This window comes from Polypterus senegalus, chromosome 18, assembly GCF_016835505.1.
Source record: "Polypterus senegalus isolate Bchr_013 chromosome 18, ASM1683550v1, whole genome shotgun sequence".
In the NCBI taxonomy this organism is placed as follows: domain Eukaryota; kingdom Metazoa; phylum Chordata; class Cladistia; order Polypteriformes; family Polypteridae; genus Polypterus; species Polypterus senegalus.
Genome location: NC_053171.1, coordinates 32857319 through 33001228, shown reverse-complemented (window position 1 = coordinate 33001228; position 143910 = coordinate 32857319). Strand labels below are relative to the sequence as shown.

The 143910-nt window shown below is 38.4% G+C and overlaps 4 protein-coding genes across 5 annotated transcripts; 3 read left to right on the top strand and 1 right to left on the bottom strand.

Moving 5' to 3' along the window:
• Positions 1 to 25948: 25948 nt before the first annotated feature.
• On the top strand, positions 25949 to 37032 carry LOC120519088 (cation channel sperm-associated protein 3-like). Its single transcript, XM_039742185.1, has 8 exons — positions 25949 to 26018; positions 28558 to 28741; positions 29604 to 29786; positions 33294 to 33434; positions 33546 to 33665; positions 34449 to 34606; positions 36395 to 36511; positions 36828 to 37032. The coding sequence occupies exons 1-8, from the start codon at positions 25999 to 26001 to the stop codon at positions 37030 to 37032; spliced, it is 1128 nt and encodes a 375-aa protein (XP_039598119.1). The 5' UTR covers positions 25949 to 25998.
• Positions 37033 to 46885: 9853 nt separating this feature from the next.
• On the top strand, positions 46886 to 79193 carry gmfb (glia maturation factor, beta). Its single transcript, XM_039742351.1, has 7 exons — positions 46886 to 46976; positions 54283 to 54379; positions 63314 to 63363; positions 64302 to 64351; positions 65240 to 65322; positions 71597 to 71670; positions 73442 to 79193. Exons 1-7 carry the CDS (start codon positions 46974 to 46976, stop codon positions 73511 to 73513), a joined length of 429 nt encoding a protein of 142 aa, XP_039598285.1. The 5' UTR covers positions 46886 to 46973; the 3' UTR covers positions 73514 to 79193.
• A 4698-nt stretch (positions 79194 to 83891) lies between these two features.
• cnih1 (cornichon family AMPA receptor auxiliary protein 1) lies at positions 83892 to 116390 on the top strand. The gene is made up of 5 exons (XM_039741227.1): positions 83892 to 84037; positions 95380 to 95448; positions 112954 to 113066; positions 113353 to 113496; positions 115164 to 116390. Exons 1-5 carry the CDS (start codon positions 83957 to 83959, stop codon positions 115189 to 115191), a joined length of 435 nt encoding a protein of 144 aa, XP_039597161.1. The 5' UTR covers positions 83892 to 83956; the 3' UTR covers positions 115192 to 116390.
• Positions 116391 to 122499: 6109 nt separating this feature from the next.
• cdkn3 (cyclin-dependent kinase inhibitor 3) lies at positions 122500 to 140767 on the bottom strand. Of its 2 annotated transcripts, none has more exons than XM_039740996.1 (8): positions 140609 to 140767; positions 139045 to 139133; positions 138548 to 138603; positions 136684 to 136728; positions 133435 to 133657; positions 132020 to 132051; positions 126507 to 126610; positions 122500 to 122850 (listed from the first exon to the last, which is right to left on the bottom strand). In XM_039740996.1, exons 1-8 carry the CDS (start codon positions 140618 to 140620, stop codon positions 122761 to 122763), a joined length of 651 nt encoding a protein of 216 aa, XP_039596930.1. In that variant the 5' UTR covers positions 140621 to 140767; the 3' UTR covers positions 122500 to 122760. The 2 variants fall into 2 exon arrangements, with proteins under 2 accessions (XP_039596930.1, XP_039596929.1); XM_039740995.1 differs by lacking the exon at positions 140609 to 140767 and adding an exon at positions 139341 to 139523.
• Positions 140768 to 143910: the final 3143 nt, after the last annotated feature.

Genomic DNA, 143910 nt, shown 5'->3' with positions numbered 1-143910 from the left:
CAGATGGGAAAAAAAGAAATGAGGGTCATTGATTGCTGCTGAACTAGCAGCAGCTATTAACCCTTCATACAGCACCGGCTCTGTCAGGCAGCACAGCATTGGTTGTCAGTAAAATGGGCAAACTCTACTGAGTAGGATGTGTGACAAACTATTTATAATGTGACATAGGAAAATATTTTAAGTTGTTTAAACTGACATGGTCTGGTGCAAAGATCAGCGTTTGCGATCAGTAAATCTGACATACAGTACCCCATGACTAGAAGTCACATAATGTGACGTCAGCCTAAGTTAACAATTGGGAGGTGATATTGGACAAGGCTTCATTGTGGGAGGAAAATCACTGCAAAAATTAAATATAAACAAATCTAAGCAAGTAAAAAGCTTCTATTTCAAGTCATTACATCTTGTTTTCCTGATCCTTATTGTAAAATGTATTGACTTATCAAGATTATTCGGCTTATTTTAAAATATCTTTTCAAGCAAATTTTGTTGGCAGATTTTTTTTTTATTTTGCTAAATGAAGTAGGTGTTTTGCTTTTATTTAGCAAGAAAAAAAATTTGCCAATTTAATTTCGAAAGGCTTAATCGGGATGTTAATGTTAAGGAGTCTTTTCATATTTCTCTGTTACTTTATGTTTCCTAATGTGCGTTCATCTCTTTTGTATTAATAAATTATATTTATAGCACATGCTGTACACAAAACTATATTTTTTATTACAGGATTATGACAAAGGCGACCTTATCTGCAAGGGAGTAACCAGTTCTGGATGGAGTGCCACTCCATATAATCACACACATAAACAAGGTCAGTTTAAGAATATTATAAATCTAAGCTATAAAGTTTATAGAATATTATAGGTAATCCATGTGAACACCCCACACAGACAATGACCAGGCTGCAGGTCCCTAGAGCTATGAGGCAGCTGCACTAACTGCTGCCCCACTGTGTCTCCCTATATATAAAAAATATCTTGTCCAGGCTGCCTACAAAGATAATTCACCACCACAGCCCTTTTAATTCCTCTGGCAGCACAGTTTTGAGTTTTTTAAGGTGTGTTGAAGACCGGTGTTTCTACTGCTTAGACTGTGTTTTTTCTAAATTAAAGTGATTGATCCTGATTTAAACTTTTATCTTAGAAGTTGGAAATTCTTCTCTGACAGCTCAAAAATTTTGTAAACATTGCTCCTGGAATTTCTACAAATACAGCTAGCACTTGTCACACACGTGTGATTGGAAGGCAGCTAAAGGGCCTGAATAATAGTAGTGCTACACCAAACAATCCTCTACAGACCATCCATGGGAAATCCGCCCGGTTCTGGCGCCTACAAAGACATCACTTCCATATCCTGCACCTATGATGATGCCACTTCCAGTTCTGGCCTGATGACGTTACTTCCGGTTCCAGGCCCCACGACATCACTTCCTGTCTCTCCAAATAAAGCTGCCATCTTTAACAATCTACCTCAGTTCTGTTTTGGACTCAGACCTGTGCACAGCTCAAAAATGAATTAGCCATTTGCGGTCAGGGCACAATATATGGGTTGCTGCCCCAAACCTTTTTCAATGTACTGTATTTTGCTTATTATTGTGACACACTGTATTTTCTTACATGCAGTTTTCCCCTGAAAACAGAAAGAAATCTGAAGCTCTAATTAAACAGTATTTACAAATAGGGGATATGACATGTAATGTAATGTAATTTTCCAGTTATTGCAGGAAACATAAATCTATCACAGTGGTGAAAAGCAAAAGGCTGAATACAGCTTTAGATGGGCTTCCAAATTATCTCAGAACAAATGTACACGTGCACCGTGCCTATTTCACAGTACATACCAACCAAAGAGCAGTGGATGGAAACCATGGCCCCAGAGAAAAGTAGGAATCAAAAAAAAAATTAAGAGGTCGCAATACTAACTACTGAGCCACCATATACTGATATAAGGTTTAAATTTTAAGTAAATAAAATATATATATATATATATATATATATATATATATATATATATATATATATATATATATATATGTCAACAGTCCGCTAATAATATGTGCAATATATTCAAACCAAATTAATACAAATGTGTTAGTCTTTATGTGAAGTTTAATCGGTTCCTATCAATGCTGGTACAGTGGTTTGTTCTTGTTATGTATATACTCACTCAAAATGTAAAACGCAAATAGTTGTTTGGACAGTAGAAAGGGCTGATAGCCTGAAATTGCAGTCTGTGCTGGACATCAGTGCAAATCATGTCAAGACTTTTGAGCCCACACTCACCTTGGAAACCATCTCTTTCGGTTATTACAATTTGATAACAAATTGTAGGTCACTCAAAACCAAAACAGTTGCCATGTCAATAATTTATTTTCTACAGCAGTCACTCAGGTTTGAGTATGAGAATTGATTCACTTCAGTCTTGTCCAGTGTTCCATATCCCATATCACACTTTTAAGTTAAATTTGTAAGGTCTATAGTGAATAGAAGGCGCAATACTGGTTTATGTACTAGATGTTTATTGTGTAGTATCTGTCATATTTCCTTATAAAGTTTGGTGATGTTGCTGTTTTATGCAGCTTTTGATACATGAATGGTTGTAACACAAAGAAAAATACCTAGCAACTGTGTCCTATGACAAGAAATATTTCATGTTTTCATTTGAAGTACCACACTACAATTGTAAACTATGGCAACAGAAAACATTACTTTTTATTTAGCAAAGCAGAATAGGCCGCAGAGGTTTAGTGTTCTAAATGAGCGTCTCACTTGTGACTCACATGGCTTTGCTGAGAATGAAAACTCTTCTGTAACACTCACACCCTGCTTTTAAACCGCTTGATTACCCAACATGTGTCAAATTCTAGAGTGACATCAATGCCACACCTTATTCTTGGGATTCTTTAATCACGCACCAGTTAACCCATTCATGGCAGCTGCTCACTGCAACAAACATGAACTTTATTTTGGATATTTCTAGAGATAGGCTATAATTGGAAAAATACAGCAAAAACACAATAAAATTTTTAAAAGAGGAACATTCTGTATTTGTGTCCTTATTAATTAAAGCATGTTAGTACACTGTTGAATGAAATTGTTATTATAGAAATCCACAAATACAGCTTTAAAATAAGCACTTTGAAGGCCGTTCCAGTTAACAGGATGAGACAAGTGGTTCAGAGCAAAATGAGAACACACTAAGGCCCAAGTAAAGTGAGGACACCACAAGCAAGGAGACTCAGTGTATGTCATCAAGCCAGTACTAAGGGCAAAACACTGCCAGGAGGGGAGGATAACTAGCAGATGCACTAAACGCTATTAAATTGCCAGAGTCATGTCCACCTGGGAAGAAGAGAAAGAAAAGTGACCTGAAAGGATGCTTGACCCTGGTTATAAGGGAAGAGCCAGGCCATGTAGGTCATAGGGAAAGTTAGACCTTTGAATTGATAGGATACAGTTCTGGGCCAAGGCAACATGGATTAGGTTGTCCCTTTAAGTGGTGTGACATTAAGAAGACTGCCCTGTAAACATGGCCTTCTCAAAAGGTACAGATAGGTCATGAGTGTATAGACATTTGAGGCTACCGGAGGAACTGAAGCCTGATGTTTTTGTTGGAAACATAAAGCAATTCCTGTCTACCTTAAGTAGTACTAGGACTGAGTTTAAAGTTGCCTCGAGGTCAGTTGAATTTAGAATTGTGAGCTAAGTCGGGGGAAAGGACTCAAACGGCTATAGAAAGACAGAGACTGAAAAAGAGAAAGGAGGTGATGTAGGTGCCTGTAATATGTTCCATGTTAGCCAGGGATTCCAGACCTGTGGATTTACACAGATGGATTGTTTTGTCTTTGTTTATTTCCTACTTTGTTTTTATTATTCATCCCTCTGCTGAGTTTAGTTATTTAAATAAAGTTTCTTTTTTTGTTTATCATAGGCTTTTTGGTGTTATTATGGGTACAAGGTCCACAACAATAATGCTTCTTTGTTTCAGCACAAATTTTTAAAAAATTCCATGAATAAAATCTCCACTAGCAATATCCACTAGTGCAAACTGATTGGAGAAGGATGTCTTGACAAATAGCAAATTGTATGTTAAGTAGGACCGATAAGTAGTGAGGGGCCTTTTGAACATTACTGTACATTACTAAGTACAGTAAATGTTGATAAATTACATAGACAAAGTTATTTTTTAATGCACCAGAATTAAGTGTTAATTATTGCAACAGTGTCTATGTAAATTAGTGAGCAGCCAGTGCATGACTGCAACTATGGATATGCATCGTAAAATCTGCGTTAAGTTGGAATTTGGTGAACCAGTTAGACTTATAAGAAACAGTTTTCATTATTTCAGGTCATATATGGACTCATAATGCCATACACTGCCTTGCCTAGCCAAGTTATGATTTGTAGATTCAAAATGCTGCCACTTAATTTGGCAGGAAAGCAAACCTGGATGAAGTATGAGGTTAGTCAAAGGGTATGCCAGTCTCCTTTTGATTACACTTTCTTACTCATGATGGTAGTGAGCACCCTCTTGTGAAAAATCATTTACACTACAATTGAAAAACATGCTTTTAACAGATAGATTCTTCTAAAATAAAGAAATAAGGAAAATTAATCTAAATTAATTTATTATATTACAGTGGTGGGTACGGAAAGTATTCAGACCCCCTTCAATTTTTCACTCTTTGTTATATTGCAGCCATTTGCTAAAATCATTTAAATTAATTTTTTCCCTCATTAATGTACACACAGCACCCCATATTGACAGACAAAAAAAGAATTTTTGAAATTGTTGCAGATTTATTAAAAAAGAAAAACTGAAATATCACATGGTCCTAAGTATTCAGACCCTTTGCTCAGTATTTAGTAGAAGCACCCTTTTGAGCTAATACAGCCATGAGTCTTCTTGGGAAAGATGCAACAAGTTTTTCGCCCCTGGATTTGGGGATCCTCTGCCATTCCTCCTTGCAGATCCGTACCCACTGTATATTATATTATATTATATTATATTATATTATATTATATTATATTATATTATATTATATTATACATTCGATGTGCTAGGATTATATTGCTTCTTCTGTAGCAAAGCTGATCCTGGCCAAGTAAACTAATAATTAATAACACTATCATAGTGTACAGTGCATCCAGAAAGTATTCATAGCGCATCACTTTTTCCACATTTTGTTATGTTACAGCCTTATTCCAAAATGGATTAAATTAATTTTTTTCCTCAGAATTCTACACACAACACCCCATAATGACAACATGAAAAAATTTTACTTAAAAAAATAAAAAAATTGAGAAAGCACATGTACATAAGTATTCACAGCCTTTGCCATGAAGCTCAAAATTGAGCTAAGATGGTAAATAGCCTGTATTTGAACTAGAGTTCAAGAACCCCCCTAGGCGCTTTACAACACAACAGTCATTCACACACACATTCATACGCTGGTGATGATAAGCTACTATGTAGCCACAGCTGCCCTGGGGCACACTGACAGAAGTGAGGCTGCCGAACACTGGCGCCACCAATCCTTCCGACCACCACCAGCAGGCAAGGTAGGTTAAGTGTCTTGCCCAAGGGCACAACAGCTGCATTCTCAGGTATGCCCCTGCCTGTTTCCCCTGATCATCCGTGAGATGTTTCTGCAGCTTAATTGGAGTCCACCTGTGGTAAATTCAGTTGATTGGACATGATTTGGAAAGGCACACACCTGTCTATATAAGGTCCCACAGTTGACAGTTCATGTCAGAGCACAAACTAAGCATGAAGTCAAAGGAATTGTCTGTAGACCTGGCCAGGATTGTCTCAAGGCACAAATCTGGGGAAGGTTACAGAAAAATTTCTGCTGCTTTGAAGGTCCCAATGAGCACAGTGGCCTCCATCATGCATAAGTGGAAGAAGTTTAAAACCATCAGGACTCTTCCTAGAGCTGGCCGGCCATCTAAACTGAGTGATCAGGGGAGAAGGGCCTTAGTCAGGGAAGCGGCCAAGAACCCGATGGTCACTCTGTCAGAGCTTCAGAGGTCCTCTGTGGAGAGAGGAGAACCTTCCAGAAAGACAACCATCTCTGCAGCAATCCACCAATCAGGCCTGTATGGTAGAGTGGCCAGGCGGAAGCCACTCCTTAGTAAAAGGCACATGGCAGCCCACCTGGAGTTTGCCAAAAGGCACCTGAAGGAATCTCAGACCATGGAAACAAAATTCTCTGGTCTGATGAGACAAAGATTGAAGTCTTTGGTGTGAATGCCAGGCGTCACCTTTGGAGGAAACCAGGCACCGTTCATCACCAGGCCAATACCATCCCTACAGTGAAGCATGGTGGTGGCAGCATCATGCTGTGGTGCTGTTTTTCAGCGGCAGGAACTGGAAGACTAGTCAGGATAAAGGGAAAGATGACTGCAGCAATGTACAGAGACATCCTGGATGAAAACCTGCTCCAGAGCACTCTTGACCTCAGACTGGGGCGACGGTTCATCTTTCAGCAGGACAACGACCCTAAGCACACAGCCAAGATATCAAAGGAGTGACTTCAGGACAACTCAGTGAATATCCTTGAGTGGCCCAGCCAGAGCCCAGACTTGATTCCGATTGAACATCTCTGGAGAGATCTTAAAATGGCTGTGCACCGACGCTTCCCATCCAACCTGATGGAGCTTGAGAGGTGCTGCAAAGAGGAATGGGCGAAACTGACCAAGGATAGGTGTGCCAAGCTTGCAGCATCATATTCAAAAAGACTTGAGGCTGTAATTGCTGCCAAAGGTGCATCAACAAAGTATTGAGCAAAGGCTGTGAATACTTATGTACATGTGATTTCTCAGTTTTTTTATTTTTAAGAAATTTGCAAAAACCTCAAGTAAACTTTTTTCACGTTGTCATTATGGGGTGTTGTGTGTAGAAATATGAGGAAAAAAATGAATTTAATCAATTTTGGAATAAGGCTGTAACATAACAAAATGTGGAAAAAGTGATGCTCTGTGAATACTTTCCGGATGCACTGTATGTACAGTATATGCATAATATGTGCATACAATGATCTGACAGTGTTGTCATGGATTTAGTTCAGTATGTATGCTGTATAAATAATATATGTAATTAGCACTTTGCATCACTACATGCAAATACTATTCAGTATTAGCACTGTATTTAACTTATCTTTTTTGGGGCAAAACACATCATGCGTATAATGATATCTTATAATGATTACACAAACACAAACTCCGTTGGGCCGTTAACCTGCAATTGCTCCATCCTGGGTAAGATGTTAAGCTGCATCCAGTCCTGCAAACAGGTCCTCAAGTTTTACACTTGGGGTTGATTGTAGGATTGGCACTCCAGCCACTGTAAAAAACTTCACACTGTTCCAGTGTGGTGCCAAGGAGTCACCAGCTGCATTCAGGTCCCAATCCAGGTGGTTTGTCATGTGGTGTGGTTAGCGCCTGCTCCCTATCACACAATTCCTGATCTACAAGATAATTCTTGACCATTCTCTAGTAGGCTTAACAGAAAACTCTTCATTTAATCTCTTGTCTTGCATGCAGTAAATATAAATACTGTACAGTATACAGTATACAGCTCCTATTCCTTTAAGAGATTCCATTCATTTCACAAGGCAGTTTGCATGATTCTTAACCGAGAACAAAGTGCAAAAATGCTTCCACCCACTCTTCTCCAAAACTCTATTCAGTGTCTCTGCCATATTCTCTTACTGATTGTACCTTTAGTATCTTTCATTTTGTACTGCATTGTTACACATAATAAAGAGCAATTGTTTATTTGTCTGTGTTATTAACATAGATGCAAATGGTGAGCTTGAAATATTTTAATATCAGGCGAAGAATGTTATTGTTTTTTTGGTATTTTACGTATATAAAAAATAGCACACACACATATGGCTAGCTCTGAACTGAATCTTTCTTGTTTCCTCCTTTGCTTATTTATATAAGCATATCTGGAGGGGATGCTGTCTATAATATCCTGCATTTTCATAATTTGAACCCCCATTTTGCTTCTTTGCCTGATAGCAATCTATTTCGACGTGACTTAATTTAGACTGGTATGAAATTATGTGGTTTGCTGCAACTGAGATTGCATATTCTACCTTGTAAATCAATTTTTGGTAATCCGCTAATTATTGATTTTCGTCTGCTTAGCTCTTAGGTAACCATAGTTTAAAAGTCTACATATTGACCACACCTGTTTGACCATATCTTCATTTTGTCTCAAAGTCAGTCTCCAGTTTGCTCCAAACTGTGGAGCAATATAATCCCCCAAAGCCTGCTAGTGGAGCTTTTCCCAGGATGGGCATTTGAAGATGGAGACTACTCTTATATTAAAAGATCACATTCTTAGTTACCATATGCTCACAGCACAAGAGTCACCACTACCTGAATGTCTGCTCTAATGTGAAACCCCTTTCTGACAGTTTCTAGACTGTCACCTTCTGTCTCTCTCTCTATCACTCCCTTCAATCTGCTTCTTCATTCTGTTTCTGTCTGCTGTACCATTCCTAACAATAGCAGATTAGCTAACTGGAGTACAGTATACTGTCATATTAATCAGTCTCATGTGCCTTTTGCACTTGAAACTAACTAAAAAAGTACTTTTAATTATTAGGAACCTCATCAATGTACTTTGAATCTGTAGTGTGTTATAAACACGCTCAGAAATTGTTAAGGACTGCTAAAGGATTTTTACAAGTTTCTGAATTGCTAATAATGTTTTTACAATTTTCCCCGTCTCCATTTTGATGGCAAACTGAAATTCTCAAAAATAAGGTTTGTCAAGTCACAATTATTTATTGATCATCAGATATATCTTAAGCAAAGTAAAAAAAAAAAATGCAGGAAAAAGAACTTGTTATAAATACAATGCAGGTGACACTGAAAGACAAGGAGCAAATCTGAAAAAGATGCATTTATTTACTTAGACATAATCTTTTTTTCTTCTAAGCAATGTGCAGAAGTAATTAAAAAGCAAATGTAATGTTATATTATAAAAATGTTTGTCTTCAGATAAATTAAAACCATCAATGTTAAAAATACATTTTAAAGTAGACAATTGTGAAGTTGCAGGCAAAGAGAACTTTAATTATAAACAGAAGAGGTCAATCCTGAACTACATGGATCAAACTCTGAAAAAGGTATTAGACCCATATACTGAAACAACAATCTCCACTTCCAAGCACTGTGCAGAAGCAACTATAAAGAAAATGTAATTTAGATTTAGATAGAATTTTATTTGTCCCCAGGGGGAAATTTAGACGTTTACAGAAGCTCTTTAAATAAATAAGTGGATAAGTAAGTAAATAAGTAAATATACACAAGCACTTTGATCTGAACACCCAAAAGAAGTTCAAAAGAAAGGAAAGTTACAACTTGGCTGTCACAGTCCCAATGAGGCATTATGCAGACATATTGCTGTTGGTATAAAGGAGCCCCAGTAGTGTTTCTTGACACACTTCTGCTGAATAATTCATTGGCTGAAATTCCTCAGTGTTTGTGTATCAGAGAGAGGATGTGCAGCATTGTAATGATGATACTCAGTTTTGTTTTAATTCTATCCTCTGCTTTGACCTCCAGGGGTCCAAAGCATGTCTTATAACTGAGCCTGCCATTTTAATTAACCTACTGATTTGTTTGGCCTCTGTTGAAGTGATATTACCAGCCCAGCACACCATAGTGTAGAAAATTGCACTGCCCATCACAGAGTTATGAGGACATGAAGAATGTCACTTCCCACATTAAAGGAACACAGTCTCCTAAGGATAAAGAGTCTGCTCAGCCCTCTTTTATATAATTCCTCTGTGTTCCAAGACCAGTCCAACTTGTCATTAATGTGGGCCCCCAAGTACTTATAGGAGTGGACCACCTCCACTCCTTGAATAGTGATTGACCATAGAGGCTCTTTGGTGTTGTAACTACCATGCGGGATGGACGTGTATCCTGGCCAAAGTAGCGAAAGGTTCCTTCCCTGAATGGGAGGCCCCAGGTGAATGGATGTGGTGTTACAACCAGGAGAGAAGAAGTTCCCTTAATCGGATGAGAGTGCCAAGGCGGATGGACAGGCATCTCAACCAGTTTTACTTACGGTACCTTTCCTGGCCAAGATCAATGGGGAGCTCAGGAAAGAACTATCTCTGGGGGCTGTTTAATCCCCCAGGACATTAGAGGGCAGCTACACTGGATATTGGTGCCCATTCAGACACCAGCAGGGAATGCCAGGAATTATACTCTGGTAATGCAGCCCTGCTGGGGTATGACCTGGAAATCAGCCCAGAAGTTCTTCTAACAGGCAAAGCCCTGGCACTGGAACAGTGACGTAGCTCGAGTTCGTGCCGCTCGGTGCGGGGCTTCAATTTGCCACCTTCCAACATATCTGAATATGTTAAACTATTTAAATAGAAAATTAAAATGACGTATAGAGAAAAATTAAGATACATTTTGCATAGATTTATTCATATATAAAGAAACAGCAATAATTTTTTATATACATTTAAAAGCATCAACTAGACAAGAATATAGTATGGACGTACTGATAAGCCGTGTTCTAATTATTAGTTTAATATAATTACGCTACGAAAACCAGAACCAAAGTAATAGGTGGGGATGTTTTCTGCACTAAGCAAGAACGCATTCGGATTAATAATGAAACGAAATTATAAATTGTAAATTAGTTGTTTATCTTCCTAGAAATTATTATCGGTGTAACGTTTATGTTTATTTTTGTCATTGCCTCATACATTTCAACTGCTGTGTCTGATGTAGAAGGACAGTCTGAACATTATTTTTCAAGCATTTGTGGTTAAAAATCAGAGAATTTGACTTTTTTCATACATGAGTAATATTTTTCTGAACCCTGCTGCTTACACACGAATTGTACTGAGCCTTGTGGCCAATAATGCCGCTCCCAAAAATGTGCCGCCCGGGGCGGATCGCCCCCTCCGCACCCTCCCCAACTACGCCACTGCACTGTGAGAATTCCCAGGTCCTCCATAAAAAGGACCATGCTGCCTTGGCCAGGTGAGTTGAAGTTGGGAGGAAGGAAGGCAAGACTCGACTGGAGGCGTGCAGTGTGGTGGTGAGAGAGAAATAAATGAGAGACGACTTGTATTTTGTGTTTGTGTAAACATGGTATTTGGGTAATAACAACACCCTTTGTTTGAACCTGGGATTGTCTTGTGTGCTCATGTTTAGGGTTTGGGGTTCACTGGCAGCCCCTAGCTTTCACAATGTGGAGAAAGCCAATAACCAGTTCCTTGGTTTTGCTAATGTTAGGTTGCAGACAAGCATCAAGAAACAAACTTCTACACCTGACTCTCGTCCTCTGTCTCATCCCCTTTATCAATACACCCAATAAGTGCAGAATCATCTGAGAATTTCTGCAAGTGACATGACCTGGTGTTAGACTTGTAGTCAGAGGTATAGAGAGTAAAGATAAAAGGAGAAAGGACTGTTCCTGGTGGTGCTCCAGTGTGGCTCACATTCATATCAGAAACAGTCCTTGAGTTTCAGAAACTGCAGTTTGCCCAAAAGACAGTCCGTTATCCAGGTCACCATAGGCTCATCCACCTGCATATCTCTGAGTTACTGCATAATAGGGCTGAATGGCATTGAATCCTTACAGTGATGCCAGCTTTGTCCATGTGAGAAAAACCCTTGTGGAGTAAGATAAGTAATTGCATCCTCCATAATAACAACAGCAACAGCAACAACAACAACAATAATAGTAATAATAATAATTAATTGTATTTATATAGTGCCTTTCCCATGCTCAAGGCACCAATGTTTGTCCAATAGGCAAACTGCAGTGTGCCCAGGTGGTCCAGCACAAGAGAACTCATATAGCCCAAGATCAGCCACTCAAAAGTCTTCATTATGTGAGATAATAATAATAATAATAATTTTTATTTATGTAGCACCTTTCATACACTCAAGGACACTTTACAATTCAATACACACATTAACAAGACAGTAGAAATTACATACATGAAAAAGAATAATACTCATTGAAAAGATGTGTTTTTTACAGTTGCTTGAAATTAGTAATAGGTTTTTCCTTACAAAGGCTGAGAGGGAGAGAATTCCAAATTTTAAGGGCTATCACTGTGAAAGCTCTGCCACCCATAGTTATTAACCTGTATTTAGGTACAGTGAGTAACTTAGTGTCCGATGATTGTAATGCACGGGCAGGAGTGTAAGGAAGCAGCAGCTCAGACAGATAATGAGCGGCTAACCCATGAAGGGCTTTAAAGGTGAGAAGGATAATTTTATATTTGATTCTTGAAGAAACTGGAAACCAATGTAAATCATAGAGGACAGGAGTGATGTCAGGAAATTTTTTAGTGTGTGTAAGTAAATGAGCAGCAGAATTCTGAACATATTGTAATCTGTGTGCTGTAAGTGCCGCTGCTCTGTAGTCATTAGGTGAAGAGGTGCCTGCCTTCTTTAGAACAGGAACAGTGCAGGAGGTTTTCCACAGAAGTGGTACTTTCTGCAGCCTTAGTGACAAACTGAACAAGTGACAGAGGATACCACAAAGTTGGTCAGCACAGGCCTTATGAACTTCAGGACTGAACCCATCTGGTCCCATAGCTTTTCCTGTCTGTAGCTTCCTCATTTATCTCCTTACTTTGTCTTCAGTTATGGACAGTCTACACTAATGGTCAGAGGTGGACTTGTCACTGACCATTTCAGTTGATGTGGTAGGAGTTGCTGATGTAGTTAATTAGTTCAGGGCGTTACCTTTGTCCACATCCCCGTCTAGCACCTGAGCCCTGGATTGCTTGAATTCAGTAATTATGCCCAGTCCATTCCAGACACCCTTCATGTTATTCTGAGTACGTTTGTTTTGTGTTTTAGCTTTGTAAGCTCCTTTCCTTCACCTCAGCTTTTTGTTTAGCACACACTGTACGTCCTTCAGAGCCTCTTTGTTCTCGGATTTGAATGCTCTCTTTTTCTCATTCAGAAGACCTTCACACTCCTTAGTAATCCAGGGCTTATTGTTTGGAAAACAATATACTGTCTAATGCTAGAAAATATAATTAAAACTGTTAAAAAAATCAAAGAATGGTAGACTGAGTAATTTGCCAGTAAGACTGTATTTGGACTCCTGTTTGTCATTTAAAAAACAGAAATAACAGTGCAACAACCAGCAGAAGCGAGCAATCAAGTAATTTAAGACCTAAAGGACATGTCCTACTCTGATATACTAAGTGGACTAAATCTTCTTAGTTTTAATCAGAGAAGGCAATATGAGAATCTGATCCATCACAAGTGTTTCAATTAAACAACAACCTATATTCTCAAGGAAATTAAGGGGAAGATGTATTAAAGATGAATCAAAGAAGCACAATGGAGGCATATGAAACTAGAGCAAATTACCAAGGAAGTGATGTGGAAAAACTTGCCCACTCAGATTCTGAACCACACAGATGTTTAGTTAGCTTCTGCATCTAAATTTATTTTGTATTTGATAAATGTTTCATTTATCAATGTGGTCATTTTTTATACTGGTTTTAATTTATACAGAGCAGGGCGTATAAATGAAATGCTGATGATGTGTGTTTTTACTTTCATTTTTATATATTCAGTATTGAATTGGGTTGGTTGTTTAATTTTAAAAGTGTGATTAGAATTTACCAGAACGCCATTTTGTTTTTGTGCTGCTATTTTTCCCATTGCCATAACATGACTACTGATTTCTACACAGTGTTTTCCTAGAAGTTGTGTTGTGTGACATCATCGTTGTGACTCCATTTAACACAGTGCCATTCTCCAACACACTGTCCAGGGTTGACAACATTTTCTCTAACCCTTTGTGCTTGTGATTAGTTGTGATATCTAGTTTTGAACACTTCAGCCAGTGTTTCTCAACTTCGAGGTCACAACTCCAAGTGGGGTCACCTGATAGGCCAATGGGGGTCAAGAGAAAATATTTAAAAAGAGAAAAACAAAAACATTAAACAATGTATTGAATAGGAAGTGAATGTCAATATTTTAAACAGCTGGGGAATGCAAAAAAGCTCAGATTTCAAAATGGGGTCACAAACCAAAAAAACTTAGGAACCTCTGACTTAAGCCATTACTTCTGACTTTGTTGTTTTGTTTTTGCTTTGACACTTGATAGTGTGTTTCCTTGGATATGTCCTCCATTTTGTTTACTGACCATATTTTTTATTTTCTGATCCACCATGCAACCATTTCGTAACTAAATTGTCTTTGGAACAGAACAGTCAGTGTATCTTCCACCCAGAATATCACCATAGGCCTAGTGATACAAACCCTGAGGTTTCAGTTTACCCCACTGTAAACATATTAGTTAACTCTTTCAGGGCTGATGTCAACTTTTGTCAAAAGGAGAAGTTGACAAAGGTAATTGACTGTAAAACTGTGACAAAACCAACTGTTATGTTTTAGTTGGACTCTCGTTGCTTGAAGGAAAGTGAGCTTCATTGATTTGACCGACATTTCTTGCCCTCGTGTGAGTAGCAAGGCACAAACAACAGCAAAAATGGCACTGACAGCTGGCGAGAGGTCAAAATGATTGCATAAAGCAAACTACTGCGTGGATGACGTTTTGAGTATTATCTCTGAACTGGACTATGACTTGTTGGACTCCAATTTTGATACAAGTGACTGAAAACGAATGTGAGGTTCCAGCTTCAGTTGACTGGTCCCCAGCTAATCATGGTGTTGAACGGGTTCATGTAGCTGATACGCCTACGGCAATGTTCACCAGTGAGGAGTTCCACTTAACAGTGATAAGAGGTAGAAACTAGATTGCAATGCACTGCAACTGTGATTGCTGCTGCTGCTGCCTCAGACACGTGAAGACAACTTGGCAGCAAGCCTGCCGCACATTCTTGTCAAACTGGCTGCCACAGCATGCAGCAACAGACGTTTTATCTTGATTTCTGTGTGAGACTATTGCTTTTTGAAAAAATATTAAGCCCTCAAAGAGTTAATATAGTGGTGTCAGTAAGCAGACAGCCCATCTGATAGACCTTGTCATAAAGGCTCTTGCAAGGCCGAGAATGTGACAAATCACAAACAACATTGCATTAAGTAATTAAAAAATATGATGGTAATGAAAAACCAAACATAAAGAAAGAAACCAAAAGTGAAAACCAAGTTCAAAAAGGAATTCCCCATGAATAAACCCTTAAAACAGTCAAAAACACATACTGTAAATGAAAGCAAACAAATATAGCAAGGGCTACTGCCACAGTGCGAAGGAAAAACTGTCAAAAACCTGTCCACACAGAAATTATATTTATAAAGGAAAATTCATTGAGAAGAACAATTCAAGGGTTGAAAATAGACATTTCAGACTTGCTTAATTATAAATAACTAAATCCAGAAGATTGCATATTAAAAGTAACGTTCCAAAAGCAAGAACAAAAATGTCAAAGGACTTACCAAAAGCCACACTAAATAGTTCTTAGACCACAAAACATAGAAAGGAGATTACGGACACACAAAGAATCTAATGCCAGTCTGTCCATGGAGAGTCTGAGCAACCTTTCTACTATACTCATATACAGTGCATCCGGAAAGTATTCACAGCGCATCACTTTTTCCACACTTTGTTATGTTACAGCATTATTCCAAAATGGATTAAATTCATTTTTTTCCTCAGAGTTCTACACACAACACCCCATAATGACAACGTGAAAAAAGTTTACTTGAGATTTTTGCAAATTTATTAAAAATAAAAAAATTGAGAAAGCACATGTACATAAGTATTCACAGCCTTTGCCATGAAACTCCAAATTGAGCTCAGGTGCATCCTGTTTCCCCTGATCATCCTTGAGATGTTTCTGCAGCTTAATTGGAGTCCACCTGTGGTAAATTCAATTGATTGGACATGATTTTGAAAGGCACACACCTGTCTATATAAGGTCCTACAGTTGACAGTTCATGTCAGAGCACAAACCAAGCATGAAGTCAAAGGAATTGTCTTTAGACCTCCGAGACAGGATTGTCTCGAGGCACAAATCTGGGGAAGGTTACAGAAAAATTTCTGCTGCTTTGAAGGTCCCAATGAGCACAGTGGCCTCCATCATCCGTAAGTGGAAGAGGTTCGAAAACCACCAGGACTCTTCCTAGAGCTGGCCGGCCATCTAAACTGAGCGATCGGGGGAGAAGGGCCTTAGTCAGGGAGTTGACCAAGAACCCGATGGTCACTCTATCAGAGCTCCAGAGGTCCTCTGGGGAGAGAGGAGAACCTTCCAGAAGGACAACCATCTATGCAGCAATCCACCAATCAGGCCTGTATGGTACAGTGACCAGATGGAAGCCACTCCTTAGTAAAAGGCACATGGCAGCCCACCTGGAGTTTGCCAAGGCACCTGAAGGACTCTCAGACCATGAGAAACAAAATTCTCTGGTCTGATGAGACAAAGATTGAACTCTTTGGTGTGAATGCCAGGCGTCACGTTTGGAGGAAACCAGGCACCGCTCATCACCAGGCCAATACCATCCCTACAGTGAAACATGGTGGTGGCAACATCATGCTGTGGGGATGTTTTTCAGCAGCAGGAACTGGGAGACTAGTCAGGATAAAGGAAAAGATGACTGCAGCAATGTACAGAGACATCCTGGATGAAAACCTGCTCCAGAGCGCTCTTGACCTCAGACTGGGGCGATGGTTCATCTTTCAGCAGGACAACGACCCTAAGCACACAGCCAAGATATAAAAGGAGTGGCTTCAGGACAACTCTGTGAATGTCCTTGAGTGGCCCAGCCAGAGCCCAGACTTGCCCAACATCTCTGGAGAGATCTTAAAATGACTGTGCACCTACGCTTCCTATCCAACCTGATGGAGCTTGAGAGGTGCTGCAAAGAGGAATGGGCAAAACTGGCCAAGGATAGGTGTGCCAAGTTTGTGGCATCATATTCAAAAAGACTTGAAGCTGTAATTGCTGCCAAAGGTGCATCAACAAAGTATTGAGCAAAGGCTGTGAATACTTATGTACATGTGCTTTCTCAGTTTTTCTATTTTTAATAAATTTGCAAAAATCTCAAGTAAACTTTTTTCACGTAGTCATTATGGGGCACTTTCCGGATGCACTGTAGGAGATTATATCACCTGGAGCCTAACCTCACAGTCATCATCAACAACATTAACAGCAACATTTATTTCACATTTTCATACAAAGCATACAACTCAAAGTGCTTTTATAAGATGTCAAAGAAGTAGTTACATGCAAAATAAAACAAATTAGATTCAGATAAGAATATTAATGAATAAATAGTACACAAAAGATAAATAAATAATGCACACTTATGTAAGAATGATGTATCATTTACAGATGTAGAGTCCTTAAATATTGAATTGTTGTTTTTTTTTAACTTCTAAATGACAGTCCATTGATATCATGATGACATTGTGGAAGTAACCCCCGAGGAAGACAGGAATAGTTTAATCAATCAGCTTTTATTCAGTCACAGATGAGTACATGGATTCATGCTCTGCAAAACAGAAGAACAAAGTTCCCCTGTTTCAATCGGATTTTAATATTAATTTCCTCCCTCCCCCTTACTTATGAAACAGCATCTAAACATTTCATCTTATATTACGCAAATCGGCCAACTGTTTCTTTTTTGTGTAGGTATCAAGAGAGGCCCCTAAAGACAGAAAGGTCATCTTTCCTATGTCTAACAGATGTGTTGCTACAAAAAGGAAGTTGTCCTAGGTCAGCTTACTGCAACCTGTCTTTTGACAGACACCTGTATGAATAACCTGCAGTTATAATAATAATATAATTTGTGAATTTCCCCTTGGGATTAATAAAGTATCTATCTATCTATCTATCTATCTATCTATCTATCTATCTATCTATCTATCTATCTATCTATCTATCTATCTATCTATCTATCTAATAAAACAGCTTTCAACCCTTAATAGCTTGCAAGCAGTTAAATTTTCTTTTACAATATCATTGGAGACTTGCAGCAAACTAATTTGTTCATTTTCTGGTCAAACGTCAATCACTTGATACATTTTACTCTTTTCTTTTGCATTCATACTTCTTCTTTAAAACGGTACATTAAAAGCTGCACACCAATCAAGCCCCTGGGTGTCAAATTTTTGACTGTCAAATAATAGCTTTACACCATATATTATGACACCTCACACTGGTCCAATGACAATGTTCAATGGGAATGTTGTTATTATTTTATAAGCTTTATTTCAAGTAATTATTTAAATTTATATATATTTATAATTTTTTTAATGTTTGTAAATGACAGTCTGATGATAAAGTCAGAAGGCCAGAACGGACAGGAAAAAAAAACTCCACTCAAATACAATTAAACAGTAACTGACATAATTAAGGAAATATGAAGGAAAAATAATTAAACTAAAAGAAGAGATTAGCAAATGGTAATTCAAAATACAACCATAAGGAAAACAGATTAACACATTTCAAACCAAATCACAATGACTTGCATAAAAGTGTAACATACATAAGATACAAAACGCAGGGGCGAGTCTCATTCCAAACCGTGATACCATCAGTTTGTTTGTATTTTCAGGATGAGTGGCTTTGTTTTTATTAGCAATGCTGTCTGCTGCTATCATGTAATGCCTGGAAGGTCCCCCAAAGTTCATCATTGGTAGAAGAGTATTTAGGATGGTGACCTGCTGATTCTGGTGTCCAAGGTTTTACTGTATATCCATAAATAAACTGTCTATTGCAGTGTAGTTATTTTTGGCTTTTGCAGCATTTTGCAGGCGTTCTTTGACTCTCATTTTGAACTCAGTTTGTTTAAACTTTGATTTTGTTAAACAAGGGTTCACTAAGGTGCCATTTTCTGTGCAATCAAGAGGTGAGACTCTCCCAGGCAGCACACTCTGCTCTCATTTTATTTTCTGCCTTGTCAAAATTACATTTAAGGGAATCACCTGAATACCTAAACAAAGACAACAGTTAAACAGGGTCTTACACCAGGCAGCTGATTACATGGACCCCAGAGACTCTGTTTAACCACCATCATGTGACACAATATTTGAACTAATCTCAGGGTGATAGTTTCAGAATTACATTTTTGTCTTCCTGAAGTGAAATACTCTGAAGTTAGTTTGGAAATGCAGAAAATGCTTGATCCAGGAATTATAATGTAGAACCTAGTAAGAGTCCTTTGCCTAGGCCCATTCTTCTTGCTTTTAATCCTGATTGATGATGGCATTTCAGCAATGACTTCTGATGATTCAATAAAGTCTCAAGATTTGATGCCTGCCCCTATGTTCAGGGTTGACTATATAATCGAAAGACAAAAGTCAGGCTTGTTTCCTAACTTCTTTTGACATAACCAAGGAGTATTATCAGATTCCTTCGACTAAAGCAGAGAGAAGAAAAAACGCATTCAGCACCCTGGTGGATATCAGCAGTACTGTGTCCTTCTCTTTGAGCTCTCAGAGTCTCCCGCCACTTTTCAGCACCTGGTAGACAGACTACCAAAGCCTAGTATCTCTGGGGCTGTCTAGCCTAGATGATATTATTTTCTATTCCAGTACCTGGAAGGTACACCCTGTTGGTAGTATTATTAATGCTGAAAAGTGCTTGAAAGCAAATTACATTTTGCACTAGCAGTGTTGAAATACCTGGGTTATGTGGTAGGACAGGGCACAGTTTAGCCACAGTTGTCAAAAGATTTACAGCATAAAATAATGGCCATACTCAAACACAAAAAGGTAGGTCTGAGTGGAGCAACAGCCCCAAGTGGACGCCTGTCCTCACTTCCCTTAGAAGCTCCACTTTCCTGTCATCCGGTATAGAAGAGTTGAACAAGTAGCAGGCGATGGCCACATGCTCCTGCTATTCTTCTTAGCCTCACAAGAGGGCGATAAAACACCACTCTGTAAAAATGCATTAAACTGGGATCTCCTGGTTGAATCTCTTCTGTTGTTGACCTTTGCTTACAACAGCCATGGAGAGGGAAGACCTTTCAGTTAAATGGACATTAACACAATGAGGGAATTACTTCTTTGGGTGGGAGTTCACCTTTGTGACCGACCATGCACCTTTGCAGTGGCTAGCAAAACATACAGAAGTGTTCATATAAATTTAAAGTTGAATGCAACAAATAGACTCTCCATTGTAACATAACGTCTGGGTCAGAACTGTAAGGGGAGCTCATGTCACACGCAATGAAAAAACTTCTTTCTTCTGGGGTCCAACCACAAGTATATATATGTGGGAAGAAGTGTAAGGTGACTAACTATGCTATATTCTTATCAGCAGCAGAAATGACTTTGACTAACCAGAAGTTCCAAAAAACCTCAAGCCATCTCTTTAGTCCCATTCCTGACCCTGTCCCTAACTGTGCCCTATTATAAGAAGTTACCACAACAGGAAGTAACAAATTTATTTTGGACCAAAAGTCTAAGGACACTCTGGATGTTATCTTCCCTATCAACTTTTGTTGATCTGTCTGATCTTTGAAGTTTTTATATGTGGATATCTTGGTTTTGTATGTTTTCATGCCACCATTTTATATTCTGTTTTATTCTCACAGGTGCCACCATTCTGTGTGAGTGCATGATTTTAACTACATTGTTTATGGTCAGAATACCTGTTGCAGGTCACATGACATATGGTAGGATAGGTAAGGTGACATATGTCATCACTGTCCACCAAAATAAAATGGTGGTGAGCAACACTCAACGCCCCAAAATGCGCTGCAGGGGACTGTACTTTCTCCGGTCCTGTTCAATCTATATACATCAGACTTCCAATATGACTCGGATTCCTGTCACATGCAAAAGTTCGCTGATGACACTGCTATTGTGGGCTGCATCAGGAGTGGGCAGGAGGAGGAGTACAGGAAGCTAATCAAAGACTTTGTTAAATGGTGTGACTCAAACCACTTACATCTTAACACCAGCAAAACCAAGGAGCTGGTGGTGGATTTTAGGAGGTCCAGGCCCCTCATGGACCCCGTGATCATCAGAGGTGACTGTGTGCAGAGGGTGCAGACCTATAAATACCTGGGAGTGCAGCTGGATGACAAATTGGACTGGACTGCCAATACTGATGCTCTATGTAAGAAAGGTCAGAGCCGACTATACTTTCTTAGAAGGTTGGCGTCCTTCAACATCTGCAGTAAGATGCTGCAGATGTTCTACCAGATGGTTGTGGAGAGTGCCCTCTTCTGCACGGTGGTGTGCTGGGGTGGCAGCATAAAGATGAAAGACGCCTCACGCCTGGACAAACTTGTTAAGAAGGCAGGCTCTATTGTAGCAGTAAAGTTGGCAGACAGAGGAGTAGCTTCAGTGACAGACCTTTGTCACTGTCCTGTTCCACTGACAGACTGAGGAGATCGTTCCTCCCCCACACTATGCGACTTTTCAATTCCACCCGGGGGAGTAAATGCTAACATTACTCCAAGTTATTGTCTGCTTTTTTTTTTTTTTTCTTCATTTTTCATTTTTATTACTAGTTAATTTAATATTGTTTTTTTTTTTTTTTTGTATCAGTATACTGCTGCTGGATTATGTGAATTTCCACTTGGGATTAATAAAGTATCTATCTATCTATCTATTCATGTGTTTAAAACAATATCACAACATAGCAGGCTGCTAAATGGGTTTCCGTTTTGGTTGAGCTTAAGAAAAAGTGGAAAGGTAGCTTTATTATAACATTCTAGGGCAATGTTGGCCACTGCACTGTAATACGCTTGTACATCAAACAATATCAAACAATACATTTTTCCACAAAGAGAATTTCTACCAGCTCTTTGTCCTGTCTTGTGATATTTAGGTGATTCTTTAGCTGTGTTTCAACTCTTTGATAGTCTGGGAAACCCAAACTTCTCATCTTCTTGAATTGCTGCATTTTTGATTAATGTAGGGGGTGAGAATGAATAATTCTCTCCACTTCTCTATTACATATTTTCTATAAACCAATGAAAGAATGATGACTTTTACATGAAACGATTTCTAGAAAGTTGAACATCTACATAATTTGAAAATCATGTATGCTGGGGAGCTTAATTTGCCTATTCAGATAATTCCCTTCCCTCACAGAACAGTCCAAATAGGTGTTACCAGTCACTTGACAATTGGAACATTTAGAGAAAGTCATTATTTCTTATATCAGCTTAATGTCAATAACCAATCCAAGGAATATGAAGCCTACACAAAATGGTGGTTTTGTATTACCTCGCCTTAGCCACAAAGAATTTAAACATGTGGGGATGGTGGATGAACTTAAACCAGAGTTAGATGATAAGGGTGAACCTGGAGATGAAGATGAACTGGAGGATATAGAGGAAGAGCCTGAAGAAACAGAGCCAAAAACGTCTGAGACCCCTCAATTATACTTTTGTCTGTGGAATTTGAACATTCTCTTTGGGTTTTCTTGGGTTATTTTCTGGGTACTCTGACTTCACTTATATATCCCAAAGACATAAGAGTTCCATTATTTGGTGACTCTAAATTGGTCAGGCGTAAGGGTCAGTTTGTGCATAAGTGTTCGCCATGATGAATTCATATCCTGTTGTAGGTTTGAACCTGGTTTCTTATTAGAATTCTAAATCTGCTTTTTGACTTCCAACGTAAAATTAGATTAAGAAGGTTTAATAATGATTAGACGGATGGCAAACTAGCTTTTAAATGTTATAAACACTCGTGTTAAAATAAGGAAGTAATCTTCAATCTCCCTAGATAAGTGGGCCCTTGGAGGCAAATGGAGCCTAGACATGTGGGTGTTTTGTGAGTAGGCCCAGTGATGGATTGGTTCTCTGTCCAAGTCTAGTTCCTGCCTTTCACACATTCATATTTTGTAGGTATCAAACACAACTTGTTTAATGGCTTGTTGTTGGCTTTGGATACCCTGGATAGTTGTTATATTTTCTTTCAGTGGGTCCTACTGATGTTAATAGATATTATTTGACCAGTTTAGTTTTAAATAATTAAATACATTGTGATAAGCTGTTCCTGCCTCACTGTGATGTTGTTATTCAAAGGTAAAACAGTTTTTGTTCCCTTTCTCTTAAATTGAGAGGTTTACATTAACTGATAAAAATAGCAAAGTATCCTTCATAGCTTTGGCTCTCAACTGATTTCCTAAAAGAAAAGCCTTGGCTGGATTCGTAGATACTATCTGTGAGCTGTACAAATGTCTTCTTGGTAATATCTGGCTTCAAGTCTGAAGTGAGAAAAATGTTAACTATTGTTGTATATAGACATATAATATCTCTTGAGAGTAGAGACACTGTACCATCTATTGAATCTGTAGGCTTCCAGGACATTTCTTCTTTCAAATGACAATGAGACCTAGAGGAGTATGATAAGTATAAATGGCTTGGGTGATCAGATTCAGAAAGCTTAAAGCGTTCAGTGAATTCTGTGCTACTGACAGATTGTCCAAAAAAAAAAACGTCAAGACTATTCTTGTGTGTACCTGGTGCCGGTGTTCCATGAGCTACAGAGCAACAATTACATTTACAGCGTGTCATTAACTGCATGTTTTAGAATCTTTAGTAAATTTAATGATCTGTTTTTCTGACTTAATTCGGTGGTTAGTGTCTTGATACTTTAGCGCTGGTTGTGTGATCTATTGATAATGAACTTGGCCTATTTTTTAAACACATTTTGTTTTCTGATGTTTTTCTTTAAAACATTACCACAGTTAGTATTTCTATGCTGGAGGTGGCACTAGTCATGAAGCAAACAATTGAATAATACAAATATTAGGTATTTATCCTCATTACAGGCAAAAACTGTTTGTTTTTTAACTCATCTTGACTAAAGCATTTTATTTTGTAAATAGTTTGTGCAAATAGAGTTCATTTTCTGGAAGAAATCAGTCTTGTGAATTCCAGCATTTGTCAAATATTCTTCTTTTATAGTAGCTCACTTTTAAAGAAGTAGTTTTGACCTGAAGCAGTAACTGGTGGTTTGAGTTAGGAAGTAAAGTTTTAATGAATTTGTTCCTTAGTTTTCTCAAGATGCAGCACACATAGAATTCAACAAGGCATTACATTTTTTCTCATTAGTGTATAGTATGCACAGCTGCTTGTTTTTACTGCCTTAGTGTACTCTTATAATAGGTATGGTGTCAGCAGGCTGCATATGGTATGTAGTTTATAGAGTTGTTATTGTCACATGCACAGAGAGCAGTAGGGCCAGCATGATTGCTGAGTAGGATGTAATAAGTGTCGTATCGGACAGATTTTTTTAATGAATGACAGAGCTCAGAGATGGTCATTTTTTTCAGGGGTTGAAAGAAAACCATTGTTGTTACCAGCTAAGGTCATGACATGGAGGACAAAATCAAAGTTGTAGTCAATACAAAGTAAAAGTCAAAACCAGAATCTTTCTCAAAATTTATTTTTTTGTTAATTGCTCCAGTGCTTGTGTCCTGATATATTGGTGGCTGTCAGGTGAAAGTCAATATAGGATTGAGCTCTTTGTAAAACTGTGATAGATAGATAGATAGATAGATAGATATGAAAGGCACTATATGATGATAGATAAATAGATAGATAGATATGAAAGGCACTATATAATAGATAGATATGAAAGGCACGATAGATAGATAGATAGATAGATATGAAAGGCACTATATAATAAATAGATAGATAGATATAAACGGCACTATATAATAGATAGATAGATAGATAGATAGATAGATAGATAGATAGATAGATAGATAGATAGATAGATAGATACCCAATGCTCACTGAGTGACCCTCACACAGAACATACCCATATACAGTATATTTGTATGTACACCTTAAAAATGTCTTAAAGTTACTAACGTCCCAATGCTTGCAGTGTTAATTTGAGTTATGTAGGGTCTGAATGTTGTCCAGTGAGTAACTGTTACCACAGTGTTAGTGTACATAGCTATATTATATTCAAATTATTGTTAACATTTGAGAAAACCTAGTACCCATAGAAAATCAACGGGGAAATGTTCAAACTTCACACTGATAATTAGTGTAGCAGGTCATAAATAATATATATCTGTGCTTATAAGTCTTTTTTTTGGTCTTCTTACCTTAACTCTAGAAGCTGTTTGTTATATGTAATTTTTTAGAATTTTCTTATCTATTTCTTCATAGCATTACTGACTTTATGGGCATAAGGTTCTGAATTACACTTCACATTACAATAATATTGTAGGTCTAGGTAAAACTTCACAATTTAAGCAACATTGAACAGTTTCAGGATATAAATGCAAAAGAAAAAAGGAAGCAAAGGTCCATTATAGACTGTAGGAGGGCTTAATGTTATAATTTTGTACTGGCCAATCTGTAGAAATCTCTGTGGCATGGTACATATTTGATTATAACATCAAACTGAGGTTTATCTTTTCCTCTGTTGCTTTCAGAATATTCAGTCTTCATTTTGTAATTTTTTTACATGATCTATGTGCTTTCTTTATCTACCAAATCCAGCAGGGGTCACTAAATCCCAGTATGATCTGATATAAAATAGAAGCTGATTTTTCTAGTTAGCGCACTAGTCCATTACCAGACCTTATCTTATACAAACTCACTTTTCTCACAGTGGACCAGCTTGGAGTCACAATTCAACTAAAAATGCATGTGTTTGTGATTTAGGAGTGAATAATTTCCTAAGAGAAAACCAATACAGACATAGGGAAGCAGTAAACCCCACACAGAAAGTGGCTGTTGAAAATGTGTTTACAACTCAGTGATGCCTTTACAAGTAATACATCTACAAAATGTATTTTTTATAAGCTATTCATTGCATTATTCCCTTTTTTGTCAAGTTTTATTTACTTTGTAGTGCATCCTGACAATATGCTTACCTGAAGAGGTCATGTAATTAATTTAGACTGATTCAACAAAATGCTTTACTTGATATCCTTTTTTTATTTTGTTTTCAGGAGATTTGACCAGAGCTTCTACGACTTTAATAATGCAATTGCACAAAGTCGACTGTTTCATGTATTCATTATGCTCAGTATTGTTGTGGATGCCACTATTATTGGACTAGAGAGTACACAGAATATCACGGATAATGAATATGAATTTGCAGAGGTATGAATGACTTTGGTACCGCAAATAACATTTACCAAAATTATTATCAGAATTTAAAAAGATGTCAGGTAGAAAACCTGGGGAGCATAGAGGGTTATGTTGAGCTGCTTAAGCTAAAACATTTGAATTACTTCTGTCTGTTTCATGTGTAGTAACTACCTTTTATGGATCACAAAATAATTTCAAGTTTCTTTACTAAACTGTTGTTATTGTAAATTACGTATTTCCAAGATCACCATTTTCCTAGCTGAAGCTAATTCAAAATATGGACTAATGTGTTGGCTTTGTCTGATGCATAGCATAGAAATGAGCACATCCATTGTAAAAGAAAACAAATTGTGAGATACTGCACTGATTTGATTGTCCCATTTGTAAAAAGTGCTGACTTAAAAAGAGTATGGTACATATTTATTGAAATACACAAATTCAAATATCTTTAAACATAGCATTTTTGACTTGTACAATATGATTGTAGCAACTACGAACTGAGAATTTTCATTTTTAAAATTGCATTTGCTCTAAAATAGTAGCAAGAAATGTACCCCACAATTACAGTGAAATTAGAATAGGTAACGGAATAACACCATAGCCTTCACAGGCCTGTTTTATAGGACTTTTTCTTGAGACAAATGACTAAGTGTTTTATTATTTTCCAAAAATAAAAAATAACCTGTCTTTTTATTAAAAATTTAGATATATATTTATAAAAGTGAGAGTTTATATAAAAGCCAGCAGTAGCCCTGTGTCAGTAAAACAACAGGGAGTCCATACATTTTGATGCTTTTTGGCCTCCTTTTGATTTAATAGTATACCTTAAAAATGAATCATGCAGAATTAGCTCTAGATTACCATGACAAGGTGAAACAGATGATGGAAATGGTTTTCTCACTTTATAATTTTTGAAAAAACCTTTACCTCTGGGAACAATTAGCTCCTCAGACAGTGTCCCTGAAGAAACCAACACACAATAATTAAAAGCCCAGGTTTAAAAATAAAGCAAACTCACCTATCTACCACATAGGAATCTAAAAACAGAGAGTACATGTGCTGAAGTTAAATGCAAAATAAAACCTCAGACCCTCTGTGACCTTTGGTAAAAAACTTGGACATTTTTTTTAATCTGTGAGGCACTTAATTCACTCTTCACATGAAGTAAAATCATCACCTTCTTATTCCTCCATTCCTACCTGCATTAATTCAACAGCAAAGTAATATATACAACAACACAGCACTGGCAAAATGTTACCAATTATGTTATTTTCAATTTGTACACATTTGTAAACATTTTATATTTAACTAGCTGTACTACCCATCTAAGATGGATTAAAATCTAAATAATCAACATAGACCCCCCAGCATTAACATTTGCAATGCACCATGTCTCTGTTATGTGCCATTTGGTATGGGATTTATAAAAGCAGTCTAAATGTTTGTGATGCACTGTTTGTTGGAATGACAAATGCAATGCATTTTATTATTAAAAATGTTTGTGATGTGCCATCTTCTGAAATTAAAGAAATATATCAACCAGACAGACACACATACAGACACAAAGAGACGTATCCTGTCACTAAGGTGGATTGGCTGCCTCATGTTCAGCCAATATCTGTATGTGACTATCCTCTAGGACGGTGCTCTGGTTTTCAGTCCAAATGTTCAGAGATGTACAGGCTAGATTTATTGGTGATTCCAGATTGGCCCTGCATGTCTGAATAGGCTCTGTGATGAGGTTCTGCAGCTTGAACCCAGTGCTGCTAAGAGAGGCTCTGGTACCCCTCAACTGAACCAAGACTCTGGCAACCCTTAACTGAGTTAAGCAGATTTGCGAATGTTATTTATATTTTACACGCCGTGCATCAGATACAAAAGCAACAAAAACATTTATTCCTGCAGCACATTTTCATACAAAGTGCTTTACAAAATGTCAAAGAAGTAGTTTCATGCAAAGAAAACAAATTCAATTGAGATCAGAATAATAATTAATAGATAGTATTCAAAAAATAAATGAATGATGCACACTTACATAAGAAAGATATTTAATTTAGAGATACAGAGCCCCTAAATACAGACTCGTTTTTCAAGTTTCTAAATGACAGTCTGGTGGTATCATGATGACATCAGTGGAGACTTGCAGCAAACTTATTTGGTCTTTTTCCAGTCAGACTTCGGTCACATGATACATTTTGCACCTTTCTTTCACATGTTTCTTCATTAAAACAGTACATTAAAAGCTGCAGATAATTAGGCTTTACACCATATATTATTTCACCTCACAGTGATCCAATGATAATATTCAATGAGAATGTTCTTGTTATTTTACAGGCTGACCATTTATATTTAGTAATAATTTAAATTGATGTAGCATCTAGAACTGCCCGCCACCATGACCTCCAATGTTTTTGATATAGTTTACAATTTGTGAAATTATATACACCTTTTACTTCTTTTTTTGTTTTGCTCTTAATTCTTTCTTACAGTTAATGGATGATTTATTTGTATCCGTTTTCTTCTTTGAATTTTTCATTAAACTTTATGTGAGACCTTTTGATTACTGGAAATCACCCAGTCACATTTTGGACTTTATTCTGTTGGTCATGGCTTTGATGACAGAATTAGTACCAGAGTCTGATAATGACAGCACTACTAGCTCTGTCTTGAAGATGCTCCGCACTGCCAGGACATTGAAGACTCTTAAACTTATATCTTACATCGAAGGCCTTAAGGTAATGTGGTTGTTTCTTTGGTTTCAGTTTTTACCTCATTTTCTTATTCTCTATTTGTTTGTTTGTTTGTTTTTCTGTTGGAGAATAAACAACCTACACACATCAGTTCCTGTTGGTTTAAAGATAGTTGTAAATGTATTAGCAAAAGTGAATGTTTATTTATTTTGGTAATGCACACTGTGGCAGGAGGTTGGGCGCCAGACCCAGCCGGGACGCCTGGAAGGATCCGGAGGCGATCTATACGTCCCCCGGGCCACGAGGGGGCAACTGCCCTGGATAGCAAGGGACCACGGGGAAGTAGCAGGGAGGCTCAAACCCGTGGGGGCCCGTGGCTACTGCCAGGGGGCGCCCCAAGCCTCATAAAGCCTGGGAGATTTGCACTTCAACCACACCTGGGAAGGTTGAGGAAGGACATTCCAGCGACGCCCGGAGTGCTCATGCGGCACTTGCGCCACAGCAGGAAGAATGTCCAGGTGACTATAAAGAGGGCTGCCTTCCTACAGTCAGGGAGCGAGAGTTGGGAGCTGGAGGTGGACTAAGCTCCAGCAACAGAAGGAACAAAGGCGGCCCATGGACGTTTGAAAGGCCTGTGTTTAGTTAGGGTTGTTTAGTGCAGGAGCACTGTGTGCTGTGTTGGGACTTATACTGGTGTCTGTCTGATGATGTTCGGACGACCTCTCACAACACATATAATTTAATAAAATACGAGGTTGCTGTAGATTCCTGTTTATGTGCCATTTTCCATCTTGCTGCAACACTACTGGGATGGTCCTTATTAACAAAATATGAAGTTTAATGTAAAAGCCAAAGAAAAGCTCTTATTTATTACGTTTCCTTTAACATTTTCTTTCTTTAATCTTAGGCGTTGAGCAAAGCTATGGTAAGGATGATGAAGAATGTTGTCAGTGCCATAGCCCTGTTGTTCATGTGGATGTTTGTCTTTGCCATGTTGGGTAGCCATTTTTTTGGAGATGAGGAGGATGGCGATCTAGAGAACTGGGGCACTTTTGCTCTGGCAATGTTCACACTATTCAGCTTAGTAACGGTAGGCATTTTGTAGTAGTCTTATTTTATAAAATGTGGAGAAATGTATTATATTAAATTGTTTCTTATGATATTTTGGGGCAGCAGTCAGTGTTATCCTTTCTCATGGCTTTTGCCTTTTTTCAGTTTGGCTTGATATGTGTGTTGCATTTATGTGTGTGTGTCTGGCTTTTTGTTTCTTCTAGAGGATTCCACTTGTATCCTGTGTTCCAAAAACATAAAAAATTCACCTATTGGACTTTGTACATACAGTATGTTAACTACAATGTAAAACTGAAATATACTCAGTTAAGCTTTTACCTTTGATTAGCCTAAAACTCTATAATTATCATCATTATCATCACAATCGTAATGGCCAATCTCTAGGTTTAACCAGGTTAGCCAGTTGTCCCCCAAATTTTTATCCTTCATTCTTCACATTCCTGGGTATTTTTTGAGTGTAACCAATAGTTTTCCTATTATTTGATGTCACCTCATGCCATACCTTTTTTGGCCTCCTTCTTGGCTTTATTCTTCCACCTCAGTTTTAATTTACTTTTTCACCCAATCATCTTTTGTCAATTTGCTCCACATGCCCAAATCACATTAGTCTGTTTCTTCTCATTGTAGCATTTATCTCTTCCACACCAAGTCTTTCTCTTGACTTATAATATGACTTTCTGAGATTGTGTGATACTCCACATATCCACCTGATGCCTGTTCATCTCAGTTCTTATTGTTTTGCTTTCATTGACCACGTCTTCCTTTCATTGAGTATACTAATCCTCACACAACTTTTATACAAGTTTCCCTTCAATGCTAAGGAGACTCCTTCAGAACCTAGAATGGGGACAGCTTCTGGAATTTTTTTTCCCTGCGCCTATCACTCTTGATATCACTGTGGCACCCACATCTCTGTCTATACACAGCATGTTGCCAAAGTAGCAGAACTTCCCCACTTTCTCCAAAACAACTCCATATCTACATTTACACTTATTGTAATAGCATCCACACTTTCTACAAACAAAGGTTACAGTTGCTGCTTGAACACTACCCTTCATGTCAATATGTTGTATTTATTTTAGAAATTGTCTATTGGATTGAGTTTCTTCCAATGTATTTACCACACATGCCACATGGCCAAGCTATCTACCTTCATCCCTCCTACATTTACCTTGAGGTCTTTAGCTTCCAAACAAGCCTGGTATTTCAACATCTCCTTCAATTCCACTTAATTTTTGTCTTAAGAACAAGATAGGTAATCAACATACAACTTACTCCAATGGCAGTCCTTCACACATTTCTCTCTTCACTACCTTCCATCACTTTTATGATAAATAATGGACTCAGAACGGATCAGTGACAGAGCCCCAGTTTCACCTCTGAACTTTCACCATCTCAATCTGCTGTCCTGGCCATTGTTCATGTTTCCTCTTACACTGATGTCACTATGTACTAACCGTACATCCTCATCTAAGTTTCTCAATGCCCACCCCACTACTTCTTGTGGCATCCTCTCAAATGCCTTCTGCAAATCTACAAATGCATAATGTACCTTCTTTTCCTTTGCCAGATTCTTTTTCTGCATTTGTCTAGCAATAAAGATGGCAAAAACTTTGTAATTTCAATGTGAAAGTAATGAGTCAAATAGGAATGGACAACAGTTATCACTGCTCTCTCACAGTTCCATAGAGTCAGGTACGATTCCTGACCTGGTTACTGTCTGTGTGGAGTTTACCTTTTCACTTTGTTTGCATTGGTAGAGCACATGCACTGATCATACATTGCTGTACACCCACCACATGATGAACTACCTGGATTGGGACCCGAGTGCAGCAGGTGACACCTCAGCACCACACTGGTTGTCTCTTAAATTTGAAAGTCATGAATGTTAGGATAATTGGCATTTCTAAGTAGTCACACAGAGAATGAACACATGTGTGTGCATGATTGTGCCCTGCTACAGATATGCATACTGTCCAGGGTTGCTTTCGGCTTTCCACACATTGCTGCTGGGTACTGGTAAGCCTCAAAAACCTATGTGGACTAAACAGATTCAGAAAAATTATAAACTAACAAATGACTACTTGAATGTATTTGGCTACAGTGAAGGTGGTTCATGTGAGCTAAGATTATATGCGTTGATCTCTAGATCAATAGCACATTGGTTAGTACAGGTGCTTCCAAAAACATTCCATGTTAGTTTATCTTCTTGAAACACTCAGCTGTTAAGTCAATGGCAGGTACCCATCATTATTTCGAGACCAAAACAGAAAAAGAGGATCATTGGCGAGTTTCTTGTCTATTCCAGAGATTTTGGCTTTTCAGCTGTTTCAAGGAGGTGCTGTTACAAGAAAAGGTCCAAAGACTGAACAGACTGATGAATTCCCACAACACATTTCAAAGGTGTGAAGCTATTGTGATAGACAGACAGCAACAGAGAGTGTTGGTTGATCTTTATTTAAGCAATTTATTCATCAAACACTGATTATGTATCCAACAAATTGTCTAATTTTTCTAATAGCTTCTGTCTCTCTGCCTCTCTGGAAGTAGAACATTCTTGCAAGTTCCAAGTCATATTAAAGTGTATTATGCCTTAATTGAGTTATCTGTGTGAAGTTATTCTTTAAAATGGCCATGTGTGTCTGTATAACCATTTAAAGCATTACTTCATGCTGCAATAAAGCCCTGTCTTCTTGTGAGTATGGTAGATGAACGTTCTTATGAATAAATTTTAGTGGAAAGAGAAACCTTGATTATCTATCTATCTATCTATCTATCTATCTATCTATCTATCTATCTATCTATCTATCTATCTATCTATCTATCTATCTATCTATCTATCTGTCTGTCTGTCTGTCTGTCTGTCTGTCTGTCTGTCTGTCTGTCTGTCTGTCCGTCTGTCCGTCATAGTGCCTTATCTAACTATATATCTATCTGTCTACTGTTTCTTGTAGGTGGCTCCACCATGCCCCAAACCCTAGATCCACAATGTCACAGGTTAAAATAATGGATTTTTTAAGCTAACAAGCACTAAATACCATAAAGTACAACAAAGCACAGTCAATAATTATACAAATAAACTATCCTCTACTTCTACCTCTAGTTGCATATTGCCCACTGCCTCCCAATCAGACTCTCTGAGGTAAGGCAGCAGGCTCCTTTTATACTTTAGCTGTAACAGCTTCTGGTGACCTGGCATGACATGTGGGGAGTACTTCCGGGTTGTTTGGGAACCAGGGTAGTTCTCACCCAACAGTGCCCCCTTGCGGTACCCAGGGACTCCAACAGGGCTGCACTTCCACTGCCACCTAATGTATGGGGATGGAACTGCTCCTGGCCTCTTGCTTCTGCTTGTTCATTCCCTGGACCCTTCCATTTTGTCCAAAGGTAATGCTGTCGTCCAGCCAGGATGCCTGTCAGTCCTCTGTGGCAATCACTATTCCCATTAAATAAATTAAATTAAATAACAGATTCCACCAAAATAATAACTATATTTATCAGACACATTCTGTGCCATTTTTTACAGGTGGATGGATGGACCGATGTCAGTGATCGCCTGGTTGAGTTTCAGTTTGAATACAGCTACTGGTTTGTCATAACATTCGTTGTGATCGCATACTTCCTGTTATTTAGCATGTTTGTTGCTGTTGTCATCATGGAGATTCAGGTATGCAATTAATCAAGCACAATCTACCATGACAATAATCAGTGCATTACTCTTTATTATTTTCTTACAGTTTATTTTATTATGTTCTGTCATACTTTTCCAATATTTAAGAATTCCACTGTAGATGATCGCGAACAAAACCTGGCCAAACGAAAAATTACTGAGTCTGAGATGAGGAGGAAAGTTTTAGAAAAAGAAAAGCAGGGGCTTATGAATCTTTATCAGAAACCGGTAAGATTAACATTGAATAACTCACCTAACACATAAAGGAATAATTCAAGTAAAATAAAGTCTTTCCCTATTGTTTTTTACACCAAGAAATGTCTTTGGGAGAGAAGAATGTGTGCTTTTCCATCCTACTAGAATTGGAAAGGAATTTGATGATTTATAAAATCCTTTTAAGATTATCAGTAATTTAAATATGTGCAATGTTGTGCAGATAAATACATTAAAATGATTCTATTAGGGCAGCACAGTGGTAGCACTGCTGCCATGCAGTAAGGAGACCAGAGTGTACGTCTTCCCTGTATTCCCCCTAGTCTTCGAAATTGTTGGAAATAAAAATTGTATTTTACATCATTAAACTAAGGAATATTTACTGCACCTTTTTTAAAAATTAAGATGTTTTGTGCATGGGAGGAGAGTATCTAGTCCATCCAGCTCATTTGGATATTAAATAGTTGTACTTTTTCAACATCTCATCCATACATTTTCTCCAGATCTACACCTCATCTGCACCTGTTCCAGGTTTGCATGGTCTTAAGTGTGAATTAGTGTTTACTTCCCTTTTTTTGTTCCACTTGAGTCCAGAGGAGAAACCACCAGTAAAGAAAAGGTATCCAGGATAGATAGTCTAGGATAGTTAGTGCTGTTGCTTGGCAGATGAATGAACATTTTAAATGAGCACGGATGTTCTTTTGACCCATAGACATTTTATATTGTAAGAAGCATTATTAAAAGTTAAATTTTGAAAGGTATGCCAATATGTCTTTGTTTGTTTCCTTATCTGTCCAGGAAAGCAAATACTACAAGAATTTAACAGCTCTAATCAATGACCTGAAGAACACTTATCATCCTGGCGATGAAGTAGTCACGGAGGACCTGTGTACCAGTTTGTCTTTCATTGGAACCTATTTAACAACTCTGGATTTATTTGACAAAAACGTTCAGATGTTAGTTAAACTAAATTTTTCTTAAGTTGACTGAAACTAGAATAAGAGGAATGTGGATGAGTGTTTGACAAGTTTAATTCTTCTGTGCTCCCTAACAGGAAAGCCTGCATTATATATAATAATGGAGCAGTATTCTGCAGGAGTTGTTTTTTTCATTTACTTCCACAGAACTCATTTTTATAGTGTTACAAATACCCCACGCCCCCTTCTTCCTCAATATCTGATCACACCTTTAACAGCACAAATAACATCCACTTCAGTGTGTTCTTGGATAAGTGTGTCTGAATCTTGCTGAGATATTAGGCTTCAGGTCAAGTGTTGCATCTTTGATATATCATTGTAAGCCCAACTCGAATTTCAGGTTAAACACACACTGAAATCTAGTACTATTTATAAAAAAGAAGTTCATATTTTGCATGCTAACACAAAAAAACAACACATTGAATATATTAAAATATTAATTCTAATTATTTATACTGATACTAATTGGAAGGGTCCTGACAGTAAAAGACACAAGCAGACACCAACCCTGGACAGGGCACCAGCCCATTTCACATATCTATAATCATTTATGCCAGGACAGATTCATCTTTTAATGAAACTGGCAGCTCTTTGGGATGTGGGTAGAGGGCTAGGGGAAAAAAACTGCAAACTCAATGGAGAATGTACAGAGTCCACACAGACGGCTAGTGGTCTGGATTTTAAACTAAAGACTTTGGAACTGTGAGGCAGCAGATCAAACCATGGAACCATATTGCCACCCTCACTGTCATTTAGCATCATGGTAAAACATCTTCTATAATCTATTGCGAGATTCTTGTCTAAAGAACAATTGCAAATTTTGATCATTTTCCAATACTAGTATCATTTTCTCCTGTCTGATATTAGGTTGAACAGACCAAATTAATTTCTGAAAATTTCTGTGACTGACCTTTCAACAAAATTTTATTTAATATTATTCTTTATAAGTATCACTATTGCAACTACTGGCATCCCATCTGGTGTCAGCTTTTTACTTTGTAGCCAGTGCCACTAGAATTGACTTTGGCCTTCCATGACTGGTAGAAACATTTGGAAAGTGAATGAATTGACTCAACCTTTTTTCCTGTACTTTCACAATTGCTTAGCAACTTTTTTACTGCAGGAAATTATAAAATTTTAATAGCTGATTTGTCATTTCAGAAATTTCTGATAATTAAGGCATTTAATGATTTATATTGAAAGATGTAAACATTGGTGTACCACACAGTGATTTACAGTTTGAGCCATTATGAAATGTACATTTAGCTTAATATGTTCAAGTCCTTTAATAATTAAAGTTTTACATTTTTATTATCAAATCATTAAACTAAGACACCTATTTCAGAGACAAGGACTTAACTCTAAATATGAAAGTAATGTGATTACATTTTATATGTAAGTTTAGTCAGTGTCTTGGCACTGCCTTTTTATGCTTGTTTGTCACCTATCAGGAGTTTGCACATTCTCTGTGTTTGAAGGGTTTTCTGTAGGTACACAAGCTAAATTCCACATCCTGAACATATGCATGGTAGTCCAGCTGATAACTCTAAATTGGTTTAAATGTTCCCTGTAATGGAGAATTCTGTAGTCCAGGTTTTTATCCTACCTTTCCACTCAAAGCTAGTGGGGCAGACTCTGACTTCCTGCAATTGCATAATAAGCAAAATGGATTCCGGAATGGAAGGATAGAGAAATTAGTGACTCACTAAGGTCAGTTTTGGAGAGATATTTTGAAAGTATACATGTTTTAGAAATATATGTCCATAGTTTATATGAAAAGCCTAGCACTGTCCCGGAGTTTCTTCAAGCTGTTCAGTATCATTTTCTATGGGGCGCACAGGTTAATGGGAGTGTGGCCCAGCTGCTAGAGGTCTGGACTGAAAGGTAAGGATTTCTGATTTAGATACCCACCAGAACTGTCTGACTGTGTGACCCTGAGCAAGTCTCATAATCACCCAAAGCTACAAGCTTAGAAATAACAAAATATCTATGCTGTACCAACATGATTTGTAAAGATGGCCGATAAATAACTACATACAATGTTCCAATGCATAAAATGTCTTCACAACAACTAAAAAAAATCTGTAAACATTCTCATGCTGATATATTTTTTTCTTCTTCATCCTTCCTTTTATGCCTTTAGAGCATTGACACTTTTTTTTCAACATATTTATTTTTATTTATCCTCTCTGTCATCTAGATTACAGGATCTCTACCAAAAAGCAGCCTTTGTTCTAAGTCACATTATGGAAGAGGACATAAAGCTAAATGAACCTGAAATTGTCAAGCAGCCTGATTCTTCAAAAAAGCCAGATGCAGCGCCTCCTGGTCTGGGATCCATTATATCTGCCACTCTGAGAGCAAGATCTAAAGCAGCAGAAGTGATAAAGAAAGCTTGGCCTTGACAGATCATGGTTCTTCTATTAGACTTTTACTTTTAATTTTTCCAAATGCCTTCTTCTGTCTATTCCTGATGTACCACTGTAGACATTTTGTCTAGACAAGACATCAGGACCTTGACAAGTCATTCTAGGAGTCTGGTACTGAGGTACGATGTTTTGACATTGAGGTATTTTAACTTCTTGTGACAGTTTTAAGACTGTGCTGTGGAAGAACACAGGCGAAAATGCTTGTGACCCCTGTGGCAGAGAGACATGCCTTCAACTCAGCAGCTTTATCTTCTTTGTTCTGTTTATCGCATGCCTCAGTCGCTTAAAATAAAAGCCATATTCATGAAATGTTCCCACTGAGATTTTTTTTTTATTGTTCCTCTGCATGCATTAATTGATTGGTTTCCTATAAATTCTGTAACGTAGAAAATCCTTTTTCTGCTGTTTTCTTTTAAAGCTTGTTCATTTTTAGGAGCAGTAATAATATTAAGATAAAATGTAGACTTTTAAGATTTTCTGGCAGGAAATTATCACAAAAATGTACTTTAAAAGTTTGTTGTGAAAAGAGAAGAAGGTAGTACAATGAGAAGGGTGTAACTGTTACGTTCTAGCCAGGGTCTCCACCTGCACTTGTTACCACTGCTCTACTGGCAGCCTGCTCTTTGACGTATAGAAAAGTCATCTTGGATAAAGGAGCGTGGAATCATTGGATAGAAAGAGTCTCGCATCAGATTGCACCGCCTGCCCAGACTCTACTATAGAAAACTCAGGAGCGGGTAGGCGGCCAGCTGGCCGAGGTGTCCAGGACTGTGACTTTATTTTTGACTTCTTCTTTTACTATTTTACTTTTCATCATTGCCACCTGGCCATAGTTCATCAATTAATAGACAGATATATTGGTTTCCATTTATGTTTAATCAGTTTCTACCTTGTTCTTTGTGTGTTTTTTAAATCTGAATTTATAAATACCCCATGTCTGTAATAGTCTCCCTATTAAGATAAAAAAAATCCTGGGATGAGATGAGACTTTTTAGCCTGGGACAAGATGTAACTTTCTCAGAGAGATACTTTCACATCCCGCGAGACAAGACTTTGTGCCAAGTGATTTAACCACACACGGAGCCAGAAATAAAAGACAAAGAGTAGATGACAAAGTAGAACGTCGTAAAGAATTCAGAAACGTTGATGCGATACACATGCAGAGCTGGTTAGAGATAATGAAAGTACTAACATTCGAAAGTCTCAAAAAAATGATGGTAAAGATAACATTAGTGCAGACAAATGGAAATTATTACTCAGTGAAATAACAGAACAGCGAAAAGAGCCCCCTAGTAGTTAATATAATCTTGGGCAGCATGGTGGCACAGTGGTAGTGTGCTGCCTCGCAGTAAGGAGACCTGGGTCCTTCCTACGTGGAGTTTGCATGTTCTCCCCGTGTCTGTGTGGGTTTCCTCCGGGCGCTCCAGTTTCCTCCCACAGTCCAAAGACATGCAGGTTAGGTGCATTGGCGATCCTAAATTGTCCCTAGTGTGTGCTTGGTGTGTGGGTGTGTGTGTGTCCTGTAGTGGGCTGGTGCCCTGCCTGGGGGTTTGTTCCTGCCTTGCGCCCTGTGCTGGCTGGGATTGGTTCCAGCAGACCCCCGTGACCCTGTGTTAGGATATAGCGGGTTGGACTGACTGACTATACTTGTACTTTAACTGAGAATTGTTCACAGCATTCTGTACTTGCACTCAGTGAAGAGTGCTATGCAAGAAATAAGTTGTATTATATTGTTTTGTGTTCCTGGGTCAAGCATGTTTTGTGTTATTTAATATTTTTATTGTCCTTTGAATATTATTTTGTATGTTTTGTTATTAATTCTGATTTTTGATTTGCCTTTTCTTTGTTGTATTTCTGTCATATCATGTTTTATTAATATTTTGCTTATTAATTTTTTGACATTTTGTGCTCGATTAATGTTAAATGTTTTAGGTTTAGTTATCAGCCCTCTCTCCTTAAAGTGGAGGCCAAGGCAGTGGGGCCACCTGATGATGCAGCCAGGGGATTACCCCAACTGTGTAAAAGAGGAGGCTACAGTTTGAATTGAAGTTTCAGCATTACACCTTGATTTTGATTATTGGTTTTATGTTTCTTGTTTTGGTTTTTAGATTTTTAATCACTGCACTTGTTAACGGTGCAGTCTTTGTTTTGTGATTTTGCATTTGTTTGCTAAATAATATATATTTCAGGCAAAACCTATGTTTATTCTTACTCCCCTGCCTTGACTTGGTAGTGGCTGCTTATTTTGAATTATTTTAACACATTCTTTAATTATAAGGAAATTGTATTTTGTTATTGTGGGCCCAATTTTTAATGGTGATCCTCTTGGCTTTCTTAATAATATTCTAAGGTATCTGTGTCTGACTGCCTGTAGTGAGGCCACAGTGGATTCATACCTTTACTGAGAGAATACCTGGTGTTTTGTGGTTTTCTAAGGCTGGCTTCACTACTTTGAGATTTTCATGTGTCACAATTCATATTAATAACTATGAAATGAACTTCCCAGTGGTTCCTAGCTCTCCCCCAAGTAAAGTATATTCACAACAGTAAACATATGACAAATAACAACTGCAAAAAGCCATGTGGTAACAATGTTGCATGTTGCTTTGCACATGCAAGTAAGAATTTCACTGTACTCTGTACATATGACATGAATGATCCTATAAACCCCCTGTCTACAATTCCATTGATTACAAAGCTTATCAACTGGGATTTGTGCTTTTCTCGTAAATTCATATGTATACAACATATAAATATATTTTAATACTGTATAGGCCAGAGCTGCTAACTGATAAGCCTTTCAACCATAATTATGGGGAGTATTGCAGGCAGTGTAACAACTAATACCCAAAATGTGGATTTGGATAAATGGATTCAATTATGGAAGGAAATGAGTTGTAGTTCAACACAATGGGGAATGAGCTGTAATCAAAAACAAGGTGGTCTGTGACGGAATGCAGGAAAACCAGGATGAAATATAAAGCAAAATCAATTCACAATGGCAAAAGTAGGGAACAAGCAAGGCTGAAAAATTCCAAAAGTCCAGATGCAGAAATTTAACTAAAACCAGATGCACAAAGACTGAGCCTTAGGGAAATCTAAAACTCTTGTTTTTTCAAGTTGGCTGTAAAATTTTATCACATGACAACTTAATAATTTAGGTTAAGTTAGTACGAAGCATGTGGTTTACAGCAGGCTGCCAAAGGGAGTGGCCAAAAAGTGCACAGGGCAAGGAAAGAGCTGGGGAAGTCGTTGGGATGGGAACAAGAGAGACAGAGAAGGAGACATGACAATCCCCCCAAAACAGCATGTCTTCATATCACATGCTTCTGGTCAAAAATATCCCACTGCAGGGTGCAACACAAATTATCCTAGAAAGACAGAATAGACAACAGGCCATAGCAAATATTAAGTCTAAATGAATTGCATAAGGCAAGATGTACCACTGCATGAACTAGTAAAACAAGGCACAGGCAAAAAGTCTGACAATCTGGTGCAGACAACATCCTCACTGACAGGAAGTCCCTGTAATGGCTATCAGCATTAGTATAGAAGGTATCACAGACAGAAAATATAGAAAGATAAGGAAAAGCATCACAAATGAACAAAAGGCAGCATTTAGGAGTTACTCAGGGAAGTGTATTGCACACACAAACTTAAAGAGGAAGAGCTGGAATATATATGAGCATTGTTTCCTTCTGGAGTATAGACAGGTGCAGAAACAGGAGGATTTCTCTGTCCCAGTAGCTGCAGATTATTTCTCAGAAGAAAGTCACTTTGTCAAATGCTGAAACAGATTTAAATGAACCTCTTTCAATTAATATGGAAAGATGAGCATCTCAGGCTGCTGTGATAAAATTCAGTAGTAGGTTAAATTTGCATGACATACGCTTGGTGAGGTTAGTAAATCTGTCAAATTTCCTGGCCCAAGATTTTCCTTGTCCCACTTATCTTTCAGGGTCAGTCCTAAGACAAAGGCAAAGGTACTTATAAGGAAAGAAGGCTAAGCTAAGCAAATGTCCAAGTAATATGAGTGTTTATTTGGGTGTTTGGATTAGGTCACAGCAAAAACGAAAGCCATGGTGCTCATTTTGTCTATCACAAGTCACCTGCCTTTTGTGATGTAAATTATTAAATATATGCAACATTTTTAGAAATACCATTTGCCGATATAAATAGAGCTCGAGACTATTTCACAGCTAACTCAACTAAACCTAACTTTTAGTTGTTCTTGTTTTTTGAACTACTATGTGCCTGTCTCCTGATTCTACTGATATTCCCTTTATTTCTTGTTTTTATTATTAGTTTGCTCTACTTTGTGTATCTTTTCCGTATTATAAATCTGGATTGAACAAACACCTGACACAGTACAAAGTATATTCAGTGCATCCGGAAAGTATTCACAGCACATTACTTTTTCCACATTTTGTTATGTTACAGCCTTATTCCAAAATGGATTAAATTCATTTTTTTCCTCAGAATTCTACACACAACACCCTATAATGACAATGTGAAAAAAGTTTACTTGAGGCTTTTGCAAATTTATTAAAAATAAAAAAGTTGAGAAATCACATGCACATAAGTATTCACAGCCTTTGCTCAATACTTTGTCGATGCACCTTTGGCAGCAATTACAGCCTCAAGTCTTTTTCAATATGATGCCACAAGCTTGGCACACCTTTCCTTGGTCAGTTTCACCCATTCCTCTTTGCAGCACCTCTCAAGCTCCATCAGGTTGGATGGGAAGCGTCGGTGCACAGCCATTTTAAGATCTCTCCAGAGATGTTCAAACGGATTCAAGTCTGGGCTCTGGCTGGGCCACTCAAGGACATTCACAGAGTTGTCCTGAAGCCACTCCTTTGATATCTTGGCTGTGTGCTTAGGGACGTTGTCCTGCTGAAAGATGAACCGTCGCCCCAGTCTGAGGTCAAGAGCGCTCTGGAGCAGGTTTTCATCCAGGATGTCTCTGTACATTGCTGCAGACATTTTTCCCTTTATCCTGACTAGTCTCCCAGTTCCTGCCGCTGAAAAACATCCCCACAGCATGATGCTGCCACCACCATGCTTCACTGTAGGGATGGTATTGGCCTGGTGATGAGCGGTGCCTGGTTTCCTCCAAACGTGACGCCTGGCATTCACACCAAAGAGTTCAATCTTTGTCTCATCAGACCAGAGAATTTTGTTTCTCATGGTCTGAGAGTCCTTCAGGTGCCTTTTGGCAAACTCCAGGCAGGCTGCCATGTGCCTTTTACTAAGGAGTGGCTTTCGTCTGGACACTCTACCATACAGGTAGAACTTCTTCCACTTACGGATGATGGAGGCCACTGTGCTCATTGGGACCTTCAAAGCAGCAGAAATTTTTCTGTAACCTTCCCCAGATTTGTGCCTTAAGACAATCCTGTCTCAGAGGTTTACAGACAATTCCTTTGACTTCATGCTTGGCTTGTGCTCTGACATGAACTGTCAACTGTGGGACCTTCTATAGACAGGTGTGTGCCTTTCCAAATCATGTCCAATCAACTGAATTTACCACAGGTGGACTCCAGTTAAGCTGCAGAAACATCTCAAGGATGATCAAGGGAAACAGGATGCACCAGAGCTCAATTTGGAGCTTCATGGCAAAGGCTGTGATTATTTATGTACATGTGCTTTCTCAGTTTTTTTATTTTTAATAAATTTGCAAAAAACCTCAAGTAAACTTTTTTCATGTCTTCATTACGGGGTGTTGTGTGTAGAATTCTGAGGAAAAAGATGAATTTAATCCATTTTGGAATAAGGCTGTAACATAACAAAATGTGTAAAAAGTGATGCGCTGTGAATACTTTCCGGATGCACTGTAGTTAGTGTTGTTGCCTTCCAGCTGCTGAGACCACCATCAATTTTTAGCTCCCCCTACATCTGCTTGATTTGTTCCCTGCTTGCCTATCACATATCTAAATTGTATGACTGAGGAGATATGGATATTTGAGCTCTGCAATGGACTGCATTTACATCGAGGATGAGTTCCTACCAAGCAATGTCTTGAGCACAAGGTAATAACATAGCATTTTCAAAGCTACTTACAGTTGTTCCATTCTCAGTTACTGGGGTTCAGAGTCCATCCTGGCAGCAATGGACACAAGCCAGAAAGCAGCAACATTGTGTTTTTTTTTTCCAGATAGGCTCACCAACACATCTACTTCCTCAGACATCTGAGGACAGCTCACATTTCTGCATCTGTTCCCACAGACTTTACAGATGTACAGTGAAGTCCATCATCACTGGGTGTATCACATCCTGATGGAGCACATGCTCAGCTCAGGAATGTAAAGCATTACAGAGAGTGGTGAATGTGGCACAGAATATCAGCAGCACCAAGCTGTCTTTTGTTCAGGACACATACACCACTCAAAACACTCACTGCAATAAAAAAATCAGGCTTCTAGAAATGACAGAATCCTGACTAAATAATGAAGATATGGATCACTATAACATAGATGTGTACATACTGTATTTATAAGGAATAATAGAACAGGAAAGTTGGGGAGGTCCACTTATGTAAAACAATTTAAATACAAGTCTTCTTCAGTTGGACAATGAGCCACATCTTAATGAGGATGTCTGGATTCATCTGGAAAGCATTAGGAAAAGAGACCATATTTTAGGAGTGCTATGGACGCCCGGATGCAGATACCAGTTCTTTTTAAAAATATTACAAATGCAGGTTTACAGGGCTATATTATAGTCATTGGAGACTTTAACTACCTGAATATTAAATGGGCTACTCTTGTAAATAGTGAAGCACAATAACAGGAGTTTGTAGACATAATCAGTGACCTGGGAGGAAGTCTGTTTAGATTTGCTATCTTTTAATAACCAGGATAGAATTGAGGGTGTGTGGTGATTGAACCACTAGGGTCAAGTGTCCATAATATAATGCAATTCTCAATGTTTTGAACGAACAAGAGTGCAAAGACAAAAACACGTCTTAGTTTAACTTTAGTCAAAGTCTAAAGGGGGTAAACTGGGATAAGCTTGTAAGTCTGGGAACGGTTAAGGAGCAGTGGAACAGGTTTAAAATGTTTTAAATGTAATGCAGGACAGGTACAGTATATCCCAAAATTTGGAATTAGTAGGAAATTAACAAAAAAAAAATCTGCAGTGGGTAAGTAAGGTGATAAAAAAGAAGCTGCAAAGGAAAAAACAGCTGTTTAAGGTGTAGAGGGCTGATAACTCCAATGTGAATTGTGAGGGGATAGGTGAAGATTAGGGAAACTATTAACAAGTATATTTGGGAAGCTAAAAGGCAGTTAGAGAATAATATTGCAAATAAGATTCCTTCAGTATTTTCATGGAGGAGGTAAAGTGTATCAGGAATAGCAAAAGGGAATCAAAAAATGTAGACAGTGAAACAGCAGATGCTCTAAATTTGGATTTTTTTTAAGTTCTCACATGTAAGAAAGTGGGTAACCTCCTAGTGGTAATAAGGACTACTAAGGAGGTATTGAGAGATTTGGAAATCGTGGAGTAAAATTACTGCTTAGAAAAAATGTAATGAAATCAAACAAATCACCAGGACCAGATAATAGTTATCTTTTAGGTGGACCTTGTTTGTGGCTGTCATCAAGTACTTGTGTACCTGGCAGACATTCCCAAAATGGCAGTCATCACCTACTTCGGACTGTTTGAATTCCTGCGTATGCTGTTCGGTTTTAACAATGCTGTTTAAACATTCCAAAGGTTGATGGACTCTGTCGTCAGTGATTCTGAATTCCTTTTTGTCTACCTAGATGACATCTTGGTTGCCAGCTCCTTCATAGTTGAACAACTTGTCCATCTCTGAGCCTTGTTCGAGAGCCTTTGCCTGCATGGGCTGATTATCAGTCCTATCAGTCCTCTTGTTTTGAGTACCTGTCATAGACTTCCTGGGACATCGAATTTCAAAGGAGGCTGTGAACCCTTTGCCTTCCAAAGTCTCTGCTTTCACCAATTTTCCACAACCCAGCACCGCATGTGACCTCCGATTATTCTTGGCCTTGGTCACTTTGTACCGCTGGTTTATTCCTCAGCCAGCTCTCATTATGCAACCTGTATATGAGGCACTACAAGGCCAGTCTGCAAAGTCCCCAGCAACTAAAGATAGCGCAATTTTGACACCGTACTCAACCTCTCACACCCAAGGCCATGGGCATCCCAACATATGGTGGGCCTCTAAAATGATGTTTGGGGCTGGGTAGTAATTTGTGTAGCATGCCAGAAGGCTAAAATGCATTGCCATGTTAAAGCCCCAATGACCCCTTTCCCAGTGCCTGCTTGCCATTTCAACAATGTTCACATAGACATGGTAGGCCCCCTTCCTCCTCCTCACGGTTTCAAAACACCTGCTTACTGTTGTTGACAGGACTACCAGGTGGACTAAAGCTGTTCCTTTGACGTCCATGAACAGCAGAAGCAGAAGTAGCAAGGACTTTTATCAGTACATGGGTTGCATGGTTTGGCATGCCTTCCCACATCACGTCTGACTAAGCACACAGCTTTGAGCTGCAATGGCACAGGAATTTGGAAACGGTGCTGCACCATACCACTGCCTACCACCTCAAAGCTAACGGCCTTTGTGAGAAATTTCCACCAGTCACTAAAGTCAGCCCTTTGTGGCTTTTCCCTCCTAGGACCACTGTCAGTTGGCACTCACCACAAGCTTTACAAGCCTTGCTGTTGGGGAAATGTTTGTATAGCCACAACAGTTTGGGCCTTATCAGCGTCACTTAGGTCTTTACAACTGCCCATATCTTCTGCATTCAACATGTTGACTGCAAATAGTTAATGTCAGATTGCTGTGTAATATATTCCTGACCATGCTGAGTTTGAAATTAAGAAATAAATGTAACCTTCTACTCCTGTACTTTTTTTTTTTTGCTTAATTCAAAGTGCCAAATTTGCCAGTTCATTGGACCCATGTACCCACATTAGGATGGGCAAAACTCAAGTGTTATTCATTGGTGGCATCTGTATTTCTGGTAACGCTGAATAAGTAACTGGTTTGCTCAAGGTATGTGAATAAGTAACTGGCTAGAACAGAATAAGTAGCCAACTTCAGTTTCGTCCAATTTTAGTAATACAGTATGTATTCAGTCCTAACGCATACTTCACATTTTTGATAACTTCATTTATGGGCCAAACCCAAATAGTTGAACGCATTCATGTTTTAAAGCCACTTACAGTACAGTATATATACAGTACAATACAGTATCATTTGGTAGACACTTCTACACACCCACGCTTACACCAGGACAATTCAGTAAACCTAACCCACTTTTTAACAGTATGAAAGTCTATTATGAAAATGTGAAATGTTTAGCTGATCTCTGCATCAAACGTTGCAATGAAAACCAGCCATGTCTACCGTTGGGAAAACTCCCAACAAATCAATTTTGTCTTTATTCGTCTTATATCGGCTCTTTCCACCGTACAAGGTTACATGATCCCCAGAAAGTTCCCCAACCGAATACATTAAACATCTACGATCAGGCACATGACTGGGCTATACGAAAAATTGAAAAAAACAGTATTTTACAAAAAAAGAATATTATAATTGCTGTTATTGCCACGAAACCTTTTCTCGTATGTTTTTTTAGGGTTCGCCCTCATTTGATGCCAGGTATAGGTGATTGGCTGAATGACATCATGCAACAGAATCGATAAATCATCCCTGCTGATGATTGGCCTAATAATAATGATTGATAGGTATATTCTGCAGTGACTTTAGAGAAACAAGCAAGTAATTAACGTGTGTCCCTCCCACATTCCAGTGGCTCCAGTCCTGAGGACTATGCCTGGACACTTCTTTTCCCTGTGCATTCATTGGTTTTTATCCTCTCGCGAGATCTGATACATCTGTGGGCGGAGGAGCCGGAGAGTTCTATCTACGCTGCAGGAAAATGGTGAGTAGGAGTGTATGTTCGTGTGGGTAGCTGTTGTAGAAGGCAACGGGAGAGGTTAGAGGGTCGGTGGAGGCTGTGTAGGAAAATAAACAGATATGCATATTGATAGAGGTGTTCGTTTACGACTTAGAGTAGTGCTTTAGTTAGAGGTGTGACACGAACCGGAGTCGTTGAAACTTCAGTCCCTGACTGTGCTTGAGGGATATTTTGTTTCGATCAATTTTTAAGGGGGTTGTGTCAGTGCACCTCCCTTAGTGGTGTGCATTTTAGATAGCAAGGGGCTCTTGGACTGTCCTTCCCTTTGTTTATAAGGTGTTATAAGAAAGCGCACCAAATCTGCAAACTCATTTCTGAAATATCATTGATAATATTTGTAATAATTCATGTAACGTGTGTGTGATAACTTGCCGTTTCTAATGGTCACCGCACCCCTCTTGTCTATGTGCGTATTTTTTTTTCGTGTGCAAATTGTACATCCGAACATCCTCTCTTTGTGTTCGAGTAGCAGACCACCCAGTCCTTAGCCATAGTTTGTGTGGGAGTTCTAAAGCAGTGCTTCTCGAATATCCGCAATGTTAGATTTCATAACGGCGACTCACTTGATTGGCTAACTTGTTCATTATCACAATGTAAGACCTTATCGGCTGTGCACGTCTGTGTAGCTTTTAGTAAAAAGCAACCAGTGCCTACTCAGTCCATGTGTAAAGTACTCATTCTTCAACCCCCAAAAAAAAGAAATCTGTCACTAGTGATTGCGGGCGAAATGATCTCTTCGTATACACGCCGCCACTTGTTTAAGGAACAATAATCTCAAATAAAAAACCTACGCGTGTGCATATCTAAATACTGTGCATATATACAAATCAGTATTAGAAATCAAAACTTGTGTATTCATCCTGTTTCAGTATTACAAATGTTGGAAAGTAGACAAAAATATGCAAAAATAACTAACTAGATAGAGAAACGGAGGACAGGAAGCTGTAGTTGTAGAATTAATAAACCTCATGTGACCAGTGATGTATTGGAAAGATTTAAGTCGCTGACTGGCCTTGGTTGTCCAGCCTATCGTTTTGTACTCAAAGTGTGGTCCACAAAGCTAACAGGTATCTGGAATATGTGACATTTGAACTAATCAAATACATTAGTGTGCTATGTACTTACTTTAGCATTTACAGTATATGTAACAGTTGAGGCTATTAGCCTACATTGCTGCTAAAAGACCAGTTAGGTTACATACACAAGAAATGGATCCAGAACCAACCCCATAGTACACACCGTCTAAATTTCTTGTTCTTGTGGACAGTCATAAATTTTGCTTGAATTCCATGCCATCCAGCTTTGGTCCTGTTTGCTTGTCGTGGTTTGCCCTCAAACTCTCCCCTCACCCCCGAAAAAAGGGACAACTGCTGCTGCACTGGATTTGAATCTTAGTATTTTACAAATGTATGCCTTTTGTAAAATAAGTTTGGGAAATGTAACGCAGAATTATGCTTGTAAGTGACTGAGCTTACTCAGCCGGTCAGCTGTTAGATTTTACTTTAGCAAAGTGGTCTTTGATCCAAAACACTGCTTTGACCTATAAGGTGGTACCATCCATCATATGTAATTTTAACAGAAAGTCATAGGCCAGCCACCCTGCTTATTTGCTAGGATGGAGTAAGCTGTGTTAAAACAGCTGCAAATACCACAGCAGGAGACTGAGAAGAAAAATAACACGGACCGTAGTAGCTTGTGATCATCATTGTCACAAATTTTTGTTTAGACAGAACATGACAGACATTTAAATAATACCCATACCACCAGTTGCATCTATGGTATACTATGATAAGGTAATTCTTTAGCTGAAGTTTAAATGAAGAGATTAATTAGGCATTCATTACATAGTCCAGCAGACAGATGATTGCACATCTTTTGAGGTGCGTAACCAAAGGCTTTGTCTTCATTGTACAGTCGGCCCTCGTTTATCACGGTTAATCAGTCCCAGACTCAACCGCGATAAATGAATTTCTGCGAAGTAGGATTCTTTATTTATAAATCGAATATTTTCGCAGTTAGAGCATAGAAAACCTGTTTTACAACCTTCTAAATACATTTTTTAATATTATTAGAGCCCTCTAGACATGAAATAACACCCTTTAGTCACCATTACACTCATATTACCCAATATATTAGACAAAATAAGACAAAATAAGACATATTAGATGTTACAAATATCATATTATTATTATTGTACGTTTAATTACACACACACAGTTCTTACACACAACCACTTACCTATGAAAATAGTGCAGCTTGTTCGATGATGAAGAGATGTACTGCACAGCAAAGAAGAGCAAGAAGGTTACTGCTCCTCTGAAGGCACGACCTCAGTAGGGGAGTCTTCAGGTGGTGCAGTATCTTCAGCAGGTGCGTCGTCGTCTTCTTCCGCTGAAGGAGTACTAGGAGTAGGCAGTGGGTGTCTAGGTGCACGGCTGAAAAACATCGGGATAGGCAGTTGCTGGCGCTGTCTTTTCATATGTGTGAGGAGGCTTTTGTAGGGTTCTATCACTCCATCAAGTGCATTCTGGAACCGCAATGCATGCATCATCAAACACTTACGAGAGTAAAGATGCTTCCGAAAGCGTAGCGATGTAGAAGTGTATATGAAAGAAACGAACTTGCATGAGGCTGAGCCAATCAGTGGCCAGGATAGGATAGCCAATCAGTGAACAGCACGCTCTGATTGGCTTGGTTTCACCACACCCGATGTTTTGGAAAAAAGTTATTGCCCACACACAAGGAGTGATCGAGCGGTTGCACCTGGCGTTGAAGGATTTGCGGGGGTGCTCGAATACATAGTCCATACGTTCAGTAATTTTAATTTTAATTGTAATACAGGGGTGTATAATTGACCCAGACAACTGAGCGTGCGCACGCTGTATCATTTTCACTGTCTCGATCAACTTTTTAATGAATATACTGTATTTGAATAAACCACGATAGAGTGGAGCCGCGAAGGGTGAAGTGGCGAGGGACGACTGTAGTTTTATTTATCCTTAGGACTTTAAGGTTAAATTAAGTAGGCTTTATTTTATTCCTTAGTGAATTTTAGAACAACTTCAAGTTATGATTGCAGTGCATGCTTTGGAATCTAAGCATATGTAAGGTAGAGGAAGGTGACGTTTGCAGAGCTTTTCATAATTTGTACACTAGAAGCAGAATTTTAAAATTAGGTTTCATACCTTCTAGGTTTAGTGAAGTAATCAAATCTGCTCAAGATAAATGAGGAGGTTGTCTTGCTTGTATGCCACATATCTTGGGCACTTCAGTAATGAGAAGTTTACAATAGTGCAGCTAACAAGGTGACATTTAAAATCACTTCATTTAAAAATTTACTAATCACCTAAAACCTCCTTTACCAGCCATTGTGTTATAACCATTGCAATTTAATTTTGTTTTATTTCTGTCTATCTGCTTTGGTGTTTTAAAATATTCTAATGAGCAGCAGGATGGATAATGAACTGCAGTGCACTGAAGTAACTGTTTGTGTCCTTTATTTGGCACTACTTACTGTTTTATTATTAAAGCATTTTTACTCCTTTAAAATCATGGCGGTGGACTCTTTCTAGTTTCTTTTATCTCCTTTGATGATCTTACCATGCTGAATATGTCTGTGAAGCAAATAAAAGTAGGGTGAGAAAAATGGATATAAATAATGATGGTAATTCTTTGGATGTATTTTTGTAGTATGCAGTAAATAATGCATATACTGTACGTAAGATGTTAGTGTTTAAATACAATGCAAAAAATACACAAGGAATCCTGATGTTCCACCAAGAATTTTATTTTAAATCAATTAGTAAAAAGTAAATACTTCTGTTTATAGATACAATGTAAAAAAAATGCTGAGATATTTGTATGGTTACGTCTTTAACCCGATATTTTATGTGGCACTTCTGGTAAAGTGCTTGTGTGTACTCTGTGGTAGAACTCCTCTGTAACTTGCCATTCTCAAAGTGAAATATAATGTTAAATCTAGAAACTTGGTGGCGCAGTGGTCAGCTCTGCTAACTTACAGATCCAGCATCCTGTGTTCAGCTCAGTCATTGTCTGTTTGGAGTTTGCAGTTTTCCTCCTGGTACTCTAGTTTTTGTCCACCATCTCCAAAGATATGCTGCGTGAATGGGACCTGCAGTTTATTCCAGGACTGTTTCCTGTCTTGTGTTACTGGGCTAGACTTCAGTCACGCATAGCCCTGAATTAGTTTTAAGAATGTTCTAAATAAATAACATTCTCCATTTTGTGTTGCTTTGCTATCATTCTCATTTTCTGGCAGGCTGATCATGCCAGAATGTAAATGAACTTGCCTGCTAATTACCTAGGAAGCTATAGATAGCACTTCTCCTACACTGTTTCACTAATTAGTTAGCTGACAACAGCATATACAATATTTTAGCCTTCCAGTTGTCTGGCTTCGAGCTGGCCATGATGAGGTTTGTACAAAGCTGAAATTAAAAGAATTTTTGTTGGCCTGTTCGGACGATATGTTCATTTAGCCTGAAGTAAACACCTATGTTTGTGTGGAAACCATTTTAATTCTTTGCAGCATGCATCATAACTATTCCTACAGTAAAAAACAAGATTATGGACTTAAATGATCATAAAGACACTTGATTATTTTAATTACTACACAAGTCTGAGGAATTGTTTTATAACTACCACTTGCTATTTCAGGACGTATGTGCCAATACAGCAGTTGTTGAGGACATACAGTAGACCTGGTCCTCTCATACCAGAATGTGTATATGGATTAGTTAGAAGCTGCTTATTAGTGGAGGCAGCTAAAAAAGGCATATTCTGCTCTGAAAAATCTCTGTATTAAAACCATTAAAATCACAAAAAGAAAATTAACATACATATGGTAGCTACTCTACGTTGTCCCTGATGACAGAGTAAACCTGCTGCCATTTGCTTGCTGCAGTATCTGTATACAAGGATTAGTGTACAAAATGTATACTTTAGAAATTTAGAATAGTGTAGATTTTGTTTTCTCAGTATATTTGACTATTTGACAATGGTTTTTGGCAGAGAGGTTGCTGAATTTCATTATGTTACTCATTTCATCAGGAGTCCACGGGTTTTGTAGCCCCCAACTTAATACTTTACAGCGCAGGACATACTTTTGAAGCTGTGTACTAATGCAGGTTGGATGAAGCCTTCAGGTGCTACTAGGGTTAAATACCACGCATACTTCTACATTCTAGACTGAAGTTCAGTAATGACCTACCCAATGGTTTTCATTTAGAAGAAGTTTAAAATAAAAAAATAAATAAATAAATAAAATTGTGTCATTACTCAGCCAAGATCCGTGAATCTTTCTTCACTTCTTGACTTTGCTGCTGATGCTGTGATCTTCGCGGAGTCAATGGAGGCTCTGATTGGGGCGCGCGAGAGACTGAGTGAGGAGTCTCAAGTGTCTGGGCTTGCGAGTGTCCTGATAAAAACCAAGATTCAGGCCTTTGATGATCTCTTGGGCACGGCCATCAGTAGTATGTCTGTTTGCGGAGAGAGTGTTGACTTAATCGAGAGGTTTACTTACCTTGGCTGTGACATTCGTGTCTCTGGTGACTCTTCCTATAAAATCAGTAGACTGATTGGGAGAACATGGGGGATCATGAGGTCGCTGGAAAGGGGTGTGTGGCGCTCCTGATATCTGTGCAAAAGTACGAAGGTCCAAGTCTTTAGAGTCCTGGTGCTTCCTGTATTGCTATATGGTTGTGAGACATGGACGCTATCCAGTGACCTGAGACGAAGACTGGACTCGTTTGGTACTGTGTCTCTCCAGAAAATCCTTGGGTACCGTTGGTTTGACTTTGTGTTGAATGAGTGGTTGCTCATGGAGTCCCAAATGAGGCACATTATCTGCATTGTGAGGGAGCGTCAGTTACGGCACTATGGCCATGTAGTGCGTTCCCCATGGGTGATCCAGCTCATAAGATCCTCATTGTTGGGGACCCGAGTGGCTGGACCAGGCCAAGGGGTCGCCCACGTAACACCTGGCTGTGGCAGATGGAGGGTCATTTCCGGAGGGTAGGACTAGACCACGTGTCTGCCTGGGTGATTGCGAACAGGGATCCTGAATTGTTTCGCCGCATAGTGGGTGCGGCAACACAGTGTACCAGTGCATGCACCCCACCTTGGCTTGACTTGATTACTCAGCCCTAAATAAAAGTTCTGTCTGCAATTTGTTTCTTGTACTTGTTCTACCTCTGTCTGCTCTTCCTGTTATCACATGCAGTGATTACAATTGCATGCTCTCTCTGGATGCCTGACAGGTGGATTATGGAACACCAGCAATCTGAGATTTGTTTTTCCCCCCATGGATGTTTTCATATTGTTAGATGAAGTCCACTGTGGGTCCCCATGGTTGCCTATTGTATTAGAAATGATGTTACTGTCATTCTCCATAAAAACACAAGATTTACTGTTGTTCTTCTCCATAACTATAAGCAAATGGATATGTAACAGATTTAAAAAAAAAAAAGTTATCATTTTTGGATGGAGTACTGTGTTAGTGAGAAATTGTGATGTCTCACAGCCGTGTGTCATTTGGGCAATCCATAGTTTTCTTTTGTTCTTCCTTTATTATTTATGTACTTCCCTTCCACGTCTTCCCTCCACTGTGTGTTTGCGTGTAACAGTCACTACCTCCATTTCTGCTCCTGTCTGCTTGTGTTGTTGCACTAGATACTTTTTCAAATCTACTCTCGTTAGCCTGCACTGACCAAGCCAATGACAATCCCTTTCAACATATCGCCACGCTACTTGCTCTGCATCAGTGTTGTCAGTCAACCTGCTGTTATGTTCTATTAAATAATTTCCTTTGGAGATTAATAAATTTATATCAAATCAAATCAAACCAAAAGCCATTGGGCTATTTAGGGTTACTTTCTGAAATCCAGGACTTTCAGAATCAAATCCATTGGAATGTCAGTATTTTTTTTACATTCATATTCCTGTAAATAGTAAAGTGCCAATGGTAAGGTATCTTTTTGAATTGGGTGAGCGGCTGAATTTTTGACTTCGGTAAACGGATGCTCAGTTTAGAATACTGTGGGACCACCACTTGTTGATAGATGAGTGTCAAAGATAAACACCTTAGGTGCAAACGGATTAAAGTCCTTTAAGTTTAAATTTGGCAGTGCCGTCGTCTTCTTATTGTATGCTAAATTTCAACCAGGTAATAAGTTTTTTTTTCTTCACTTGTGCAAGCCAAAAAACACTAATTCAGTATGTAAAATTGATATTTGTATTTTTCTTTTAAAAGAGTGAATCTTTGGTTGTGTGTGATGTTGATGGAGAACTGGTAGAAAAGCTCCGCAAGTTTCGTTTTCGGAAGGAGACCAATAATGCTGCCATTATCAGTAAGTATTTCTTTGAAGATTTTTCTTGTACTTTATTTTTGCAGTTATTTGTGATGTTAAGCATTGTTGACATCTGTAGTTCATGTAGATTACTGTAATTTGGTACCAGAATAAACTGTTAACTGCTTAGATTTGCAAGTTATGGGGGTTTCTGCGGATCTGCAGTGATCTCTCATTGCTTAATGATTCTATTGAGTTGCCCGTTTCACTCCTACACATAGCGCGTGTTCATCTGGGCATAGATGTCATGATCTAACAGCTCCTTTGACTTTTCCTGCTGTGGCTGGTCAATCTGCCTGTTACATAGATACATTTTATGAAATAACTATGTGCATGTGTGTGAGGTGTTAGTGGTGCTGGTACCCCTTGGTTCAAATCCTGCACCAGGTCATTGTCAGTGTGGCATTTTGCACATTGTCACCATGTCACTTTTTCCCTCCCCTGGCAATTATTAACTAGAACCATGTGAGTAGGCCTTGTGATGAATTGACTAGTGTTGGTTGGTTTCCTCCTACATTGTGCCCTGTGCTGCCAGAAGAGGCTCTTGCTCCATCACCCCAAACTGGTTTATTGGGTTGAGAAGGTTTAGATATGTGTTATTACATATATTTTTATGGCTGTTACATGTCAATTAGAGATGAATTTAATTTAGCACCATGTCATTTTACAGGTAATAGTCACTACTTAAAATGATAAACTTTAGAATGTGCTTGAATAAATATGTTAATTAACTTTGAAGTGTGACCAGACTTGACAGGGTAAGAAGAAGAAGAAGGAAAAAAAAACAACTTCTCCCTAGCTAGTAAATGCTCTGTAAAAACTACATGTTTTCAAAGACAATCAGAGTGATTCTTTAATTAGTAGGATGCTCATTCTTTGCATTTTGAAGCTCATTTCATTGAGCCATTAAAGGATAGTAATGTAGATTATGGGTAACAGTTCAGTTTCTTTAGTAAACAAGCCATGCTTCAAAAGAGCAAAAGACAAAATTGACAAAAGTTTTATTATATATTTATATACCATTAAGTCCTACTTTGATCTCTCTAATTTTTTGTGTTTTAATGTATGATGAGGATTGGTACTTGGCTGACTAGATACCAAATTTTGTCAATGGAAAATGCTATGAAGTGCTGTACTTGGAATAATTGAATTCAGCAAACATTTGAACCTAAATTTGTATCAACTAAACATTTATTATTGACTGTTTACACTATATACAGTCGGGTATATATGTTTAAATGAAGATCGAATTTTATATAACCGTAATATAACAAGAATCATGCCACATTTACATTCTGTAGTCCATTGTTTAATTTAAATAAACACAAAATCAAATTTCACATGTAAAATAACAAGTACATTTATTGCCAACTCTTACGTACAAAATTACAATCAGGTGCAGATGATTACAACAGTTGATCTTCTCTGAACTCTTTGGACATGGGTCATATATATATATATATTTTTAAACTCTGTAGTATGTGTTTAAAAACGTGGTAGTGTGGAGGGAGCCCTGGTTTGGTTTGCCTTTTGTTATTGAATTGTGCGTTATGATCTTGCCTAGAGGCCGTCAGGAAAAAAGGTTGCAGAAAGTTCTGAATCTGGGATTGGATTTCAAAAGATGTCCAAATAATTAGAAATCAACAATTCCATTGTGCTGTAAAAGTGGTGAAGATTTCAAGCAACTACCAACTTATTCAGGCCAGGATCCCTAGGCATTTCACCCCTGGAGCAGAATGCTGAAAGAAGTCTTTAAGAACTCCACAGTTTCATCACAAGACCAACAGGTAGCTCTTGTCAGTGCTGATGTCAAAGTATATGAGAATACCATTAGAAAGAGGCTGCACAAATTAGGTCTACATGTGAGGTGTGCTAGGAGGAAACTTTAGTCGTCTGGGAAAAATATGAAGACTAAAGTTTGCCATTTAACATCTGGACAAAGATCAGAACTTCTGAGACAGTGTGCTCTGGACAGATGAGACAAGGACATAGTTATATGGCCTCCGTAACAGAAGACATATTTGACAAAAACCAAAGTTAGCATTTGACCAGAAGAATGTGTTACCAACTGTAAACCGTGGTGGTGGAACTGTTCTGGTTTAGGGCTGCTTTGCTATATCAGGTCTTAGGCAGCTAACCATCACATAATCCACTAGGTACCAGAGAGTCATTGAGGATAAAGTGAAACTATCTGTCAGAAGACTGAAGCTCACCTGAAAATGGACCTTGCAACATGACAATCGCCCTGAACATATTGATAAATCCTCCAAGGAATGGTTGAAAAGAAACCGAAAGAAATGCAGGGTTCTGGAATGACCAATGGAAAGTCAAAGATCTAAATCCATTCAGGATGTTCTGGGATATTTAAAAACGGGCTGTGCATTCAAGACACCTTTCAAATATTGCACAGCTGAAAAAAATTGTGTGTGTGGAGGAGTGGGACAAAATCTCACCCAGTTGATGTCTGAGACTGCTAGACAGTTGCAGGAAATGTCCAGTTGAGGTTATTACTGTCAAAGGGGGCAATACCAGCTGGTCAAGTAAAGGGTGAACTTTTTTTCACAGATGGAAATTACATTTCCATGTACTTTTCATTGAATAATGTATTGCTATGTAAATCCACCCCCCATTACATAACCATATCTTTAGAAAAAGGTCTCCATTTAAATGGGGATCAAATCTTGAATTGTGCACAAAAAACTTTTCAAGGTGTGTACTTTTTCATACATGACTGCACATTGCAAGCAGCTGCATGTTCATGTAGTAAAAATTGGAATAATCAAAATTGAATGTTGTTTGTCTGTTTTCCAAACAGAATTTCTTCTCTTTCACTAGTAAAGGAGAAAGATGCAATTACAAGTATCTACAGTGGTCTTGCTGTATATCTTACTTTTTTGGTACTAGAATATACAGGTTCTGGTCATAAAATTAGAATATCATGACAAAGTTGATTTATTTCAGTAATTCCATTCAAAAAGTGAAACTTGTATATTAGATTCATTCATTACACACAGACTGATGTATTTCAAATGTTTATTTCTTTTAATTTTGATGATTATAACTGCCAACTAATGAAAGTCCCAAATTCAGTATCTCGGAAAATTAGAATATTGTGAAAAGGTTCAATATTGAAGACACCTGGTGCCACACTCTAATCAGCTAATTAACTCAAAACACCTGCAAAAGCCTTTAAATGGTCTCTCAGTCTAATTCTGTAGGTTACACAATCATGGGGAAGACTGCTGACTTGACAGTTGTCCAAAAGACGACCATTGACACCTTGCAAAAGGGGGAAAGACACAAGGTCATTGCTAAAGAGGCTGGCTGTTCACAGAGCTCTGTGTCCAAGCACATTAATAGAGAGGCGAAGGGAAGGACAAGATGTGGTAGAAAAAAGTGTACAAGCAATAGGGATAACAGCACCCTGGAGAGGATTGTGAAACAAAACCCATTCAAAACTGTGGGGGAGATTCACAAAGAGTGGACTGCAGCTGGAGTCAGTGCTTCAAGAACCACCAGACACAGACGTATGCAAGACATGGGTTTCAGCTGTCACATTCCATGTGTCAAGCCACTCTTGAACAAGAGACAGCGTCAGAAGCGTCTTGCCTGGGCTAAAGACTAAAAGGATTGGACTGCTGCTGAGTGGTCCAAAGTTATGTTCTCTGATGAAAGTACATTTTGCATTTCCTTTGGAAATCAAGGTCCCAGAGTCTGGAGGAAGAGAGGAGAGGTACAAATTCCACGTTGCTTGAGGTCCAGTGTAAAGTTTCCACAGTCAGTGATGGTTTGGGGTGCCGCGTCATCTGATGGTGTTGGTCCATCTACCAGGAAGTTTTAGAGCACTTCATACTTCCTGCTGCTGACGAACTTTACGGAGATGCAGATTTAATTTTCCAACAGGACCTGGCACCTGCACACAGTGCCAAAGCTACCAGTACCTGGTTTAAGGACCATAGTATCCCTGTTCTTGATTAGCCAGCAAACTCACCTGACCTTAACCCCATAGAAAATCTATGGGGTATTGTGAAGAGGAAGATGCAATACGCCAGACCCAACAATTCAGAAGAGCTGAAGGCCACTATCAGAGCAACATGGCCTCTCATAACACCTGAGCAGTGCCACAGACTGATCGATTCCATGCCACGCCGCATTGCTGCAGTAATCCAGGCCAAAGGAGCTCCAACTAAATATTGAGTGCTGTACAAGCTCATACTTTTCATGTTCATACCTTTCAGTTGGCCAACATTTCTAAAAATTCCTTTTTTTGCATTGGTCTTAATTGATATTCTAATTTTCCGAGATACTGAATTTGGGACTTTCATTAGTTGTCAGTTATAATCATCAAAATTAAAAGAAATAAACATTTGAAATACATCAGTCTGTGTGTAATGAATGAATCTAATGTACAAGTTTTACTTTTTGAATGGAATTACTGAAATAAATCAACTTTGTCGTGATATTCTAATTTTATGACCAGCACCTGTACATACATTTTATATACTCGCATTGAAGTTCTCCTGTGGATAAGTCGGGCTTGATTTTACCATATAATTTACAGGTATTTCATAATGTCAGTTGTTTAAGTTGAATGCAGAAAACTTACGCTATTGTTACAAGAGATTATGATATGCTAACGCCCACCTGAGAGAGTAACCATGGAACACACTGCCTTTTTTCTACGTATTGTGCCTACGTGACCACATGGTAATACCCAAACTATTCCGAAGCAACGTTTGCACTGTTCTGTGTTTTTGTATCTCACACCCATCATAAGAACATCCTTTATCTGTAATTAGGCGTTTGATCAGAAGAAAATGTGAAGGTAGTCTTAAATTAAAAGTAATTGAAGTGGCAAAAGAAATTGGTAACTGCACTGCTGCAACAAAATTCGATGTTTCTAAGAAACTGGTGTGAGATTGGAGGAGGCAAGACGATGTAAAAAAAGAAAAAGTGTCGCATTTTTGAATGGGCGTATAAGTCTGGGTCTGAATTTATGATCAATTTTTTTTGACTAATACGCAAGTATATGCGGTAATTGTTTTAAAAGTTCTAAGAATATACTGTTGTAGAGAGGAATTGATCTTAAAGATTTAAACAAAGATCAGCTTTATTTTTCAATTGGGAAAGGAATTTAGATAATGTCCATCTGCTTTTTATTTAAACTACCAATGATGGAGTATCTTTTTTTTCTAGAAAATTATTAAATCATGTCTTTAGTGCTTTCTCAGGATGACATGCACAGGTTTATTATAATTTACTGTAGCAGCTTATTAGACATTCTAGAAAGTGTGTACAAATACAGTTTCTTTATGGAACATGTTGGTATGTGATTCTGTACTACAAGAAGTTAGCCATATTTTAATTATTGCAAAGTACAACTTAATTCTCTTTTTAATTTTTTTCCAAACTGAGAAATGAAAAAAGCTTTAGTAGTGTTTATTTAATTTGTTTGGTGGTAATAAATAATAATTTACCTTTGTGACTTTGGCAAATGATGCATGTCTGTCTATGATACTGCAGGATGAATTTAAGATATCCAACAGCAGTACATTAAGAAAACAGTTCAAAAACCCAATTCTAGAAACCTATCTCCGCCTTCTAGACAGTGACATGAAATTTTAATAAGGAAGTAATACTATATGAAGATTGTGGACAGTGAGGACCAGTGAACAAGTGAATTGCTAGCTATACATTTTTTTTAATTAAACGAATAAAGAAGTACATATTTTACAATAGCATTTTAATGCATAAGGTATCTTATATTGGGAGGGAAGTAGTCTTTTTTTGGGGTGCCTTTTCTGTGAGAGGGATAATCGTGTTTAAAAAGAGCCTATGTTGATATCCCAAAGTGCATTTTCTCTCTTGCTAGAATTTTTACTTTTTAAAACACAAAAGAATCTGTAAAGTGTATTAAATATTGGCCTTTCATTTTTTAACCATATCAGAGGTTTTAAAAATGGGTAGCCTACTGTTGATTGACCTTAAAGACGGAAAAAAGTAGCAGATCACAAGAAAGCAAATGGAGGGGTCTGTCATCACCACTAAAATTGGCCCCATTAGAAAAATATATTGTTATTTCATGGCCTTTATTTCAAAATGTGAACAGAGAGTCAGTGAAGTTTGAAGCAGTAAAGTACTTGTGAAGAATAAAAATCATTGTGACTCAATTTATATTGGCAAATGCGATGGTAGAGGTAGGAAGAAACTGTTTTGTCTGTAAGGTATATAAAATTGGAAATAATTTTGAATGAGTGTGTAACTTAAGTATAAATCAAATCATTTGTATGCATGCCTCACATAGATAAACCATTTATATTATCAGCTCTCCCTGTGGTAACTGTTACCAATGAGGTCACCTGTCCGAAAGACTAAACTTCCTCTTTAGAATGTAATGAAGGGATACAATTTAAATATTATTGTGTTCTATTTGTTATGTATGTCAATTTTAAGTAAGTTTTTATTAATTCCAATTCCAAACTATTTTGTTGTTTTTTTTTTTCTTTTTCATTTAATTGAAAACACATTTAATCCACTGATGTATCATGACAGTTTGCAAAAAATAATCTCATATAAAATATTTTAGCCACTTCTTTATTAATTAATATTAAAAAAAAAATCAATAGCATCAGCAAAACCAAGGAACTGCTTATTGATTTTTGCTTTACCAAAGAGCCTCTATGTCTAGTCACTATTCAAAGAGTGGATGTAGAGGTAGTCCACTCCTGCTAGTACTTGGGGTTAAACTGCTCCTTACTAGTATATGTTGTAGGACTATCCATGCACACACAACAAGACTGAAAAACACAGCTGTTATAGGTGAAATGTATTTTTAAGTTAAATAATTTCTAGAATGTTATACACCGATTACAATGTAACCTTTGTGTTTTTAAAAAAAAAAATGTTGAATTTGCTTTACCTCAAGTTTGACTAAATTAAGGAAATGTGTGTGAACTTTGCTGAACTCCATTGAGTTCAGAGAGGAATGAGGGACTGAACTACTTTTGAGTGGAGTTTAGAGATCTTTTAAGTGTCTGTAAGGGATACTATACTGGACCGATTATTGAGTCCATATATGTGATCTGAGCTCCATGATGCCTCCAAACACAAAAGACTCTTGACAGAACAAATACCACAAACAGAAAATAAATAGATTATTGTGCTTGCAGAGTTCCAACCTTGGGACACATATTGGCCATGCCTCAAAGTGGCAGCGAGTGACTGGCTAGTTTCATTATTTGAAGTCGGGCTCTGGGCACAGCGGGAAGTCTTTATTTTTTTTTTTTTTGGTTTGCCATGCATCTGCAAAAATACTATGCGCTTTCATCTTCTATCAAGAAGAAAGAAATGCCTTGTAAATAGTACATTTTCTCATAGTGTGTCATCTGTTTTCTGATGAGGGGATTGGGAGGGCTACTTTAAGGCTCTTTGCCAGGCACATGGCTAATTTGCATGCATAATTAGTCAGGACTTGCTGGCTCATAGGGATCAGGTGACAGTAATCCTAATACTGCCAGCTGTTTTTTTCAAAAATGCTTTGGTGAATTTTGCCAACCAACATTATTCAGCAAATAACTATTCACCAATATTTAAAAAAAATTTTTTTATATGTTTTGCATAGCAAACCTGTTGATGTACCTGTTTATTAAAAAGCAAAGCAGTAGGGTAGAAAAAGTCTGTCCCAGACTGTTTTGTGAAGGTGAGGTGTGTGTTTAAGAAGCAGAAGGTTGTCTGTTTTATGATAATGCAGGCTAACCACTGGAAAATTCCGAAAAGACTGATGGCGGAAATAATGTGCAAAAGCAGCACTGCATAACATGTCTGAAGTAATGCAGTGGTGAAATTACTGCAAGTAAAATAACCAATTGTTTTACAATCAAATATCAGGTTTTTTGCCCCCAAATTCATTTAAATGATATTCAAATAGTGACGTTTGATCTGCCCGCCCTAATTCACAGTAAGGTTTTACCAAAAAAGGTAACGTCCAGTCAATCCATAAAATTAACCTTGCTGCCATAAGAGGCTACAAGGTTATTATTACTAATACTAGTAATGATTGATTATCTTAACTAAATGACCACTAGAGTGCCAATGGCACTTCTTTCTCATCTCTTACCTTTATCTAGATATTCCCTGGCTTCTTCTAGCTTCCCCTGTTGGATTTTGGACTGTATATACTTTTTTATTTAATATTTTTTAATATAGGTCCAAGGGGACCCCATCACCAACAATTATTGGGTTGCCTGCACTCCAGCAGCTTGAACAAGTTTAGTCTCAATTTTACCAACCATATAGATGAAGCTTATGAAACCTGAGTGTCTGGCAGTCTAGAGTTTTGAGTCATTTGCCCCGGCATCAAAACAGATTATTAAATATTAGAGTTTATTTTACATGCCTACACCCAGAACTTCCCTGCACACCTTTCACAATTCTTTAACTGCAGCAGTAGAAAGGACATTTTAAATTTATTACAATGAAGGCCATTTTATATAACTTGCAGTATGACAGCCTGATATAGACTAATTTTATATGCATGTGAATGCTTATATTTGTTATTATTCTCCTGGGTGACTGCTATGCACCCATCATTGCAAGAATGCTGATTGTTTACGCTCAATGATTTTTAACAGTTAATACATAAAAAAAGTCATGCCAGAGAATCAGTTCCATGCTGTTTTTTTTTTGTTTTTTTTTTAATTTTATATAATTTGTCATTATGTGGTGTGGTTTTTCATGTTCAGTTCAGTGTGGGTGTATATGTGTGGTGTATATATGTGTGTGTGTGTGTGTGTGTGTGTGTATACATATACAGGAGCACAATCTAATTTTCTTGAAATGTTTGTGTTACTTTGTATGTTTTGCTGCATGTTTTATTTTTTTTCTCTTTTTTACTCACACTTGTTTTTTTTGTCTCCTTATCTCTTTGCTACCCAGTGAAGATTGATAAAGATAGACAATTGGTCATCCTGGATGAAGAACATGAGGTCTGTATTCAACTACAAATGTACATGTTTCAGAATCCACTTGTACACCCCCTAAAGCAAGAATAAAAGTGATACATGAGTTTGCCTGCCGAACTTTTCCCAATTTGTCTAACATATCATTGGCTGATTCTTATTAGGAATTAATGTATATTTTTACATAGGTTGTCCCAATAACTTGGGATCTTGAGGAAAGGTGAAAATCTGCGAAGTAAAAACCATATGTTCATATGGTTATTTTTATATATTTTAAGTCCTTATAAACTCTCCCACACTCTTATAAACATTTCCTGCACAGTTATACAGCATAAACCCTTTGTATTCTCTTAGATATTAGGTAAGATTCATTGAAATTATGTATATAAACACACTGTTTATATACAGTAAAACCTAAATATTATTTTAAAGATATCAAGCGTCTGTGATATCACATATGTTACAGCCATTATGATAGACAGATCGTTTCGGAGCCATAATGAATGGCTTGACTATCAATAAGATAAACACAAAAGAGCACAAAAGTTAACTCTTTACACAGAGAAAACACGTTGATGCTGAATGAGCGAGACAAGATTTCCTGGTTAATGCAGCGCAATCGAATTCGGCGCTCTGTCGCTGAGCCAATCAGCACACAGGAACTTAACTGCGTGCTCTGATTGGGTAGCTTCTTAGCCATCCGCCAATAGCGTCCCTTGTATGAAATCAACTGGCAAACCAACTGAGGAAGTATGTACCAGAAGTAAAAGACCCATTGTCCGCAGAAACCCGCGAAGCAGCGAAAAATCCACGTTATATATTTAGATATGCTTACGTATAAAATCCGCGATAGAGTGAAGCCGCGGAAGTGGGATATAGCGAGGGATTACTGTATTTTCAAAATTGTATTGAATAGATGTAGGTTTATACCGTTCTTGCAAATAATGTTTCATATTCACTTGTAGAACATCTCTCCTGATGAACTGAAAGATGAACTTCCAGAAAGGCAGCCACGATATCCTTTTAAGTGTTGTTTTTTTTGATATAAAGACCATTTTCTGTTATAAATGTCAACCTGGGTCTCGGCTCATACACCTTTAAAGTTTGCATACAACCAGTATGCACATTTATAAACAGTATATTGAATACAGGACTGGAACAGAATTTTGACACAGTCTTTGGTCTTTGCAGTCTCTAGATTGTCTCTATGTAGTCTCTAGGTTGCCTAATTTACTTGTAAAAATGTTAAGATGTTAATTTTTCTATATTATAGTACATTTTGATATTTAGTTTATTTTGAAAGCTGATTATTTTGATATTTTTCAGTTAATGCTTAATGATCTGAAATGTTTCTTTACTGTAAATGTTTACAGATTAAAATTATGCATTAGAATTTTTCAGTAATTGTATTAATTGACAGTGAAGGGGGTGCTTGTCTCTCTCTTGCTCAAGACCATTTCTAGAAATTTATTTTAATAATATTTTAGCCAAAATACATCTGTGTTGAATTTGTGAGCTTATGATTGGCTACCTGAAATTTGAAATATGCAACATAAATAACCCCCCCATATATGTTTTGTTTACCGTTGTGTAAGCCATGACTCCCCATTGTAGCTCATTGTCTTGGAATTTTCTGATCTGCCTTCTCCATGAAAACATGAGGTGAAATGTTTTTCTCAGCCATCACTGCAAACAATAAGGGGTACATAACAAAAAGAAAAAGTTTCTTATTATTGGCATAATCTTTCTTGTTCATTCTATCTGTAAATGTTTTAAAATATGAAAATATTATGCATAATATGTTATGCACCTAAATATTTTAATCTATATGGCTGACTATTTTAATAATTATATGTAGTTTTCTGAACACTGCACTTTTACGAATTTCCTTGACTCTCAGTACATTTGTTGTATACAGCTATAAGTACCAGCATGATGATGGTCGTGTTTCTTATCCTCTCTGTTTCATTTTTTCAAGTCCTTTAGGTAAAATACTTATATTTTTTTCTCCAGATTTGTATTTGTATGGGGTAACCTGTTTTAATATGTTAATATATTTACATGTACATTTGTATATTTTATTTGAAACTAAGCTAATGTATACTGTATTAAGCACTTATTTACAAATGATTAGTAACAATTAGATTTTAAATATGGGTTTCTAAATAAAATAAGTTAACAGTAGCATGGAAACCCTGACACAAACTTGCATGCCAGTGTCCTTTTATAGCACCTGCTGCAGTAGTTAGCTCTTCTGCCTTCTATATCTGTGGACTTGGATACAGATGAAGACTAATTCACTCTTTACATAGAGTTTACAAGTTATCTATATCTTTGAGTATTTACTCTGGGTTCTGTTGTTTTCATCTACAAACCAAAGATGTGTATGTAAGATTAATAAGTGACACTGAATTTACCTGGTCTGAATATACAATAGTTATGTTTGTAAATCTCCCTGGGAATGGACCGAGTCCCCTTTTAGGATTGAGTCACACCTTCCTACACTGATGTAAAACTGGATTAAGCAATTCAGTAAATTAATGGGTAGATGGATGTCCAATCAGTGGCCAAGTAAGTGCAACTAAACTAGAATATAAAAATACCAACAGAGCAACACACATACTGGCAATGGAGAAGAATAAATTCAGACAACATAAATCCCTTCTATTACTGGCCACTGGGTTACCTAGCTCTTCCTGGAGCATTTCTGGTGCAGACAAATTATTGGCAAAATACGGTAAGGGACTGTTGGCCATTGTATCATTGGTGATGTTACATCTAAATATCAATGTTGTTAGGCTGAGGAGAATAAGAAAGGCATCTGACTTCATGTGAAAAGACAGTTTCCACTCTGGGATTAATAAAGTGTATGAAATACAGTAGTAATAGCCAGTAACATCAATTTCCATAGCTTTTTCAAAAATGAAGCCAAGTTGCATTGTTCTAAATAAACTTTATTATTTTGGTGCTGACAATACATTTACTGATGTGTTATCAAAAGTCATTTGTTGACAGTTTTTTAGTATTTGTTGGTATGTGAACAAATACCGTATCGTTAAAATAGATGTCTTATACCCAAAACATGTGCTTTGTTGACCAGTAGCATGTGCCAGAAGGAAGAAGCTCCGTCTTCTGATAAGAGTTTAAAATCAATGAATATCCTTGAAGTAATATTAATATCCCTTTTAAACAGAGTTGGTGCATATCCTTAAAGAAAGTAATCCATTACTAATTACAGCTGTCAAACTGTAACATAATTACTTTACTTCCTGGAAAAAGTAATCACAATATTAGTTATTTACTCTTTACTCTGTAAATCTGTGCAAATATGTACCAATGTGAGAGTACATGAATGACTCTCGGATGCACTTTCAGCATTTTAATAAGAAGTTAGAATAGTGGCCAGCAGACAAAAGCACAAGCAGTGGTCCAGTGTGCCATTTACCTTCTGTGCTTGTGTAAAACAACAAACAAGCCTGTGTCTATTCAGTGTTCTCTATATTTTCAAAAAGGCACATGATGATGAAAAAGAAATTTAATTACAAAATTCAAATGCTATCTTGCGTTCTCTGCCAATTAAAATATGGATTTAGCTATCTTAAATGTATAGAGACTTCAATTTCTGCAGGAATGTTTCCTAAATACGACAAAACAGAATGAATGGGATGCATTATTACATTTTGCAGCATCTGATACTTGGTAGCAATTTCCTTTGATTGTACAGAGTGGGCCATTTATATGGATACACCTTAATGAAATGGGAATGGTTGGTGATATTAACTTCCTGTTTGTGGCACATTAGTATATGTGAATGGGAAAACTTTTCAAGATGGGTGGTGACCATGGTGGCCATTTTGAAGTCGGCCATTTTGGATCCAACTTTTGTTTTTTCAATAGGAAGAGGGTCATGTGACACATCAGACTTATTGGGAATTTCACAAGAAAAACAATGCTGTGCTTGGTTTTAACGTAACTTTTATTCTTTCATGAGTTATTTACAAGTTTCTCTTTGTTTACAGCCATTGACATGTCGCAGAGGTTAACACGTGAGGAGCGGATAGAAATTGTGTTGATGTCTGGTGAACGCAGTAACCGGGTCATTGCAGCAGATTTCAATGCAAGACACCCTACGAGACCACCCATCTCCCATGCTACAGTTAGCAAACTGCTTGCTAAGTTTCGTGAAACTGGTTCAGTGTTGGATTTGCCAAAATGTGGACGCATGAAAACTGTCACTAATGAAGAAACATCAGTGGCTGTCCTAGCTTCATTCAGCAAGAGCCCACAGCGTAGCACTCGCCGCATGTCACTGGAGAGTGGCATTAGTCGAACATCCCTTCGGCGCATATTAGCTACTCACAAATGGCACCCTTACAAACTCCAGCTACTGCAGCATCTCAACGAGGATGACCCAGATCTACGCACTGAATTTGCAGAATGGGCAAAACAAAAATTGTAACAGGACCCTCAGTTTACACAGAAGATTTTATTCAGTGATGAGGCAAACTTTTATGTGAATGGTGAAGTTAACAAACAAAACCACTGCTATTGGTCTGACACTAACCCACATTGGATAGATCCCTCCAAGACTGTTGGAACAAAAAAATTGATGGTATGGTGTGGTATATGGGGTACAAAGATAGTGGGGCCATTCTTCATCAATGGAAACCTCAAGGCCACTGGATATGCGAAATTGCTACATGATGATGTGTTTCCCTCTTTATGCACTGAAGCTGGCACGTTCCCTGAGTTTTTCCAGCAAGATGGTGCACCACCACATTATGGGTGTCAGGTCCGAGCATTCCTAGATGAACAGTTTCCTGGAAAGTGGATTGGTCATCGTGGGCCAGTTGAATGGCCCCCAAGGTCTCCCGATCTGACCTGACTTTTATCTTTGGGGTCATCTGAAGGCAATTGTCTATGCTGTGAGATACGAGATGTGCAGCACCTGAAACTATGGATACTGGAAGCCTGTGCTAGCATTTCTCCTGCGGTGTTGCTATCAGTGTGTGAAGAGTGGGAGAAGAGGGTTGCATTGACAAACCAACACAATGGGCAGCACATTGAACACATTTTATAAGTGGTCAGAAACTTGTAAATAACTCATGAAAGAATAAAGTTACGTTAAAACCAAGCACACCATTGTTTTTCTTGTGAAATTCCCAATGAGTTTGATGTGTCACATGACCCTCTTCCTATTGAAAAATCAAAAGTTGGATCCAAAATGGCCACCATGGTCACCACCCATCTTGAAAAGTTTCCCCCCTCACATATACTAATGTGCCACAAACAGGAAGTTAATATCACCAACCATTCCCATTTTATTACGGTGTATCCATATAAATGGCCCACCCTGTATATCAAGGAGTTTTTTTGTTTCTGTAACTCTAATTCCTTATCAATCAATCAATCAATCAACATTTATTTATATAGCACATATTCATACAAAAAAATGTAGCTCAAAGTGCTTTACAAAATGAATAGAAAAATAGAAGACACAATAAAAGATAAACATAAGTCAACATTAATTAACATAGAATAAGAGCAAGGTCCGATGGCCAGGGTGGACAGAAAAAACAAAAAAAAACTCCAAAGGCTGGAGAAAAAAAAAAATCTGTAGGGGTTCCAGACCAAGAGACCGCCCAGTCCCTCTGGGCAATCTACCTAACATAAGTCAAACAGTCCTCTTTGCATTTAGGGTTTTCATGGAAGGACCTGATGATGATGGTCACGTAGACTTCTGGCTTTCAGTCCATCAATGTTGGTGCATCATGATGCTTTGAGTAGGTGGTGGTGGCGCAGGCCGCCACCACAAAGAAACCGGAAAAAGAAACAGAAGAGAGAGTAGGGGTCAGTATGGATTTTGGAGCCACTGTGAATAATTATTATGAAGAATTGAACATACAGAGTATCAGTATTAAGTTAAAGTGAAGTTATAAAAAGGCCATGTTAAAGTAATGTGTTTTCAGCAGTGTTTTAAAGTGCTCTACTGTATTTGCCTGGCGAATTCCTATTGGCAGGCTATTCCAGATTTTGGGTGCATAACAGCAGAAGGCCGCCTCACCACTTCTTTTAAGTTTAGCTTTTGGAATTATAAGGAGACACTCATTTGAAGATCTAAGGTTACGATTTGGAATATAACGTGTCAGGCATTCCGATATATAAGATGGAGCGAGATTATTTAAGGCTTTATAAACCATAAGCAGTATTTTAAAGTCAATCCTGAATGACACAGGCAGCCAGTGTAGTGACATCAAAACTGGAGAAATGTGTTCGGATTTTCTTTTCCCAGTTAGGATTCTAGCAGCTGCATTCTGCACTCGTTGCAAATGATTTATGTCTTTTTTGGGTAGTCCTGAGAGGAGTGCGTTACAGTAATCTAGACGACTGAAAACAAAAGCGTGAATTAATTTCTCCGCATCTTTCAATGATATAAGAGGTCTAACTTTAGCTATGTTTCTTAAGTGAAAAAATGCTGTCCTAGTGGTCTGATGAATATGCGATTTAAAATTCAGATTACAGTCCACGGTTACCCCTAAATTATGAGCTCTTTAATGAAGAAGCTGTACATAAAAATAAACCAAAAACTTAATTCAGTCTGTGTAACAACATTTTATCACAAATGCATGGTTTAAACCTCGCAAGTATATGACTGGATGACTTGACATGTGTATTGTGTGATGTGAGTAATTTGAGAGCTTTTTCTATATTTGTTGCTGTGGTCTAGCATTGGCCACCATAGACGTCCATACTTTCAGAATGTTTGGTTTCTCCAGTGTCCATGAAAACATGGGATTAAATATTTATCTGCCATCACTACAAAATACATTGGACAAGTAACTATAAAGAATATATAATTTTTCAGTGGAGTATTCCTTTGATGATTTACTATAATATTGGCTGTGCTTCATTTGTTATATGATCGAATTTAGCCAGTTTGTATTTTGGAGTGCAGAAATTTGATTGCAGTTTCCAGTAATTGTTTTGTGTGTGAAATGCTTTAATATCTCTATATATAATCTTCATTTGGATCTTGATCTTTGTTTGTCCATGAATGAATTAGAAGAAGAAGCAGCACTAGATGGCAGTAGAGAGACAGCTAAAACATAGGCATTGCATTAAGAATCTCCTCCAGGCTTATACTACTGAAGACTGTAGTACGCCAGTCACACCTCAAAACACAGACATTCAAACTAAACAAATTGTTGTGCTTTAAATTAACTAAAGAGATCTTTATTTAGATTTTGATCTTTGTTTGTCCGCGAATTCCACGCATGCATAGATCACCTTCCATTTTAGTACGTCGTTGTTACTCACAGATGTCAACAATGTGCCGGAATAACGAAAGGGGTGGTGAACAGTGTTACGCTGGTTAGCTCCTGAGGCCTGGTTAGAAAATGAGATTTCCGAAGATAAAAGGTACGTACCTACGTAACATATGAATGAAAGAAAGACCGTGGGTAAAATAAATTTAAAATGTTAACAGCACGTTCCGGAAATTATTATTGTTACGTTGTAGCCGGCAAGTGCTGCACGTCTCACAGTTGTACCATGGCTTGCTCACATGTCAGTGAAGTGATCCCTATTTATGCTTTAAAGAGCCTGGATACCTATGTGTCCCCCTTTTATAACCATTGCTCCGTGTATATTGCCTTACTCTTTGGATTGCCACAAAGCAACCTGTGAGATTGGAGAAAGGTTGAGAGATCATGAGAGGAAACGACAGCGTCGTGAAAACGAGACGGACTGTGAATGGACAGAAGCAGAAATGCTCCCACACCACCACATAATTATGATTCAGATAGTGATTCCGAGTAGGCCGTTACTATCGAATCAATGTCCAAGGGTTTTCTTTTGTAATTTTGTTTCCCTTATAAAAAAATCATAATGCTGTGCGACGAAGGGCCCAGTTCACGACTGCCAGCCGCGTTTAAACAGGGAGCCCTTCACAGACAACTTTAACACGCGCAACGTAGTTGGGCGCACATTGCTAGTTGTAGTATAATGCTCCTTGCTTTGGGATATCTTTCCTAGAAATATTTTATCAGATTTTTGTTGTAAATGTGTTGAAGTGGAGCATTTAGCAAATATGCCTTTCACTTTTTGGTTTAACTTTTTTTTTTTGTCACTTTTTGTCTTTTATTGCTGTGCTTTGCTGAAGTATATATCATCAGTATTGTGCTGTTTATAGCATAATTGCCTTGGTTAATTTTGTTCAGTCTAAGGATGATTTTATTATTTCTGTTTTTTTCTCTTCTAGGGTGCAAACCTGAGCAGCAGATGATGTATGCTGGAAGCAAAAACAAACTTGTACAAACGGTGGAACTTACAAAGGTAAGAAACTTTACTGGCAGCACTGGGCATTTTTCATAAAACTATTTAGGCTACTAAGTAACTGGAAAGGGGTGTGTCTTTGAACTGCCTTTCCCAAGAGTTCTTCCTTTTTTTTTTTTGTTTCCCTACAAGGAAGTTTTGGGAGTTTTCCTTGTCTTCTTAGAGAGTCAAGGCCAAGGGGTTAAAGCCCATTGCAGCACTTCTTGTGTGATTTTGGGCTACAGTAATCCCTCCTAGATCGTGGGAGTTGCATTTCAGAACCCCCTGCGATAGGTGAAAATCTGCAAAGTAGAAACCATATGTCTGTATGGTTATTTTTATATATTTTAAGCCCTTAAAAACTCTCCCACACTGTTTATAAATATTTCCCGCACAGTTATACAGCATAAAGCCTTTATATTCTCTTAGTTATTAGGTAAGATTCGTTGAAATTATGTATGTAAACACACTGTTTATATACTACTCACAAACATATGTATCGTATATCATTGATGAGTTTTATTTAATACGTAATACAGTTTTAAACATATTGTAATTGATTAGGTAATATTAAAATAAGTGAAAAATCTATAACATGTAAATGCTGTACATAAAACCAAAATGTTATTTTAAAGATACTGTAGAGCGTCTCTGATATCACATATCTTACAGCCATTAAGATAGACAGGCCACCGGCAATAAATACCTACAATGCAAGAAAAATTGTATAAAATGTGTGTACAGCTACAGTAGACATACATACATGTACAAAGTATGTAGAAAATTAGTTATGGGTACTCGCCAACAATGACACAACGACTTGTCTGATAACAATGAGTTTAATTTTACTGTACAACAAAGGAGAGTGTTACAGCTCTTCTAAAGGAGCCCCTTCAGGCGACTGTGTAGCACTGCCGTCGTTCTTCTTCCAGCAGTCTTCAATCCAAATCCCTAAAGCAGATTCCATCCAGACTACCGCCTTATTACATCCACTTACAACTCGTTTTGCACCCTGGTTAAAGGACACTGCGGCCGTAGATCTTATATTCTTTTCCTCCTTTTTAAATAAAAACAATCGTGGACTCATTGATGCCGTAATGGCGTCCTGCAGTAGTGTAGCTGTTTCCTTACTTCAACATATCCAAAACTTTTACCTTTTCGGCAATTGTTAGCATCTTCCGTTGGCGCCTGGGCACGGCTCCTGAAGCAGTAGCAGGAGCAGATCGTTTTGGAGCCATAATGAAGGGCTTGACTATGCACAAAGATAAACACAACAGTTACCTCTTTACACAGAGAAACGCATTGATGCTGAATGAGCGAGACAAGACTTCCTGGTTAACACAGCGGAATCGAATTCGGCGCTCCGTCGCTGAGCCAATCAGCACACAGGAACTTAACTGCGTGCTCTGATTGGGTAGCTTCTCGCCCATCCGCCAATACCGTCACTTGTATGAAATCAACTGGGCAAACCAACAGAGGATGCATGTACCAGAAGTAAATTGTCCGAAGAAACCCGTGAAGCAGCAAAAAATCCGCGTTATATATTTAGATATGCTTACATATAAAATCCGCGATAGAGTGAAGCCGCGAAAGTCGAAGCGCGATATAGCGAGGGATTACTGTATACAAAAATAAATTGTAATTGTACTTGGGGCACTGGTGTTTCTCATAGCCCATATATTTACAGTTATCAGTCATCCTAACTAGAGAATCTTTACATTATGAGAGGAAAGCCAAAGTATCTTTTTGAGGATTTGTTTATGTTCAACTTTTAAAAAAAAATCTGTTTCAGGTGTTTGAGATAAGGAACACAGAAGACCTGACTGAAGAGTGGCTTCGTGAGAAACTTGGATTCTTTCGTTAGACTGCGGCAGTGTGGTAACGTGTTGTTACCAAGGGAACAAATTTATTTTTTTGACACATGACTTTCATGTATGTGTTTTTTTTTTTTATTGTATTATTTTTGATCATTCAACTATTCTAGAACCCAGTGGTAACAGTTTTGTAGAAAACGAAAAGAATGGTCTTAGACCAGTAACCAATATAATACTTTAAAAAAAAAAAAAAGTGTACCATATTACAGAGTGTTGTTCTCATTAAATCTTCTGTTCTTGGCCTCCACGTGTTTGCAACATTGTGCCAGTAAATTGTGATCCAGTTCAAATGTCTTTATTTCCTTTTAAGTTTCTAGTATGCATTGCATACAGTGCTATAAGCAAACCAAAATGAATAACCTTAACCATTATTGTCTTTATTGCTAATGTCTAACATCTCCTTCCAAAGGCAAGGGTAATATATTTAGCTTGTGAATGCAAAGTATTCTGTGTTAATTGGGTTAAAAGGATTTAAGACCATAAAATCATTTTACTTCTGCATTTATATGTAAAATTGCATTTGGAATGTTCATGCCACATGCATTAGGCACTTCCTTTGATATGGACACACGTATTTGAAAGTTGAATTTTACTATAACATAGAGAGCCATTTTATGGTTAAGAGAAAACGTTCTCCTCAAATAAAATTATTTGTGATAGCAATTGATTATTATAGTTAAGTTTGTTTATCATTGCCATCTTCACTGAGATGGGATACATTTTGACCTTAGTTTGTCTTTTTTCGGTATTTTAACATTCTTGTGTTTTTATAAGGGTTTTCTATACAGTAGACGCTTGTGTTACTACCATCCAGTCACCTATAGGCTTAGTTGGCTAGATGCATCAGCTGTAAGTTGTTGTTGTTTGCTTTAGGATAACCTGATATACACTTAATGGTATTACTTTTTTGGTATATGTTTGTAATTGCCATGATCCTAAAAGCAGTTACTTTCTATAAGTGAATTATTAGACAGGTTTTTATGCTTTATTATCTGTGAACTTGTGTTTTTCATATAAAGTATCTGAAAAATAGAAGGCCAAATTTAAAGTGTGCTAATAGGTAACTGTTAAATGTTTTAGTCATAGTGCTCTGGCTATAACATACGTATGCATGTATTTCATGCTTTTTGCATTGTGGGCCTCGTTTCCCATGGCTTATGTTCACTACTGGCTGGAGATGCACTCTCATGTGGTTTTTGTCGGTAGTAAATACAGAAAGAACTTTCAGGCTAAATAAAACTATCTGATGGCCTTTTGTTGAGCTGAATCACATGCTACCCTGTTCCACATTTTCTTATTAATTTTTGACTTACTGTACTGAACTCTAAGCACTGTATTGGTGCCAAGAAAGACTTGTAGGAAAGTAGAATGTGTTATATTTTGATACATGTGAGGTTTGTTTCAGGTACTCCTTATTCAAAAGAATGAATATGGTGTTCTTAAATTACCTGCAGATGTACTTGAAATACATTGAGTTGTTGGGGAGGGTCTTGCATGCAAAAGGAGGAAGATATTTAAATAATTCCAGCTTTAGATTTTTATTATCCAGATGAAGTGTTCATAGCAGCATAGATATTTTAGAAAATCACACAATATTGTGTCTAGTATTTCGTATAAAAAATTGCTGAAATACAAGTTTAGAAATTAAATATCCATTTCAACCCTAAAATTGTTCACATTATGCCCTATTGAAGAATGACCCAAAACAATTACAAGTGACAAAAACAATCCTAAAAACGTTTGCTATTCTTGCAAAAAAACATGTTGTAAACTTTATGAAAATGGACCTAAAACAGTTCAGTGGGAGACCATGCTGTCTTCTCATTCATTACCATGCACAATTATTGTATGAAATTATTTAAAGTTAGATTTTTAAGATCTTGTCAGTGTTCAGTCATATCCAACAGCACTTGAAAATGTGCCTAATAACAAGGAATTGTGCAATCATTTCTCATTTGTCTTCCATATTCTGCTGTGAGAACTTGTCAAATTCCTGACATAACACATATTTATTATAGTTTACAACATCTGTCTCTTATCCCTTTGTTTTTGTTTAGCTTTGAGTAAAACACTTAATCCCTCATGATCCATTCTTTATCCAAAGTGGGTTTAATTGTTTAACTATAACTTGCATGGGGACCAAAAATATATACGGCAATGTTTCCTGCAGATATCTTTTAATTTATTGAAGTGTGGGATCACAAACATTCAAGTGTTTCCAGACCTTCAGTAGGGCATGGCTGTCCTTTGGACATAGACATGAATAGTAAGTCTGGGGTGAAGAGACTTTTAACATTTCATGTCCTGAAGTGTTTTTGGTGACCATAACCTCAGACATTAAAACAGCCGCTTGCAACTACTGAATGCATATAAAGCAATTGGTAGATACAGTTTGGATGTGTTATTTATTTGTTTCTTCTCTGTGTTGCCCAATTTTTTGTACTATCTGCAATTTTTATTTTTTTTTAATAGCCAAATAAATGACACATTAGTTTTTCCCTTGTCCTGCTTTGTATCTTTGTGAGGTCATGCTTTAAGAACAAGATTGCTCATTGTACTGGAATAAAATTTCTCACAAGTGTAGAAACTTGTGTTTGTCATTAGGACTCATTGTTTTACATGTGTCAAGTTTTACAGGGTCTGCTTTTACTTTTAAGGGCATTGTAAGTCTTGAACATTCAGAAGCAGTAATTACTGCTAGAAGTGACCATCTTTTGTACTTTTACTGTTAACTGTACTAATCTTGTATTGATGGATATGAATTAATATGAATACGTAATTACCTGTTGTAACACAATTTACCAGCTCAGTGGCTATTTCAATCGTCTCATGTCTGTGACATGCTGGGCTAGATATAATCTTGTGAGTTTAGGATAAGTATTTATATTGTTATATATATTTACTGTTCTTGAAGATGCAGCACTTTTCAAAGCCCTTTGCCTTGTGTGGTTTAATGTAATTATAGATGATTTTCCTACATACTTCCAATCATGGGGTGAATGAAGGTGTCTTTATTCTTTTTTTAACCTTTGTAAAAACTTTGCTGAAGACACCTGACCAACCTAAACAAGCCTGATCATTACCACAGTATGATGAATCCTGGATTGCTTAGTCTTTTCCCCAGGCTGAATGTTGTGACTTTGATTTATAGCAACATAATAAATAAAGATGCTTTTGTCATTCAGCCTTTGACTTTGTTAAAGATACTATCAGTCTAACCTTGCTGGAATTCAAAAAAACTTTAGCTTGTTTTAATGATTCAAGGCATTTCTTGGCTATAATTTTTTTTTGCAAGAAGGGCTTAAGGCAACTTTGTGCTGTTTTAATTTCAATTTGTTTGTTGTACTGACTCTTTGACCTCTCGGACTGAATAAAATCATTCATTACAGCAACAGGCAAGGATCAGAAAGAATAGTTTTTAAAGTTGTAAGACTTTCAGGATGTTAAGCACCACCATTGTTTTAATGTATTTATAAACTGTTTTCTCGCTAGACTTGGATATAATGTATACTGTGTATAACCAAAAACATACGCAGTCATTTGAAAATATGAACCCTTTTTCTGAATTTAAATGCACACTTGCTTGCCCTGTTTTAACTCTCATTTTTGTAACCATAATTGTAAAAGTCACTGAAGCCCTTTCTGTAGCATCTTCCTCACATTCATCTCCTGAAATTTGCCATTCCTTAGGTATTAAACCAAATTAGTAACTGTCTCCAGTTTAATGATCTTATTTTGTTACTTTTTGAAATGTAAAATATAAATCTACTTTAAATATGAATATCTTTTCTCTTGTTAAAATTAAGTAGATGTATCTAATGCCTGTTTTTATATTTAAATAAGTGTTTAGTTTTGGCCCAAATTGGCTGTGAAAATTATCTCCGAATGTGCACTGTTTTGTGAATGCATGGTTGCTTCAGTTTGCTAAATGCTATCTCTGATACCTTAAAAACAGGTCGCGCATCGGAAATCTTCCCTCATAAGGATCATAAAATGATTCTGTATTTTGTTCTATTTAATAACCATATAACAATATTAAGTGATAGTTTTTAATGGCTAAAAATATATTTCTAACTTAACCAAGGTATTTTTAAAATCTAGTGGTTAATCAGACATTTATACATTATTTTAATTGGTGAATATTGTGTTTTTTTTTTTAGAGGCTAACAATTTAGACAGTCTTCTGCTAGATGGATACATAAAACTTTATTAATTCCTTGGGGAAATTTGAAAATTACTGATTGGCTGTTGAAAATTAATTTTCCCCACAGCAGCCGTATTAAAATATATTAATTTGTAACTATGATGTAGTCTTAAATCTTTCTAGTGTTTGCATTAGAATTTGTATTCAGGCTTTTGAACTTTAGGCACAGATCATTTTGTCTCCACAATAACAAAACTAACAGCACTTTGCTATATTAGAATGTGCTCTAGTATTGCGTTGTAAAAACTTTAAACCTTTGTCCAAATCAGGAACATAATAAATCATCTCCATATTTAGTGTGCAGCAACAAAACATTAGTCTTTTTTTTTTTTTTTGCAATAAACTGCAACCTTTAATCATACCTCATGTTTAATAAATGTTAGTGTGTTATCTGCATAGAAGTTTTAAAGTGACTTATGTAGTTTACTGAAACTGGATGTAATTTACTGAATTGGATATTCATGCAAAATTTTGTTTCAGCTTTCAATGTGTAGTTTTGTTTTGTAAACTGCTTTTTTAGATAAACGTGGTATCGATTTTTTACATTCAGAAATGTATTTTTTTAATTTGACCAGTAAACTGGATATATTTGTGGACTTTTTTTTCTGTATTTTCTAATGAAGTTCAAAGAATTTGGTTAAGTTTCTCCTACTTGAATAGTTTAATAAATAAGTGATTAATTTACATGATTTTGTAAAACAGTGCAGTATACGCAGTTTACAGACTGCCAAAAATCAAGGTGACGTTCTACTTCTCTGCTCTGACATATACTGTATGTTAAAAGCTAAAATCCAATGAGAAGGTAAGCAAAATGGCACCTTTTATTGGCTAACCAAGTAGATTACAATATGCAAGCTTTCAAGGCAGCTCGGGCCCCTTCTTCAGGGAAGATGTAATACAGAAAGTGGAGTTAGCTCTGTTTATACAGTATATACACCAGGAAAGATGCCCACTTTTAAAACCCTTCTGAGACATCCTCAGTGTTATTAACAGACCTCCCCAATCTAAAGGTCTGTTTATATTTAATATTATAGCTGCATCATAAGCTTTTTTATTAGTTAGCCAGTAAAAGGTGTCATTTTGCTTTGCTTCTCATTGCATCCGTAAATGACTAACAGGGTACATTACTCTTACTACTACAAAGCTAAAGTAGAAATGCATTTTTTTTTTCCTTCCTGTAAAAATAATGGGAAGAATTCCAATAAAGAAAGCACATTACTTGCTCTAATGACAGATCTTAAAGGAACTGGATAGTTTCTGGTTAGTTTGTATTTCTTTTGCTATATGCTGCTTAGAATATTTAGATTTATTTCATACAGCTCACCAGTTTTCTGTTTCTTGCCTGGTGCACTTGTGGTCTGTGTACAAATCAGTAGGACATGGGTGTGTGAAATCTGTGTTTTGTTATTTACCTCAAAAGACGTGCAAAGTTAAATCTACAAATAAAAACAATGCATTGATGTTGACTAAGAGTGTTGTCTGTCTGTTAAATATTAAAAGCTTAATTAACAGTAACCTGTATAAAGGCTCTTCCAAACTTGATAGCTTTCTCAATTAGAATGATCAAGATACACACAGAAATATAAAGGAAGCTAATTATTATATGTTAAACAGGAGTCATTAGGGAATTTTATTTTCTTCACAAGTAAAATGTTTCTTCAGACTGAGAGGTTTCAAAAAACTTAATTCTTTAGTGTGAAATGAACTGTCTTGTTTATCTTCTCCTAAATTAATTGTGTTATAGCCTTCAATATCACTAACTTACAAGTTACAAAAAGAGGTATTGTTTCTTTAAAAAATTTTATTCGTTATGATGGAATTTGGAAAAGTCTTGAATAAAAATAAGGCAAATTAAAGAGCTTTAAAAAGCTTACCAATTATGTTGGTGTAGCCCTGCAGAAGTGCACTGCTGGTGGCGGCTTAGAGCCTGTTCTGGTGCAGTAGCAGGAGTGAGTTCAGTTTGGCTCCAAGTGTTAAAGAGTTGCTTTTGAGTGTGTCTCTGTAACATAGATGTCATATGTTTGTGACTTGCAATTCCCCAAGCAAATGTCAGACTGGAAAAACTGCACTGATGAAGAAATTCATAACCAGTGGAAAAGAGGTAAACGAATAAGTCTTGCTGCAACAATTAATGAGAGAGGTGATTTAGGATGTAAAGGAAAGTCTGGGGCCATAGTTGCAGAGTATAACAATTATTGCCATTTGCGGATTATCCCGTCTACAGATGAAATCTTTAACCCCAAAGACTAATGGTAACTGAAAAAATTATATTTATAATAGGGAAAAAACTTAACTCTTACGAGTTAAACAGTATTAACCCTTGAAATAGAATTTAGTCATTTTTTTGATAAGAATACAAGTCTCTTAAGTCACACATTTGCTTGTAGTAATTTTTGGAATTTAAACTTCTTACCTGTTGTGAAATGTAAGAGAACTTTTCATATTATGTGACTTTTTTTTTTTTGCTTTAATGAACCATGGGCCCTTTATTCATTATATGAATACTAGCAGACCTGGCGCGCTTCGCTGCACGTTTAACCGGCTAGTTTCGGCAGCGGATTGTGGTTTTTCCAATCTAGACGTCCTGTCTTTTTCAGATTCTTTTAACCGCCTGGTTTCAGCAGCCTGTCGTCCTTTTGAAAATCTTGAAATCCTGTCTTCTTTAGATTCGTTTAACTGCCTGATTTTGTCAGCGAATCGTTTTCTTTCTAACGTAGAAGTCGTTTCTTGTTGCGCTGGTTTTGGCAGCCAAGCGCTTTTTTTCCAACCTAGAAGACTTCTCTTGGGATCCGTTTAATGGCCTCGTTGATTGCATGTCTTCCAAGGTAGTTTCAATACCCATTTTATGCACGGAGTCTTCTCCCCTTTTATGAGTGGCTGTGTAAATACCGCGTGTACTAAACAGTAAATTAGTAAAGGAGAAAGGACTAAACACTAAGGAAAAATAACGGCAAGACCGCGTCACCTGCAGAGCTCAGCTCGGAGCGAAATGAAATGAATGAAATGACATGAATGGGAGGGGCGATGATCACGTGACTCCCCCACCCGCCTTAACTCTTAATTCCTCCACAAACACACAAACACAGTCTCTCCGATCCCAACTCTCCTTTATATATATATATATATATATATATATATATATATATATATATATATAGATTAAGGACAAGGACCATTTAGCTCAAAACTTATCATGTAACAAGTTGAGTGTAAACCCCAATGGTTACAATGGTTGTCCAGTTCTTTGTGGCCTTGAACAATTTTGAAAACCTAGATTGGTTAAACTACACACCAAGTATTTACATAAGGATATAGCAGACCTTTAAAATATTTTGCATTAAATAGTCAAAGATCCTAATAAGATAGTCCTATGTAACAATTACGAAGAGCAGCTCAGCGCTGTAAGGGTTGCGCAATGTACTGCAAAGGGTGTCAGTTTGAAATATTCCATTGTGGTCAATTCCACTAAATCAAATAAGTAAACTGCTCGAAAAAATTAAAGGAACACTTTGAAAACGCATCAAATCTCAATGGGGGGAAGAAAAAAATCCTGCTGGATATCTCTACTGCTATGGACTGGGTAATGTGTTAGGAATGAAAGGTTGCCACCTTTTGTGATGGAAATGAAAATGATCAACCTACAGAGGGCTGAAGCCACCCCGAAAATCAAAGTGAAAAAATGATGCGTCAGGCTAGTCCATTTTGCTGAAAGTTCATTGCAGCAACTGAAAATCGTACTCGGTAGTTTGTATGCTGCCCCCCAACCGTGCTTATATGCATGCCTGACAACATGGGGCTGGGGGAGGGGAATGCTCCTAATGAGACGACGGGTGGTGTGCTGGGGGACCTCCTCCCAAATCTGGACCAGGGCATCACTGAGCTTCTGGACTGAGGTGCAACCTTGGTGGTGTTGGATGGACCGAAGCATAATATCCCAGAGGTGTTATGTTGAATTTAGGTCAGGCGAGTGTGGGAGCCTGTCAATGGTATCAATTCCTTCATCCTCCAGGAACTGCTTGCATACTCTCACCACATGAGGCCAGGCATTGTCGTGTACCAGAAGGAACCAAGGACCCACTGCACCAGCATAGGGTATGACAGTGGGTCAAAGGATTTCATCCCGATACGTAATGGAAGTCAAGGTGCTGTTGTCTAGCCTGTTGAGGTCTGTGTGTCCCTTTATTGGCATGCCTCCCCAGACCATCACTGACCCACCACCAAACCGGTCACGCTGAACAATGCTACAGGCAGCATAACATTCTCCACGGCTTCTGCAGACCCTTTCTCATCTGTCACACGTGCTCAGGGTGAACCTGCTCTCATCTGTGAAAAGCACAGGGTGCCAGTGGTGGCCCTGCCAATTCTGGTATTCTATGGCAAATGCCAATTGGGTTCCATGGGGAGCACAGGGCACTGCTGATGGGTTAAGGACATATTATGGCCCTGTCCAGCTCTCCTAGAGTAACTGCCTGTCTCCTGGAATTTTTCCATGCCCTTTGAGACTGTGCTGGGAGACATAGCAAACCTTCTGGCAATGGCATATATTGATGTGCCATCCTGGTGAAGTTGGACTACCTGCGCAACCAACCTCTGTAGGGTCCAGGTATCGCCTCATGCTACCAGTAGTGACACTGACTGTAGCCAAATGCAAAACTAGTGAAGAAACAGTCAGACAAGATGAGGAGGGAAAAATGTCAGTGGCCTCCACCTGTTAAACCATTCTTTCCCATTTTGGGGTCGTCTCATTGTTGCCCCTCTTGTGCACCTGTTGTTAATCTCATTAACACCACAGCAACTAAAACTGATTAACAACCCCCTCTGGTACTTAACTGATCAGATCAATAGCCCAGAAGGTTTTGAACAATATATATTGCTCATGTTGGAAAAGTACAACTTTGCAGCTAAGTATTGGTTTTACTTCATTACATTTGAATTTGATAAACCTATAGCATCAAGAGTGCAACTACAAAAAAGAGTTTGTTGTGGCATAAGAAGTATTTGCTTGTTAGCCTTTCAAGTTGTAAGAAATCTTGCAATAATTTGCTTAACATGCTAATGTAAAATACCTACTTCAAGTGGCTTCTCAAAAATCCTGCTTCCGGAGTTAAAGCACCACATGTAATGTGTCTGGAACTGCCCTGTGTTTGAGTGGGTTTTTCTCCTAAAGATGTGCACATTAGGTTAAATTCTGATTCTGCTGTGGGCCAAGTAATGTGTTAGAGTCCCATTCAGAGACAGTTAGTTCCTGCCATGGACTCTATGCTATCAGGATAGGCACATTTACTTTGCAACCCTGAAATGGAATTATTTTGGGAATTTAAAGAAACTGAATGTGATGAATTGACTTGGCATATAGACTTTTGGGTTCTTTACACAGTTTAAAAATCACATGGTTTTATTCTAAAATGTAACATACATATCCCTGCCCACTACTGATTAACAACCTCCCCTGGTACTTAACTGCCAAGATCAATATCCCAGACATTTCACTGACTTGATGTTTTGCTTTGATTAAAAAAGCGTTACTTTAATTATATATATATAAATTGCATCAGCTTTGCACTCCTTTGTTTATATTCCTATGTATCTATAATTATGAGCTGGCCAAGACAGGTTGAAATCTAAATAATCGATGCAGACCTTGGTGTTAATGTTTGCAGAGCACCATGCAGTGCATATGTCTCTGTTATATACCATTTGGTATAGGATTTGAAAAAGTAGTGATGTGATGTCCCATCTGTTGGAATGAAAAATGCAATGCATTTTAATACTAAAATATTGGTGATATGCCATCTTTTGGAATCACTGAGAAACAGCGACGGGACGGACACACAGACACTGGCATTTATCCTTGTATTAAGGTGGATTGCATTGTGCACTAAATTCGTAAGTGCAGTATTGAGTTAAGTGTAATTGTATGTAGTCAAAAAAGTAAATTGACAATATATATGCCCAGTCCTAGAATACGCTATGGAGTTTGTACCGCAATACATGACAAACGAGACCTAAACGTTCGGCAGCTTCAGTGGTTTGCGTAAATCTGAGAACTCCAAAGCTCCATATAAACTGCCGCCTAGGCCTCTAATCGAGTTGGAGCACTTCCGTTCCGGATTCTCTGTGCACATGCGCGTGTCTGTCTAACGCGCCTTCCCTCGCTCTTTCACGCCCCGCCCCTTGCCCGCCTCTGCCTCCTCCTCACGGCGACTCTCTTACAGCTGGTCGGTCAAAGATGGCGTTCACATTTGCGGCCTTTTGTTATATGCTTGCTCTGCTGCTGACGGCGGCTTTGATATTTTTCGCAATTTGGCACGTAAGTAATATTGACCTGTTCTTATTTGAGAAGGGATTTGGGATGAAGTGGTTTGCCTAGTTTTGATGCCAGCGGACGGAACTGGTAGCTGAATGCCTTGCTCCTTCACTGCCAAAATGAATGACAGTTCTCTACCCTCAGGAATTTGTTAGCATCCAGCTTTTCTCCTGCATGAAGTTCAGATTTTCCCGAAAGCAGAATGAAGAAATCAGGTCATAATGCCCGGCCAACAGTTCAGTTGTTGGACTTATATAATACAGTGAATTACTCTTGTTGAGTATAATCCACAGTAAAACCATTGACGACGTTTCCCAGATAGAAATAAAAGTGTATAATCTTTTCGCACTATGCAGTCTAAATATTTAATTGAAATGTTAGTTTTGACTTTTGATATTAACATCCAAATCGCGTTTGATATGGCAGCAATTCCATCTCTGTTAATCCCGGAGTAAAACAAGCATCTGTAGAATGGTTGCCTGCCCGGAAATCTGGTCTGTCTAGATTTAGAAAGGGAACTTTGGAAATTTGTATTTTCATTGAAGCTAAACTTTCTTAAAACATAAAGTTTGTATAGCTTTTTTGCTTGATTATTTTAGATCACATAAAAACGAGATGAAAAAAAATTCTGGCTGAGCAAAAATCGAATGTGTTCTTATGGTCCTAGATATTGCTGTTACAAGTAAAAAGTAAATTGAAGTAGTTTAAGCAAAAGTCCACTTTTGGCAATACTGGTGGGAAAGAAAAAGTTGGCTTTATACAGATCCTGGAGAAAAGAAGCCCCAGTAGGATGGGATGGGAATTTGAAATTCGTTATTTTTTTCCCTATTTATGGAACACGTGTGGTGGTAAACTGATTCAAGAGCCTCTCCCTGGGCTATGATCAAAATGATCACCGATATTCAAAATTCTTTAGTATGGCATTTTGAAATAGCTAACCTAGAAAAAGAATGAAAAAAAAGCAGGCATTTGTGAAGAAGGTCAAGCTAGTTGTAGATGATCTTACAAATCCTTTCGTGTTGTTTCACCTGCATTGGCGTCCGCACATCTCGCTAAGATTGTTCAGACATTTCCATGCTTCGCCAAGTAGTTTAATGGCTTTATTCACAGATAAGCAGATTCAGTAAATTATTCAGTCATTAAGTACCTGAGATAGCCTACAATTAAGAAGGGCGGCTGAAGTATTGCTAACCCACCATTCAGCCTATCTCATTATGTAATAAATAAGAATGTAGAGTCATATGTGCTATTTGGAGTGATTATTGTATTTAAGGAAAGAATCAATGTAGCACTAAAAGATTTATTGTTCTGCTATTTTATAGATATACTGAGGAAGGAGTATGTATTTATTATGAATTTTTGAACCAATGTATGTCCAAATGCATAGGTTCTAAAAACAGTTTCAATGTACATTTTTGGATCAAGAGAAGCAGTCATTTTATGCAATCATCATCTAGTTTTGCTTGTTTTGAGGAGAAGATTTGCCATATTTCTCTGTGAGGAAAAGCTTTCAATGTTCTTTGGTAACGATAGATCCTTCTCAATCTATATGAACAATAAATGGAAATTATCCATTCATACTTGACTGTCTGTGTCAGTCAATGAAAAGCATGGTCTAATTCAGTTTAAAACTGCACATTTTGATCTTGTTGTCTTTTAAAATAGCCAAACGCCAAAAAATGTACATTATTGGCATCATTAGCTGCACTCGTGCTTAGAAGCGCTGGAAGTGGAAGCTGCTTATGGCCATTTGTTCTGTGCATCTGTGAAGTGCTCTAAAATCTGACCAGCTCAAGATAAGTCTGTTCTAAGGACGGAAGAAAGACTTTTGTTTTGTCTTCACTATATATTTTAGTTCACTAAAATCAGAGCAGTTTTAAAAAGGCATATTTTCCTTTGAAGAGCTTAAAATTAAACATGTGTAGAATCTTTTCTTAAGAAAGCCTTTTGAATAGTTTGAAACCTTTTGTTTTATAAAGCCCTTTGAATATTGTAAAATACACCCCATTTCTGTTTTTTACACCCACCATTAAGAATTTTGTATCTCTCTGTAAATTTTCAACAGAATTTAGTTCATACTGAAGACTGATGAGAACTCATTTTAAAAAGGCGTACCATTTTGATTTGAGGAGCCTTTTTGAATAGCTTGAAATGCTATTCTATTTTAATGAAGCCTTTTATAAGGCTTGCTAGTGTATCTTTTTTTTAATAAAGTGTTTTGATGACCTTGATATTCCTAGTTTGCTATCATTCAGTTAAGGCAGTTTTTTAATTTATTGCTTTATTCCTTGATTAATTGTCAAAACATTCAGTATATAATTTGATTACCTACCAATTTAGTTGGAAGTGACGGCACTACAGTGAACATCATCTCACCAGGTAGACATGTATTGCTGTGTTTTATGTACCATAGCAGTACAGTATTTCCAGTCATATTATGAGATAGTTCAAATCTCTTTTAAACAGAAAACTGAGTAGATTTGATTAGAATGAATGGTTTTATTAGGTGTAATAGACTAAAACGGTTGCCTTAGATATAATTTCTTCACTTAAATAAATATGGAATAGTAAATTGCACCCTCTCCCACCATAATCTGAGGGAGAAGCAAAAGCTTTAGATTCGTCAAAAAATTCAATCTCCAGTTTTCAACGGATCACGATGTTTTAGAGTCCACTGATACCAAAAACATTGATATGTTGATGATGGGTATGTGTCTGTCTCTGTGTCACTGTTTCTAGAGGATGTTCTAGAGCTAAAATGGCTATACAGAAAAATATACCAAACTCAGAAGTTAAGCCTGTTATGAGGTGACGATGTGCTGATTAGCTTTTGAGCCAAATCATGGCAGAGAAAGAGGCACTCTAGAGGAACCCTCAAAATACTGTAATTCTGCAATTAATTATGAATTCTTCTCGGCAGTTGCTATCTTAATGGCCTATTTTATAATCAGAATGGTCGGCATCATAGTGGTAAATAATTACTGAAATGTGTTAGGATAGTTTGGGTAACTTTATTCCTAGGGTGCAAAGCCTACTGATGTTCACATCCAAATTTTTTAAGTGATCATTTGATTTAGTGAAGGAAAAAAGTTCATCAACACCTGTATCACCCATGTGAAAAAGTAACGGCCCCCTTAAGCCACTGAATATAACCAAGTTTATGATGGATTAAATTAGATTACACACACCCATGCTTGATTGCCGTCAGCTCTATTACACATTACATTACATTACATTACCTTTCCAGCAATGTGAAGTTGCTTAAAAGGCCTCAACAAGCAGCATACCTTGCCTCGATTAAACAAAATTTTAGAATACCTGAGAGAGGAAGTTACTGAAATCTATCAGTCGTAGAAGGGTTACAAAGCTATCTCTGAAACTCAGGGACTCCAGCAAACCACTGTGTGATCCATCACCTCCAATTGGAGAAAGCTTGGAACAGTGGTTAATCTGCCCAGGAGTGGCTGGCTTAATAAAATGACCCCAAGAACACATAGAATACTCATCCATGAAGTAACTGAAGAACTTAGATGAACATTTAAAGAAACATCAGGTCTCTACCAGCTCAATTAATATCAGTGTTCATGATTTCTTTATAAGAAAGACACTTTAGCAGAAATGGTATCCATTGGAGAACTGCAAAGAGAAAAACCACTGCTAAACAAGAGGAACATAAAGGGTCATTCTATGTCAAATAAACCAATTTTCTAGAAATTCCATGCACTGCAGTCACAAACAAATCTTTAAAAATATCTTGTGTACCTGTGTTATTCAGGAGACACACACTCTCAAATTATTTTGGTCAATACTTTCCAAGATACAGCAAATTTTTTGTGGGGTGCCAAATTTGACATGGCTTTATTTTTTCATCAACTTCACAAGACCATATCTCAAGAACTAAACCACCTAGCGGGCTCAAGTTTTGCATACTGGTACCTTTGTAGGTATTGCATGTAACAAAAATCAAAGTGTTTGGTCTAGATGTCCCCACCTGGTAAGAGCAGACCTTCAAAAATGGGGGGAAAAAAATATTTTGCTTCTTTGGCCTTGCCATGATTAGGCCTCAGAAACACGTATTTGTAACCAGCACAGACTTCTGATTTTTTTTTTTCCCTTATTTAGATAACTGTACAGTATAATCTTTCTGGAATAGCAATAAAGAGAAAAGTAACTGTATCAGGATTTCAACAGTAGACCTCTCCAATCCAAAAAATTATTTTCAGAGCACCCTAACGGCACATGGGACTGTGCAGATAATTTTTTAACGTATTTTTATATTAAGTCCGAATTGCGTGAGCCATTGGTTGATTTGACATGGAATGACCCTAAAGGCTCATCTTATATCTGCCAAAAAACACCTTGATTACGTACAAAACTCTTGGGATAATGTTCAGAGGACTGATGAGTCAAAAGTGGAAGAGATGGGTCCGATTACATCTGGTGTAAAGCTGACACATCTTTCCACAACGATAACATTGTGCCTTCAGTCAAACATGGTGATGGAAATGTGATGGTGTGAGGGTGCTGTGGTGCTTCAGGGAGCAGAAGACTTTCCATAATTGAGGAAGGCATGAATTTGGCTCTCTACTAGAAAGTACTCCTTAGTCCTGGATCTGAAGCCTAAGCATAATCGGATTAAACAGGAGGACGACCGATGGAAGCACAAGATCAAGTCCAGCTCTGAAAATAGGAACACAAATTACTATTTTGGAATGGCCTAGTCAAAGTCTGTACTTAGCCCCTTTGAGATGTGGTGGGATCTAAGATAAGCAGTTTGTGGTCAAAAACACTCCAATGTACTCAAATTAAAAGAACTTTGTGGGCACAGGTGGGCTAAAATCTCTGCACAGCGATGCTAAAGACCTGTCACTGAAATTGTTTGATGGCTGTTGTTGCTGCTGATGGTGACACAAGCAAGTATTACGTTTTGGGGGCAATTACTATTTCACATGGGTGGTATAGGTGTTGAACTTTCTCTCTTCAATAAATAAATTAATTTATTTAAAAATTGTGTATCTTGTTTCCTCAGGGTGTCTCTTTTATTATACTAAATTTGTTTGAAGGTCAGAAACAAATATGAATGAGGAAAAATTGAAGAAATCCGCAAGGAGCAAACATTTTTTCAAGGCACTGTTTATCGCAAAAATAATACACAACTTACTGCCTTACTGCCTAACACTCACTTTCTAGCTGTGGAAAGATTTGTAGTTTCCCCATGGACACACACTACCGCTTTCTAAAGTGCTCCACATTGCAGTTGGGTGTGTTTTCAGATCATTTATCATGTTGTTAATCTGATGCAATTGTTCTTGCTTCTTTAGTATATTTACTTTTTATAACTACTTCTGTTACACATACACAGTACTTTTCCCTTATTTTAAAAAGAATTCTGATATCACAGAGGTGTTTCTAATGTTTTTAGTATTTCTTATTCTTCAGTAGATATCTTATTTATTGTAAATAATATTGGTAACAAGTAAAGGGATGATGAAATATTCTTTTGAAAAGAAAACAGGGTGATAAATATTGCTAATCCCAGGGTATATGTTAATGTGAAACTAATCTCTAAAGGTTTCCAAAGATAGTAATATAATCTTGTATTGATTCTGGTTTCAGTGTCTTTGTTTTCTGGCCTGAGAAATCACTGTTATCCTTTGTTTAAATAAAATAATAGTTGTCTATATTTCTTGCACCCGTGTAAAGCCTTAGGTGTAGAATTTAAATTCATATTAAGCCCAGTGTGCGCTTACAGTATTTTGTATGGTTTAACTTCCTGCAAGTCAAGTGAAAAGTCCAGGCAGCACATTTGATGAGGTTCTACGAAAATAATCAAAAATGTGTTTAACGTTTATTTATGTGGGAAGCTACTGTATGTATTTGCTGTGCTAGTTGCTCTCTACTAACCAGGTGATACGACACAGAAGGCCAGCTCATTACCACAGGAGTAGTGTCACAGAGCCAGATGTATAATACCTACAGTATGTCTGGAGACAGCCAGGAGTGAATTTTGCTTTGACGTGGGTGGGAACAATTCGATGGCTCACTGTGTGCCACATTTTTAATGAAGTCAGTGCTCAGAGTAGGGGCAGAGATTTTGAAACACAAAGAGCAATGATTTCTGTTAGTCCTATCTGAAAGAGAACAAGGTTCTGATTGCAGTCAACTTTCTACAGCCAAAAAGTCTCCTAAACGTGTGTTGCATGTGAGGGGAGCAGGCAGCATGCATTAAAAGATAGACAGACAGATAGATACTTTATTAATCCCAAGGGGAAATTCACATACTCCAGAAGCAGCATACTGATAAAGAACAATATTAAATTAAAGAGTGATAAAAATGCAGGTATAACAGACAATAACTTTGTATAATGTTAACGTTTACCCCCCTGGGTGGTATTAAAGAGTCACATAGTGTAGGGGAGGAACGATCTCCTCAGTCTGTCAGTGGAGCAGAACAGTTACAGCAGTCTGTCGCTGAAGCTGCTCCTCTGTCTGGAGATGATCCTGTTCAGTGGATTCTCCATGATTGACAGAAGCCTGCTCATCGCCCGTCGCTCTGCCACGGATGTCAAACTGTCCAGCTCCGTGCCTACAATAGAGCCTGCCTTCCTCACCAGTTTGTCCAGGCGTGAGGCGTCCTTCTTCTTTATGCTGCCTCCCCAGCACACCACCGCATAGAGGAGGGCGCTTGCCACAACCGTCTGATAGAACATCTGCAGCATTTTATTGCCGATGTTGAAGGACTCCAGTGTTCTAAGGAAGTATAGTCGGCTCTGTCCTTTCTTACACAGAGCATCAGTATTGGCAGTCCAGTCCAATTTATCATCCAGCTGCACTCCCAGGTATTTATAGGTCTGCACCCTCTGCACGGGTCCAGGAAGGACCTGGTCCTTCTAAAATCCACCACCAGCTCCTTGGTTTTGCTGGTGTTCAGGTGTAAGTGGTTTGAGTCACACCATTTGACAAAGTCCTTGATTAGCTTCCTGTACTCCTCCTCCTGCCCTCTCCTGATGCAGCCCACGATAGCAGTGTCGTCAGCGAACTTTTGCACGTGGCAGGACTCCTAGTTGTATTGGAAGTTCGATGTATTTAGGCCGAACAGGACTGGAGAAAGCACAGTCCTCTGCGGTGCTCCTGTGCTGCTGACCACAATGTCAGACCTGCAGTTCCCAAGAAGCACATACTGAGGTCTGTCTTTAAGATAGTCCACAATCCATGCCACCAGGTATGAATCTACTCCCATCTCTGTCAGCTTGTCCCTAAGGAGCAGAGGTTGGATGGTGTTGAAGGCGCTAGAGAAGTCCAGAAACATAATAAAAGTAAAAATAACCGATTGCAAGTGAAAAACCTTTCCGAAAAATCCAAGCACACATTGGCATTTGGAGACATTAATGAAGCAGAAAGATAAAAAATATTAATTCCAAAGGAAATTGCAGGGTTACAGCAACAGGCAAAAAAGGCATAAATATATATATAACATAAATTATAATAGTCTTAGGTATGCTAACAAGGTATAAATGCACAAATAACATTAATTAACTGTAAGTACTGCGGTGGGCTGGCGCCCTGCCCGGAGTTTATTCCTGCCATGCGCCCTGCGTTGGCTGGGATTGGCTCCAGCAGACCCCTGTGATCCTGTGTTAAGATATAGCGGGTTGGATAATGACTGACTGAATAACTAACTGTAAGTCAATTAACAAAGTGTAGGTATTTACTAAGGGTAAAGTAATCAGAGTTAAACATACCTGCAGGATGTCACTCATTGGAGAAATATATTGTAAAAGTAAATAATGCATGAACGTAGGTGCTGAGCATGCTCTGTGTTGTTCAGTTCAAATGAGAGCATCAGAGTTGATAGTAGATTGAAAGAATTGGCAGATATGTTTGAGAAAATATGAACTCCGAAATGTGCATTCAGAGTAAACAGTGTGTCACACTCCCATCAAAATCAGTTGAAAAGAACTGCCCTTAACAGAGATGACAGCGAACCCTACAGGAGTTACAAATTTTGGTTTTCAGAGCAGCCAAATCAGTAAATGTGCCTAATGAACACACGTTAAGGTTAAGGTGAATAGCCCGATTAAGGCAGAACTCTGGTTTCCTAATAATCCACGTTTACATGTACCAGTAATTTTCTAGAGTTCTTCGGCAAAATGCTCCATCATCATTAAAGTGCACAACAAAAGAGTTACACCTTATCGGCCACCGTGAATTTGAAAATAAGCATGACTCCTATGATTATTTTCTTATATTTTCTAATAATCAAGCTGACAATTTATTTATAGGTTTCTGGTGCCAGATTACACACAGCAAACTCTTTTCCACTTGTCTGTGCAACTGAGCCCTGCAAAGGACACATGTGCTGTTTGCCTTACACTCAGTGCTGCTGGAATAATAACAACGGAGGTATTTTTACTTGAGATAAGCATTGCGTTAGGTTACTTGTTACTTTAAAAATGTGTTTCTTTACTGCTGTCAAGATTGTGTTACTGAATTTAATACTGTACATCTGCTCATCAGCATTAATTTATTTTTCTCTGGAATATTGAGACGGATTATTTTAATCAGGAGAAAGAGTAATGCAATTAACCAAACATTTGCCCCTGGAAATGTTTTTTCTGGGTGCTTCTACCCTTGGCTGCTGAAAGGGTATGCAAAACAAATACATGTGCAGGCTGACTGAGTGCAACGCACATACTAAGATTACAAAATCCTTAACAGTATCCTGGTTATGGGTTTACAACGCCACGTAATCAAGTTTCTCAGAGGCTAATAACCCACTTTCTCTATTTGGAATAAGAGCTTATATGGCATTTTAGAAACCGGGTTAAACTTGAGTTGCTTGTATGGAATGTTATTTGATTTTATTAAAATTAATAAATTGTTTAAAAAAAATAATAATAATGAAAACGGATTTCTGTGAATGATTGGGTTATTGAAGTAAACACGCTAACTGACAGCACAGAACAACAGATAAGGCTGCATAGCATCCACCTCCTGACTGTATGTCTAAACAAATAGTTAAAGTAAGTTAACAGTACTGTTTAATTGGAATTGCAAGCATACCTTGCATTAGTTTTGCCATAGAATTTTACACACAGTATAGACATTCACCACAATGCTGATCTAAACTCTGTTTGCTTTTATTATACCACAGTGATAGAATATTCAGAATGACAGAAATATGTCATAACAGACAGAAGCACTTCTTAAACGTGTGGGGCCAAGTACCTACAATGGTCTATGTGTGTGTCTCTGTCTCTTCTTTCGCTGCACTCATTATGATACACATTTTATGCTACTGAGCTCCTGAATTGATAACCACAATTTTAGCAATTTTCCCTGTGTCAAGTCTTTTGTTCATTTTCCACGTCTTTCTAAACTTATTTTGCGTATTTTTCTAATACATGAGTAGAAATGGGAAATCGCAACCCCGAGTGTATAAAGTGTATGGATCAGAGGAAACTGAGGAAAGATTCTTAGGAAGAAACCCTGTGGGTGGAGTCCTTTCAATGGCAGATTTTGATGCTATTAACTACAAACTTTTTATTGACGTTTGTTCTTGTCCAGGAATCGCATCAGGCTCTGCAAGACTACCCCAGGATTAATCCATGTATGGGCATTAAAGGACACTTTCTACCACAGTCCTATTAAGTATGGAATCAAGAGGTCACTATAAGGATGAAAGCTTGATTGGCAGAAGGAAAAGAGGCCAGAGTGATGATGGGAGAGAGTGAAGGAGAAAGATAGGACTTGAAAAGTATAAGAGGGAGAGTTCTGATGAGTTACCTTACAGTGAGCAAGTATGCAGTACATTCGACTTGGTATGCTGAAGGCCTATACAGACCGTACGGATTGCTTTACTATTTTTATATTCTTCTTTGTCGTTCACAGTTTGCTCATTCTACCCATTTGTACTCTCAGCAGCCGAAGGTAAATCCATCAGGTGTTGCCTCAGTTTAAGAAGTAGTGTCAGCTTTACACACCCATGTTTCAGTAAGATGGAACATATCGGTTTGGGTACTTAATATTATGTTATGCTCTTTATAGGTTAATTTAAATTTGTTACTTCATTTTTGAGACGCCCCAACACCACTATGTATTACGGATAACGGCTACTGAAGAGAGAGCATAGGAAATTGCATAGAATTTAATATCACAAAGCTTTGGGCTGGGTGGTACTTTGACTAAACAACTAGGCATTTTTAATATAGAGATCCTCTCTAGTTAGGATGGAGAGCAGAAAGTTCTTTTCCCAGAAATCATGCAAGTTATTTATAAGGGTGTGCGTTTATTAGAACAGCATGTTCCTAACCAGCAGTAAAAAAGAACACATTCTACTATGAACGGTGACCCCTTAATGTACAGTATTCTTGGTGAGGGACCAAACTCAGATTTGTATATTTTTTTGTACATTTGAGTAGAATATGAAGTTTCATTCTAATAATTCAGATTCCTATAAACCATTTTTTAGTAAATAGCAGTAATGTGAATACTTAATGAGTAATTAATTGTCAGCCATGAATTCCTTGTTGTTCGAAGCCTCACCACCTGGGAGGTCTTGTCTTTTAACTGTTAGATTTACATAGTTTGGGATTTTAACATCCCACGATGTGGTGGTATATCTGGTGATGAGCCCCTTAATATTATCTGCCTCAACAGACAGGCTGCTAAGAATATAATACCAGTCTTAGGGCCTAATCTGTGACCTGAGTGCCAAAGGTTGATTCATTTAAATTTTTTAGACCCAGTTACCCTGTGGCTGAACTGCTGTTGCTTATTTTGGCTATGCATTTACTACAGAGGGGCAAGGAGAAAAACTAAAGCTTAAATATCTAGTTTATCGAATCCATTTTTTGACTTTTCTTTAATAAGGTTCCCTGCCAGCTCCTTGTGCCTCTTAGATACCCTACATTAACTATGGATTTTTGGTAAATAAATGTTTCTATTCTGTCAACAAGAAAAGTAAAATTTGACCATTCACAGAGTGCACAACATTTTGATGTGCATCTAAAGGCAGAGAATTCTTAAATGGTTTAGCATTTTCTTTTAGGGCAAAATCCATCTTAAACTGATTAAACATGAAGTATATTTCATTTTAGCAAATATAACAATGGGATACTGAGTACTACTGTTTAGATAGATTTACTGTAATATTTGTATGGATTTTTTTTTCTTATAAGTAAATTGCATTTTTCTGCTCACAATACAGTAATTAAATTGTGGTACATTATTACCCATAGAGGCCTGTATTTAAGATGGTTTTAGGAAATGTTTTTACAGTGAGTAGTTTATAGTCTTCTAAAATGTTACACATTAAAACTTATGTTTTCATTCTTTTCTTCTAGATAATAGCTTTTGATGAGCTGAAGACGGACTACAAAAACCCCATTGATCAGTGCAATACGTTAAATCCAGTAAGTTTTATATAGCCAACTTTTTAACATCTGGTTTATTGTGCATGTGAAAATGTACTGGAATCTTCTTCTAAAAAGAAGAGTCTGATCCAATATAGTATAATAATTTTTAGAAGTGATTAGACTTATCTAAGCTAATTGATGTTTTTAACTCTTATTAATCTACTTGTGATTTTACCTGTCATAATCACTAATATCCTGTTGATTTGCTTTTTGAATTTTTTTTAAAACACCAAAGACAGTTGAAAGGGTCAAAAAGATTAAAAGAGTCAAAATTGCATTAAAGGTTTGTACATACTTTTGGATTAAAATACCCTCTTGGTTCCATTATTTTGTCTCTGGTCTATCATTTGCATGTTTAGAGTGTTTGCAAATGTTTTCGGTTAAGTATTCCAGTATGAGTACTTTTTGTAATTTTAGTATAGTCTGCTTTATCTTAAGGAATCTTAATGACCTGATTGAAGTCTGAAGTGTTGCACAATAAATTACATTATAGTTAAATCCATTTATCTTTGAAATATCACACTTGTAAACGTAATGGAGTTTATCTTTTAAAATTTATTTATGTTTATACATGAACTCTAGGTGAGACTTTCTAATTTTTCTTCTACGAATATTTGTAATTTTCATTTTTAATGATGCTATTGAAGAATTGCTTAATATTTGCCTTTCATGGAAATAAAATGTAAATGCAGTGCATTTCAATGTAGAATACAATATATGCAAATCAAAATGCTGAAAAAGTTCTTTGAAGGACTGTTTTCATTTATATAAAATTAAGGCACTTTTCCATCTTAACTGAATGTGGTGCATGAGGGTGCGTTCACTGGAAAGACTTGCAAATACTCCACGCTTGCATGAATGGAAATTGGTTCCCTTATACATTCTTGTTTGCATCCCACATATTGCAGAGTTCAGAAGCACTACGTGGATGGTGGGTGAGGGAAAAGATAAAGTTACTTGGTCCTTTTATATTGGCTTATAGACTAAGTGATTTAGCTCTAGCTGTTAGTTTTTGTTTGTTTTATTAAATTTTGTCATGAAATGTTACATTAATATTTCAAAGCCTAGATAGCTTTCCCATTCTTTCTTAGATTTGCTGACACACTTGGTTTATAGTCAATATATGAAATGTGCATAGTAGATTATAAAAAATAGGAAGGGGTAATAATTTTCAGATGTGAAGTGTTTGCTACAAAGTTTAGTATATGTGATAGAAAATGGTATGTGTGACTTCATTAAGTAGAATTATTAAGTATTACATTTAGTCCTTCCCCTTAACTAAACAAACTAAACACACTTGGGCTATCTGGTTCCAGTCACTAAAATCTGTCCCAGTTTGCTTTTGGCTTGCTTTCTTAGTCTGTTAGTTAACCTGAGAAGCTGCAGTTAACTGCTATCCTTAAAGGATACGTTTAGTCATTTTTTTTTTCCAGTCATGGTATGTATTAATTTGCCACATGAAATTGTGTTATAAAGTGGAGTGTTTTTTTTTTTTATATATAAATTTAAAAAACACCTTGTCTGTTCTTGCAGTTTACAATATGGCTAAAGAGGTACTAGGGTTCAAAGGTGAAAGAAAAGGCCTCAGAACTTACTAAATACATCCATATTGAAGTGGTAAAGGTTTTGAATGAAAAGAATATGCCTTTTGCATTTATGAGGCATCCTTGTAATCATGGAAGGAAGCAACAAATAATTATTTCATTACAATTCTGGGTCATATTTTCTTAAAGTACGGATATGTTTCTTTCTTGCTTGTTTGTTGTCTTGGGTAGATCTATGACAACTCAGTGCTGACCCTGGGGCCCGTCACTTTGTGTAGTGTTATTTCACATCGCCTATGGAGTGAGATGCTCACCAAGTGGGAGTACAGTAAAAAGAGCACATATGAATTTAATTGCAGTTTGTACACATAACGCTTTATCTGAATTGATCTGATAACACTGCATTGTTTTTTTTTTTAGAATAATGACACATTTACTGTGATGTGACTTGCACACACACAATTCAAACAAAAACCTAGAAAATGAAAAAGGCAGAGTGTGCAATAGAGCAGATTGAATGAGAAAAAAGAAAAAAATCATAATGCATGATAACTCGCTCGCTGCTGATATTTTAATAAAAAGACTGAGCACAATGTTTTTAAGTGAGTAAATTCACTGACACTGATGCCAATTAATTTGTAAATACATAGGGAGAACATGCAGACTGCATATGGTACCTGGCACTGTGTGGAATGACCGGAACGAAAGTTAAAACACCTACCGAACGCACTAACCTTCAGCCTGATTAAACTTGGGTCAATTAACATAGCTAAATTGACGTGTGTGAGTGAGTGGGAGTGTGCCCTTCAGTGTACTGGCACTTTTTCTGGTGTTCTACCTGCCTTGCATTTGTCTGAAGGAAGGTTGCTGTGATAGGTTCCACCTGTACTATGACCTTACTGCGGGTAAGCAGGATTGATGCCTATAACATCTGTAGAGTTCTTGTCGTTTGATTACATGATATGTGCAGTGCTTAATTGTTAATAAATAATTGCCAGAACTCTCTCTCTCTCTTTGTAGACTGCTTGATCCTCCTCACAATGCACTTCAAATATTACACTATTTCTCAATTGGGCGGGTGTGGCGGTCCCCCTCGGGTTTTTTTTTTTACATGTGCTTCTTTAAGTATATTGATGGGTGCGTGTGGGGGCAGATGATTTGGCTTGTTCATCAAACACAAGGTGCCAGAACTATTTAGAGCTCTGAAACAAAAAAATGTGCATATGATGTACACTTTAAGCCCTAGCTATGTGTCTGCTCAATATTCTTTCTCACTTAAGTCACACGTGTACTTTAACAATTCAGCAGCAGCAGGCAGTATCTTGTGAAGTAAAGAAAAAAAAACCTTCCATATAAGCAAAATAATATAAGCAATCACGTTACTTTTGTTTAGTTATTATCTAGTTGTCTACAGACAGCAATTCATATCTGGACATCAAAATTCAATGTCAGTAATAGCGTTTGGTGATCCACTCCCCTGTTCATGAAAGGTGCTGCACTGACGCAGAGGAAGATGAACTTGGCTCAGTGAGGCGCACAACTGGTCTCTTTTTTAAAATGGCCGAATCTCACAACTGTGGTTGGATTTTTGCTTTCTTCCTTTTTTTTTTTTTCTTCTTAAACTGACATGGATATGCTGTTTTGTAATATATGTGTAATGTCAAGACACAGATCTATACTTGATAATGATTCTGGTTTGAAAAGTCGGCATATTCAGTAAGTTTTAAGAGGATTCATCACTTTGGGACTCTTGTAGCCTTTAAATTAATTTTAAAGCACAAGAGTGGGCTACTTATTTTCTGAAATTTATTAAATGTACTTCACATTAAAAGACGATTTCATGTGGCAAACTAATGTATACCATGATTGGGAAGAATTATTTTGACATGGAAAATATTGAATTTATCCTTTAAATTTGGTTAGGTATATTGGTAGCGTGTGGTTAAGATTTGCAAAGTGAAATTGAAGTAAAATGAAATATTTAACCTTCTTTGCACATTTTTGTTAAGAATGGCATTGGCACTCATGGTTTCCAGTGATTTATTCTAAACCATTGCTCTCACTTTTACAGAACATTTGTAATTGGTGCTAGAATTCCTTTGGCATCACCAGCCAGATTTCAAAATGCTGTAGTTCTGTACTTTATCATTTGTTTGTCCAGATTTTCTTAGCAATATGTATGTCAGGTAACTGAAAACTCTGTTATTATCCAGTGAAATCTATCTTATATGTAGCTTCTTCGTTTGGTGTCAAGTACTGCTTTTTGACTTAACTATAATTACATTACCCTTAGTCTTTTAAGTTCTATATTTGATGGTACTTATTTCATATAGTACGGCCTTTTGTTAATCATCTGAAAGTAATGACGCAGTGGGACTACACTAGACATTTTTTGTGATTCTTCTTTGGTTGAATAGCATTCTGCTCCACCAGAAGCCAAGTGCTTTGAAATGTATTGCACCTTATAGGCATTGCCCATGATGTTTCTTTTTTAAGGCTTCATTCCTTGTAAAATGATCATATTGTGTTGTCAATGTAAGTCTGCATGCCGATACCAAAAATGACAAAAATCCCAGTCTTTCTCAGAATAAAAGTTGTAAAACATTATTATCTGTTGTGATCCATTTTGATTGTTCTACATTAAAATGTACACAGTGTACTTTAATTTAAATTATCTTATTTTTCCATGTATTTGATTTTGGTTAAATTCAGAGCTGGTGGTTGACAGTCCATGCAAAATATAATGTGAGAACAAATCGCCTAATGATATGTTAGAGCGGTTGAATGGTCTGCTGGAGTTGGCCTGTCTGATTAGTATTCATTGGGACCATTAGTAAAATGAGGCATCAGGTCAGTGCTTTTAGTTTCATGCCCTCTACTTGCATAAATGATATTTGATTTTAATATATCTCCTTATATGCAGGGTGGCACAGTGTGAAGTTTGCACATTCTCCCCATGTCTGTATGGGTTTTCCTTTGGGTGCCCCAGTTTTCCTCACACATCACCCAAAGATGTGCAGGCTGGGTGAATTGGCAATTTCTATTTGGCCCTGTGTGAATGTGATTGTAGGTGTGTGTGCGTGTGTTGGCCCTGTAATGGACTGGTGCCCTGACCAGGGATATTTATTGTGTTTTGCTCACTATTGCCAGGATTAGCTCTGTCCGTCAGGTACCCTGAATTAGATTAAATAGAATTTCATAGTAAATGTCTTTCTATGTATTTGTTTTGTTCTTTGTTGGCAGCATTTATATGTTAGTTGATCATTTTTGTGTTGATCTGCTTTTTGACAAGTTCTTCTGCTCAGTGAAGTAGCTGATTATGTAGAATGATGTACAGGGTGATTCTAAAAGAATTAAACACCTTCAAAAAATACATTGCCATACTCCATAATTAAGTGTCATATGAACATTTAGTGCAAACCAGTTTGTAAAGGAACTCTCACATTTCTGTCTTAATCATACTCTGTATGTGTCATGAAAATAATATAACTGAACACTTTCAAAATATTTATACCATATATCAAATTACCCAATATTTAAATAAACATCTCTGAATATGAATTATGCTTTGCTTGTGCATCAGATGTTTTCATTAGAGATTATCTTGGAGAGAGCTAGCTGGTATAAGCATTCAAATCATTTGCTGTGGTTTGATCTTAGCAATTGAGGTGTGCGGCTACATCATGTCAAGATCAAAAGCACTCTCTGAGAGCCTCAAACGAAAGAGTCTTGATACCTACAAGTTCAGGAAGAGTCATTTGTAAGACATTTGTAGTCCACCATTCCACTGTTCAAAAAATCATTTATAAATTGAGAAGATTTCACACCCACACCACCGCCAGTCTATCCAGGCCAGGTCGTCTGACTAACTTCAGCCTTTGTAAAAAGAAGCGTCCAAGAGCAAGTTTAGTCTCAGCCCTTGTCAGAATGCACAAGTCAACCAACTGAAATAGACTTTACAGATTTGCTCTGCATGTGAGGTCAGGAAAGAAGCCTCTATTCTCAAAAAAGAATATTGGAGCACATCTGAAGTTTGCAAGACAACACCTAGATGAATCACCAGGACTATTGGTACTGTGTGCTTTAGACAAATGAGCAAAAGGCAGAGCTGTTTTACCACAGCGTCTCACGTAATATTTGGTGAAAACAAAAACAAACTAACAAAGGAAACTCCTGTGATGTAAAACACAGCGGTTGGAAGAACTTGGGGGGGTTCTTGGTTTTGGGGAGCTTTTCCACCTGATAGTTTAGCCATACTTGACCATTAATTCTATTTGGATCAGACAGTACTCGGGCCATTTCTCAAAAGGCTGAAGCAGAGCTGTTAATGAAACTTTCAGCTAGACAGTGCTGCAAAACACTCAAGCAAATTAACAAAATAATGTTTGAAAAATATGAAATGAAGAGCTATTAGACCACCAAGTCAAAGGTCAGATCTTAACTCCATATAAATACTGAGTGGGGATTTTAGTAGGCAGTACATATGAAAAAAAGCCCTCAAACATCTCACGGTTAAAGGAGCAGTTTTCAAAAAGTTCTACAAATGGATTGAAGACTGTTAAAGTTTTTAAAGGTGATTTGTTTTAATTATTTTCTTCACAGGGGATACTAGGTGTGTATTTATTTTTTTCCCCCCAGCAAAGGTTATAATAATAATAATAATAATAATTCTTTACATTCATATAGCACTTTTCTCACTACTCCAAGCGGTCTCCACCCAGGGAGAACCCTGGAAGCGAACCTACAAACTCCTTACCACAAAGCAGCAGCACTACCACTGTGCCAACTGCACGGTGCATTTCTAACTTTGTTTTTGAGTAAATAATTGCAAAGAATAATTGAAATTATAATTTGATAAATTAGGATACCTTTATGTATTAATATTGCTGAAATGAAGATATGAGACATATTTATACATGCAGGTATGTTGAACTCACACCTTTATGTGGTGTACCTACTTTTTCGCAGCATGTGTATGTACAGTATATATTTATAAGCGTGTGTGTGTGTGTGTGTGTGTACTAGCTGTGCTACCCATCTAAGGGGGGTTGAAATCTAAGTTATCAACGTTGACCTCCGCGTTAATGTTTGCAGTGCACCATCTATTGGAATATATTTCGAAGTGCTTGTAGAAATGAAATTACAATGTTTGTTGCACCATCTATTGGAAAGAAAGATGCAATGCGTTTTATTACTTAAAATGTTTGTGATTCACCATCTTTTGGAATGACAGAGACATAGAAATTGGATGGACACACAGACATTTAAATCATTTTATTAAGGTGGCAATATATCTATCTGTCTATCTCACTATTGACTATACGTATTGTACATTTGTAGAAAATATTTTGTTCATTTTACACAAAGTTTTTATTTAACCAGGTAAACTAGCTGAGAAGCAATTCTTATTTACAGTGATGACATAATAGAAAGGCTAAATACAGAGTTACAAATATAAGCAACATAGATATTAAAACAAGCAATTGTGATAAGAGGATATAATATAAAAAAGTAAGTGAGACTCCGTGCTTTGTAAGGCTTATGTACTGCTTAGTATCTGGTCCATAAAACTGGGTGACAATGGAATCATTTTTGGAGATACAGTGCCTTTCTAAATTATTCAGTTTCATACAAGGTTTTGAAAAGCCTTTTATGGGGCTACAGATGATAGTGTCACATTTTATAAATTAAAAATCCACTCTGTTCTGGTGTTATTGGTAATACAGAAACCTGCAGAAACATTTTGAAAATAAAGACCTGCTTGGTCCTGCAGTAATTCTTACCACAACATAGCAGAAACTGAGCAGGTCAACACTACTCAGAATAAGGCGTTAAGAGATTCTTTGAAGAGCTAAGGTCTTACTGTCAATTGCAAACTTCCATAATTTATTCCAGAATTCCTAAAACTCATCGCAGTTTATATATGAAGCATGATCCATACTGGGAGCTTCAGAGATTTGTATATTGACAATATATTACTTTTTAAATATTCCTTTACCTACATGCAAATTAAACACATCATCAGAAGAAATCTGGTCAAGTTGTCTAACCTTCCCTCGCTGTCTAGAAATTGTACTATTCCTGTGATAAAGATACAACTAGTGTTTCCAAACTATACCAGTGTTTTAAAAAATAAGTCGCAAGTAGATAATCAGAAAAAAGGACCATTCAGTTAGATTTTTAATGAATAAGTTTAAATCAGCCCTCCATAAAATACACTGTTTATTAATATGTGGAAAACATAGCCGAGTGTGGCTCACAATTCCTCCACTAAGACTGGCCAGGATACATTTTGGTCAGAACTGTCATGATAAATGTTTTTAATAACATGCTTCACTGCTTCATCCAATAGTTTTAGATTCATTATAATTCCTACTACTCTTAATAGTTCTGTATGTAGTTAACACCAAATGGTTTATTAGCAGTTCCCTGTTGTGACAACTAACTACACTGCTAACATGCGGTCTTGTCTCACTCTCGCCCCCTACCATAAAAGAATGGGAAAACAGCGGCCTATTCAGTGTAAAGCAGGGAGGGATCTCAAGCTCCAGTCCTGGAAGGCCGAAGTGGCTGCAGGTTTTCATTCCACCCTTTCCTTAATTAGTGACCTATTTTTTTCCTGCTAATTAACTTCTTTTGAATTAATTTTAATTGACTTGCTCTTGAAGTCTCAGACCCAGTAATTGTTTCTTTTTCCTTAATTAGCAGTGAAACAATAATGAGATACAAAATGAGCCAAAACAGCTGCTGTCCATCATACAATATCTGGGAATAAAAAGGGTGGAGGTCTCAGGAATGTCAATTTGCTCAGGTCCCCAACACATTTTAACAGTACTCCTATAACAGTAAAGAAAAAATCAACAATTTTGAAAATGTCCATAGAATTAAATAACTGGTTTAATTGAGAACAATAATTAAGCAACTGGTTGGAGTGAAATTGGTTGGAGTTTCAGGCTCTGACTGAGATGGTCTTCTGTTGGCTCACTCGCTTCACATTTCATTTCTGTTTAAGGAAAGAAATGAAGCAGTTTAGAGGAACAATGAAGAAATTCTGGGGAAAAAATCTTAAAAAAACAAGTCAATTAAAATTAATTCAAAAGAAATGAATTAGCAGCAAAAACAGGTTGCTAATTAAGAAAACAGTTAGAATGAAAACCTGCAGCCACTGTGGCCCTCAAGGACTGGAGTTTGAGAGCCCTGGTGTAAAGGGGCTAGTTTAACTTTCATTCGAATCTGGTACAGTGTTTGCATGGCGAATGCTGCTAACTTTTCAGGTATTTCAGCATCTTTGATCAATTGCTTAATGTTTAATCTTTTTTTTTTTCCTCTGGCTCTGAAAGGGTTGGAGTGGAGGTGTTTGAGCCAAATAGGAAGTGTTCACTATATACCTTATTTATCTGTAATGGATGGATTGTAATAAAGTACTGTGGTGTTAATAAAATAAATCAAAGAAAATAAAGAACATTTGGAATACATCATAGTAAAAGTGATAAAAAGCACGGATTAAAGAAGGGTGCTACCGCTACATGTAATGGTCTAGACTTCTCTTTGAATAATGCTGGTTCAATTCTTAAGAAATGAAGTTCCATCACACCAGTAAGGTACTGCTCAAAAATGAGATCTGTCAGAGCTCAGCATCTCGACAAGGAGGATTGTGACTGAAGCCACTTAAAGTTCAGTAGATGCTGTGTGGGAGTTAAGTAAAGCTGCATCAGTCAAATATATAAAGAACCTGGCATCTTGGGTTAGCAAAGAAACTATTACCCATAAAGAAAAATCTAATGGTCTGTTTGAAGTCTGCCAGAAAACTTGACAGTGCCAACTTAGGTGACACGTTCTTGTGGTCAGATGAGAAGACCACTGACTTTTCTGGTTATCACTCTAAGGACTACGTGTGCTACAAAACCTACACTTACATATATGACAAGAAATACTATTCAAATTTTAAAAAAGAAAAGGCCCAACAGTAGTGATATATTGAAGTGATGTAAAATTATTATTTTAAAGTGCTATGGATTGCAATAGGCACCATCTTCTGAAATCAGTGAAAGTTCTGATCAAATTGTGCTGCAATAATAGGAGTTCTCTGTCCTTGTAATGACACATGAAGCTGCGTATCAGTGTGTGGATTGCAGCGTTAGACTTACAGTTGCCAGGATGAAGTTAATCTTGTATGTGCCAGCTTCATTATTGTGGAGTGAAAAGTGAAGAGGTGCAATGTCATGAATGGTAAGGGGAAGAGGGGGGTCCATTAGGGGTGTCCAAAGACTGTGTTGGTGCTGGTTGGCATGAGAAGGATAGGTTTCATCCCAGTAAATGATTAGGACTGCAGAAAGTTGTTGAAGAGCATTTGGGATGTAAGCAACCAACTTGGATCAATGTGAAGAATAGCCGATTAACCAGTGATGATGTGCCAACCTCACTACATGTTTTTCTCTTCCGTAATGTACACCTGGTCCAGATCTAATTATGCAATGCAGGAAAACAATACAAGACAAAAGAAGTGTTTGAAATATCTTGTAATAAACGAAAATGGACTTACATTGAATTAATTCACTGATTTTTCCATGTTATGTCCCACTTGTCCTCCATTCAGTTGGATACAGGCTTAGAGTCTTATGGCTACAGAATCACATGCGCCTCGGCACATTTGCAGAGGAACTTTCCCAAACTCCTCAAAAATCGCCAGGCACAGATCCTCCGAACTGTCAATAGGATGTGCGTGGACCTTGTCCTTAAGATATCCCCAAAGGAAAAAAAATCTGGTGGGGTACGGTCAGGAGACCGTGGAGGCCATTCAACAGGCCTTCAACGTCCTAACCACCGGTTTGGAAACTGTTGGTCAAGGAAGTTCCTCACATTTATCACAAAGTGTGGTCGAGCCCCGTCCTATTGCCGCTACATACGGTCGAAGTTCTGTCTGTTCTGCAGATTTGGGATGACATCATTCACAAGCAGGTTGAGGTACCTGTCCCCTGTGACATTTCCTTCAAGGAAATATGGGCCAATGATACCATCATAAGACACACCAGCCCATACCATCACTCCCGGGAACTTGTGTTCAACTTCAATGGTAATGTGGGGGTTGTCTGCACGCCAAAAGACACAGTTGTGTCTGTTGACTGAGCCAGATGTGTGGAAAATGGCCTCATCAGTCCACACCACATTTTGAGCCAGTCCCGGATCCCTCTCCAGTCTTGCCAGCCACGCTTCCCAAAACTCAAACCTCCTGTCGAAATCGTCCTAATTGAGAGCATGAAGAAGTTGTGGATGGTAGGGCATATGTTCCATTTCATGCAACATCCTCAGCACACTGGTTTTACCAATGTTCAGCTTTGCAGACAATCGTCTGGATGACTTTGATTTATGCGGGGACAATACCAGTTCGGCGTGAAGACGATTCTTCATGTTGTCAGTTCACACACTTCTCGATGGTCCGGGATTTTTCGGGTGATTGGCGCTACCAGTCCAGTCAAACATTTCGTTGATTTGGGAGATCGTGTTCCTATGCACTGCAGGCGGTTCAAATTCCTCCAACATCCTGTGTTGCACCTCAGAAACATTGCCCGTTATTGAGAAAAGGCGAACACATCGCACCCGCTGTTTGACTGACAACCGTCTCCCTGCCATTTTGGAATGCAGGGCAGGTGCTGCCATCTATCGGCAACAAAAATAATTTTTTGTGACTTCTTTATGTAATAAACTTAATAAGTTATAGTGTAATGAAAATTGCATAATTAGATCTGGACCACCCTTTACAAAAACGCTAATCCTCTATTTCTTGAGTTTTTATATCCATGATAAAGACTTTACATTTTTTTAAACATGTTGAAGTATGAATTGTAAAACCCATTTGTGAATGGTTCTTGTTTTGTGTTTTTAGTTAGAAATAGTTATTTTCAGCATGTTTTTGTTTTATGGATTATCTTAATATTTTTAGCTAATGCTGTGTTTTCAACCAAAAATGCAAAAAAACAAATCAGTTGGTCTCTAGCAAAAAGGGTGAAAGATACCTGCTAAATGTAGTTGGATCATCTTTATGCACCGCTACTACCTTGAGAACCAGGCTACAACTTCTAGGATGGTCTCTCTTCTGCTGTAGTCGTTTCCCCACAAGACAGACCCTGGATTATTGTTGGGAATTTTACAAACCACCAGCTTCGGGCTGTAGTGTTGATGTCTGTATCAATGGACAAGAGGATGGCCTTAATAGTAATCTGAATTGCAAAAAGGAAAGTTTGATTATTTCTGTGCTTATGGTTATCAACTCTTTTTCCTGTTGTTGGCCTTTTCAGTGACTGTGAAGTTAGTGCTTGAAAGAGGACAAGCCATCGAATGTATAGTCAAACTGGGAGACTGCAGTGCTTTCATGTAAAATGACAGAGGTAACCTGTAAGGTGCGAGTGTGAAGAGTGCCAATCTGAGAGGTGAACTGTCATTGGATTTCTTGGATAGTCATAGATTAAATGACTTCCGGCCTGTTGCTCTGACGTCACATCTGATGAAGACCATGGAGCGGCTGCTGCTTCACCACCTGAGGCCACAGGTCCGTCACGCCCTCGACCCTCTGCAGTTCGCATACCAGGAGAAGGTGGGAGCGGAGGATGCCATCATCTATATGCTTCATCGATCCCTCTCCCACCTGGACAGAGGCAGTGGTGCTGTAAGAATTATGTTTTTGGACTTCTCTAGCGCCTTCAACACCATCCAACCTCTGCTCCTTAGAGACAAGCTGACTGAGATGGGAGTAGACTCACACCTGGTGGCATGGATTGTGGACTATCTTATAGACAGACCTCAATATGTGTGTCTCGGGAACTGCAGGTCTGACATTGTGTTCAGCAATACAGGGGCGCCGCAGGGGACTGTACTTTCTCCGGTCCTGTTCAATCTATAGACATCAGACTTCCAATATGACTCGGAGTCCTGTCACGTGCAAAAGTTCGCTGATGACACTGCAATTGTGGGCTGCATCAGGAGTGGGCAGGAGGAGGAGTACAGAAAGTTAATCAAGACTTTGTTAAATGGTGCGACTCAAACCACTTACACCTTAACACCAACAAGACCAAGGAGCTGGTGGTGGATTTTAGGAGGCCCAGGCACCTCATGGACCCTGTGATCATCAGAGGTGACTGTGTGCAGAGGGTGCAGACCTATAAATACCTGGGAGTGCAGCTGGATGATAAATTGGACCGGACTGCCAATACTGATGCTCTATGTAAGAAAGGTCAGAGCAGACTATACTTTGTGAGAAGGTTGGCGTCCTTCAACATCTGCAGTAAGATGCTGCAGATGTTCTACCAGACGGTTGTGGCGAGTGCCCTCTTCTACACGGTGGTGTGCTGGGGTGGCAGCATAAAGATGAAAGACGCCTCACGCCTGGACAAACTTGTTAAGAAGGCAGGCTCTATTGTAGGAGTAAAGTTGGACAGTTTAACATCTGTGGCAGAGCGACGGGCACTAAGCAAACTCCTGTCAATCATGAAGAATCCATTGCATCCACTTTACAGGATCATCTCCAGACAGAGGAGTAGCTTCAGTGACAGACTGAGATCGTTCCTCCCCCACACTATGCGACTCTTCAGTTCCACCCGGGGGAGTAAATGCTAACATTACTCAGTTATTGTCTGCTTTTTTTATTTTTATTTTTTTCATTTTTATTACTATTTAATTTAATATTGTTTCTTTGTATCAGTATACTGCTGCTGGATTATGTGAATTTCCCCTTGGGATTAATAAAGTATCTATCTATCTATCTATCGATCGATCGATCGTAAACCCAAAGTAGCTTATAAATGATGATCTTGATAGACTTGTTAGGTGATCTAAACTTGAATTTTCATGATTTCTGGGTGAAGTGAGGTGCTGTTCTGTTGACTGATTTCCACTTGGAGGAGAGCTGAAGAACTTATCTTTAATTTCATTTAGGCATGAGATCAGAACTAGCTGAGTGATGGTCCCTCACTAAACACCAGACCAGAACAAGCTCTGCACTCCTAGTGCTTGCCATAATGCCTAATGTGATCCTTGTATGCTGCACGCATCTACACAATGGACACAGCTGTTCACCAAGTCTCCATTGAATATGTATGCGACCATCTCTTATTTCCAGGCAGAATCTATTTTCACCAGTAAAGACGACAGACTGCCATTCCTCGCTACATTGAATGTCTTGGGAGATTACCTAGTCTAGCATGTTGCTACCAAAAATAGCAGCCACGTATCAAGAGAAAACAAACTGACAAGTTTGTGACTAGTGGGATGAGTTTTTAGTATGGGTGAAAAGACGGAAGCTGATCTGTCATTAGCAAATGGTATTAGGAACAAGAGCGATTAAGCTGTTTGGGGGGATTGGGAAGAAAAGCTGTCCATTGTTTGAACAGATGCTTGGAGGTGCAGATGGTTGGTTGTTGTGCTGTAGCTTGACTTTGCCTACCTTCCCTGAAACAAATCACTTCCTGAGCTGTCATGGTTTTTCTGTTTTATTGATTTTTCTTGTTTTTTTGACATTGGTTTGAATATTGGATTTTGATATTGAAACTAAATTAATACTGGTTATACTGGATTTATTTTTGCCATTACAGTTAAAGAACAACTAATGCTTAAATTGTGTAATGGGAAACAACTTCTTAAAACCTTCCAACAAACTGTTCTTGAGGTGATGAGGGTTTGGTATCTACTTACCTGTGCCAGCACCACAAATTCCCTGTCAACATCTGCTTTGCAATAACAATAAAGCGCAGGGCCAGCTTTTCAAAATACCAGGCGTCAACTTACATTAGACAGCTTCTTCCATGGCCTGCTTTATTGAGTGCTAAGGGTGTAAAACCATAGGAAACTGTTTGAGATTATTAAAAAAAATTCAAATTTATTGTAAAAGGCTGCACTAATATGCATTCTATATATGTAATGGGGGTTAAAAGGTTATTTCCATGCTGAAAAGGACAGAAAGCTGAAGATACAACATTACTACTGTATAACCTTCATGAGGCACACCTGATCAAGGCCATACGTTTGGAGCTTTCATCGTGGAAGTGACCTAAAACCTTTTATTATTTACAAGTGCCTGCTGATGCAGCCCTGCTTTGTTTATTTCAATATGTTTTGGTTCCCTGGGAAAAAAATGTGGTGTTTATTTGCATATTTCTCACAGTATGTTTCTATACTCCTGTGTCAAAATTTCTGGCATTATAGTGTATCTGTCAAAATTATTTTTATAATTCACTTTTGAAACAGTATTTTCAGAAGCCAGTAATCCTTGCAAAATACCTTGAGTAGCACCTTGATAGTTTTATTACATGGCTTAGCATCAGCAGTCTGTGGCTACTTAAGTCTTGTTCATATAAGCATGTCTTCCTGTTGTTTTATGTTGGTACATCAGGCTCCCTGTTACCTGAAGGGTATGTCCCAGACATTAATCTGTTTGATTGCAGTGACTCTTTACAAATGTTTGTTATTTTCACATGTTTAGTGTTGTCTGACTTTGTGTGTCCACTGTGCTCAACACACAAATACCTCAAATTGATCTTGTCAGCCTATATTATATTCCTAGTAAGAATGTTAGATTTAGGCCATTGTAGTGTGCTGCACACTCCCACAGTTTAGGTCTTGACCCTTTCCAGTGTGCATCTCGGTCCTAATGCACAGCTTTTGAGAGTGCAGTGTTGATTTGGAGTCTTCCCCCAACACAGCCCGTTAAAGACCCTAAATTCTTTATACTTGAAAGAGTACAGTTGTTTTATTGTTTGCCTTTTTACATTCTTATTTGTGGTATATCAAACGTTAGTGACAGCTTAACCATTAGGCATATAACACATTTGAATGAGAGAATTCTGTTCACATTTTCCCCCAGATACACTTTTGGTGTGTATAGTATCTGTTAACAGATTCAAGATACTCGCTTTGCATTCTATAGCAGGAGACATGGCAACCAGTATTGCCGTTTTGTCTGTTCAGTTAGACTTTGTACACAACCACACAGGCGCTGGCTTTATATGGCTGCCCCACAGACTCTCACTCTACATGAGCAATGATGAAAATAAGTGCTTTTTGGGAGTGAATTAATACATTGCTCTTTTAAGATTGCAATGTGAAGAGTTAAATTTCAACAATCTGAGCTTCAGTATTGCCTCAGATGAGCTGCCTATGCCCAGCGTTATTTAAAAATTTGCAGTGCCCATGTAACATGGTGGCATAATGCACCCTTTGACGCCATTATCTTTCCAGATTATGAGTCTGTTTAATACTGGTGTGTTGTACATTTGTGTGGTATTACTGTAGTTTATAGTTTTTTTTTTCTCTGTTACATTTTAACATTTCATGCTAAGTAGTAATACTGTCTGTCTAATAAAACTGCCTTGTCCACTACATGTATGCTAACCACCAATGAGGCATCAGTCCATTGCAGGGTACTCTCATGCACACCCTAACTGGGCCATTCTTAACCAGGAGCAGACTGACTTTGGTGAAACAGAAGAATATCCTGGTGTTTAAGTGCAATTTGGAAAGAGAGCGGTGCGGGGCTAACTACCTAACTAGTAGAGCAGGCTACCTTTTTCTTTAAACTTCCTGCGTTTTATTTTTGACATGAAACTCAATCAAATTTGTATTTATATTCTCTGTGATTATTGTATAAAACAAAGGCAATATGACAAAAACCTGATTTATTAGGAATAAATTGGAATACAACGCTAAATAAAAATTCAAATGTGAGCGTCAGCAGGCCTTGTGCCTTAGAAACCAAGTTACCCGAACTATTGTAGAACGTTTCAGTGATTATTTACAACTCTGGTGCTGATCTTTCTGATCATAAAATAGGTCATTACGATAGCAATTGATAATTATGGTATTTTTGGGTTCCTCTGTAGTGCCTCGTTTCTTTTTCACGATTTGGCTCAAAGTCTAATCAGCACATCGTCATCTCAGAACAGGCTTAAGGTTTTTTCCGTCCAGCCGTTTTAGCTGTAAACCGTCCACCAGAAACTGTGGCACACACAGACACACACACACTCATCGTCGAGATATCAATGATTTCAGTGTTGGGGACCCTAAAAAGTCGAGATCTGTCGAAAACCAGAGACTGAAATTTTTGACAAATCTGAAGCTTTCACTCCGACCCCATAGACGTTGTTGGGTTTGGTGAGGGAGGGCGCAAAGCAAAAATCAATCCGAAATTGCCATTTTGTTGCAAATTGGGAACCACCCACCTAAATCACTATTTCAAAGTGACAATCTTGTGCCAACGTGCCCTTTTTAGTTATTAACCGTTCTCTCCTGTCATTATTTAATTTATTGGGTATTTTGTGTTGCAAGTAGACGTAGTTTACCATATATCATTATCTTATAGCATACTTTTCTCACTTTGGTGTTTTGTTTTTCTTTTATCCTTATAAAATTACATTTTTAAGTAGAATGTATGTAGTTTCACTTTTAAACTTGACATCTTTGGTGTCCCTGATGCTGGACTTGAACACTGCAGACTACAAACGAGAAACAACAGCAATAGCAGCAGCATGTCAGTTAAATCGACTGCAGACTCCCATCAGCGTTCATTATGTTCGTAGATAATGCCCAGATAGTAACAGTGCCAGTCCTGTCTTGATGTGGTGCAGCTATGGTACAATCTTGTGCACCCTGCCATTGACCCGGGTTCATCCGACACTGCCATCTTGTAAGAGCGCAAGCTGTGGGACAGTAACAGTCTGTGCAGTAACGTCTTAACAGAAAGAACAGTGCACTTTTAGTTTGGGTACGCAGGAATGGTGCCTTTCAGATTGATTTCTGTTGTTACTGCACACCTGGAGCATTGTCACCATACACTCACATTTTCTGTGCCATTTTGAAATGTTTTATTCAAAGTATTGTACACAATGAAAAGAGCAGCAAGCAGGAATTGGATTAGAAGTCTTTCTTTGTAATTGGTTGGCTGTTAACTGACGTGTTTACCTGCTTATTTCAGCTGGTACTGCCAGAGTACCTCATCCATGCCTTCTTCTGTGTCATGTTCCTGTGTGCAGCAGAGTGGCTAACCCTGGGACTTAATATGCCGCTACTTGCCTACCACGTCTGGAGGTAAGCGTCATGTTTTTCTTCCAGTTTTCCGTGTAATGCAGATTTAGATGATGGTGCAGGTCAGCAGTGAGGGTCAGATTGTCCTCTTGATGTATTTCAGTTCAAAATAAGCAGCCAGGCTGTTGTGAGATGAGCCCTCGAGACTTCACAGCATCTCAGTCCTCTGACCACAGTGCTCTGTTAGAGAAAGATTTTTTTTTTTTTTTACCTTTTATTGCTAATCTTGTATTCAAAATTTTCATCCACATGTTTTTATTTTTTTTGCTTTACTTTATTTATTTCGCAGATATATGAGCAGACCCATAATGAGTGGCCCAGGTCTCTATGATCCCACTACAATCATGAATGCTGACATTTTAGCCTACTGTCAAAAAGAAGGCTGGTGCAAGCTGGCGTTTTATCTGCTTTCATTTTTCTACTATCTTTATGGGTGAGTTTTAACTTTTATTATTAACTTGCTGTAGCTTCATATTTTGATTTGGAAACTAATGACAGAAATGCAGATTAATATTCTACCAATTTATGTACCCACGTTTTGGGTAGTGCTGATGTCGCCCAGTCCCAGCCAGGTCTCAGTCCACGTGCTGTTTATCCATGTGCAACATCCAGCCGTCGTTTTCCCAGAGTGCTTCAGTTGGATGGATGAATACATAAGTGTGTGTGAGTGTGCTTTGCAGTGGCCTAATGTCCCATCCAGGACTGCTTCCTATCTTTCAACCAGTGCTGTCAGGCTAGACCAGGGGTCCCCAACTCCGGTCCTGGAGGACCACCACGGCTGCAGGTTTTCACTCTAACCCTTTTCTCAATGAGTGACCTGTTTTTGCTGCTATTTAACTTCTTTTGAATTCATTTTAATTGACTCGCTCTTGAAGATTCAGACCCCTTAATTGTTTCTTATTCCTTAATTAGCAGCCAAACAATAATGAGATACAAAATGAGCCAAAATGACTGGTGCCCATCACACAAGATCTGAAAATAAAGAAAGAAAGATGAGGAATGCTGGTCTGCTCAGGTCCTTAAAACATTTTAACCAAAAAGAGAAAATCAGCAATTTCAGAAATGTCTGCTAATGCACCACGAGAGCAGCAACAAGCCACGGAATTAAAGAACGACAAGAATTGGCTCCTCATTCAGCAGTTTGACGCCCTGACTTGGTTGGTCTTCTGTTGGCTCCCTCACTTCACATTTCATTTCTGTTTGGGTGCCAATTAAGGAAAGAAATGAAGCAATTCAGAGGAACAAATCTTAAAAAAGCAATTCAATGAAAATTAATTCACAGGATGTTAATTAGCAGCACAAACAGGGCACTTATTTATATATAAAAAAAAAAGGGTGTGAATGAAAACCGACAGCCACGGAGTTGGCGGCCCCTGATATAGACAACCCAATAGTGGCGAGAACAGGCTGAAAATGGACGAAGGGTTAGCCTTGTTACTGTCATGGATGCAGATTACTTTTGCATTCTTTGCTTTTTTTATATTGGAGTCATAGAGGTGGACTCACAGAAGCAGACAAAGGTAGAGCCCGATACTTCTGAAGTGTCTCCATGTCCGCCTCCTCCTTGTTTAAAAATGAGTTGGTGCGCACAGAGGACCTGAAGTTGACTTCCTCGTGAAGTAAGGTGCACTCGTCACACTGGCTGGCCCCTCCACTTATAAGGTGGGTGAAGCCAATCGAAGAAGCCTGGCCAGGTCCTTTATAACAATAGTAGCAGTCCAAGAAAAAATCTAAAGCTGCTGTTACTTAAAGAGATACACAAACTGAAAAGTCATGCAGCGCTTTTACTCAAATCGAACCACAATTCTTCTACTACCAATAAAATCCATGCTGGTAGGCCCGATTGCTTCTCTTGCTCTTTTTATTGTGTTAGGTTATCCATTAACTGAGTAACTCTGCTGTCTTCTGATTTCCCTTTAATGACTAAAAGTATATGAGTTACCATTTAACTGAAAGAATTCAATGACCTTCGTAGATGCCTTTGATAACTGAAGTCCTCGATTAACTCCCCCAATGCACACGTCCACGTCCACATGAGCCGTTTGCCTGCATTCCTTAAAGCTTTGTTTTTGTTTGTTTTTGTCTTTTTCAAATCCGCAGCATGATCTACGTGTTGGTGAGCTCCTAAAGATTGTCAGTAGCTCAAGGAGTAGGGAAGAAGCTGCATGCATTGGCAAAATAAACTACATTGAAACAACAGAAGGTGCCCAGGTAAAAAGACGAGAAGAAGGGAAGGTTTTGCTTAAGGAACTTTTAAGCAGAGTTGAACAATCAGCAGAGCATCTTCAGCATCACTACGCCATTCGACTGTCGTCGTCTTCTTCTTTAGGACCCCCTTCCCTACCCTCTTCTACTGTTCCTCCCTTTCTGGACTTAGCAGCCAAGGTGATTCTGTATGCTGGGATCAGAAATCGTTTCAGAGTTTCTCTTCATGCTTTTCATTACAATGTCTCTCTTTTTTTTCCTCTACAATTTTTGGAAGTTGGGTTTCCTTTGAAACACCCATAATTACACATTGATGTTTACAAAAGAGGGCTTGTGTGTTGCTTAACCTAAAAATTGCTCTTTTTCATAACGCCAATCAACCATTTTGCACGTTTTGTTTTGGATTTTGTCATCTTTTTCAATAAATGTAATTATCCGAGGCTATATTTTTCTTTTTTGTACAGGCTACACTTTATACTTTTCTGTTTACTAACTCCATCTGCGCAGATGTGCATCCCGTTGTACGACCGTTTGTGGTCTTTTACTGCACCCCCAAATTGTTCCTGCAAATTCTAATCCAAAGCTGTTTCCCCAGTGGCTATTTAAATGAATATACGACACTCTGCAGCAGACTTTTTTGGGGCAAAAACCCACACGATAATGTATGATGTGATTGCATTTTTGGACATGATGTTCATTCATCGAGTTATTGAATGCTAAGCTAAAACAAATGGATTAAGAGGCCTTTCGTGAAGGAGCTCATTAGCCTGTCACAGACCTTGCTGGCTCGTTTTCTAATTGTGACTTCTTAGAGCGTTTTTATTGCCATGCTTCCAAAAATGTTTTTTAGCTCAAAGGAAAGTAATTTTACTACTGCATACTAAAGTAATGTTCAGGTAGTGGGAAGTAAGTTTAACTTTACTTAGCTCCTTTTCTGATGAACTTGTATTTGGATACAATTTTGTAAAAGTTTATTTATTCCAGAGGTTTCGACTCCATTTAAGATCTTCCTGCTGTTCAAATGTGGTTTATCTTATTAAAGGACCCTGTGAAGAATCCTGTCACACTGCTTGCTTTATTTAGATATGCTTTTTATTATTTAAATAAACTGTGGAATTCACACCATGTGTCCTTATAAAGTTGCTTAGAATGCACAGTGGAAATTGGCGTTTTTAAAAAAAAAAAAAAAAAATGTATTTTTTTCCCTGACATTGTTAAAGAAGCAGCAGACCGGAATATGATCTTGAAGTATGTAACTAGTAGTGACAAGCGTCCCCGAGCTGGGGCTGAATACCGGTAGGTGTAGAGTATTAAATAAACTGATTAAATTCAAGTAAAATGTTTGATCATGATTTAGTATTACTTGGGGGGAAAAAAATAACACTGGGCAACAGATTTTGTTTCAGATTTTTTTCTTCCTTTCATTATTAGCTAAACACAAATAATTTCAGATTAGTATCGCGTAGGAATTTGGAGAAACATTACATTAACATCGATTGAATTTCACACATTCAGTCACTTAATGCTGACACACTGTGTTAGAGCGATTTGACTTAAAATGTTGTTTTGCTCCTGATATTTGTTTGTACTCTGCCTCTGATGCTTCTCATTTCAGTGTCCCAACAATAGTCTGCCAGCTTTGATGGACTCCGCTTGCTGTGGTTCCGCTTTTCCATTGTTGCATTGTCTTGGTGAGACCTTCATCAAGACGAGCAGGGAAGAACTTTGTGTTGTGGTGGCAATGCCCCTTTCTTAGAGTCAAAGTCAATATGAGGTTGGTCAATATAATGGTTTTACTGGAGAAGAGCAATTGTGTACTGTGCCCATCGATAGTTGTTCTGAACAGTTCATCAGAGACATTCTTTTTATAAACTAGGGGGCTCTTCCCCCTGCTCGCTGCGCTTGCCAACCCCTGTGTATGGCTAACCGGATGTACAATTTAAAGCGATTGTTATTTTCATGGGAACTGTTACACATGCATAATAGAACTAACTATTTTACATTCAGTGAGTAATTAACCATAGTTAAAAATAGTAAAACGTAATAAATTGAAAGAAATTTATGTTTCATGTTGCGTTCGAGGTATTTGTTGAGTTAAATGTTTTCGTTCTGTTTGGCTTTGAAATTAACACGCAAATACTTTTTAAACTTACACTTTTACTGTAACACTTCAGTAAAAACATACGGCAAACAACAAATGTTTTAATTCTCGCGGAAAAGCCTCTTCATTGGGAAGAAACACTACTTTTCCCTGATGGCAACACGAATTAGACAATCAACAAGTCTCCGATTTAAACTTTAAAGCCAAACAATATCTACATACCTCTGTCATATCACTTATGCTCATATACTCGATCTCTTTTCGCTGTTCTGTTGTTTCACCGAGTAATTTCTGTTTGTTTGCACTAATGCGATGTTTATTATCAGTTTTTGTGCCTTTTGAATTTTACTACTTTCATAATCTAACCTGCTCTGCATGTGTATCGCACCAACATTTTTGAACCTCTTTACGACGTTCCACTTTGTCTTCTACTCTTTGTATTTTATTTCCGCCCCCGCTTGGACCTGCTAGGTTTTCAATTCCACTTTGTCTGGGCTGATTATTACTTTCTGTATTTTCCGAATTTGCACTTAGATTATTATTGTTCTTTTTTGAATTCTTTTCTCTGCAACACTTTTGGGCCTCTTTTTGATGTGCCGCCTTTTCTTCACTTAGTTGTTGATGTGTCATCTAAAACGTACAGAATTATTGTCCAGAAATGGACTATTTATGAATGAAAGAAATACAATGTATGTATAACAATACTGTCTAGAAAAGCTTCTTTAAAGGATGAAACGGAGAACTTTTCATAAATGACTTAAAATGAATAAAACGTAAAAGTTTATAAGAGCTGAGAGTGCAGGAAGTGTGTCTGACAAAAGCATTCACATGACTGAGAGGTGATTGGACCGTGCGTGTGGTTAAATATGGTTGAGAGGAGTGCGGGACTTGAAAAAATATCCTAGCAAAAGTCTCATCTCGCACGACTTGGGTTTCCTTTTATAATAGAGAGAACTTTCTACAGTAATAGAAGCTCGGCTCACCAGTGCTCAAATCATTGTGCCACCTCACTGCCTTTATCTTATAATCCAGTCAGCCTGAGATGGAGCACATGGATGAACTATCAAACTTCTAACCCCAATCTGTTTCTTAGAGCCAAAGCCCGTATGAGGCTGATCAGTCAGTGTGATGCCACGTCTTCAAGTCCCAGCAGACACCATGTCCGTCGACAGCTATTCTTGTCAGTTCATCAAAGCCGTGTTCTTTTTATAAATGATTAGGTGAGGTAAACAAACATCATGCAAATCCCCTGCAACCATAGAAATGGCTCATTTCTCCAAACTCTTCAGCAAATTAAGGATCTTAGTCGTTTACCTTAATTTCCCAAGTTATTCTTGGCAAATTTCCAAGCAAACACATACTTTTATCACGCCCATAAAGTATAACAAACTTACTGCAAATTATTTTGCCATGACTTTAGTCAATTTAACAACAGGCAGCCAGGGTCCATAAGCTGAATCCAGCGACCTGCTGCACTTCATGGTTTTTTTTTACGCTTGTAGCAAAAACATGATCTTGGCATCAGATATTAGTGGAAATAACTGCCTCATACGCCGATATCCTTCACCTTCCTTGATCATCACTTTCAAGAAATTTTTCATCAGTCACCTCCAACTTAAAGGGAAATCTTTGGGGTTGATGGCAGGATTGACACTTCACCCACCATAAAAAAAACAGAAAACCCTCCGACAGTTCCAGTGTGATGCCGAGGTGTCACCCATTGCACGGCTGCAATCGGATCCCAGTACGGATGGTTCATTGTGTGGTGGGTGCGGCGACACTGTCTCTGTCGTTTTATATGAAGTGGTGGGCTCTGTGGCTAAGGATCTGCACTGGTATCGGGAAGGCTACGGGTTCAAATCCCTTTACTGGCAGAAAGGGGCCAATGCCTTTGGGTTCTTGAGCAAGGCCCTTAACCTGAAAATTGGCCTGGGGTGCTGGACAATGGCTGACCCTGCACTCTGACCTCCAAAGGTCATGTGAAAAGACAATTTCCTCTTGTGGATTGAAAAGAGTATATGAAAAAAACATCTTAGGGTCGTCAAGTGGTTTATGTGCCACACATTTCTGCCCAAACAGAGCAGCCAGGACTTTTTAATGGAATGAGACAATTTAGCACGGTTGATCCATTCACAAAAGAAACGAGACCCAAACGTTCGAACGTTTAGAACCCCAATTTCTTATTGTCCAGTACAAGATAACTGTAATCTTGTGTCCGTTTTTTTTGTAGTTTCCCTTTGTAACAAGTAAACCAATTCTCCAATTTCCTTAAAAGACAAGACAACTAACTGCAGATCTTAAGTAGTTCACACAGGAGACACATTCTTCATCCAAGCACTTGCAGCTCAGTTTTGACACTGGACGTCGTTTAGTGCATCTTAAATAGTTGGTGAGCAACATTTCATGTAAAATCAACATGCACTTGGAGTTTGTAATATAAAGGCGGCACTTGTGAAGAATAAAAACAAAAGAGAAACCCATTGTTGCATGAATCCTGGCCCCTTCATTCAGTAAAGACTCCATCCATTATCCAACCCGCTACATCCTAACTACAGGGTCATGGGGTTCTGCTGGAGCCAATTCCAGCCAACACAGGGTGCAAGGCAGGAAACAAACCCCGGGCAGGGCGCCATCCCACCACAGGACACACACACACACACACCCACCACACACTAGGGACAATTTAGAATCGCCAGTCCACCTAACCTGCATGTCTTTGGACTGTGGGAGGAAACCCACGCAGACACGGGGAGAACATGCAAACTCCACGTAGGGAGGACCCGGGAAGTGAACCCGGGTCTCCTAAACTGCGAGGCAGCAGCGCTACCCACTGCACCACCATGCCGCCCCAGTAAAGACTCTAGCAGCCTTATTTCACTTATCTTCTGACAATTTTATTTTCCCAAATGAAAATGCAGCTTTGTGGCATACAGTAATTGAGATTAAGTAATATAAAAACGCACTGATGCTCTTCTAGAGGTTTAGTGAACGTAACGTCACATTGGGATCGAAAGGGGACCTGATAGATGCAGCAGACAATTTTCATTCTTTGAAAGCTTTGAAGCACGCAGTGACAATATTCCAGCCTGAACTTTGAATATTTATAGATGACGATATTCAATGACTGCATTACTTGGTGAAAATAAACACAAACACTGAAACAATTTGGGTTTACGATTTGATGTTCATCTTTCACAAGTTTGATGTCCTTCAGATTTCCCAGCTTCACAGACACAGAGGACACGTCCACCCTGCTAGATTTTCATTTAAAAACAAAGACCATCTCCATTCATACTTGTGTTTTCACACTGTTCACAGTATGTCTGTCCTCACTAACACGACCGAACAGACATGGCGTAAATGTTTGCTTACCCTGGGCAGACGTGCATCCACGGGACAATCCATGAAGGGGGAAATAAAGCTGAAAAACTGACTGGTGGAGCAGCAATCAAACTGTGCAAAACACAATTTAGATGCATAGGTAAGCAACACAACTGTGTCTGCCATGTGGCACCAGTCAGGGAATGAGGTGTTGTAAATCAGCAGACCCCAGGCAGGGAGGGCGACATGATGAGCACGCTTAGAGTCTGATGTCACCCACCCACATTATCAGCCCGACTCGCCATTTTCAGACGTCTCCGTTTTGATGGTTGAATACACTGCAGTAGTGTTGATGAGGGGTGAAAATGGAGATTAATGCTTGCATTTTTAAATGAAAATGTAGTAGTGTGGATGGAGCCTAACGGCCAGTTTATACTTCACGCTCAGAATGGGTACCTATCATGGCGGCCATGCGTTCCCAGCGTTCATTTGATGCGTCCTCTGAGCGGGTCCTCAGAAATTAACGTGACGCGTGCACAAGTTGTCGGTGGTGCAGTGTGAACAAGTCGGAATGTGACGTCAGAGGCTCTGGTTACTATCTACACGACAGAAAGCTGCTACGTGGATCCTCCGAGATCGATGTGCGCGCTTCAATGTGCGATGAATGCTTCGATGTGGTGAAGCAAAATCCCGACATCCAAATGCAGTTGTGGTGCTTTTATATTCAAGAGTCGCATATTACCCAACATAATGACTCGATACATTTTAAAGGTCTAACATAACATCTTCTGTGCCGTCGCCACAGAGAAAAAAAATTAAGAAGGATGCGGTGAAAAATCTATTTTGTGATTAAAGTGGAAATTTCAGCTTTAACCTCGTGGTTTATTTTATCATTAAAGCAGACCGTCGTAAACGTCATCTTAAAACTGAGCCAGTTGTTAATGACTGTGTGCTTCTGAACTCACGGCAGCGGCAAACAGCAGTCGCCACACAGAACACATTTAATTTCTGATATTCCTGCTCTCTGCACATTTAGAATCCTTTGATTTATACCCGATATCACTTTCATGATGAAATGCATTAAAGTATGAATATTACATTTCACAGATAAGCCGAGAGCTTCATTTAAATAACGAACATTGATAATCCCTACACATGTGGCGGCACGGTCTCTCTCACAGGAAGTCACATCCCTGGTGTTCCCTGCCTGGAGTTTGCACGTTTTCCTGGTGGGTCTCCACAGTGTCCTCCGGTTTCTTTCCAAAGACATGAAGCTTTCGGGATTTTTGATGCTAAACGATGCCAGTGTGTGTGTGTGTGGGTTTGTGTTCACCTTGCAATGAGCTGATGCCCGTCCAGGGATTGTTTCTGCCTCACACCCAATGCTAGCTGGAAAGGGCACATCCCTGGATTGATGGATGGAATCAGTAAACAGCCATCGTTTTCAGAGATATTATGACAAGGTGTCCTCGGATTTTAATGGCTGTTTCAGACAATTCATAACACAGCGAAGCCGAACGTTTTCTCACCGTGCTGATACCTCGTACTGCCACCTGGTGGAATCTTCAAGTTTTACGTAAAATATGTGCACAAGTCTAAAGAGTACACCGCGTGTGTAGCTGGAGCGTTCTCTGGGGCAAGTGTCATGTCGCGTGAAGTATAAGCCTGGCTGAAGGGTTCACTGCATATTTGGCTTGACTGCTTAGTGGGAACTGAAGGGTTTGTTGTTGCACAAGTCCAGTCCCACCTGTTAGGATCTGTAATGCCAGTCTGGTTGTCTTGGCTCGATACAAAGACCACGCAAAAACGTTTTATGATACTGTGCTCTAAATCACATGGCATTTATTTTTAGCAAATCAAAAATTAGTTGTTCCAAAAAAAACTACTTCAAAAAATAAATAATTCAGGGTACAAAAAGCGTAGACTAGTGACCGCTGTTTAGTGCTCCTCAAACAAGTTAACATTCGCTCATCGGCCACAAAAGATGCATGCGGTTACAAAATGGTCCAAAGGGTCGAGCAGGCAGCAGCTTTAAAGCATTGCGTTCCCATGGCTCCATTATTCAGAGAGCTATCTTGAAACACATCTTGACGTGGAGTCTTCTTTGGTCGTCAAATAAGCAGCAAACTTCTCTCTGAACTCTTGTAAAAAATTGTATTGCTTACAAGAGAAAGAGAAATGGAGAAATGAAGGAATTAACATTTAATAACAATCTGGGTGCAAATTTGAAATGAAGTCCTAAACACGTGGGCTAATCTTCAACTAAGTCACCGTAATAGTGTGGGAGTGTCCGCTCCATGAATGGACCAGGCTCAGTCCTGGAAATCACTGAAAGGTAGTTCTGCGTACAGGACCACCTCAAAACCACAAGGGTGACAATAAGATGACACACCAATCATGGCCCTTTTTGTAGTAAACAGTCTGAACGATCCACGTCAGGCTCTGCTGGGAAAAACCAACTGGAATTTGTCAGCTTCAGCGGTGATAACGTGTGCCTCTCGCTCGCTCGCGCTTTGTTAGCTCAGGTTCTCCCACTACCGTCAGGCTTATGGAGATCCACAACTCAAAAGGCCCAGGGCTGAACTAATTGATGGTGGTGGTGCTCCAGCAGTTATGGGGTCTTCAAGCACCAGGGTGTCCCAACACATTCCAGGAAGATTTTTGGTTTCAATTTGCAATGTTGTTCTTTTAAACACCACACTGCACACGTCTGCTAAAGAGTTTAAGGTGTCTTTTGGGGAGCAGTCATTTCTGCTGTGGTGTTCCTCCATTTTCGTTCAGTGTTTTTCTTTTAGCTGACACATATTCAAAGACTCCACTAAGTCTAAGAGAGCTCTGCAGGCCCTCTCTGCTTCTACTCCAGAATTTGCTCACACCTCCTCCACTCCATGCTTGCAGTGTTTCTGTAATCTTTGTGGGAGGGAGCAACAGAACTGAATTTCCCCCATTTGTAGAACTGTGGCTTGATAAACCGCAGACCTTTAGAAACGCTTCAGTGTCCTTAGCAGGTTCACTCGACTCCAAGGTTCTTCATCCAAGCTCCTCCGATATTCTGTGGTTGACATGATCAGAGCACCATGAGCCCTTTTTATAGCACAATACACCTTCAGTCTCACTTCACGCATTGGAAAGCAGACTTCAGTTAGCATTTGGAGCTTCACAGACATCTTCTGGCCTGGACTGTGAATCTTTAAACGATCAGTTGAGCGTGAGAAGAGCGAGGACAATTGGTTTTGTGCTCTTAGTGTAAACAAACTGCATTTGTCTAATATTGGGACTTAGTTGACGATCAGACCACGTTTTTTTTTGAGTAATTAAAGGGTAATTTTGTTATTTTTCAAGTCAAAGTTATTTCTTCACAATCATTTGTTAATTTGCCACAAACGTTTATGTTCTTTAAAACTAAATTTTAAAGGTTGTCCATCTGTCACACGTCACCCATGCACAGCTGGCCTTTGAAACTTGATCATAGCCTCGCTCAACACCTTATGCCGTGACACACACAACACGACCCTTGATTTGGATGTGTGGTTCACGGAGGCCTAGAGTCCTTCTCACGGCCAGCTAGGACACTGGAGACGGGGAATGAGGGTTACATGCAAGCCGAACTGACACAGCACTGCTGACACGGACCAAACCTCAGCGACCAGAAGGTCACAGCAGCTCATCTACATTCAACACGCATCCGCCAAGGGACACAAAATGCAGCGACACAAACTCTTGACAGTTTCCTCTGCAACCTTACACTCTTCTTACAAAATAAAGAACAAAGTCAAGTACTGTACATTGTTCATTTGGCCAAAAACAGCATCCGTGATCTTTCCACATGTCAGTCTGAAAACTGGAGCCATTTCAAGGGCAACAAATAACACGGCTAGACGCTGTCACAGATACCAAGAACTGCAAGAATAAACCCCTTTCATGGCCCATCTCACCTCATCTCCTTACAAAAGTGCAGGATTTCAAGAATGTACGCAGCCCTTCTGCCCAAACATATACCATAAAATTGAATGCTGGGTGGCTTGGGTGACACAGGAATGGGCTTTTATTATATAAAGATGTGTCAGCAATTCTCATGTAAGAAAACGTACCTTTTTGATTCTGAAAAACTAACTAAACTCCGCTGAGATGTTTCTCAACCTGTCAAACTGATCCAGCAGCACAAGTGTATTTAATCTTTATAACCCCCTCTCCCACCCCAATATATTCATCGATTCTCCAACCCTGTGGCAATCCTGACACCAAGACTACATCCTGCTCTGTGATGGACATATTCAACAACACCCTCAGACTTTAAATACGAGCGCCGGCAAAAGTGTGCGGTCATCAGAGATGGCAGCTTCTGCATTTTGTTTCTTTTCTCCACCCGTTTGTGATCATTTTATTTGCTTGCAGAATTAAAGCTTTGCTCTGGCAGTCCCATCTTTTTCTCTCATTGTTGGCTGTGTTTAGCCAAAATGCATTTGCAAAAGACACTCCCTCTTATTTTCATCTCCCATCACTTTTGGAGAAATGTAGGAATCCAAAACGGGCTTATGCAGTGCTGCCAATCACTTCCTATTATGATGTTTGACATCATCCATGGCAGGGGTGGGCAACGTCAGTCCTGGAGAGCCGCAGGGCTGCAGGTTTTTGTTCCAACTCCGTTTCTTAATGAGAAGTCAATTATTGCTGATGAAGAAGCACTTACTGCTCAAGTGACATTTTAGTGGTCTCGCTTGTTAAGGTTCCCCACCCTTATTTCCTTATTTCAGTCTTAAAGAGCTGCACTCACTGTTTTAATGTCTCCTTATTAGCAGTAAGATGCAAATGACAAAGAAGCCAGCAGTTCTCCTTTCTTTTTTTTCCCCATTTACATCTATGTATGTTCATCATGCACTGTTTGATTTAATAAAACACTTAAAAGAAAAATGTAACAGACTGTCCGAGATTATCCGTTTTAGGCTTCATCATTTGGAGGATATCCTTGGAAAGGAAAAAAAAATCTACGATATAAGAACCTAACATTGCAGACTAACATGCCATAACATTAAATAAGGTCTGAGATTGGCGGGGATTGGATTCTAATTAAACAATTGGGTTGGAATGAAAACCTGCAGCCAGTGCGGCCCTCCAGGACTGACACTGCCCACCCCTGATCTACGCCATGAGACTCGGCCCACCAGCATTCACTTCATTGCCTGTCTGCACCACACTTGACAGTAACTCTAAAATGCCCAGCCTTCTGTTTCTCACCGGCATATCACAATTCATTTGATGATAAACATCGATAACCCAAAGACCCGTTAGCGGGGAGCTGACCGGCACCGTCACAGGATTCGTATTCAGGTTTCGCATTATGATTTTCCATTGCCTTTTCTGAGGACTGGGGGTCCCCATGTGTTCTACTAGTTAAGATGCAGCATGATTGTGAAGAAATAGCTTGGACTTAAAAAATACTGAACTTTCAAGAATGTAATTCTAAAGGATTCATATTTGTTTCTTCTTTACAACTGCAGTATATCTATTACTTTACTACGTGAACAAATATCACCATAAAAAACCACAGATCTATAAATTTCTATCACGTGACTTACAGTACTGATATTCCACTAGAACATTAACCAAACTTCAACACTCCTACTGCTAGATAAACTCATTAATAAAGGCTAAGAGGGTCCTCTTATGTCACTTTCCACCAATCCTTGTCTGCTATGGTGGACTGGCAAGTGTCAGGCCTCACTCTGGATAATCTGCCACTTCAGATATTCACATACATGTCCACGCATGGTGTGGCCGTCTGCAAAGCACAATGACCGCTTTCAGTCAAAACATACCTTGATTGTTTGAATGGCTCCAGACCCTCTGAGCTCACGAAGAAGATCAATTGCCTTATCGGGGGTCATGACATCTGACAGATGAAGTAAGAGACATGCGGCAACTGTCCAAAAGACAAAAGCAGGAAATGACAGGTCATCACTTCTTTCAATTCACAACTAACTAAATATCTAATAATCTGCATACATCTGTGATATTTTAATGTTGTCATTAATTATCAGAGTTCCTACTGTTTGCTGTAACCATCTTTAATGTTATGTTGGGATTTCTAATTTAACTGAAAAGGGCAAAGGAGTCACTTATTGTGACTTAAAACCCAGAACTGAATAACGTGAGGTGGAACCATCCGAGCAACACATGGAGGGCTGGAAGTCTTGAGAGAGCGTCTTACTGAATCTTCACACTCTGTCAGCATTATCAACTCAGACTCCACGGGAATGGAAAGAGGCTGAACGACAAGACACTTTCAAGGGCGCCGCACACTAACACGCCATCTTCACCCGCTCAGGCCGTAACCACAGGCAGTGTGTGCGAGGACCTCCTCAGGAGGAAGGTTAGCCAAGTGAATGCATGGGCATGACACGTGTAATTATGGTTAATATGGCTAACTGGTTAAATGTATTTGAGTATCCTCATTTTTTTGTCGAAAATAATTTAAAATAGGTATATAAATATCTATCCATTATTAATTTAATTCAATCCAATTCAAGAATCTAATATATTAATGTATACAGCGACACACCTTCCTAACATTTAGATGGAAAAATGAATGTACTGTTTAAAATATCTTTTTAAGAAATGTCAGAGTGGTAATATGTAATTTAGTCTAGTTGTTACTTTTTAACTTTACCGGCTAGGCCTGTAGACTGAATGGCAAAAGTCTCCAAAAATGAAATTTAAAGTAAAGTCGTTCAGCTTTGTAAACCTATGAAAAGTTGTGTTAGCCAATTAATCAGCATAAACTGCCCAGTCCGAAACTTAACAATACTAATCGCCTCAAATAAAAAAATAAAATAAAAACACATTTAGGGTTTCTCTGACATTGCCAGTATGAATATTATCATATAACCGTATGTCATGTCAGCGTGATTGGACACCAGGATCATCTTTGGGTCACAACTGAAACCCAAGGTATTAGGAATTTTTTAATGTCTCTCTCTGTAAAAACATGACATTAACACTAGAATTACCAGAGCCTACGAAAAAACTCGTAATTCTGTCCCACCTTAAACTGCTTCTTAAATCCCTTCACACCTCTCCGCCAGCGCCCTTTGTCTTCTAAATGTGCTGATAAAGAGAAGCTCGGAGCAGCCGGCTATTCCATCCCCCCACCAATTTAGAACGCGCACGAACTTCTCTCAGCTCATGCCTTGATTGAGTATCTGGGAGTGAAGTGGAGTTTTAGAGTGGAAATAATAGATCGTTGTTTGGAACACACGCATTTCATGTCTGTTCCGTTTCTACAGTAATCTGTGTCAACACATTGTTAAAACAGAAACGTTTTTTATATTCTAGTAGTAGATGACAAAATGTAGGCATAAACTGTATAATGTATGAAGCCTGAAGTCCAAATAGCAAAGAAACATTTTCACAAGAATAACACAGTTGCGCTTTTATTCAAAAATATAACTGCAGAAACAAAAAGCCGCCTAAACATGTGACATTGACACCACTTTATTGTAACTACCTCCGTGGCTCAATAGACTCACCCCCCCGCTTGCGAATCAAGGGGTGACGGGTTCGATCCTGTGCTCCTCCGTTTTGAGAAGTAAACCGCTCTTAGTCTTACTGTTTTAAAATAAAAGCATACATTTGATTTCAGTCTGTAACAGCCGGTGCAATTTATGATCCTTGTAAAGGCTAGCTTTTTTTTTTTAATTCACTTTTCATTCTCTCAGTCGCGTTCAGAATCAATCCATACAACCCCATCTGACACAGCTGTTTTCACTAAAGACGCGCTATAGCTCTGCAGTGTACCACGATGCATACTAACGCCAAACACCCTCAACCCAGGAACATATATTGGTGTAAAAGTATAACAAAAGTGCACTTTTATTCAAGTGCACTTTTTCCATCGCCTTTTCCTGTAAGAAGCAATGTACACACTTCTCTCTATGCTGTGGTTTCTATTACACACCTGAAAGAAAGAGACAATACATGTGAAAATATCCAGCATACAGCAACATGCGGGGACTGGCAGGAACACTCAATAAAACTGAATAAAAGAAAATCAAGTGACGGTGAGATACGAAGAAGGCAGCTTCGCCAGCGTCTGTGTGTCAGAACCGGGTGGGGGGGCGTTAGTATGCATCGTGGTACAACGCAGAGCTATAGCGCGTCTGTATTCTGTTTCTTGCTTTCTTTTTTCTTCGGTTATACAGGTAGTTTTGAATAAAAGTGCACTTGTTTTGTTTGCGAAATGAAGTGTCTGCGTGCACTTTTCGTGGCATTACACGTGTATTTTTTGAGCATGCCCGTTTGAGCAGTATAAAAAGTATTGAAAAGTATAACAAAACAACGGGCAGATGGGGAGTGTCTGATGATTGCATATAGCGCCGAACTTACTGCTCTTTACTATTCTCTCCTCTGCGTGCCCGGAGTACAAAAGAAACAGAATACAGACGCGCTATAGCTCTGCGTTGTACCACGATGCATACTAACGCCCCCCCACCCGGTTCTGACATACAGACGCTGGCGAAGCTGCCTTCTTCGTATCTCACCGTCACTTGATTTTCTTTTTATTCAGTTTTATTGAGTGTTCCTGCCAGTCCCGCATGTTGCTGTATGCTGGATATTTTCACATGTATTGTCTCTTTCTTTCAGGTGTGTAATAGAAACCACAGCATAGAGAGAAGTGTGTACATTGCTTCTTACAGGAAAAGGCGATGGAAAAAGTGCACTTGAATAAAAGTGCACTTTTGTTATACTTTTACACCAATATATGTTCCTGGGTTGAGGGTGTTTGGCGTTAGTATGCATCGTGGTACACTGCAGAGCTATAGCGCCTTTAGTGAAAACAGCTGTGTCAGATGGGGTTGTATGGATTGATTCTGAATGCGACTGAGAGAATGAAAAGTGAATTAAAAAAAAAAAGCTAGCCTTTACAAGGATCATAAATTGCACCGGCTGTTACAGACTGAAATCAAATGTATGCTTTTATTTTAAAACAGTAAGACTAAGAGCAGTTTACTTCTCAAAACGGAGGAGCACAGGATCGAACTCGTGACCTTTTGATTCTCAAGCGGGGGTGAGTCTATTGAGCCACGGAGGTAGTTACAATAAAGTGGTGTCAATGTCACATGTTTAGGCGGCTTTTTGTTTCTGCAGTTATATTTTTGAATAAAAGCGCAACTGTGTTATTCTTGTGAAAATGTTTCTTTGCTATTTGGACTTCAGGCTTCATACATTATACAGTTTATGCCTACATTTTGTCATCTACTACTAGAATATAAAAAAACGTTTCTGTTTTAACAATGTGTTGACACAGATTACTGTAGAAACGGAACAGACATGAAATGCGTGTGTTCCAAACAACGATCTATTATTTCCACTCTAAAACTCCACTTCACTCCCAGATACTCAATCAAGGCATGAGCTGAGAGAAGTTCGTGCTGCTCTAAATTGGTGGGGATGGAATAGCCGGCTGCTCCGAGCTTCTCTTTATCAGCACATTTAGAAGACAAAGGGCGCTGGCGGAGAGGTGTGAAGGGATTTAAGAAGCAGTTTAAGGTGGGACGGAATTACGAGTTTTTTCGTAGGCTCTGGTAATTCTAGTGTTAAATGTTTCTCATCTCCATCATCACTGCACAAAACGTATGGCGAGTAACACGTACAAAAGTACCAAATCCCAGTGTGTTATACAGCAAAAAAAAAAATAATAAATAAAATACAACAAACTGAGATCCAGTGTGGAGTTAGACGTTTGGGGACTAGAATGTGCTCATAGGTGCTTGCATCAGATCTTCAGATATAGGACACTAAAATGCTTGAAATGATTTAAGAAAAATATTTAATTAATCCACCGCTCAGTAAAACCAAACGTCATCAGCTCATCAGTAGCAAACACTTCAGTATCGATAGTGAGAACAACTGAAACCACTCTGTACGATAATGGTTGACAAGGTTGACATAATGGTGGACTCTTAAACTTGAACATATCATTTTTTCAATGCTACATGCATGTCCTCTAAAGTCTTTATTTGAGAATGTGTGACTTTTTAAAAATGCAAACACTTATGGAAATTTGGTCAGATACACATCACTAGATGGGCACTTTTGCCAATTGCAGTCTCACCCCCCCGCAAACCAGAACTGGAATAAGGGATTTAGAGATGTGTGTGGGTTAGGATGTGTATGGCCACATCTGCCAGCAAAAACATGCATCCAGTAGTCGCAGGCCTTCACACTCTAACGTTTTGCTCAATATGGGAAACTTGTGTGGATCTGAAAAAGGAAAACTGCGGTGACGGAATACTTCAGCCAAATGACGTGGCAACGTAATGCAGTTGGAAGTCACATTTCTATTCAGAGGATGCGGATATTATGATAGCATTACACTGCACTAGGGTGGCGCAGTGGTAGCGCTGCTGCCTCGCAGTTAGGAGACCCAGGTTCGCTTCCCGGGTCCTTCCTGCGTGGAGTTTGCATGTTCTCCCCGTGTCTGCGTGGGTTTCCTCTGGGCGCTCCGGTTTCCTCCAAAGACATGCAGGTTAGGTGGATTGGCGATTCTAAATTGGCCCCAGTGTGTGCTTGGTGTGTGTCCTGCGGTGGGTTGGCACCCTACCTGGGATTGGTTCTTGCCTTGTGCCCTGTGTTGGCTGGGATTGGCACCAGCAGACCCCCCGTGACCCTGTGTTCGGATTCAGCGGGTTGGAAAATGGATGGATGGACACTGCACTATGCTGACAAGCTCCTTGCTTGTTTGGCTTTTTTCTGCTTTAAGTAAACACAGCTCTGCATGTCAAAAAGTCTTCTTTTGCTTCAACCATTTTTAAGTTATGTTTAAATATCTAAGAACCAATTTCAGTTACCATCCACAAGCCATATCTCGCAGTCTGACTGAATGTTTTCATATCAGTCATACCTGGGTGCTCAACAAAGCTATGAATTATTAAAGAGTCCCAACGGGGATGCACGATGGGTTTATATTGCTAAACAACGTTACAATCCTTTCTAAACGTGTGGCCTTGAACTTAGGCTTACAAATAGAGACATTTTGAATTTCACTGTAAAAAGGTCTCTAAAAATAAAGGAATTTGTTTTGGAAAGTCTTATATTTCTGGGGGTGTGCAGGTAATATTTGTTAATGGAAGGAACACAAAGGTGTATGCTTCGACAATTTTGGAGTAAAATTCATTTCCATGGTAATGCGTTAAAACACCTTCAAAATTTTCTGTATAAAACTGTGCACCTGAATAGCGAGGTCCTTCTCAGACAGGATTCCTAAAGTGAAAGAAGATACTGCCACAGATACCACAAACATTTCTTACGTTCTATCGTCAGAATCACTTACTCAAACCAGAACGTCCAAGTCCTCCATAGCAGCTAGAAAAACAAACAAAAAAAAGACTTCATTAATTTTATATCAGTTTATTCCGCTACAATGTTTTTTATACAGTATTTAAAGGGTTCAGACCAATGTGTATTCATGCAAATAAAATGCAGAATAACTTCATACTTCTAGAAGATAACAAAATGCAACGCCAAGGTGTACTGCATATACGTTGTTTTGGCTTGCTCTAAATAGTTGGTTCACTTGAACCCCCATGGCGTGTTTTTAAACACAAGGGCAAGTACCCATTGTCAAGATCACTGCCTTGGCCCTGTTGGAGGTGTAATTGCCCCATAACTGACCTAGGAGGAGCAATGCTCCTTTAGGGCACACTCTATGACCTTGTCTGAAGCTACTGAAAATTACAGAACCTAGTCTCCAGCCACAAATCTATCGTATATACTCGCGTTTAAGTTCTCCCGCAGATAAGTTGGGGCTTGATTTTACTGTATAATTTCTGGTATTTTATAATGTCGGCCATATATGTTGAATGTGGAAAACTCACGCTATTGGTCCAAGAGATTATGATATGCTAACGCCCACCTGAGAGAGTAACCACGGAGCACACAGCCTTTTTTTCTTTGTGGGTGTGGCAATGCGCTGTATCGGCACGCAAGCTCCTAACCTCTCTCTGTCTCTCTCTCTATTGTACCCACGTGACCACACGGGGATACCCAAACTATTTCGAAGTGACGTTTGCACTGTTTTGTGTATTCTGTATCTCACACCCTCATACACCTTTATCGTAAGAGCATCCCTTATCTACGATGGAGCGTTCGATCAGAAGAAAATATGAAGCTTGTTTTAAATTAAACGTCATTGAAGTAGCGAAAGAAATTGGTAACTGCGCTGCTGAAACAAAATTTAATGCGTCTGAGAAACTGAAGCGAGATTGGAGGAGGCAAGAAGATGTAAAAAAAAAAAAAAAAAAAAAGACTCATTTTTGAATGGGCTTGTAAGTCGGGGTCTGATTTTACGATTGATTTTTCGGGTTTCAAGACCCGGCTTATAGGCGAGTATATACGGTAAGTGGGAAGATGCAAATAGATGGCAGTGTGTTTAATGGCTCCAAGAGGTAGTATGTCCTGTTGTATGCAGAGGGCCTACAATGTAACTACTATGTGTTTTGACCACACACACCTGTAGATAAATCCCCCATCTACACCTCCTGTGAAATTTTTGTTTTTTAACTGAACATTAAATTTTTGAGATGCTGGGTCTTTGTAGTCAACTTAATTTAAACCCTTACTTTATATAATAAAATCAGAAGAACTATTTTTGCTCCAGATATTCAAAGCTGATAGCAACTGCAAGTAATCATGGTACACTATTACAACAATAGGATGCATTCTGTCTGGAAAACTAGAAATACTCACTGTAGCACAGTTATGTGGCCATTCTTGAGATTGGACTTTAGTTCTTCTAAAATCTGGCAGCACTGGTCCAGCTCTGGAGCACATCCATCAGGAAACGGATGGTGATGTGCAATCAGTCCATGCTGCTGGTAGGAGTCAAGAAGATGTGGAACCCGGTATTTGTTGAGCTCGCCAAGAGTGCAGAACACAAAGACTTCTGCCACTCCTTGTCCCTTCAGCTCCCCTGACAAACACAAATACACTTCTTATTACTAACAGTTAAGGGCTTGAGGATTTAGATTCAGAACACAATCATTATGATGCTTGTCTACATAGCAACTGTTAAACAATAGCAGGTAAGTAAAGATGTAGAGTATGTGCCTTCAGTGAACACTTTTCAGGAGAGGCTTCAGCAGGATACAACAGCACTTGGAAAAGACAACAGCCAGAGCACGAAGAGCACCGCAGCCATGACAGAGAAAGAAAGAGTCCGCCAGAGTGTACTGACCACTGCAACTGCACTCATTCTGCTAAATTCCAGTTCATTTGGCCAGTATGCTGAATGAATATTTAATACAAGCAATGTATGAAAAGATTCTTGTTGTCATTGGTTTTGTTTTATGCTCTCATTGTAGCTTTAAGGTGGTCCTATGAGCAGAGGTTATTTCTCACATGAGCCATTTCTGAATCTAATGCTCCCTGCTGGGCGCAAACAACTTTAAGTCAGAGGCCTCAGTCTAAGCCAATCAAATCATTCTCTGTTGTTAAAACAACAAGCCAAATTAAAATTAAACTAAATTTAATGAAACGCCTACAAACAAACAAAGTGGATTTTGTTAGGATATTCCATTTAGCATGGTGTCTAGCAAAAGCTTTACTGAATTTACACAGCACTTGGCATTCAAGATTATGGAAAATGCAAATTCTAATAGTAAAGGATGCAAGTGAAATATAATCTGTCATCCAGAAGTGCAGGTACACTATGACAGCCAGTATTTGATACTGCAAGGTGCCACTTTTTCTGCAGCGAAGCACTAACACCAACCATGACAATCATGAGCTTGTCTATTTGATGCTTTTTATAACATAATTCGATACGAACACTTTGAAGACCAGTGGCAAAATTTTCTATTTAAGATGCTTTGCTTCTAGGCAACAAAATGATGCTGATCACGAACCATGGAGCAAATATAATGGCCATACTTTAAACTGCAAAAACAAAGTATTTTTAAAGCTTAGAAAATATGCTTCACTTTGAGAACACACTTTAACTGGCAAATTAACTCTTTTGGGGCTGATGTGGACTTTTGTTTAAATTCAGGGCTAGAGGACGGTAATCAGCTGTAAACTGACAAAACTTGCCCTTATGTTTTACTTTGACTCTCTTTGCTAGAAGGAAAGTTACATAGCTTTGCCGATTTAACCTCGATTCCCTACGCCCGAGTGGGTAGCGAAGAGCAAACCACCTCTAAAATGGCATTGACATCTAGCGAGAGTCCAAAGCAAGATACCCAATGGACGTTTTACGTAATTTTGTTGAATAGGACTCTTACTTGTCAGACTCCGAGTTTGATGCAAGTGATCTGGAGATGGATATCAAAAACAAAAGTGAGATACCGGCATGATCTGATTGGTCCCTGGCTGATTGTGGTGCCGAACACTCAAGTGTAGCTGATACGCCTTGTGGGAGGACCACCACTTATGATGACCATATTGCGTCACACTGAGACCCCTACTGCCGCCCTCCTGCTGTGATGCCAAACATGCACCAACAGCCGCCACAGCACATAGCAACAGATGTTTTACGTTGATTTATGTGTGAAACCATTGCTTTGTGTGCTTTACAGAAAACAGAGTTTTTTGGAAAAATAATTCAGCCGTCAAAGAGTTAACATATACAGGCAGCTCCCAGGTTATGTGCGAGATAGGGACTGTAGGTTTGTACTTAAGTTGAATTTGTATGTAAGTCGGAACAGGTACATAAATTTAATAAATGCTATTGTTGACCGACTGTAACCAAGTTCTCTGCCAATAAACGGAGTTTCACCTCTCTCTGACCTTTTTATTATTTCTACTTTATTTTCAATGGTGATGGTTTTTCTCTTCTTTACTGTATCACCAACACTTGCGTCAGATTTGTGTTTCAGAGACATTCTTGAAGGGTGAAGACAAAAGGTTAAGATGATCTCTTCTACACAGCACTGTACACGCTATCACAGCAGGAAGGCACCCGTCGTCAACATGTCTGATGTACTGACAAGACAACTTCCTGCTATGTGTGTAACTGTACAAGCAGGCTTGCTATTGAGAATGGCTGGGGGTGGCGAGAGGGGGTTCATCACAGTCACAGTCCACTACAATAAGCTACTTGCTTCGTCCGCCCACCGAGAATGAACATGGTGCGGCCAAAGGCGGGTAGTGAATTGCCCAACCCCAGTTCACCAGGCAGCCATTCGAGGCCCACTACAATGCTATCCCCGCCGCTCCGTTCACCCTCAATGGCCTCCGATCAGCCACAACCCTGTCAGTGCTTACAGCATGACCAGTCGTATGTGCTGGGCAGACAGTGAAACGCCATAAAGCTCCATCCAGCCTGCGTCCAGTCAGGAGCAGTAGCTGCAGTGACGTACTGGGTAGGCAGCCAAACCATCATCCTGCACACGAGCAATAGCTGTGACTATGGGCCATGGGTCACCGCTTGCCACCCAAGGGATACTACACGGTGACTGTGTGGAGCAGCGAAATCGTTTTCTTGAATTGCCTTATATTTATAATTCTTAATTACTGCTGTATTATAAATTTCTGTTTAGGAAAAATCCTAATTATTCTGACAATTAAAAAAAAAACTGAATTAATAAGAGTCACAGCAATATTATTAAAAGGGTTGTGGTTGTAATTTTCATTTCATTAACTTAATTAAATGGATTATTCTTGAAATGTTATTTGCAGGGAGAACACTTAAAAGTGGGAAAAAGAAAAAAAAAAACACAAAAATGCTCAGAATCAGCCAAGCCAACGAACAATTCAGATGAAGATGCAGGGAAGAAATAATGGCAGTGCTTGTGTTTGTGCTTTAGACTTAGTAAGGTCATACACATTTATAGTATGAATTAAATAACCTTACTTTTCACAAATCATTTAGAAATAATTGTGTGCAATCTCTGGAACGTTAAGTTACAAGGATGAAAGCAGACATTAATAATTGTGTTCTTTAAAGCGCTGCTGCTGTTACACACTGCAGATGTCAAAGTGAACGTGAAACTTCAGTACCTAAATCCTTCATAAGATTCCGTTTTACATCTTTAAACCGGCACCCTGCAAGGAAAAGTAAACAAAGAAGGTCAGAAAACAAGAAACTTGTTCTTTTACCATGAATACACGTAAACAGATATACAAATTAATAATTACATTAATCTTAGCGCTGTGTGGAGTAACTGAATACAGTGGAACCTCGGTTCACGAACGTCTCTGAACACGCACAAATCAGTTTACGACCAAAAAGTTCGCCAAACTTTTGCATCTGTTCACGACCACACACTCGGTATACGAACAAGCCAGTTTCCTTTTAGGTTTGTGTGCGCCGATGATTTCCACACGTGTTCAGTCTCTCCCTGTGCAGCAAGGGGGGAGGGGGGGGGGCGTGGGAAAGAGAGAGAGAGAGACAGACAGACAGACGCGCGCGCATGAGAGAGAGACACACACACACACACACACACACACACACACACACAGACAGACGCGCATGAGAGAGAGAGAGACACACAGACAGACAGACACCCCCAAGCACGAGCCAGACAGAGAGGGCTGGACACATAGGGCCGAGAAGGCAGTTAAAGAATGCACCGGGCTTGTTTTTAAAGAGACAGATTGGACCATTGTTTTAAACTCTTATTTAATGACTTTTTTCTATTGGATGTTAACCTCCATTTCACTTCTGTTTACAGCGATCGGTTCATAGTGTGCATTGTTGTAATGTTACTTTTCTTAAATTATGAATTTTTCAAATGTTAATTTTTTCCCCCTGTGCTTAAAACTCATTAAAAAAGTGTTTTTAGCGAGCAGTTCGTAGCGCTGTAGCGTGAACTCTTGCAATGTTAGTTTTCTCTGTTGTTCAAGGTTTTCTCATTGTTATTCAATGTTTTTATATTTAGTTTACTATTACGCTGTGCATTCTATGGTGTAATTAACTATATTTGTGCTTAAAAATCTTAAAAAAAATATATATTTACATATAGTTTTTACGGTCTGGAACGGATTAATTGTATTTACATACAATACCATGGGAGAAATTACTTCGGTTCACGACCAAATAGGGTTACGACCAGAGTTTTGGAACGAATTATGGTCATAAACGGAGGTTCCACTGTACATAATAAGCACTTTTCACAAATGAAAGTCACAAACCTCACACAGAATCATCTACAAAGCAAAATGCAGAGCTCTTGTACAGCAAACACACAAAATCCAAAAAACAATTTAAACAATCAGGCGTTCTTTAGGGTGGGTTTGTTATCATCTTTGTCACGTTCATTGCTCCAAACACTTTTTCTTTAGTTTTTTCAAAAAAATACATTTCAAGAGCTCCAAAACTGTAAATGTGTGACAGCAGTCCCCTGAAGTTGACCTTTTCACTAAACCAAACCCACCACTGCACTTAGTTTGAAGTCGCCCACCTTTTTTGGGATACTTGCACATCCCATCTACAACAGCCATTCTTATTCTCCCCCAACACCTTCACACACTACTGCAAATATGGTATATGGTATATATAAAGCAAAAAAGCAGTTGGAATGTAACGCATGGTGCTGCAAGTTAAATGCCCGCTAATGACCAACTGTGTGTACCCAAATAATACGCTTAACTTGACTCCAAGCCAACTGTAGAACTATGCATAGCAATTGTATTTTATCTGTAAAGTACTTAGAGATGGTGTGCGCTATAAAAGGGACGATACAAAATAGAACATATTGGAAATGGAGGTGCTTTAAATATTTACACGTTTCCTGTTCTTGTTTTCTCCCGACATCTTTAGTGTACGGTTACATTAATGACTTTTGTGTCCTGTTAGGCTCTGCCAATTCAGTATTTTGTTAAGTGTGCTGAGAGTGAAAGGAGCCGTATGAGCACGTCCTACCTGGCAGGGCACAGATCCCTAGATTCTGGGCGCAGTCCACATTGGCCAGTGAAAGCCTAAAACACAAAAGACCGAGATGAGAGCTCTCTTTCAAAAAAGACTGAAGGAAAAAAACAAACAAAAAAAAAACAAACAAGCAGTCTCCTCTTTAAAATAAACTTGTTTACTTTTCTATCTGAATTTGAATCCAACTCTCATACTTAAAATAAAAATGACCATTAAAAAACCCAAATGTTTTGTTTCCTCTTTCATGGTGAGCACCATATCAGTGTTTCACACATATTAGAACAATTTGCTGTGGTGCGCACATAACCTCAGCACAAGCAAATTAACTGTCTCACGGTCACACAATAAATTAATGGGAATGTACATCTGCAGCCTTATAGCAGACATGGTTTACTAGACTAAAACCTTGTTTATTAATTCTTTTTGTGTATTTAGTCATTTCCATTAAAGAAATTACAACATAGAATGTCACTTTTCTTTTCTTTATTTACCATGAAATCTCAAGTGGTGTCTGTTCTTGTTCTTCGGTCACATTTTCATCATCAGAGGAGTCAAACTCAGTTTTTCTTGTGGCGCTAGACTGCAGAGGAATGCCAAAAGCAGTTAGTCATATTGTCTGTTTTAGTCATTGGTTGTAAGCTAAACAAAACAAAAACCACCACTTGAATTTTCACTGTCCACTGCATCAAACTAAGAAACCAACTAAAAAAAATACTCTGACTCTTCTGCCAGCTGGGTAACTTGACAGCTGAGGTTGAATGAACACTTGCCACATCACCATACGTACCGATGTGCATGCAGTGCTCCTCTCACGGGACGGTGCAACAGCCCACAAGGAGAAGACCCACGCCACAGAGGAGCTGTATCTTACAAATGTGCTGGAAGCATCAATGGATCTCACAACGGGGGCTGGGAACGGAGTACAATGGACCGTCCACACAGTGTATTCCAACATATATGACATGTAATTAAGTGTAACTGATCATATTTAGGGCGGCACGGTGGCGCAGTGGTAGCGCTGCTGCCTCGCAGTTAGGAGACCTGGGTTCACTTCCCAGGTCCTCCCTGCGTGGAGTTTGCATGTTCTCCCCGTGTCTGCGTGGGTTTCCTCCGGGCGCTCCGGTTTCCTCCCACAATCCAAAGACATGCAGGTTAGGTGGATTGGCGATTCTGAATTGGCCCTAGTGTGTGCTTGGTGTGTGGGTGTGTTTGTGTGTGTCCTGCGGTGGGTTGGCACCCTGCCCAGGATTGGTTCCTGCCTTGTGCCCTGTGTTGGCTGGGATTGGCTCCAGCAGACCCCCGTGACCCTGTATTCGGATTCAGCGGGTTAGAAAATGGATGGATGGATGATCATATTTAACTAACCATTCTACAGTAAACAGAATGTAATCCACATAAATAGATGTATTGCACTCTCCATCGACAACCTGCATCTGTAACCAGTTTTTCCACATACAGTATAACATTATTTTAAATGTACTGTAAAGAAATATGTCCCAGATAGATTGTCTAATGCAGATACGAGTTTAACATAAAGGATTTTGCCATAGAACACTTCAGCGTTATTTACGGATCAAGCTGACTTAATCTCACCCATACAATGCTGCAAAAATACACAACTGTAAACCTTATAAGCACAATTAAGTGCTGGTAGATTTCTCAACTTGAGAAGTCACATTTCAATTGACATTATTAACGTCCAGCTTTGAAGATCCAAAGATGTCAGTAGACAATAATGGATGACTGCGTGTCTTCAAACTGTATAAGCAGCCTCTCGTCAAACTGCTTTTATAAAGAGAACTAAAACAACCCCCGACAGCTAGAGCTGTTAAGAGATTGGCATTGCCTATACTGTATATACACAACAGCATATACGCTGTAATGTCAAAAGAGCTTAGACTGACAGATTCCAAAACAAAGCTCATTGTACGGCTCCGACAGACAACGTGGCGCAAGACACCGTTTAACGACGAGACTGTCATGTCGCCTACTGGTCGTCTGACGTTACGCCAACTAAATTAAATTGTCCATGCCTGACCACTCTGCCGTACTTACCGGATAAACCATTGCGACGCTTTCCCGCTTGCTAAAACAAACAGTAAACACTACGCTCGTCACCAAGGAAATTTAAAAATTCACATCCGATCATTTTAACCAATCAGCAAACAGCGGTCTACAACATGCACCGCCCATTTATCGGTCCTGTCATGATAGGCTACTCTATTGGCTGAGCTTTTTATTCCTTCAAAACAGTGAGAACGCATGCGCAATAGAAATGAACTGACACGTAAGGGCGGAGAAATAATGAGTCACGACAATTTTAAAAACTAATCCGTTGTATAATGTTAATTAATGCACGCTGGCGCTGCTTGCTTCATCCATCAGCAAGGATAGAAGAAAGGAACAATCATCGACAGCTTCGCCCTAATTCTCAGTGAAGTTACCATAGTTAATGTACAGTATTAACCTGTATAAATACAGCCTTTCAACTTTTTCTAGTAACAGCAACACCTCTAGCATAATAAGTAAATACATATTCAGCTTAATTATATTGGTCTTTCGGTTCCCATTATTCAGCATTAAATCGGTGCGAGACAATCCATCACGAGAAGTAACATTTTATAGACATGTTCATAAAATTGTGATTTGGAATTATGCTACCAAAATATAGAAAAATAAAATTCAGAAATCTGCCTGTTATTTAGTTGGATGAGAGATTTTTTTCTCCATGCATTCCAATTGCCTTTCAGGCCTTTTCACTTAAATTCGTCAATTAAAATAACACAAACTGAATGAAATGCAAACAAAAACGAGTGCCAACCGGAGATATTCGACTTATTTTTATATTTTGTACTTGCCGTTTAGTATAGTTAAAAAACAATGAGAATTATTTAAAGACTAACCACAAAAACACAATGCAGTACGTCTATTTAACTGTCTATATCATTTTAGACTTTACAACAGCCAAACAGAAGCAAAAATCCAGATAAAGAAACACGATGTCATATATCCGAATATATAGAAATGAAAAATAAATGCTATTCAACATTAGGCTTGTGCCCAGAGGCTACGCAGTGATGAGCGATTCGCGAGCTTTCGGGAAATTCTACGTGAACACAAAACGAATCATTTCAGCCGAGCGCACGAGAAGTGCTGTAGCGCATGCGTTAGTTGTACGGCCGCTTGATTTTATTCTCGTTCGTTTCAATTACTCTTCTTTCGATGTCAAATTGCATTAATGCCGGCCAAAGAGAACACTCACTTATTTTAAACGGAAAATATAAGCATAACACAGTATTAATCTAATGCGCTTATGTCCATTGATACATTCAACAAGTTAGTCTCACAAAATGAAACCTTTTAAAAATGTTATTGTAGTTTCTAACAATCATCTTACATACTTTAATGCACAGATTTTTACCGCTCATTGACTGAACCGGCATGTGTCATTCACTGATTCTTACACGAGAACACAGCGAACGATTCTCATTCGCACAAGATTCTCAAACATATCGTTTCATTTTAATTACGCATTTTAACTGTTGTGTCATGCATTTTGTACTGAGACAAGATGTGATATAAGTTGTTAGCATGTTAAATATGTAGTAATGTATTAATTACTTTATACTTGCTGTCCCAATGAGTTGGCCTCGAATTCTATTGATAAAACAAACCAATCAAATTAATCGAGGACTGTCAATTTACCTAAACTGGTAGTTCGAAAGCATCGAATCAGTGAAATTAATCGAAATGGCTGTCACCTGCATAGACATGTATAGATAGACGCCGCATTCACTGTATTGCCCAGTCGACATGATACGTCAGCGCATCCGCCATATTGCGAGTGCCATTTAAACAAATACAGGTAGACATAGAAACCGGGTTTTCTGATGGAAAAACAATAATGTTTAAAACAGTATCGTTTACATACAACAGATTTTGGCGAATCGTTTAAATGCAATTATTTATATCCATTTATACACTAATAATGGCAATTATTAAATAATAATAATTATTATTATTGTTGTTAAATAATTCCTCCCATATAAGTAACATTTCTCAGACTGCCTTCTTCAATCTCCGAAACATTTCTAGACTTCGTCCTGTTCTTACTCAACACAGTACTGAAGTATTGGTTAATGCCCAAGTCACCTCACTTATAGATTATTGTAATGATATTCTACCTGGCATCCCACAAAAATGTGTCCATCACTTACAACTTCTTCAAAATTCTGCTGTTCTAAATCCACTGAACATATTACACCGATTCTCTCTCAACTTCATTGGCTCCCTGTTAACTACAGAATACAATACAAAATACCGCTCTGAACATTTAAAGCTCCCCCCTACTTCACTGATCTCCTACAGACTGACACTCCCTCTCGGTCACTCAGATCCTGTCATTTGAGAGTATTCAGCCCGGCAATATGGTTCAACCTTAGTTTGTGGAAGACAGACAGAACTAAAGACATGAGCATAAAATGATGGTTGTCAGTTTCAAACTGTGCTTCCTCAATGTGCTCCTTGAGAAAAAAAAACACATCATCTGAACCAATCTCAGCCCGAACAAACTGATTGATCAAAGATACACTGACAGCGTGACCTAATGCCACCTCCCACTGCTTCCTGAGGTGGATTTCTTTGGGAAGCCTTCAGAGTTTGAGAAATGTTAACAGCTAACAGCAATCTACATAGTTAGTTACTAAATACGTTTAGCCAAAACGTTGTTTGGAGGCTCACTTGAGCACATAAATGCATAGCTTTGCTAGTTTAGCCTGGCATAGCTAAGGTTAAGATTATAAAACAGGATTTTATAATGGCCAAGTACAACTAAAACAATTGTTCAGCCTTACCTATGAAATGTAATCCCCCCGAGATCTGGTTTGGTGCGTACAGCGGTTTGTACAATCCCAAGCAGCACATGCGTGAGGCATCTTTATCCATTACTTCACTCCACAGCAGTGCCACTCGCAATATGGCGGCGACGTTGACGTGCGATGCTGCTGGTCATGCAGCGTCTAGTAATTCTATGTCTATGGTCACCTGAGGTCATGCTGTTTAAATGTGGGTTCTTCTCCAGTCACATGACTGTTTTATTAACAAAGTCTCTTAGCAACGGTGAAAGATGGGGCTAGGGGCGTGGTGAGCGGCAGGTGGCCTATGATGGAGGGACCAGGGTCAGGTACATAAACATGTCATCTGCTGAGTGGCCTTTCTGCAAGCACCTTCAAATGCAATTCCACTGAACAAGCTTATATAATTTTGGCATGGAATAATATAAGAATAAAATGAATGAAAATATTTCTATGGATGCAGTATAGAGACTAAGTGTAAATCGGGAAAATAATTTGATTTAA

Bases quoted from the DNA above. Each gene is read 5' to 3' on its own strand.
- cdkn3 (XM_039740995.1), bottom strand. From the start codon at position 139,517: ATGTCATATATGTTGGAATACACTGTGTGGACGGTCCATTGTACTCCG. The intron at 136,729-138,547 runs GTAGGACGTGCT...TTTTCCTTGCAG, and splicing joins AGGGATCTGTGCCCTGCCAG to GGTGCCGGTTTAAAGATGTA. The intron at 126,611-132,019 runs GTAAGTGATTCT...TCTTTTGGACAG, and splicing joins ACTTGGACGTTCTGGTTTGA to TTGCCGCATGTCTCTTACTT.
- LOC120519088 (XM_039742185.1), top strand. From the start codon at position 25,999: ATGAATATGAATTTGCAGAG. The intron at 33,435-33,545 runs GTATGCAATTAA...CCAATATTTAAG, and splicing joins TTGTCATCATGGAGATTCAG to AATTCCACTGTAGATGATCG. The intron at 33,666-34,448 runs GTAAGATTAACA...TTATCTGTCCAG, and splicing joins TGAATCTTTATCAGAAACCG to GAAAGCAAATACTACAAGAA.
- cnih1 (XM_039741227.1), top strand. From the start codon at position 83,957: ATGGCGTTCACATTTGCGGCCTTTTGTTATATGCTTGCTCTGCTGCTG. The intron at 84,038-95,379 runs GTAAGTAATATT...CTTTTCTTCTAG, and splicing joins TATTTTTCGCAATTTGGCAC to ATAATAGCTTTTGATGAGCT. The intron at 113,497-115,163 runs GTGAGTTTTAAC...TCAAATCCGCAG, and splicing joins TTTTTCTACTATCTTTATGG to CATGATCTACGTGTTGGTGA.
- gmfb (XM_039742351.1), top strand. The intron at 63,364-64,301 runs GTCTGTATTCAA...ATTCACTTGTAG, and splicing joins TCCTGGATGAAGAACATGAG to AACATCTCTCCTGATGAACT. The intron at 65,323-71,596 runs GTAAAATACTTA...TTTCTCTTCTAG, and splicing joins CATTTTTTCAAGTCCTTTAG to GGTGCAAACCTGAGCAGCAG.